The 133659-nt window shown below is 39.4% G+C and overlaps 2 protein-coding genes across 3 annotated transcripts in view; one reads left to right on the top strand and one right to left on the bottom strand.

Moving 5' to 3' along the window:
- Positions 1-47339: 47339 nt before the first annotated feature.
- Positions 47340-126598, bottom strand: bean1 (brain expressed, associated with NEDD4, 1). Of its 2 annotated transcripts, none has more exons than XM_057847527.1 (5): positions 126303-126598; positions 105461-105598; positions 56897-57100; positions 55981-56116; positions 47340-49327 (listed from the first exon to the last, which is right to left on the bottom strand). In XM_057847527.1, the coding sequence occupies exons 1-5, from the start codon at positions 126334-126336 to the stop codon at positions 49003-49005; spliced, it is 837 nt and encodes a 278-aa protein (XP_057703510.1). In that variant the 5' UTR covers positions 126337-126598; the 3' UTR covers positions 47340-49002. The 2 variants fall into 2 exon arrangements, with proteins under 2 accessions (XP_057703510.1, XP_057703511.1); XM_057847528.1 differs by lacking the exon at positions 126303-126598 and adding an exon at positions 108748-109233.
- Positions 126599-131049: 4451 nt separating this feature from the next.
- si:dkey-174i8.1 (arylsulfatase I) overlaps positions 131050-133659 on the top strand; it is a 9102-nt gene continuing 6492 nt past the window's right edge. Inside the window, exons 1-2 of the mRNA XM_057847526.1 lie at positions 131050-131181; positions 131315-131527. Coding sequence (XP_057703509.1) covers positions 131168-131181; positions 131315-131527 — 227 coding nt within the window. The 5' untranslated portion in view covers positions 131050-131167. The remainder of the gene's footprint in view (positions 131182-131314; positions 131528-133659) is intronic.

Below are 133659 nucleotides of genomic sequence, written 5' to 3'. Positions count from 1 at the left end.
ATGCGATAAATTTATGACAAGCTTTACTTTGAGCCAATTAACTTTAATTAATTAACAATTAATGCTTGATTAACATCAACTGGCACAACAAAATTGCCATTACTTTGAAGTGAAATGTAAAGAAATAAAAAGCACCAATTCAAAATAAAGGGCATTATGCGGCTCCCACATTAACTCCAAGCCTTTTTAAAAGTGGGATGTCCTCCTCATAAGACCTCATTGAACGTGCATGTTTAGCTTTGTAAAATGCGAGCAAAAACACGTTTGTCAGTGCATGTCGCTGTTCATTACCTTTATTCCGCCCTATTCCGCCACTTGTCCACAAGGCGAGTGGGGTCCTGTTTGACATCGATAGTTTGCTTAATTGCCACATGCTCTCTGTTTTTTTCGTGCTTTTCAAAGTTTGGATGGCTGAAATTCTTTGACCCTACATAAAATGCGCTGCTCTTAGCGGTGACATTGGGATTCTCACGGCACATTTTGTACCGCATTTCCGTGCGAGCATCATTTGCTTCTAGCCACGGTACCTCCTGTAGCCACTTTTCAGCAAAAGTCCTTTTTTTCGGTAGCTCCGGTGACGTCTCTGTCGTCTGTCTTTTGACGGGGCTGGGGGAACACGGAAGTAATTACTCAGTGTGGCCTGCCTCTTCGACATTTTGAGAAGTTATTTTCTCGTGTCCGCCGCAAATACAGTGGTCAGCCATCGGTACGCAAAAGCGTATGGAAACCGTTGAGGGCCAGCGCGTTTGTCTACGTCCAGTACGTATGCGATGACAGTATTATGCCGTCGTTGTCAAGTAAAGTGTTACCTATTAACCCAAATCAACAAAGAAGCCACACTGGACTAAGAAGACTTAAGAAGCAGGATTCAAAATAAGGGAAAAAATAGCTGTTTATAGTCCAAAAATTACGGTATATATAATAGGAAAGATATATTAAAATATAGAGCTGTCCCGACTAGTCGAAGTTGTCGACGTCATCGATGACGTAAATGCATCGACGGGCGAAACATACCGTCGACGGGTAATGACGGGTTAAAAAAAAAAAGACATGCGGATAAAGTTTAGAATGGCGGGTGCTCACAATACAAGCGGTTGTTAATGGCACCCCCAAGGGGGCCGCTGTTATTTCAATGTGACCGGCGTTGTCAGATTGAGCAAAGAGGAAGAAAGTTGGCGAGCGAGAAAGAGAGGAAGCGAGATTGGTGAGTTGGAAAAGTGCGCGGGTAGCGCCGAGTTGAGTGGCTGTATTCCCCACGTTTTTGTTTTGGTCAATAAAAGTATCCATAAAGAGCCATCCGACGCCTCTCAGTGTTTTTATGCACGCCACCGCCTTCCTGAGGAGGAAATCGGAGGAACCGACGACAACAATCCAAGTGAATCGCCGGTTCACTCCTTACTACGGCGAGGAGTTGAAAACACTGCCAATTACCAAAAAGGGCAGAATTGGTAACACGTGAAAGCGGCATAAAGCCAAAAAAGCGGACCAGAATAGCCAGATTCTGGAATTATTTCAAGGAATATATGGAGGGGGCCTCTTTGCTAAGCTGAGTTCGCATACTACGGTAGCGCGTCGGCTATGAATGAACACTTGAAGCGCCGTCACCCAAGTGTAATTTTCGAAGACAACAAGAAACAACAAGCTAGCGGATTGTAAGTCCATACAACTTTCTAACGATTTTTTTAATGGAAGTTGCCTTTATGTGCGTCGTATCGACGTGCATTTTTATTTAATAAAATGATTAATATATATATATAATACAGTTATATAATATTTTTAAAAAAGTATTATTGAATTTATTAGGATCATGGAAGCTTCCACTTGGGGAAAATATATATATACATATATCCTGTATATATATAATATAATAAAAATATATATGGAAACAGCACTGGCCTGCTTACTGTAATCCATGACTGCACTAATGTTAGTTACTTAATATTATAAAGTATTGCATATAGTAGTATACTATAAAATTAATACTATATATTTAATTTTTGTTACTGTGGGTATGTGTTAGGTTTTGTGTTGGTTTCTCCTAGTGTGACTTGTCCCTGTGATTACCCATTGCTCTCACCTGTGTGTGTTTTCCCAGTGTATCCTGCAATCTGCATCCACCTGTGTTACCCAGCTGTTCCTCGTCTCGTTACCCCTTGTCTGCGTATATAATGACCCAGTTTCTTGTCACTCCTTGTTGCGTCATTGTCTATGTCAATGTCCGTGTCTACATCATCGTTCAAGTCAAGCCCCGTCCAAGTCCTCGTGTACCCGTCCCTTCGCTTAAGTAAGTTTTGTTTGAACATTGCCTTTTGAGCCCTAGCCCTTTTGTTTGTACTTTGTGATTTTGTTAGTTATCATTAAAAGGTTTTTTTGAGTTCACTGCCACCTGCCTTGCTGCATTTTTTGTTTCCCTGCATTTGGGTCCAGAAAACCTGCCTGCCCGCGTTCCTTGACAGGTATGTGTGCCTTTTGTTCAAAATAATTGTGGTAATATTTCAGTGTGCCCTCTACTTTATCTAATTTCAGGTTAAAACAAACGTGGAACACTTTTTCCCATCCCCCCAAAATGCGGAATGCACACCAGAAACAGCATCTGAACTCACACAAAGTATTCTGAAAATGTTTGTCCTGGACATTGCAATTCATTTTAACATTTAGAACAATATAGACAATGACATACCACAAAAAGAGTAAGAATTGTTTTGACTCCTGTTAAAGAGGTGAAGTCAGTGTTTCCGTTTACATTTTTTGCACTAGTTAATGCCAGCAGCATTTGACCTCATTGTTTGTGATTTATTATTGGTATTTATGTTATTTATTTATACGTTAATAAAGAATTAAGGTGTTCCAAAATGTTTTTTTGTGAATTGATAAGCTTGAACAAAAATTTCATTATTAAAGTAGTAAAAAACAACAACATTAGATTAGTTGACTAATCGTAAAAATAGTCGGCTGACTAATCGGGAGGAAATTAGTCGTTTGGGACAGCCCTATTAAAATATATATAAGACTGAGATTACCGTTGTTTAGCATTTTTAAACCTTTTATAGCAGTGTTTCCCAACCCCTGTGCCACGGCACAACACTATGAGAGATGGTCAGGTGTGCCGCCAGAATTTATCTGCCAGTATTGTGCCGTAGTCCCTGTGACCCCTCAAAAGGAATAAGTGGGCCAGATAATGGATCCATCGGATTGCCAACCGAGTTCTAGATCATGGGGGCATTTTGTTGAAAACATTTTCCAACAAAAACGTTATGAAAAACACCTGGGAACTTTTTGAATGCCAAAGAAAGGTTTATTAGGAGATTTGATTACTTTTTCATTTTAAAGCACAGCCAACCACCCAATTAACATCATGTTAAAATCATAGTAGCCCAGAGCTTTCATTTCCCTGTTATTCATTCCATTGTGTTAATAGATGTTTCTTGAGACAACAGCATTAAACACATAAATGCTTTTCTTTAACCCCATCTTCCAAGTGGGAGTTTAGTTTCTTCAGATGGGTCTTCCTCAGAGTAATCAGATGAGTTCTCCTCTTGAGAATCCTCCTCAGAATGTGAGTCACTCTCCTCACTGCTTTCTGCAAAGAAATTGTACACGTTCTTGTTTCTGTGGTTAAAGTAGCCAGTTCTGACTATTCATATTCATTGTGGACATGTGAACCATTTTAAGGAGTCTCTAAACTGTTTCCCATGGGCGCCTGAAAATGAAGATGACAGTTAAAACAATGTCAATTAATGAGGGATGTAATTGATGTTTGTCTTTTAATCTGGGTGGCGTGGCTCAGTGGTAGAAAGGCCGTTTCCCCAACCCAATGATTGGAGTTAAATTTCCCGCCCTGGTGACCTTGTGTGACTGTCCTTGAGCATAATACTAAACGCCACGTTGCTCCTAATGCTCCCCAATCAGTAGGTAAATGAAAATATAGTGTCAAGCATACGCGGATTTTGCGGGGGGGCAGAAAAGTGTCATTGCATGTCACTGACTTTCCTATATATGATTTTAAAATTAAGAATTTTTTGGTAAAATATTGTTTATAAAAGTTGTAAAGCAATAAAACAAACAGAAAAAATGAATGAAATGAACTAAATAAAAATTATAACTGGTCAAGATTATTTTTCAAACAGATCATGTGACGATTGTAATGATATGAGCAAATCGTATCTGCAGGTTCGATTCGTAATATCTGCTCGACACAGCACACGGAGGTCAGAGATACGCAGCGAGCTCGAGACAGCTGATAAACAGCCCGCCAGTGGACAGTTATGTTGATGATGCCTATCTTCTGTTCTCTAACTAAATATCTGTCAGTCAAACCTTTCAGTAAGTTGTCTTATTCAAGAAACCCACAAAGTAACAAAACTAGCACCTTAGACGGTCATTTGCTTTGCTAAGCTAAAACCACCTGAGGAATGAAGAGGCAAAATGGATATAGCCTACGTAATTTTTTCAAACCTAAGCTTTCAAAAACGACAACAACTACTGAGCAAGAACCAAGGATTGAAAATGTGGACCATGAAAAGCCAGAGAGCACCACTAAAATGGTGAGCGGAGTTACAATTTGCCCCACTAAAGACGCTAATAACAAATTTTGTACCCTTACAATATTTTGCTCCCACAGCTGTTGTGGCGGTGAATAAGCCCTCTTTCACATTCAATTCTCAATGTTATCCACAGGTGCTAAGTAAACAAGTAACATCGTAAACACACATGTTCCACACGAATATGGCATAAATTGATGCTTAACTACACGGCGAAGACATAAACGGATAAAGTGGCGTGCAGTTGTCGTGTACAGCTAACATGGCAGAATGTGTCTGAATACTTTTCTGCATGTCAGTCCATGATCAAACGTAAGTAAATATTCCTTTATTTAAAGAAAGCATGTAGTGTTTACTTTGTAACCGCTGTATTTGCGGCCATTTATAGCACAAAGTTGCAATTTCTGATGGGGTGAAAATTTTGACAGTACATTTGTTGACACCGGCGGGCGTAGCATATTCAATGGATGACGATCTTGCTGAAACGTATAGACCCTACCCACCTACGTCACAAAACCACGTGCTCGCTGTATGGTTCCGCCCCCTTGTCCGTCATTTTGACTCTGTATTAGCATTGTTTTCAATTGATGGCGGAATTTAAAATGCATTTCATGGAAGACCCGGTGCTTTCTGATGCTGCAAACTCACTGGATCTGTTGCATAAAAGGCGTTATGAGGAAAAGCTTCGTTCTATACAGTCGCCAGATCCATATTTGATGCCCAAATCGATGTTTTTCGACCCACTGTCTTCGCCCTGTCTGCCTGACATCTGCTACGCAGATATTTACAATTATCTTGTCCACACTAAATCAGCCTATTCTCACGAAAATATGAAAAACTTCAAGAGCTTGGAGGCTTATAAATACTTCGTTGCTGGTTGGGTGAAACAGGTCCTCGTCCACGAAAATTCGGCAGGAATCTATCTTGTGCTTGGAAAGGTGAGTTACGAAATTTTCAATTCAAAATCTTTTGTTATTGCTAACATCCACTGTCAAGTCTAATGTATTTCATGTCGTTTGTCAATGGAGTTAAGGCTTTTAATGTTTATATGGTTTAGCGATAGCACTCTCACTACATACATACGTGTATGTTGTCGGCGATTAGCCTAGCAATGATCTTAATTGTGGTTATTTGTCAGCCCCGTAGATGAAGCCAGTTTCTTTCACTTGGTACCAGCTAAATATTATTCAAAAAATAACGATGGTGGAAGAAAGGGAAGTCACAAACATCTTGAATTTGAAACTATGTCGTACTACGTTGTATGTTGTTGGCGATTAGCCTCGCAATGATGTTAATTGTGGTTATTTGTCAGCCCCGTAGACGAGGCCAGTTTCTTTCACTTGGTACCAGCTAAATATTATTCAAAAAATAACGATGGTGGAAGTAAGGGAAGTCAGAAACATCTTGAATTTGAAACTATGTCGTACTACGTCGTATGTTGTCGGCGATTAGCCTCGCAATGATCTTAATTGTGGTTATTTGTCAGCCCAAAACCCTCTAAGTATATCTTAAATGCATCTTACCGGATATAAAATGACTACTACATAGTCTGTGGTGATTTTTTGGTGCCCAGTTTTCACGTCGAATTGCAGCCGTCCATTTCGCTCTCTTTGGATCCCTCGGAATACGGTAAAACTTCAAGTCTCTCCTTCCATCTTCTCTGTTAGTGCAACCAACAGCCACACACGCCTTCACCATTTTGATTATTAATGTTAAGGAGCAGAAAAACACGCCGTAAATAGGAGAAATGTACGTAGCCGTAACAGGTTAACACTATGTTTTGACGGACAAGTGGGCGGTACCATTCAGGAGAGCGGAGTTGTGACGTCACGTGGGTAGGGTCTATAGCTGTCCTAAGCAGCCTGATTTAGAATTCCCCTCAAAAATGATGGGAAACAAAAAAAACACTTATTTTAATTTATTATTAGATTGTTCTTGGAAGTTAATTTTATTGCTGACACTGCGTTTCGGGTCGTTCATCAACATTTTGTGCCCACCCCCACACACACACCCCAAAAGTCAAACTCCGCCTATGGTGTCAAGGTGGTTTGAGTGCCTTAAAGGTGGAAAGGCGCAATACAAGAGTAACTCTTTTGACCAACTGTCAACTCGCTGTACACACTTTCATTTCCAAGCACAACCACTCAATTTTCCTGCCTTCTTCGTGACTTGTTCATCAACCAACATTCACACGCCCACATATTCAAAGAGTGGAGAGGTGTAGCCTTCAGCGCATCATGGGTTGTCCTGTGGTTGCGCTCCCGGTGAGGTTTACCGGAAACAAAATGCGGCGTCTGAATTAGGATGAATTAAGCACTTACAGGTGTACTTAAGGCAGTACTTCTCAAATAGTGGGGCGTGCCCCCCTGGGGGGGCGCAGAGCGATGCCAGGGGGGGCACATATGACCTCGGGGAACATGCTTTTTTTTGGTTTTTTTGCCGTACTGGAATAAAGTGTACTTGCACATCCGCTCAGTGGGTGGCAGTGGCGCTCTCATTTTCAGAGTGCGCGCAGTATTTTTGAACTAAGGAAGAGCACTCAGCACACACAGAAAACAGATATGAAGAGCAGTGTGCCGCCGCCGCTATCGAAAGCCGTTTTCCAACCGGACTCACTCACGCAGCGACCCACTGTCTTGTCCGGCTCTCACGTCGCCGCCCGAGAAGTGCAATTTTCGGGTTGGGATCGTCACCTACAGTTCTACCTCGGCCGCCGAGAATGCGCTTTTTTCGTGCTGTTTGCCTTTTAGCTTTGAGTTTTAATACAGTGGGTGATGACCAGTGATGTTAATAACGGCGTTACAATATAACGGCGTTACTAACGGCGTTATTTTTTTCAGTAGTGGGTAATCTAATTAATTACTTTTCTCATCTTGGCAACGCCGTTACCGTTACTGAGGACGGAAAGGCATGCGTTACTATGCGTTACTTTATCGGTCGAAAAGTCTGAGGGAGACGGACTCACCGAGACGACAGAGCAGAGCAGGAGTAGGGGGGAGGCAAGAAAGTTGTGACGGCGAGCAAACGCGATGCTAGGTAGCTCCAATAATACATGTTGTAGCCGATAGCCTACCAACTACGCCCGCATGTTATGGTAGATATGGTAGACATAGTAGATATCACATGTACTGTACATAGATATAACTACATGCAAAATGACAGACATGGCACTAAATGAGTTAGTAGACAGCCGCCATCTTAAAGCAGTAGACTTTTTAGGACGGCTCTGTTGTAGAGAACCTTCCTAGCAAACCTAAGTAACTTTTAATCTAAAATACTTCTAAATCGGCAAAATCTTGACTTCAATCTATCTTTAAATGATGAAACAGTTTTAAAACTTTCATATGTCGAAAGTAGAGAGAAGGGAACTAATGCAATAATGGGAGCAATTTTAACAACTTTTAACAGTTGATTCAGGGTAAAGGGTAAATTAAGGTAAAGAATTGGGCTCGGGCCAATTGTACCAAAAACCTTCACAAAAAAACTTCCCATCGTGTGGCCAATGTTTTTTTTTTTTTTTTTTTTTTTTAAGGGGAAAAAAAAAAGTAATTATCACCAATTACTTTGCCAGGTAACTAATTACTCTTACATTCAGGTAATTGAGTTTCTAACGCAATTACTTTTTGGGAGAAGTAATTTGTAACTATAATTAATTACTTTTTTTCAGTAAGATTAACAACACTGGTGATGACGAAAGACCACTGTTTACTGTGTCTAAAAATCATTATAGCAGACAGCTAGAAGCCAAATCAATTAAGACGCCACTTAAAGACATTAGACCACAATCTCATTGATAAGCCGCTTGATTGTTTTTCAGTGAAAACGTGCCGAATATTGCCAACAATCGTCCTGCTTTGTCAGTGTTATATCAGTAAACCAGTGAGCATTGACATTGCTAGCATGCTCATTGCAAAATAACTCCACACTATTGCAAAGGAGGTAAATACTGTGAGCAGCAAAAATAAAAACTGTCCTTCTGTCCAAGGACACTCTTTTTTTCTTTTATTCAGTTTTGTTTTTTTGAGTCCATTTTTTTTGCATATTCTCCTCATGAGTGAATGTTTCTAATCAATTTTAATTTGTTATTATTTACTGATTTTATTACATTTTATTTTTCTGTATCAAATGGTCAAAAATGTACCTTGAGTGTATTTTTTACAGTTTGGATGTGACTTTTTTTGGAAATTCAGGCAAATTGATGCGTGTCAAGTCTTCTCTGTTACAAACAATGTTAATAAAGTTATACTTTATTATAAGTTGATCTATGTTACTTTTTTTCTTTATTAGAAACAAAGGACTCAATGTTAGGCAGATGCGTATTTATAATAGTAATTTTATAGACAAATGATACTATTTACAGTGGCGGCAGAGAGTTTGGGGGGGGCGCGAAACATTTACTTCTTCCTTGGGGGGGCGTAACAGAAAATAATTGAGAAGCACTGACTTAAGGTGTAAAGACACTTAAAAAACGTGTTCATATATACAGGGTATGTGGGGAAATCATCACTCATTTATTCATTTTAAAATCATTGAAATAGACTGAATTAGCGGTCATTTGATACAGGAATTATCCTTGTTTAACTGGGTGTCAATTTCAATTTGTCTTTGTCGGAAAATCACTCGTTTATTTACGCTCAAAATTGTGACTCCTCAGTACAAGGCATTTTGTGTGTGCTTGAATTTGCGAAAACAAATGCCATTGTCACAGTGCAATGTGCTTTCAGTTTTTAAAAATCTAAACTCTTTTTCGGCTTTTTGTAAAGCATGAAATAAAAACTTGAAGATCTATATAATACTTGTATCGAGCTAGTTATTATTGTTGGAGCAATATTAGTCATTGGCAAAGTTGTGTTGTTTCGGTGTTGGTCGCTCATTGTATTGGTTTGTTTTGTTTTTTGGAAAGATGGCGCCCCCTTTTTGTAGTTGATGGTACGGTAGCTGCAAATGGTGCACTAATCAACTGACACCTATCAGGTGTGTTTAAATGGAAGTTAGAAGCCAGTTTTGTTTTTGCACACAGATTGGGTAGCCACACAGTTTTTGACCACCTAAACCATCTGAACATTTTTAATAAACTTACAAGACATATGACCACTGACCATTTACAAAACTTGCAATAAGAAATCCCTCACCATTATTTGGATTGAGAACAAGCTTCGAAACGCCTGGATCGCAATAAACAACAACTGAATCATCATCAGAAGGTGCGTCTGAAATTTTATACCCCGATACACCCGGCTACCTGGTAATCAAAAGCTGGCACAATTATTATATTATTTTAAAATATACCGCAATGGTTTTGGCACATTAACAATACATAATAATGGTAATGATAAAAAGCTGCTAAACTGATTGATGGCATCAGTACCTGTACGCAGCCATGAACCTCACTGCACGTCACTGCTGAGGCATGTCTAGTATGAATAGATACACTCCCAAAAGCCCATGCCCAAAATTATATAGAAAATCTGATATTTTGGTTTAAAACTGTCAATCTTATACAAATTATTTTTTAGTTAAAGAATAACATTTATATCAAAATTAATTGCCAATGCGTGCTTCACTTACATACATGAAATTTGGTCGGTCAGCCTTAGCCCTGGTCCCTAACCCAAATGTGTTTAAGAATACAAAATTCCATAAGCTTGACTATCTTGTGTAGACTGACAAAATTCTGAAAAAACAAAGTTACCCAGAAAGACAGAGGAAGATATACAGTATATTGTTCAGTTATCAAACAAAACACATGATTAATGCAAACTTGTGTTGCATGCCTGGAAAAAAAATAAACAATAGAATTCTTTGGAAAATGAAGCGCGTACCGTTCTGGGAATAGACGGGCATGGCTACAAGTGCCAGCAGCAGGAAGACCAGGTGGGTTCTCATGATTTCTTATTCACGCAGCACAACCTGAACGCGTTAGAGTATGTCACCGATGAGAATCGGATGGGTTCTTATATCAAACTGTGTTGGAAACAATTCAAACATCTGACCTGTCAGCTTACTTATTATTTACCTCCTGCTTGCATGCCAGTTTAAGGTGAACATTAATGCAACGCCTACACATGGAGGCATTTCAAATCAAGTTTTGCATGTTTCTATGACTGCTGGGGGTGCAGCAGAGATGCATTTGTTTGTGTTTTTAAAAGCTGTTATTAAGCCTTAATCGAATATACCGTGTGATTCTTGTTTTCTAAGCAGGTTTAATTCTCTTTACTTTACCAAACTTTCGAAGAAGGAGTTGAGGCTTTGTTGAAGGAGAAAGAATTGACCATTTTACGACGAATTTAATACTAGTTGATAATAGTGTAATTGTTAATAATGTAATTTAATAACAATGAATCCATCAGGCTGTACTGTGGCTAAAAAGGCTGCACTGTCTAAAGAAAAACTGGAAGAAATCCAAAGGGCACTAACCAAATTTGTGGTGATAGGCCTTCACCCTTCAGAGTTTTGATTACATAATCATCTAAACCACTAAAGACAAGTTTCTGAGGTACTTACGCATTTTTGCTCGCGACTTCCGTTTTACACGTTCTCTAACCAAAACAACAATGGAGCTGGAGTGGCATTACTCATCAAAATCCTTCAAAAAAGACAATTTGGAAATACCGCATCTATCTGCTATCATCACAACATACTGTAGGAGGACAACATGTAGAAATGGCTAAGAGTCACCACAACCAAAATATTTTGGTATTTTATTGATTTAATGGCAGTGGAAGGAAACGCAATCAGGAAGCTGAAAAGCTCCGAGGCATCCAGTATATGCACAGCAACAAAGTTGAATATGTCCTGATATATGAAGACTGGAATTTTTTGCAATAACATGGGTGATGTTAACAGAGGTGGGAGACGTCGAGACTGCAGGCTACACTCGTGTCGCAGGTCCTGTAGCCATGCAACTGCTCTGTTATGGAGGGTATGTTCTTCCTATCCCTGCATTTTCATGTGTTCCGTGCTCCAAAAATACTAAAGCAAAAATCTTGCGCATGAAACATTCTTTTTGTCTTTGATATTGTTATTACGATGATGATTGTAATTATGATGATGTTTAATAGCATTAACTGCGACTACTGCTGTGGCTACGACACATGCTAACTACCAGACTAGTACAACTGCTGCTAATCAGTACGTGTAATGTCGGTGTAGAATGGTACAATTATGTTCAATTTGACTACAGGTCTGTGTTTTGCGTCATAGCTGAGACATGATTAGCTTTGCTAAATGTAGTTATACAATGATAAAGAAATGGAAAACACTCATCTAGTACAAGTCATACACGATTTTCTTAACCTAAATGCGAGGGTTTTATATTTTTGGTTTACAGATGGAAAACGCTGTTAGGCAAAGGAAGACACCTTGATGTGCCTCCCAACAACTTATTGTCCGTAGATGGACATATATCGAGACTACATGCTTTCTACTTTTTACTAGGGCTGTCAAAATTATCGCTTTAACGGGCGGTAATTAATTTTTTAAATTAATAATAAGATAAGTTTCCCCTCCTTAGGGGACAATAAACTTGAACTCGAACTTGAATCACGTTAAAATATTTGACGCAATTAACGCACATGCCCCAGTCAAACAGATTAAAATGACAGCACAGCGTCATGGCCACTTATTACTTGTGTTTTTTGTCTCCCTCTGCTGGCGCTTTGGTGCGACTGATTTTATGGGTTTAAGCACCATGACAATTGTGTAATTATTGACATCAACAATGGCGAGCTACTAGTTTATTTTTTGATTGAAAATTTTACAAATTTTATTAAAACGAAAACATTAAGAGGGGTTTTAATACAAAATTTCTATAACTTGTACTAACATTTATCTTTTAAGAACTAAAAGTCTTTCTATGCATGGATCGCTTTAACAGAATGTAAATGTTAATGCTATCTTGTGGATTTATTGTTATAATAAACAAATGCAGTACTTATGCACAGTATGTTGAATGTATATATCCATATTGTGTCTTATCTTTCCATTCCAACAATATTTTTCAGAGAAATATGGCATATTTTATAGGTTTGAATTGCGATTAATTATGATTAATTAATTTTTAAGCTGTGATTAACTCGATTAAAAAATTTTAATCGTTTGACAACCCTACTTTTTACACAAGCTGCCTAAAGTTGCGGATGACTTTGATGATGGAAGGCTCGAGTTATGCTCCACCTTCGTTAATATTTTTCTAATAATTTTATAATTTGTGATTTATTGACTTATTTTGTGCATGCACCAATTGTTATAAATAAAACAATAAATGGAATCATGTTGTCCAAAAGTTTTATTCCATCCATCCATCCATTATCTTCCGCTTATTCCGGGGTCGGGTCGCGGGGGCAGCAGCTTCAGCAGGGAAGCCCAGACTTCCCTCTCCCCAGCCACTTCAGCCAGCTCCTCCGGCGGGATTCCAAGGCGTTCCCAGGCCAGCCGAGCGACATAGTCTCTCCAGCGTGTCCTGGGTCGACCCCGGGGCCTCCAGCCGGTGGGACATGCCCGGAACACCTCTCCAGGGAGGCGTCCAGGCGAGCCACCTCAACTGGCTCCTCTCAACGCGGAGGAGTAGCGGCTCGACACCAAGCCCCTCCCGGATGACCGAGCTTCTCACCCTATCTCTAAGGGAGAGCCCGGACACCCTGCGGAGGAAACTCATTTCGGCCGCTTGTATCCGGGATCTTGTTCTTTCGGTCACGACCCACAGCTCGTGACCATAGATGAGGGTAGGAACGTAGATCGACCGGTAAATCGAGAGCTTCGCCTTTTGGCTCAGCTCCTTCTTCACCACAACGGACCGGTGCAGAGTCCGCATCACTGCAGACGCTGCACCGATCCGCCTGTCAATCTCCCGCTCCCTCCTACCCTCACTCGTGAACAAGACCCCAAGATACTTGAACTCCTCCACTTGGGGCAGGATCTCCTCCCCGACCCGGAGAGGGCATGCCACCCTTTTCCGGCTGAGGACCATGGTCTCGGATTTGGAGGTGCTGATCTTCATCCCAACCGCTTCACACTCGGCTGCGAACCGCCCCAATGAGAGTTGGAGGTCACGGCTTGATGAAGCCAACAGCACCACATCATCTGCAAAAAGCAGAGATGAAATGCCTAGGCCACCAAACCGGACACCCTCAACGCTTCGGCTGCGCCTAGAAATTCTGTCCATAAAAATTATGAACAGAATCGGTGACAAAGGGCAGCCTTGGCGGAGTCCAATCCTCACTGGGAACGAATTCGACTTACTGCCGGCAATGCGGACCAGACTCTGACACCGGTCGTACAGGGACCGAACAGCCCTTACCAAGGGGCTCGGTACCCCGTACTCCCGGAGCACCCTCCACAGGACTCCCCTAGGCACACGGTCGAACGCCTTCTCCAAATCCACAAAACACATGTAGACTGGTTGGGCTAACTCCCATGCACCCTCAAGGACCCTGCCGAGGGTGTAGAGCTGGTCCACTGTTCCACGGCCGGGACGAAAACCACACTGCTCCTCCTGAGTCCGAGATTCGACTTCCCGACGGACCCTCCTCTCCAGCACCCCTGAATAGACTTTACCGGGGAGGCTGAGGAGTGTGATCCCTCTATAATTGGAACACACCCTCCGGTCCCCCTTTTTGAAAAGCGGGACCACCACCCCGGTCTGCCAATCCAGAGGCACTGTCCCCGATGTCCACGCGATGTTGTAGAGGCGTGTCAGCCATGACAACCCTACAACATCCAGAGCCTTTAGGAACTCCGGGCGGATCTCATCTACCCCCGGGGCCTTGCCACCGAGGAGCTTACCAACTGCCTCAGTGACTTCAACCCCAGAGATCGAAGAGCCCACCTCAGAGTCCCCAGACCCTGCTTCCTCAAAGGAAGGCGTGTCGGTGGAATTGAGGAGGGCTTCGAAGTATTCTTCCCACCGACTCACGATGTCCCGAGTCGAGGTCAGCAGTACACCATCTTCACTATACACAGTGTTAATGGTGCACTGCTTCCCTCTCCTCAGACGCCGGATGGTGGACCAGAATTTCCTCGAAGCCGTCCGGAAGTCGTTTTCCACGGCCTCGCCGAACTCCTCCCATGTCCGAGTTTTTGCCTCAGCGACCGCCGAAGCCGCAGTCCGCTTGGCCAGCCGGTACCTGTCAGCTGCCTCCGGAGTCCCACAGGCCAAAAAGGCCCGATAGGCCTCCTTCTTCATCTTGACGGCATCCCTTACCACTGGTGTCCACCAGCGGGTTCGGGGATTGCCGCACCGACAGGCACCAACCACCTTACGGCCACAGCTCTGATCGGCCGCCTCAACAATGGAGGTGCGGAACATGGCCCACTCGGACTCAATGTCCCCCACCTCCCCCGGGACAAGGGAGAAGTTCTGCCGGAGGTGGGTGTTGAAACTCTTTCTGACAGGGGATTCTGCCAGACATTCCCAGCAGACCCTCACAATGCGTTTGGGCCTGCCGGGTCTGGCCAGCAACTTCCCCCGCCATCGGAGCCAACACACCACCAGGTGGTGATCAGTTGACAGACCAAAAGTTTTATTGTGATCAATATCTGCAGGAAAAAAGAATGATATTTGACTTGTGCTTATATTGAATGCAAATGGGTGATGAGCTCATAATACCATAACTATAATCTAAAGAGGTGAAAAATACCTTGTACTTTGGTATTCGGCAACTGTCATAGTATTGGTAATTTCGCTTTATTTGGTTACTTCGGTGGCCGGCATATCAATCTATACCTCATGTCAACAGAGGCTGCACAGATTGCTAGAATTTTGTCCATGAACGATCAACAAAGTGATAAGAACAAATATACAATATTTTAGTTTGATCCTTCAGGTTTAAAGCAGTGAGCCACATCCTTAATGTCTGCTGCTGGTTATGATTTAAGGCGTATGACGTGGTACATCCAGACTGGCGCTTTGTAGCTGGTCGGTGATCAAAACATTCCACTTCCAACCATATATAAAGGCGCTTCCGGGAGTTCACACGACCACGCACAGCACAGAAACTCTCGGAGCCTCAACTACGTCGTGCTGGATCAATTTTTGGAGATTCCGGGGGTTCCTCTGGTTTGATTTTGCAGTTTGTCTAGACACTGCTTACTTCATGTTGTTCTGTCTTAACCGTAAGTCCGTAGCAGAAAATGCCAAAGATGGCGCCACCCATGTTTCGCTTAGGGAACTTTTTTATATGATTATTGTTTACAATATTATTTTATTTGATGATATGCAAATGAAATCATATATTGTTTTGTTGTATTGTCTTGTATTGGCTCTACTGTTGTATAATATATAAAGATTTGCTGTAAGTTCATATTTTATTCAACTTGGCCTTGGAAATTAAAGGTTGTTTTTAACATAGTTTGTGTAGGGTAATTTTGTTTGTTTGTTTGTTTTTACCCAAGAACTGTTTGAGCAAACAACCTTTTAAAATGGACTGAGTGGTAATCAAAATTGGATAAAACACAACCCTAGCCTAAATCCAAATTTGTTCAAGATCACACAATTCCATAGGTCCGTCTCTATCCAAACAGTCTGTAATCTGGAAAAAAACAAACAAACAAGCCAACAAAGAAAATTAAAAAAGAAGAAAGAGAAAGAAAATGAATCCCACCAGTTTGCTTGCCCCCACCATACTAGTATGGGAAGAGGCATGGCCATCAATGCCAGTAGCAGGAACACCAGGTTATCTCTCATGTTTCCTTTTCATTGCAGCACAACTTGATCTCGCAATGTGTCACCAATTCAAATCAGACGTGTTTTTACATCCAACGGGTTGTATTTGAAAAATCTCAAACATCCACGCTGTGAACTTGCTGAGTGAATTCCTGGTTGTTATTTACCTCCTGCTTGCATGCCACTCCCTCTGAACACGTACATTAATAATGATGGCATTTAAAATCAAGGTTTGTGTGTTTTCTTGAATGCTGAGACAAAGTGAAGTATTTGTCTTATATTTTTAAATCACATCATTCATGCATTCATTCATTCCATTCACCTTCTTTGCCGCTTATCTCTTATATGGGTCATGGGGGAAATTGATCACGGTGTGACCTCACACTGTGCCATATCATTCCAGTACCTCCCCTTTTCATTCTTCCTTTATGCCCATCATGCTGAGAGGCACTTTTCTTGGCTTGCTCACCAAAAGGAGCCATACTCCTCTGAGCACTGAGGAAAGCCGTCAGGATGTTGCCACTTCCTGGTTCTAAAATGTGCTGCATTACGCTTAAGTAAATAAATACAGCATTATTTTAAATCTCTTCTCGTTCGTATGCTGTGGTTTACTACAAATCTTTGGTCACACGACCAGTTTCTTTGTCACTTTTTTGTCTCCGCCCCTCTGTTCATTGTCTAGCCCGCTGAGATGGACTTTTCTCGGCTTGCACGCTGGCAAAAGTCAGCCTCCTCGCTGGTCCCTAGCCTGCTCCCTGGGATCCGCACCATCACTAATCTATGTCTTTTAAAATCTATGTTAAAGACTAGGGGTGCACGATATCCATTTTTTGAAACCGATACCAATATCGATAACTTCCTGCGCCTCAAAGCCGATATCGATAACCGATAATAAATATATAATTTTTTGAATGTATATTCACCCACGTTCTTGAACACCTGGAGGTTAAAAAAAAATAGTGGTGGATTCAACATAGATTTTTGCCTTTGACCTCACCAGATTTTTCATAATGACATGAACATTATTATGAACAAAACAAAGACAAGAATAGTCTTGACTTCAAGTAAAGTGCCAATATTTATTTTTTCAAATAAATATGATTTGAGTCAATCACAATCAATTAGTCAATATAATTGAAGATGTGTTTCCTGAATAATGAGCACTGAACTAAAACATAAACCCAACAGGTATTGTGATTTGTCATCAAATAAAAATATTTGGTGCTACAGGAGAGGAGACTGTTGTGGTCTTGGTCCATTAAACAACTTTCTTAACCTGGGAGACAGGACAGCAAGCCTATCAATAACCAAAAGGCCTCTCAATAACCTACTTATAACTAACACTGTAAAATGCAAACATTATATGGTAAGGTTCATCACTCATTCCTCATAACAAAAATATGGTAGAGCAAAAAGGATTAATGGCTTTCCTTATAATAACCAAATAAATCTTTAAAACACCATCGAAGCGATTGCCATCTTTTCAGTGGCTTATTAAGATGTGTTTCTCGCTAGCCGTGTGGCACACTTGAGCGTGACGTCACAGAAAGGGAGCGCTTGATTTACAAATGCACACATCCCAATCCACCGACACCGTGCCAAAAATATTACAGTGCATTACAGTACTGCCCAAAACAGTGCGTTTCACTTCTGCACTGCCCGACAGCCATGTAAAAATGAATGCACTTCCATAAACCACAAGGCTTGGTCTTTTCTTGCTTTTTTGGGAAGACACTTGTCTTAATGTTGTGAAAGTACAACAGAAAAGTAGACATATTCAATACTCAATATACAACAAACTGCACAATACATTTATATACACAACTATTATATGTAAAGCATAGCACACTACCTTGAGCTACTAGCCTTAAGAATTGGCTGGCTTCTATAACACAACTTATGAAGTTCTGTACATATGACCCTTCACCACAGAAGCAAACATATATTACACATCCATATGTTACAGTAAAAATAAAATACTTACAGACATATATTTCCGAGGCGGAAAGCATTCACAATTGTCAGTGCTACCGCTAGACACCGCACTGTGTAAGTGAATGAGCTTGTGAGCAAAACAAAAAATAGATGCAGCGAATTATTATGACCGGCAGGTGGCAGCAATGCCTAGCAAATGGTCAACTGATTTCCCATACTGGTGTGTAGCGCACAGTACATACAGTATTATCGGTCCTATTAATAATGTTATTGGATTTATTGGGATGACGTCATAATTCCTATTATCGGACCGATAATTATCAGACCAATAATTATCGTGCACCAGTATTAAAGACCCACTTTTTTAGACCACCTTTTTCTCCTGACTAGGGTAGCCTGGAATTTAGCATTTTAATGTGTTCGGATTTTATCTTTTTTTATTTTTATTTTTTTTATTTGTTGTAATGACTTCTAGTACGATGCAGTTTTTTTGTTCTCTATTGTATTGTATGTCCTTCCTCCGGTCTTAAATCTTCTTCCGATTCTTCGGCACTCCTATTCCTCCACTTTTTCAGACGACTCTTCCTCTTCTTCCACCTCTCCTTATCTTAGAGTTCCTCCTCCTGATCTTCCTCTAGTCCGATGTCTTCCTCCAAGTCGTCCTCTTCTTCTATCTGAATTTCTTTCTCCAATTCCTCCTCTTCTTTCTCGAGTTCCACATTCTTCTCCAGATCTTCCTTTCCTTTATCCAATGGTCTTTTTCCAATTCTTCCTCTTCATCCTCTGCTGTCTCCTGTTCCCTCTCCACCTTTTCCCCAGGACTTTCTCCTTCCATCTCTCCTTCCTTCAGCCCCTCATCTTCTATTTCTTCCTCTAATTCCTCCTCTTCTTTCTCAAGTTCACACAGTGACACTGCAACACCAAACCACAAGGATTGTATTGTGGATTGGCCTTGCGTTCTCATGGTGACTGTGAAAACAGAAAGCAAAAACGCAAGCGAAATGTAACAAGTTGGTTGCTGGGATTACTCTGCTGCCGTGTAAATAAAAACGCAGCGGACTCTCTAGCACCGACACATCACCAAACGCCGTATGCCATTTTGGGCTTGCGCAGTCACAGCTAATGGGGGCTCGCGGGCTCCATCCTTCCTTTCCTGCATCCTCTGCTCATCTTGATTTGTATTTTAGAACAAAAACTACTGACCAGCAAATTATCTCACTTTTGAATGGGTTAGGTTGTAAAAAATTTATGTCCATCTTGAACAGAGTTAGTGACAAAATTTGTCAGATGGCACTTAATGACATCTGTCATAAGCATTCCTTAATGCCCATGACAGTGTCATGCCATAATTATGACGGTCTTATGTAGAGTTGAAACGAATAATCGAGTAACTCGAGTTTAAAAACTGATCAGAGTAATTTTATTCACCTCGAGGAATCGTTTAATTTTGCCAGCATCATGTTTTGCCCGGACTACTTTTAATGCGGGACAACGCGCTGATGTCACATGCGTAGAGGAAGAAGCAATAAAATAATATAAAAAACCTTTCTGCAGCCGACAGCCACTACAAACTACGCCGATGTTGCTAAAAACTAGCCCGCATGATGCTACGGTGATAGCAGGTAGCATCTGATGCGTCTCATAGATATCACATGTATGTTGAACTACATGCGAAATGACAGAGTCAGCGATGTTAGTAAACAGCCGCCATCTTAAAGCAGTACACTTCTCAGCGCTAATAAATAAGATTAACGTTACTGTCACTCGCTCACGTAACGTTAACCCTGCGGAGGGCTAGGTTTCTATTAAGACCACTGTTGATGCGTGGCTAACGTGTCTTACATACAGGCTTTATTTAATCTGTGAAAACATAGCGCTGTAGTGTGATGGTGTAAAATGAAAATATGATAAATCTAACTGTCAATTTTAGCTCAGTAGTCATTGCTGGACAAAACACTTAGCACTGGTCCCTAATGTGCTCTTATACAGCAGGTATCATACTGTAACGTTGACAAAGAGTCTCCCGCTTCATTAGGTTACAATTATTTCTTTTTTGGGAATTTGTGGAACGACAACAACAACAGGAAGGCACGTCTCTCGCTCTCCCGCACCTCCCTAACCCCCGCACGTCACGCGGTGCATTCAGGAACGCATGCAAATATCCCCGCCATATTATAAGCTATGTTACAATAAATTTGTTTTGAACACTGCAAAAACTCAAAATCCTATCAGGACTTAGTTTAGACTAACTTAAAACTTAACTATAACTTAAAAATGGCTTGACACTAATGGAAATTTGAAACACGTGGGAAAAATACTTAACTTTTAAGTGATGTGTGTTATCAAGCATAATGGCATTTTTAGGTAAGAAATATATTTTTTTTTTATAAGATCTAAAAGTTTTTAGAGTGAAAGCAGTGAATTGGTCTTTTTTTTATTCTAGTCACATCTGAGAGGCAATTGGTGGTTGTTTTCAACAATGTACATCAAAAATAAAGACATTGATTGACTGAAAATGGTTCAATATTAGATGGAATGTCTTGTTTTCTCATGTATATTTATAATTGCTCTTTACCTAAAAAATATTTGTTTTATCCGATTACTCGATTAATCGATAGAATTTTCAGTCGATTACTCGATTACTAAAATATTCGATAGCTGCAGACCTAGTCTTATGATGACGTTGTCAAATAAAGTGTCACCTATCAACCCAAATAAATCAACAAATAAGCCGCACTGGACTATAAAATGCAGAATTCAAAATAAGGGGAAAAAGTAGTGGTTTATAGTCCGAAGATTCTGGTGGTCCTTGCCCACACTCCCCTCTACTTTGACGTTTATTGTTGTAACATTTCCTGTTTTGACCTGTGGCTTTAGTTCAAACTTGGCAGGCTGGGTGTGGCAGACCTGGGAGTACACCTGCAGCTCATCCGCAATCACCACTGCTTTTAACCCTTGAGAGTCGAAGGACGCGCCGGCGCGTCCTCAGCGCACGTCGTCTTTGAAGTGCCCTCACGTTTTAATTACGTCACCCACATGCCGTTGGTTAGTCTCGTTTTAAAGTGCGGAAGTTGCAGTTTACTCTCGTTATTATTTGTTGTCAATCGACCAACTAGAACGTGAGATATTGTCATTTAAGTTTTATAGTTTTATTGTCCTCTCAAAAAAACATTAAAACGCTGCATGGATCATTTGTTTATGTCTATATTTCCATCATTTCGTGTCCTTTTTCAAAACGGAAGCTCCATGAAAAAAACACAAATCAAACGAACCCTTTCGAAGTCACAGTGGAAGCACAAAATGCATTTTTTAAAATAAATATAACTGCCGTGCGAGGTTCTACCGAACGAGAGGGAGGAGTGTTCTGAAGCAGCGAGGTGGCGAGCGACGGCCGTTTGGATCGAGCAGCGACTTTGTGTGACTTTGAGAATGAACGGAAAACTAAATCTAGCGCAAGCAATTGTGCTTTTTGATCAACTTGAGGAAGAGGATGGTCCAAATTCGTCATCATCGTCTTCTTCGGAAGAGTCCTCGAGTGAAGATAGTGACGGATTTGAACACGTGGGTGACGCCATCGACGAGCAGAGGTATGCCAACTCACACTTTTTTTATATGCTGAAAAAGTTTCTTTTGAAAGTTTCTTTTGATATTGCAAGACAAAGTTAATTTTGATGCAATATAAGTGTGTGTTTGTGTATATAATAATAAAATGTGCATATCAGATCAAAGTCGTACATGCACTGTGGGTATCCCAGGCAGGAATTTATCATTTGTGGTGTTGTTCTTTCTATATGAAGATTAGGGATGTAGCACATATTCAGCTATGGTATTCTTTCTATTGTCATACATATAGATTTCCATTATTATTTATTGCTGTATATATTTTTATTTTATACTTTATTATTTTCATAAATACTGACTTTTTTCATGTACATTTATAGTGACAATGAAAGTAAAGTGAAATGAAAATGGAAGGGTGGAAGGGTGGAAAGAGGACCGACACCCCATGGAAGTGTGAGCTGTGTGATGTAGCCCTGTTTCTAATTCCAGGACGAAACTGCTTTTCGGAGTGGCATGCCTGAAAAAAATTTAACTTGTTTACTGTAAATATTTTTGAAAATACTTTTTTTCCCAATATTATATATATTTTTTCCCCACAATCAGTCTTCTCAATTTGTGTATATAAATGTGAGTTCAAGAAGCTTGATTGTGTGTACATGGTTTTCATCAGGTGATGGGCCGCAATACCTAAACTCATAAAGAGATGCCCTCTAAACACTTTTTGTGTTAGATGGTATATATTTTTTCACTGTTCCTCACTGTTTGGTCTGCTGTATATAACTTGTTTTGACTAGAGCATGTATAAAGGCAAAAAACGCCTAAGGCTATACCTGTTGTTTATGTTGAATTGTCAAATATAAGACTATTTATTCTAAATTTTTTTGGTTGAATGTTCATCCTAACATGTTGAATAAATATTACAAAGTTTCAAAACGGTTCGTTACGCATATTTGGTTGTCAATTGGACATCAATATTAAAAATTTTGGCAAAACGATTTTGGAATTTTTGGTCTTTTTGGGCTCAAAATGATGATTTATAATTGGTCAGTGAAGGAAACAACAGTTTGGACATGAAGTTCAAGGTGTCACAAAAAAAGGGACCAAACCAGGCCATCGTAAACAATTCTTTCTTTGAAATATAAAGGCAACTTCAAAGGCATGCAAAATCAGACAAAATAGGCCCAGACCTTAAAGGGTTAAGGAGCGGCCTGGGCATTAAGCAGGTGCCAGATGATTACCTGGCAACATTGGACACCCAGCCAGCCAGCCAGGTGTCCTGTCCGAACAAAGCCACCTGCCACAGCCATTCACTGACTCATTACCCCCGCCAGCCACCCAGCACTTTGCCTGCGTTCAAGAAATATAATTTCACACTTCACCTACTTCCGGGTCGCATTTTGTTCCGCACTGGTTTCGCCCTACCTGCCTTAACAAAAATTAGAGTGTCTATAATAGGGGATGGATATTTAAATATATTTAAGACGGAGATTACTTTTGTGTAGTATGTTTAAATCTTCATAGCAGTGTTTCCCAACCATTGTGCCACGGCACAACATTACAAAGATGGTCAGGTGTGCCGCCGGAAATTATCTGCCAATATTGTGCCTGTTGTCCCCGTGACCCTCAAAAAGGAATAAGGGGGCTAAATAAGGGATGACTGGAACATCCAGTCAACAAAAAAGACAGAAAAAAATAGGACTACGACAAAAGTCCTAATATTATGAGATTAAAGTCGCAATATTACGAGAATGAAGTCATAGATTTTAATATTGCGAGAGAAATATCGTAATAGTAAAATCTGTAATATTACGAGAATTAAGTCATACATTGTGATATTAAAATCATAATTTACGAAAGAAAAATCGTAATATTATGAGATTTAAGTCATTTGGTTGCCTGTTTTTTACGTTATGTGAACCGGAACTCTATGCCAGCTATTGACAGTGATACAGTATACTGCAACACCATTTGAACTGGGATTGAATGCTCATAAGTGCCATTAACGGTGCTAGACTTCGAAACAATCTTGACTGGAAGGAATAACAGCAATCAAGAGTGAACTCTGGGTACAGATTTCTAAAGTGTGGGTACAGATTACCGATGAAAAGTATTTTTTGCTACCCTGGCACCATGGGGGCTATGTACTTTGGAAAGCCATTTCAGTATTTGTTTTAATGCTTCTTATCCTTCTTAAAGGGAACCATGGATAGAAAGACATAGTTCTTAACAGATAAATGTTAATATGCTTCATTATAATTTGATATTAAAATCCCTCAATGTTTTCGTTTGATTAAAATTTGAAAAATTAATTTAACCAATAGGTTGCCATTGTTGTTGACGATGCAATGCACTCTGGGCGGTGATGTCACTGGGCGGCGCTGCCGGGCTATCACAGTGTCACTGTTTAGCTACATAAACGTGTCGTCGGTTCGTTCTGCCCTTCCAATTTAAAATCGAGCGGAAAAGTGATGAGCAGGACAGCATTGTTGATATTTCAAAAACGAGGAGGGAAAGCATTAAATGAAGGTCTCCTACGGGATTCGAACCCGCATTTCCCGAGCGACAGAAGAGTGCATGGACCACAGGACTCTATTTCTTTGTGCTGTTAAGATCATGATTTTCCTTATAAAGCAATCGCAACACAGATGTGCTGTGTGCTTCTTTATATAGTCACATGGATAATGAGGTGGCCTGTGAAAACCAACATAATATATTGTAGCAGTCTTTTCATAAAGTTCTTGGTGAATTACTCTTTGCACATACATGCAGTGTTTAAACTGATAGGACTTGCTTAAACATATACGCTGATAGAGACTGATAACAGAATTGTTCGATAATCTGCCAAAAGATTCCATAGTATTGAATCACTCCCAAAACTTGTAGCTACGACAGTGCGGTGAAGCTGAGTGTGCTAAATCTTTGTGTGCCAAATCTGTTGGCCCTCTGGAGGCCCCTGCTTGCTGGGGGCCCTAGGCAATTGCCTGTGTATGCCTAATGGGACGCTACGCCTCTGGCCAAGGCTACCGCTCATCTTTTATTTAATTTAGTGATTATTTAATTAAATAATTGCATCATGACTAAAATGATAAAAATATATGTGAATGTTTTTATTCATTGAGATTATTCAATGTAATGATGCAAGCGGCCGAAATGAGTTTCCTCCGCAGGGTGTCCGGGCCCTCCCTTAGAGATAGGGTGAGAAGCTCTGTCATCGGGGAGGGACTCTGTGTCGAGCCGCTACTCCTCTGCGTTGAGAGGAGCCAGTTTAGGTGGCTTGGGCATCAGGTCTGGATGCCCCCGGACCTCTCCCTGGAGAGGTGTTTCGGGCATGTCCCACTGGTGGGAGGCCCAGGGACGACCCAGGACTGGAGAGACTGTCTCTCGGCTGGCCTGGAACACCTTGGTATCCCGTCGGAAGAGCTGGTTGAATTGACTGGGGAGAGGGAAGTCTGAGCTTCCCTGCTAAAGCTGCTGCCTCCGCAACTCGACCCCGGACTAAGCGGCAGATGATGGATGGATGGGTGAGTGGATGGATGGATTGGTGGCAATTTTACACATCTGCCATTTTCCTGGCTCATGTGTTAATCTTAAAAATGTCTCTAGCTACCCGAGGATTAGATTATGGGGGTATTTTGTTGAAAGCATTTCACAACATCAACAATGCTATGAAAAACACCTGGGAACTTTTTGAATGCCAAACAAAGGTTTATTAGGAAATTTGAGTACTGTTTCATTTTAAAGCACAGCCAACCACCCAATTAACATCATGTAAAAATCATTGTAGGCCAGAGCTTTCTTTTGTTATTCATTCTTAAGAGACATTTCTTTAGACAGCAGCATTAAACACCTTAAATGCTTTTTCTTTAGCCAAATCTTCCAAGTGGGAGTTGAGATTCTTCGGATGAGTCTTCGTCAGGGTAATCTGTTTCCTGCTCTGGCAAGTCCTCCTCAGAATCTGAGTCACCCCCCTCATCGTTATCTGTAAAGAAATTGTACACATTCTTGTTTCTGTTATTAAATTAGCCAGTGATGGCTATTCATTTTCATTGTGGACATGTGAACAATTTCAAGGAGTCTCTAATCTGTTTCCCATGGGCACCTGAAAACGAAGATGACAGTCAAAACAATGTCCGTTAATGATGTAGCTGATGGTTGTCTTTTAATCTGGGTGGTGTGGCTTAGTGGTAGAGAGGTCGTTTCCCAAACACAGTGGTTGTGGGTTCAATTTCCCGCTTTGGTGACCTTGTCTGACTATCCTTGAGCAAAATACTGAACCCCACGTTGCTCCTGATGCTGTGCCATCAGTAGTTAAATGAGCATATAGACAAGTTTCCGAGGTACTTCCGCATTTCTGCTCTCAACTCCCGTTTTACACTTTCTGTAACCAAAAAAACAGTAGAGCTGGAGTGGCATCACTCATCAAATTCCCTCAAAAAAGACAATTTGGAATTACCGCATCCATCTGCCATCATCACGACATGGGAGGACAAAATGATCATGAAGGCAGATGTGGAATCAAGCCCGTGCCATCACAAAGACCAGGTGTTTCTGTAGCCATGTTGCCGCTGGTGTTATGTAAGGTATGATCTTCCAATCCCTGCATTTTCATGTGTCCTGTGCTCAAAAAATCTTGCACATGAAACGACTTGATGTCTTCGAGATTGTTATTACGATGATGATTGTAATTATGATGATGGCTGCAACACATGCTATCTGCTCCTAGCCTGTTGCTAATCAGTCCCTGTGGGATGGCACAGTTATGTAAATGCATAAAAAAAAGCAAGTGTTTTTTTTTTTCTCTCGTTTGTTTACATGTGGAAAAAGCTGTTAGGCAAGGGAAGACAACTTGTTGTGCCTCACAACAACACTTACTGTACGCTGATGGGCATACAGTGGGGCAAATAAGTATTTAGTCAACCACCAATTGTGCAAGTTCTCCTACTTGAAAAGATTAGAGGCCTGTAATTGTCAACATGGGTAAACCTCAACCATGAGAGACAGAATGTGGGGGGAAAAAAACAGAAAATCATATTCTTTGATTTTTATAGAATTTATTTCCAAATTAGAGTGGAAGATAAGTATTTGGTCACCTACAAACAAGCAAGATTTCTGGCTGTCAAAGAGGTCTAACTTCTTCTAACGAGGTCTGTAACGAGGTCACCACTGTGAAGCGTGGTGGAAACATCATGCTTTGGGGCTATTTTTCTGCAAATGGACCAGGACAACTGATCTGTCTAAAGCACAGGTGTCAAATCGGTTCCAGAAAGGGCCAAGTGGGTGCTGGATTTTGTTCCAACCGTTAATGCGCAGAGAGTTTAACCAATGAACTTCCTGCTGAAACAAGCAGCACCTGACAAAGTTTAACTGATTACACATGGAAAAGAGCTGATTGGTGAAAAATTGTCCTCTTCATTGGTTGGAAAGCAAACCTGCACTCACTTGGCCCTTTCTGGAATCGGTTTGACACCTGTGGTCTAAAGCATGGGTGTTCAAACCTGTCCGCAAGGGCCGCTGTAGGTCCTGGTTTTTGTTCCTACCAATCGAGCACAGACAGTTTAACCAATGAAGTTTGTGGTAAATCAAGCAGCACCTGACTGCAATCAACTGATTACACTTGTGAGTAGGGATGGGAATTGATAGGATTTTTACGATTCCGATTCCATTATCGATATTGCTTAACGATTCGATTCTTTATCGATTCTCTTATCGATTCTAATTTGGGGGAAAAGAACAAACGTTTTGATTGGCATCGAGTTTGTTTAATCAGAAGTCACAACCTTACAAACTCACAACGAGATCAAAAGAGGCCCAAAGCCTCAATGTTAACTGTGGCAATAAGTGGCAAATACATAAGAATGTGTAACATTTTACTGAAACATTTATCTAATAGAAATAAAAAATATTGGTATATATAGGCAGATAGGTTTTTGTTCTGCCTTTGGCAATATGTGTTAAAGCAGGGGTCCCCAAACTTTTTCCTGTGAGGGCCACATAACTTTTCCCTTCTCTGATGAGGGGCCGGGGTCAGTTTGTTACAGAAAAAGTGTGACGATTGCAGAAGTGCATAAATGTAAAAAAATTTTTGTTTTCCAGAAAGCCACAATCAAATAACCCTTTCTGGATTCTTTATAATAATAATAATAATTAATAATAAAAACACTATTAATTAAATAGATAATAACCAACTAACCCTCTCTGAATTCTTCAAGGAAAAGGCCAGAAAATAAATAACACGATTGAGAAAAAAAATAATAAATTTCAAAATGGCCGGACCAAATGTGGAGGCGGGCCGTATTTGGGCCGCGGGCCGCAGTTTGAGTACTGCTGGAGCGCGCATACACCCAAAGAAGAAATGCCGCATCCAAGTGAGTGAGAGAGGGAAACACTTCTACGAGCCTACGTTCTTTGTTAATGTTAATATCTACAGAGGCAACGCCTGTATGTATCATCTTTTGTGTTGTTGTTGTTGTGTTTCCACTCGCGATCGGACACTTAAATCCAGTTGTGTAGTGGTTTGAACGATGTGCTAATGCTAGCGAACGAATGCTAACCATACTGTTATTAGCAGCTAATCATCGCTGATTTACTTCGATGCAAACCTGTTTGTTATTGGGGACGAAATTGATTTGTTTCATTTCTATTCTTAGTTTCACTCTTCAAGTGATGGTTGAATAAAGTCAGCAAATTATACCAACGTCTTCTGCATCGTCATTTGGGAGTTTAGCTAGCTGTATAGCCGGGACTTTTTTTTTTTTATATAGCCAAGAATGAGCCTTAGCCTCTCTGTGAGGACAGCGCAATCGTATTCCCTCCCGATGCAGTTATCTCCACCTTGCAATGACTGCAAGTCGCTTTGTTGTAATTTTTCCTCGTGAAGTGAAGACACACTTTCGAGCGTTTGAACCTACGTGCTGTCATTGTTATGTTTATGGCTGCAATGCTCGTGCTTACCCGTCATAACCTTTCATTTTCACACTCTTTCCTGGTGAAGTGTAGTCAAACTTTGGAGCGAGTGGTTCTTGGCGCCATGCTAGTTTGATGCGTCTGGACAACAACACACGTCACGACGCAATACTCGTCTTTAGGAATCGTTAAAGGGATCGTTAAGGCTTTATCATTGTGATGTCGAGGCCTCGAAACACTCGGAACCGGTTCCGAATTGGAATCGGATTTCGATTCCCATCCCTACTTGTGAGACACCAGATTGGTGAAAAGATGTCATCTTGTTTTGTAGGAATTAAATCCTGCACCCACTGCGGCCCTATATGGAATAGTTTGGACTCCACTGGTCTAAAGGAAAGAATGAATGGTGCCATGTATTGAGAGATTTTGACTGAAAAGCTCCTTCCATCAGCAAGGGCATTGAAGATGAGACGTGGCTGGGTCTTTCAGCATGACAATGATCCCAAACACACAGCCAGGGCAACAAAGGAGTGGCTTCGTAAGAAGCATTTCAAGGTCCTGGAGTGGCCTAGCCAGTCTCCAGATCTCAAACCCATAGAAAATCTGTGGAGGGAGTTGAAAGTCCGTGTTGCCCAACGACAGCCCCAAAACATGCCTCTAGAGGAGATCTGCATGGAGGAATGGGCCAAAATACCAGCAACAGTGTGTGAAAAGCTTGTAAAGAGTTACAGAAAACGTTTGGCCTCCGTTATTGCCAACAAAGGGTACATAACAAAGTATTGAGATTATCTTTTGGTATTGACCAAATACTTATTTTCCACCATGATTTGCAAATAAATTCTTTAAAAATCAAACAATGTGATTTTCAGTTGTTTTTTTTTTTTTCCATATTCTTTCTCTCATGGTTGAGGTTTACCAATGATGACAATTACAGGCCTCTCTAATATTTTGAAGTGGGAGAACTTGCACAATTAGTGGTTGACTAAATACTTATTTGCCCCACTGTATATTGAGACTACGTGCGTTCTACTTTTATGATGGAAGGCTCGACTTATGCTCCACCTTCGTTAATATTTTTCTGTTAATTTTATAAATTGTTTGCCCCACTGTATATTGAGACTACATGCGTTCTACTTTTATGATGGAAGGCTCGACTTATGCTCCACCTTCGTTAATATTTTTCTATTAATTTTATAAATTGTTATTTATTGACATGTTTTGCACATGCACCAATCGTTTTAAATAAAACAAGAAATAGAATCATGTTGTCCAAAGGTTTTAATGCGATCAGTATCTGCAATAAAAAAGAATGACATACTATTTGTATTTATATGTACATACCTTGTAGTATTTCCTTGTAACAACAAACTCCGTGTCAGCCCTTCTGCATTTGGCAACTGTAATATTATTTGTAATTTCACTTCATTTTGGTCACTCAAGTGGCTGGCGTAACAATCTACACCCCATGTTAACACAGGCTGCACAGGTTGTTATAATTTTGTCCACGAATAATCAACGAAGTGATAAGAACAAACATACAATCTTTTAGGTGGATCCTTAGGTTTAAAACACGTCCTTAAATTATTGTCTTCTGCTGGTTTCGATTTAAGGCATATGGCAAGGTAGATCCACACTGGTGCAGTGTAGCTACCAGCTGGTCGCTGATCAAAACATTCCATTTTCAATCATATATATAGGCGCTTCCAGGAGTACACGGTAAGCACACAAAGTCTCGGAGTCTCATCTATGTCGTGTTGAATCTGTTTTTGGAAATTCCGTGGGTTCCTCTGGTTTGATTTTGCAGTTTTTACTTTGTCAGCACACAGCTTACTTCAGCCGCACTTCATGTTGTTCCGTCTAAACCGCAGGTTGGGAGCAGAAATTGTCAAAGATGGCACTGCCCATGTTTTGCTCAGGAAACTTGTCTATAGTGTCAAGGTGCTTTGAGTGCCTCGAAAGGTTAAAAAAAGGCACAATACAAGTGTAACTCTTTTTACCAATCGTCAACTCGCTGTACACTCTTTCATTTCCAAGCACAACCACTCACTTTTCCTGCCTTCCTCAAGACTTGTTTATCAACTCACTTTCACACACCAATTATTCAAAAAGTGGAGCGCTGTAGCATTCAGCGCGTCTTGGGTTGTCTTCTGGTTGCCCTCCCGGTGAGGTTTACAAGAACCAAAAGGCGGCGGTGGATTGGGATGAATAAGGACTTACAGGTGTACTTTAAAGACGGACTTAGGAAAAAGAAAAGAAAAAAAAAATATATATATATATATATATATATATCACAATACGTAATAATGGTAATTATACACTGATGGCATCAGTACCTCTGCAGCCATGAACCTCACTGCACGACACTGCTGAGGCATGTCTAGAATGAATAGATCCACTCCCAAAAGCCCATGCCCAAAATTAGATAGAAAATCTGATATTTTGGTTTATAACTGTCAATCTTATACAACTTATTTTTTATTCAAAGAAAATCAATATATCAAAATTAATTGCCAACGCGTGCTTCACTTACATGCGTGAAATTTGGTTGGTCAACCTTAACTCTAACCCAAATGTGTTTAAGAATACAAAATTCCATAAGCTTGACTATCTTGCGTAGACTGACAAAAATTTTGAAAAAACACAAACTTATTCAGAAACACAGAAGAAGTTATACAGTACTGTATAGTGTACAGTTATTAAACGGAACACACGGTTAATGCAAAATTGTGTAGCATGCCTGGAAAAAATCAACAATAGAATTCTTCCGGTTTACATGCCTCGCACCCATTTTATGCCTTTAGAAAATAAGAAGCATACCGTCATCTGAATAGACGGGCATGGCCACAAGCGCCAGCAGCAAGAAGACCAGGTGAGTTCTCATGATTTCTTCTTCACGCAGAACAAACTGACCGCGTCAGAGTATGTTACTGATTAGAATCAGATGGGTTTTTAACTTTTTATTCCAACTGTTTGTGTTGGAAACAAGTCAAACATCCAACCTGTCAGCCTACTTATTATTTACTTCCCGCTTGCATGCCATTTTGAGGTGAACATCAATCCAATGCCTGCACATGGAGGCATTTCAAATCAAGTTTTGCATGTTTCTATGAATGCTGGGGAGTGCTTAGCACTTGTTTGTGTTTTTAATTAAGGCTGTTATTAAGTCTTAATTGAACACACCGTGTGATTCATTTTTGCTAAGCAGGGTTAATTCTTTGTTTACATGACCAAACATCCATGAACGGGTTAAGGCTTTGTTGAAGGAGAAAGAATTGACCATTTTACGATGAATTTAATAGTGTATAGTTAATAATAGTATAATTGTTAAAGGGATCCAGGGAAGACTAATAGTTCATAAAAGTTAAACGTTAGTATAAGTTAAAATAATTTCATATTAAAATCCCTCTTAATGTTTTTGTTTTAATACAATTTGTAAAATTCGTTCAATTGGTAGGTCGCCATTGTTGTTGATGTCACTGGGCGGTGAAGTCACTGGGCTACCCTGAGTATGACTCTCGCGACATAAACGTCATCTGTTCAGCCCTTTCAATTTGAACCCGAAAGGAACATTAATGAGCAAGACAGCACTGTCGATATTTTACAAAACGAGCAGCAAAAGAAAAATGAACAGCAAAGACTGGATGAGACAAGAGTAGGACAAAATCTGCCAAAATGTGCTCCACCGGCAAAACATTCTACAAGAGGCAATTTTGACACCCAAAGTATTAACGTGCACTTCCAGCTTGTTTTGTTAAATGCATGAAGGCAGAACGTACTAAAGATGCCTTAAAGCGGACGTTCAGAAGTTTTGACATTAGGCTTAATCTTCGAGTTAGCGCACAGGTGTCAAACCGGTCCTCAAAGGGCCGCAATGGGTACTGGATTTCATTCCAACCAAATGAGAAGAATACCTTTTCACCAATCTGGTGTCTTGCAAGTGTAATCAGTCGATTGCAGACAGGTGCTGCTTATTTTTGCAGAAATCTCATTGCTTGAACTGTCTGTGCTGGATCTGTTGGAACAAAGACCAGGACCCACTGCGGCCCTTTGTGGAATCGGTTTGACACCCCTGTTAGCGGGATCAAAAACTATAGTAGGTCGGTATATACATATATTTTCCTGGATTTTTTTTTTTTTTAACTATTTGAGGGCTCTTTCATCAGGGAAATCAGCAGTAGGTGGTCCATTTATAGTCAATGTGAGGCATGCTGCCAGATGGTCCCCTTGTTTTTTCTTAGTTCTCCTTCCCTGGACTTAGTGTGTCTTCCTGATCTAAGTCGTGAAGGCTAAATACTTTTGGAACCGAAGGGCACCTCTGAATGTGAGCCTCACGTTCCGAAATATTTAATTATCCTGAGCCTCAGAGGCTATTTAAATATTTGGGAACTTGACGGTCTATGTCATCACAACAATAATAGTCCTTTTGTTAGCGGACCCTCAGGAACTTTTCTCTTTCCAAAATACTTTAAAATACTCATCTGAAATTACAACCAGTGATGTCAGCAAGGTCGTTTTCGCAGGCTTACACCCAGAATTGCATTCATTAAGTTGAAATACCTTTATGTGGATTTTTCTCCCAATTTCCAACTTGACCTTACAACAGGAGAACCGATGTGATTTTCAAAATAAAACATGTAAAGAAACAATTGTAAAACAATTTGTATTTGAAGTGCTATTTCAGATGACTTATGGCAAACTGCATAAATAATGAGCTATATTTATTCATTTAGACGTCATGTTAAATTACGCAAAATAGATGGTAATCTTTTTTTTTTTTTTTAAACTCATTTGCAAAGCGTCAGCAACTTTTATTTTTGTGTTGTGGTGCGCCATAATCTTTTATATGTAGGGGAAACCCTGAATAGCCACGAATAGAAGTTTAATATGTTCAATAATTTTCTGTGTTGCTTATTCGTTGCGGGGTCTTCACCTTGAAACTCCGCACAGAAAGGCACCAAGCAGTCTTGCTGTGAGGTGACAGCGCTATCCACTTTACCACCGTGCCGCCAGTTTTAATCTCATTTTTATTTGAGCATGTTTTACAGCATTTGTAGGTATTTTACATATACTATTGTGAACAGAGATGCTCAAAATACATAACACTCTTTTTTCAAACGGCCACTAATGCAGCGTGTCCAAAGTAAACACAAACTTTCCATAAAGAAAGAAATATGTACAGTACTTACGTTTGGTCTTAGACGCACATGAAGGAAAGTTCTACTCACATACATCCTATGATGTGGCTGCGCTCAACTTGACTTCAAGCCGCTCTCTCACCATTAACGTCTTAAAGGGCAACTGAAGACCTTTCCGGATTTTGGTGTAATTTTACGAATATAAACTTTGGACGAGTTCGTCAAAACAACCATGACATTATCAACACGTAATTGCAAGGATAATTTGCGGGGGTTTTTTTCTAGTTTTTTTGCACTCCGTTAATGGTCCATCGCAAACCCGGAAGTGTGACGTAGATTCCCTGACGCAACAGAGAAGACTATCCACAGCCAGCATAGCAGCGATGTCAGTGATATTTCCACCAAAGGTAACCATTCAGGATCACTCTTTCGTGACCCGACCGATGGCAAAGGCTCCCAGGAAAGATGAACTACAATTAATCCCTACATGGTTGAACCTGAAGCGGAAAGATGAACTACAATTAATCCCTACATGGTTGAACCTGAAGCGTCAGATGACGGCGATTTACTTGACACAGCAGATGTCGTCATGACGTCAATTGACAGCTTGACACTTCATGAACGGGAGAGTAAGTGGTAAGCCTAAGTCCAGCATCGTGATTTTTTTATTTGAGAGAATGTGATTACATGGTTGTATATTTTTCCATGCTCTCCACATAGCTAAAACTGGATATTAGGTAATGGGACAGCTCCTACCGATCTAAATATGGTAAAGCTAGCCCAAATGTGGCTAAATGAATGATATGTTATTGATTTTTCAAAATAAATTACAAAACGATTTTATTTTCCAGGTTTTTGCTTTAAAGCGTCAAGTAATTACCCTTCCAAGAGTATGCCTGTGTCGTCAGGAGATCCCAGACGTGACAGCCAAACTTGAGGAGGCTGAAGCACTGACAGGGGCATGAATTACATTAAAAAAATAAAACCATAAGTTGTAAACAACATTGACACATTTTGTTGACTGTTTAATGTATTCTATTGGCATATAATATATTGTAATTATATTACATTCTGAAAAAAATATTCAATAGGCCACAATAATAAATGATACCAGATTTATGTTGAATCGGCATCAGCTTCGCTGTCAGATTGTGACGCAACATAGAAAGCTAAGTTATACCAAGCACACAATAGCACACATCAAAGAACATAAATTTAGTAAGCAATACTAAGTTAGTAAGCAACACAAAGTTAGGATAGCAACGGACTAGCGCAACATTGAAAAATGATCATGGCAGTGGGAAATATGTATTTACTCTTTTCTGTAGCATTAAGTGTTCTCTATACAAAGATAAATCATTATCATTGAAATATGAAGGTAACTAGATTTTTCTTTTAAAAAATGTGTACTGTATATATGACTAGTTTAAGATTTCATGTCATCAGAATTTGCTACATTTATTTCTCCCAAGTCATCGTCGTCTGATGTTGCAGATGGAAGAAATTTAGCATCTGGCTGGCCTCATAGGATCTCTTCAGTCGTCATCGCTGGACACCGCATCACTTGGGTCATCATATGACTCGACCCACTCTCTCTTGAGTTTGGGAAACTGGGTGGCGACTGACTTGCAACGCTTTTTTCATCGTGTTGGGGGTTTCCGCCGCTTAATTTTTTAAGTTTGGCTTCCTGGTGGACAAAATAAAAAATCACAGCAGCATGAAAATATTGGATGAATCCTAATTTTAATTTAATAATAATTTCTTGGTGATCAAATAATAATGCCCCAGTCAAAGCAGCATCTATTTGATGCTATTGTTCCCTCTTCAAATAGGCAGACCTTGATGTTGATGTTGTAGTACAATAGTTATTGTTTTATTGAGATGCATTTGATACATTAGGGCCTGGCAGGTGGATTGTTTTATATATAGGCTTTATACTTACCCTGTGACAGGCCAAAAAACAACGAGTCAAGGACCTATTTGATGCTGGGAACATTTGAATTTACATAATACCTATTGATATAGTAATAAAATCACATGAGTAGACCTGTCAGCAAACCTATCTACTTATGACAGGGCAACAGCAAAAACAACAAAAAATGTCGCGCTTCAACAAACAGGCAGTAGGAGTCCCCCTCGTTTATCAACAGAAGTGCATCAAATTTTAGAATCAGAAAGCTAAGGGTCTACTCACGTATTTGTAAAACCAAGGTTGCATTGTTGTAGGTTTTCAAAGCTGTCGTGGCTGAAATGATGAAAATAATGAGCCGATTGGGGACCTGTATGCATGCTCACAAAAACGGTCCAAACCTTTGCAGGAGAAGTTTTTTTGGACCACTCCTAGATTCTCGAGTCTTCCTGTGAGCAACACATCGAGATGGCATGACGAATCCTCCGAGTAAAACCCAGAAAATGTTTGCAATATATGGCGAGGATAGCGTGGTGCTATATTTCCGTGTTCAGAGTGGTGGCGAGGCTCCCTGGAAGTTGCGTCATCAGATAGTGGTCGGCAGGTTGGCGGGTCCATCGTTGCTATGGTGTTGCTATGGCCATAACTCAAAAACTACGCGGTCAATTATTGTTTTGTTTTGTTTTTTTTCTTTTTTTTTTTTATGTGACTTTTTGAGACAGCGAATGATGCATTTAATACAATTCAACTGAGTAAAACACTCAAGAGCGAAATCCGGAAAACTCTTCAGTTGCCCTTTAATGTCAACATACAAAAAAACTACACAAGCACACGTGGAGTATTTTTAACGGTGGAGTACAATAAAAGTGTACATTTGAATTAGGGCTGAAATGAATTCTCGAGTAACTCGAGTTTAAAAATGGATCCGAGTAATTTTATTCAACTCGAGGAACGGTTTAATTTTGCCAGCTCTAAGCATCACATTTTGCCCGGACTACTTTTAATGCGGGACAGCGCACTGATGTCACGTGCGTAGAGGAAGAAGCAATAAATTTAAAAAAAAAAAAAACTTACTGCAGCCGACAGCCGCTACAAACTACGCCGCGATGCTAAAAACTATGCCCGCATGATGCGTGTGTGGTAGCAGGTAGTGTCCGATGCGTCTCATATATATCGCATGCATTCAGGACTAGATGCGAAATGACAGACTCGACCGCGTCTGGGCAGTGCTGGTAAACAGCCGCCATCTTTAAGCAGTAGACTTCTCATCGCTAATAAATATAACGTTACCGTCACTCGCTCACGTAATGTTAGCCCTTCGGAGGGCTAGGTTTCTATTGATTATGACCGCTGTCAATGCGTGGCTAACGTGTCTTACATACACGCTTTATTTAATCTGTAAAAACACAGCGCTGTAGAGTGATGACGGTATAAAATTAAAACATAATAAAGCTAACTGTCAATTTTTAGCTCAGAAGTTATTGCTGAATAAAACACCAAGTCGCACTGGTCCCTAATGTGCTCCAATTCAGCAGGTATCATACATTTATTTTGAACACTGCAAAAACTCAAAATCCTATCAGTATCAGTTTAGACCAGCGGTCCCCAAACTACGGCCCGCGGGCCGAATACGGCCCGCCTCCACATTTGGTCCGGCCCCCTGACCAATTTTTTTTTTTTTTTTTACTTGTGTTATTTATGTCCTGGCTTCTTCTGTGAAGATCCCAGAGAGGGTTATTTGGTTATTATCTATTTAATTAATAGTGTTATTATATTATATTATATTATATTATATTTTTATTTTATTTAGTTTTGTTCCGTGAAGAATCCACAAAGGGTTATTTGATTGTGGCTTTCTGAAAAACAATACATTTTTACATTTAGGCACTCCTGCAATCGTCACACTTTTTCTGTTAAGAACTGACCCCGGCCCCTCATCAGAGAAGGGAAAAGTTATGTGGCCCTCCCAGGAAAAAGTTTGGGGACCCCTGGTTTAGACTAACTTAAAACTGAACTAGAACTGAAAAATAACTTGACACAAATTGAAATCAAATTGAAACACATGGGAAAAACACGTAGCTTTCAAGTGATGTGTGATCAAGCGTAATTACATGTTTAGGTAAGAAATATGTTTTTTGAAGTTTGAAGTTTTTTTGAGTGAAAGCAGTGAATTTTTTTTCTAGTCACATCTGAGATGCAATTGTTGGCTGTTTTGAACAATGTACATCGAAAATGAAAACATTGATTGACTGAAAATGGTTCAATATTGGATTAAATGTCTTTTTTTCTCATGTATATTTATAATTGCTCTTCACCTACAAAAAAAAAAAAAAAAAGTTTTATCCGATTACTCGATTATTCGATAGAATTTTCAGTCGATTACTCGATTACTAAATATTCGAAAGCTGCAGCCCTAATTTGAATAATGCTGTGTGGTTAGACTTCTGATATGCGGAACTAATTTGTTTTTCTAGACACTTTTAGCTTTCCATAGTGATACAGTGCATCTGAACCTTTTAAAATTTCTCACATTCCTGCATAAAATCATCATCAAATGTGGTCTGATCTTTGTCAAAATCACACAGATGAAAATACAGTGTCTGTTTTAACTAAAACCACCCAAACATTATAGGTTTTCATGTTTTAATGAGGATAGTATGGAAACAATGACAGATAGGGAAAAATAAATACGTAAACCCTCTGCTAAAGGAGACTTCAAGAGCAATTGAAACCCAATTTTTACCAAACATTCTAAGTCAGGTGTGTGCCCAATCACTGATGAGTGGTTTAAAGCTACCCTGCCCACTATAAAACACACACCTGGTAAGAAATGTCTTGATGATAAGCATTGTCTGATGTGCATCATGGCTCGGTAAAAAGAGCTCTCTGAAGACCTGCGACCAAGGATTGTTTACTTGTATAAAGCTGAGAAAGGATACAAAACCATCTCTAAAAGTCTGGATGTTCATCAATCAACAGCCAGAGAAGTTGTCTACAAATGGAGAGAGTTTGGCACATTTGCTTCTCTCCCAAGGAGTGGCCGTCCACCAAAGATGACGCCAAGAGTTCAGTGCAGAATACTCAGAGAGGTAAAAAAAAAAAAAAGAACCCTAGAGTGTCTGCTAAAGACTTACAGAAATAATTGGCACAGTCCACTATCTCTGTTCACACATCAACTATATGTAAAACTATGGCCAAGAATGGTTTTCATGGGAGGACTCCACAGAGGAAGCAACTGCTGTCTCAAAAAAAAAACATTGTTGCTCGTTAAATGTTTGCAAAAAGGCTCCTGGAAACTCCATGGAGGTTTTGGCAAAATATTTTGTGGACTGATGAAACCAACGTTGAATTGTTTGGTAGTAACACAACGTCATGTGTGGAGGAAAAATGGAACAGCTCACCAACATCAACATCTCATCTCCACCGTGAAGCATGGTGGAGGGAGCATCATGATTTGGGGCTGTTTTGCTGCCTTGGGGCCTGGACAACTTGCAATCATTAATAGAAGAATGAATTCAAAAGTTTATCAGGATGTTAAAGGCCATCTGTCAGACAGTTGAAGCTAAAAAGTGGATGGATGCTGCAACAAATCAATGATCCAAAACACAGAATTAAATCAACTTCAGAATGGTTTCAGATTAACAAAATACACGTTCTGGAGTGGCCAAGTCAAAGTCCAGACTTCAACCCCATTGAGATGCTGTGGCATGACATAAAGACAGCGATTCATGCCCAGCATCCTAGGAATCTGGCTGAACTACAGCAGTTTTGGAGTGAAGAATGAGCCAAGATTGGTCCTGATCGATGTGCCAGACTGATCTGCAGCTTCAGGAAGCCTCTGGTTGAAGTTATTGCTGCCAAAGGGGAGGGGGCACAAAACATTTAATTTGATGGTTCACTTACTTATATTTCCCCCATCTCTCGTTGTTTGCATACTATCGTCATTATTAAAATACGAAAACCTATAAATGTTTGGGTGGTTTTAATTAAAACCTTTTTTTTTCATCTGTGTGATTTTGACAAAGATCAGATCACATTTGATGATTTTATGCAGAAATGTGAGAAACTCCTAAAGGTTAGGATACTTTTTCATACCACTGTAGCTAGAATGGTCATAACTCCAGTCAAAACGGATTTGAAGTCTATAGGCGTTAATGGCAGCCAATGAGTTAACGGGACTTTCCCTCAAAAAATTCCTGTTTGTAACGAAATAAAACTACAGCGACTACACATCATTAGAGCGGCCACAATTAATTGACAACTAATCAATGTCTTATCATTGACTGCCACTGAGAAGTAACAATACACACAGTCTGGAATTGAGAGGAATTCATTTATGTCTTAAAAGTGAAACAGGAGTAAATTTGATCGTGAGGTACAATGTAATTCAAATAAAAACAGACATGAAACAATAAAAGCACTGCGCTGTTGCATTGAGATTAGCATAATATGGCTACAGTATTTGAGATAACAGTCTGAGGGCTAGTAGGCACATTTATTTTTTTCTACACACAAATACACTTTGACATCAAACTGAACAAATATGATACAGCCAATAAAGATGGAAGAAAGGCTGCTAAAGTCAGCAGTGATACATGCTGATGTTCTTTGTCTACAGTAGTTAGTGTCTCCAGATGAACAGTACAGAATAATTATTCTCCTGCTTTTTTGTTTCAAATGAGCAAATATGTACTCAGTAATTATATATCACAAATCCTGGACGATAACTACGAGCTCGAATCCGTCATGAGTCCCACTGTGGTCGACAATTGGATGCATTAGCATCAGGGCTATAGAAACTCCTGGGATCACTGCACGTGTCTCCTTCTTGGGCTGGTTCTGACAAATATTTGATGATTGAAACGGCAGTATTGATAGTTACCGGACTTAGTATTTTTTCTTTGTTAGAGCAAACGGACGCTACATGTTGCCACTGGGGTCCAGTCAAAACTGGTAAAACTAGAGCCCTTGATAACGTGAACATTGTCAATTTGTCGACACACGTGCAAATAATTACAGATATAATGCAGGTATAATCACAGGCCCCCAAACAGTGGGCAATTTGGTTCTGTTAAAGAGGCTTGAAAAACATTTCGATGAATCAATATTTAAAAGCAGGTGCCTCTGTCCATAAAGTACCGTATTGGCCCGAATATAAGACAGTGTTTTTTGCATTGAAATAAGACTGAAAAAGTGGGGGTCGTCTTATATTCGCGGTCTAGACATTATACCCTTTCACGACGCTAGATGGCGCCAGATATCATTGAAGCGATGTTCTGTCATGACAGATCTCAGCTCTCAAGTTTAACCAGTTTGCATTATTTTATTGCAATGTTTTTCCTTATTCAGATTTGTTTCAAGACTACAGTTATAGTTAGACTTCTCTTTGATGGTTAATTCGGTTATTGCAATTTTGTCGTTTTATCACAATAGATTGGCTTCTGGTTTTTGAAATGTAAATAAACCATTCATTTACGAATGTGATTGCACTTTAGTTTACATATTTAAATGTTCAGATATTAAAATTTGAATGAGGCAAAATAACATGCTTTTTCTCTCAAATATGTTGTTACAATCATTTGTTTTAGATGTACTGTAAGTATTTTCTGTATGAAAATTAATTTGGTGTTCAAAAAGTATTCTTTCAAACTTGAGTCTTGAAAAAAGGGGGTCGTCTTATAATCAGGGCCGTCTTATATTCGGGCCAATACGGTATAACAACGCACTCTCAAGTGATAAACTTGAAATAGAAGCCCCAAAGCTACTTAAAAATCATCTTTAGGGTGCTTATTAGAAAAGGGAACAAGGCCAATAATGAGACAGAAGAAGAAATGATGTCTTCCAAGAAAAACAAAGTGACATTTAAGAGACAATTTAATCTTCCCAACTTTAAATAAAGCACGCTTTGCCAGATTTCTGGCGACAGCCTTGCAAATGAAACAATGAGGTCCTCAAAACTTTCCCTAAAGCATTGAATACCTTGCTTCCATTTCATTATCTGCTATGTCAATTAAAACACATTATTTTTATATAAAGTAGACTAGACATCGTGTAAGCCTGACTTTATTTTGGTTTTCTTAAGACGGCATTTAGGGCTACACATGCTTAATTGATTGAGGAAAAAAGAGAGCTCTTTGAAAAATGTCTCCTCTGGACCATGTACATTTTGAGTGCCCGCGGAGTGATCTCACAATTTGACAATCATTATTTCGCACGGACTGTACGCCCTTCACTTCAGATGGCCTGGCCTATGCGACATTATCACCACCCTCGCGTGGACATGATTCACGGCGAGACAGAAAACAAAACGACTAACACCCAGGTGACGACTGTATCTCGAAGAAGCGCTAGTTCTCAACAACTATATTATTGTGCTGTAAAACGAGAATGAGGACAGTGGAAGTGACACAAGTCGTTTGTATGTTAAGTAAACAAATGTTAATGGAGTAATTCTTAACAATGTAATGTATTTGTGCTCTTCTGCAGCGCTACTGGAGTCCAAGGCAGAAAATAACTCTCAGGTATAGCGATTGTGACTAATATGGATGTCATTTAGTGCTGTGTGTTTTCTGGTTGAGAGCTAGATTTAGTCACTACTCACTACCAGTGTTGCCAACAAATTCGCATAATGTTGCTGTTTGTTGTTAAAAAGATGGTAGCTAAATGACGAGGTGCATTATAAAAAGTTATGATCCTTAAATGTCAATCCCAGAATAGTGGAAAAGCAATAATTAAATTGAATCAGGGGTGTCCAAACTACCGTGGGCCAGTATTTTTTTGGCCCCGCAGCCAATTATGACAATATTGAATATGGGCCACACCAGTAGCTTGTGTTCAGCCTACATTCTATTGCACTTATCTGCTTCAACACTAAATGGAGCTAGTCACTTAAACAGTGCCTTTCCATTCGTCAGCGGTCAAAACCTGACATGTTGAAAACAGTGTAGGAAACTGTAGAATTCCAGTTGATGAATGAGACCAGTAATGTCAGAGAAGTTATCATGAGTCTCATTTTCATGTGATGTACTGGTCCTTCTCAAAAAATTAGCATATTGTGATAAAGTTCATTATTTCCTGTAATGTACTGATAAACATTAGACTTTCATATATTTTAGATTCATTACACACAAATGAAGTAGTTCAAGCCTTTTGTTGTTTTAATTTTGATAATTTTGGCAAAAAAAAGTCAAGAAAAAACAAAAATCCCTATCTCAAAAAATTAGCATATCATGAAAAGGTACTCTAAAGAAACTACTAACCTAATCATCTGAATCAACGAATTAACTCAAAACCCCAGCGAAAGATTCCTGAGGCCAGAAGGCCATCAATGACACCCTCAAGCAAGAGGCTAAGACACAGACAGAAAATTCTGAGCGAATAGGCTGTTCCCACAGTGCTGTATCAAGGCACCTCAGTGGGAAGGAAAAAGTGTGGCAGGAAACGCTGCACAACCAGATGAGGTGACCGCAACCTGAGAAAGATTGTGGAGAAGGGCCGATTCCAGACCTTGGGGGACCTGCAGAAACAGTGGACTGAGTCTGGAGTAGAAACATCCTGAGCCACCGTGCACAGGCGTGTGCTGGAAATGGGCTACAGGTGCCGCATTCCCCAGGTCAAGCCACTTTTGAAACTGAAACAGCGGCAAAAGCACCTGACCTGGGCTACAGAAAAAAAACACTGGACTGTTGCTCAGTGGTCCAAAGTACTTTTTTCAGATGAAAGCAGATTTTGCATGTCATTTGGAAATCATGGTGCCAGAGTTTGGAGGAAGTATGGGGAGAAGGAAATGCCAAAATTTCATTTCATTTTTCAGCACGACCTGGCACCTGCTCAAAGAGCCAAAACCACTTGTAAATGGTTTACTGACCATGGCATTACTGTGCTCAATAGGCCTGCCAACTCTCCTGACCTGCACCCCATAGAGAATCTGTGGGATATTGTGAAGAGGAAGTTGAGAGACACCAGACCCAACACTGTGGATGAGCTTAAGGTCGCTATCAAAGCATCCCGGGCCTCCATAACACCTCAGCACATGCCACGCCGCATTGAAGCAGTAATTTCTGCAAAAGGATTCCCGACCAAGATTGAGTGCATGGCTGATATAATTAATTGAAGGTTGACTTTTTTTGTATTAAAAAAAACAAACACTTTTTTTGTATTGGTCGGATGAAATATGCTAAACTTTTGATGTAGGGATTTTTGGTTCTTCTTGACTTTTTTTGCCAAAATCATCAATATTAAAACAATAAAAGGCTTGAACTACTTCAGTTGTGTTTAATGAACCTAAAATATATGAAAGTCTGTTTATAAGTACATTACAGAAAATAATTAACTTTATCACGATGTGCTAATTTTTTGAGAAGGACTAGTATGTTAAAATGGTTATTATCTTAAAGGGATCCACGGATAGAAAGACTTGTAGTTCTTAAAAGATAAACATTATAATGAGTTAAAATAATTTGATATTGAAACCCCTCTTGATGTTTTATTTTTTATACAATTTGTAAAATTAGTTTAACTAACAGGTCGCCATTGTTGTTGACGTCACAGGGGGGTGACGTCAAATGGTTACGCTGCCGAGCTTCCACAGTATGACTCTCGCGACATAAACATGTCATCTGTTCAACACTTTCAACTTAAACCCGAGAAGAACATTCATGAGCATCACAGCACTGTCGATATTTCACAAAACGAGCAGCAAAAGTAAAATGAACAGGAAAGACGGGATGAGACGAGAGTATGACAAAACCGGAATGTGCCACACGAACTAAACGTCCTACAAGAGGAATTTGACGGCCAAAGCACTACTGTGCGCTTTCAGCTTGTTTTGTTTGGATGCATACAGACCGAAAATACTAAAAGATGCCTTAAGAAAATACTTAAACGTAGTAATATCGTATAAGGATGGTTTAAATATGCTACGTGACTAATGTGGTCAACAAATCAACAATCTTCTTCAAAGCTACCAAAAGAAAACACAATGCTTAAAAGTACCGTATTTTTCAGACTATAAGTTGCAGTTTTTTTTGTGTGTGTTTTTTTTTTTTGGTTTTTTTTTTTGATAGTTTGTCAGAGGGTGCGTCTTCTACTCTGGAGCGACTTATGTGTGAAATTATTAACACATTATTATATCATTGTTGCTTGTTAGCATGTTCCGTATGCTATAGTTTTCTCATGAACTCTGTTACATTAACATACCAGGCAGGTTCTCAGTTCGTTGTTTATGCGTCATGTAATGTTAGCATACCGTACACTTATTCAGCCTGTTGTTCGTTATTGTATTTTTATTTCAAATTGACTGTCAAGATGTCTTTTTTTGGTGCTGGATTCTATCAAATAAATTTCCCCCCAAAATGCGACTTACACTCCGGTGCGACTTATATATGTTTTTTTTCCTTTTCATTGCACATTTTTTGGCTGGTGCGACCTATACTCAGGTGCGACTTATAGTCCAAAAAATACGGTATGAGAGGGAAACACTTGCAAAAAGTATTTTCAGGCAATTAAAGGCTATTAAAGACTCAATAAACCCACAAATAGTAAGTACTGGCCACTTTTAACCGACGTGTGCATGTGTTGGACGTCTCGCAGAGTAGAAGGAATTGCCATAACCCGGTTGTGTTCGTCTAGTGACTATGACAAAGTACGTCAACACCCAGAGCGTCCATTGCACGCATAAAACATGGCACCCTCCGTAGCTCAAAAGATGTCCTAAATATTATACGTTTTTAAATCAATGGCAATATTTTATGTGTTTGTAATAACATATTTCAGTAAAAGAGAACAATTGTGGCTTATTAGAGCCAAGTCTTTAAGTCCGAGGTTCCCTTTAAAAATGAATGAAAATGCACTAATTTCTGCTGACCTTTAATTCAAAGACAATATGGCTTGATATTTCAGGTGAGCTATCCTAACTTAATCTTTTCAAAAGGGTGGCATCATTGTAAAGATTTACAAAATGTGTTGTTAAATTTGTCAATCAAACATGAAAAGAAAAAAAATAATAATAAAGTTGAGACCTCCAGGTTTAATGTACACACAAAATGGAACAAATAAAGTATAAGTGAGAGGCATTTATAGTTGAAGAAAAAAAAATATATATATATCCTTGGTGAAAGCGACAAAAATTATGGGCCATTATGGCTAGGTTCAGACCGAAGGTCTTAATGCACGAATCTGATTTTTTCGTGTTTTTCCGACTCGAGTGAGGCATTAACTTGACGATCTGAATGGGACCAGTCGCATAGAAGTGGATCATTTCAAATCCAATCTGGGTCACTTTCGTATGTGGTTTAAATCCGATCTGGGCCACATTTTTCCAGAATGTGGCGGTGGTCTGAACTGTCAAGTCTCCCAAATCGGAATTTGTGCAGCAATTACGTCAGCAAAGAGCGAAAGCAGCAGGCAGGACGTCAGCGATGTTCCTTCATTTTCTCACTCTCATAATGAGACTCTGGCCTATATAAATCTGTAGAAAACAAAATCAGAGAATCTGAAAGCGGAAAAAATACTCAATATTTGTAAAAAAAAAAAAAAAAAAAAAAAACTAACTAAAGCTTTATTTATGAATAATTGAATGACAGTATTATTCATTGTGTGTTTGTTTTTGTTTTTTTTGATACATAATGTTTTGAATATGTGTGCCCCCTGGCATATTTATGTTTGTTTTATTTTTGGTATGTGCCATTAATTGTTCATCATCTGATTATCATGTTAATAAAATAAAAAAAATGTTTTAAAAAGACGTCAGCGATGTAGCTGTGCATTAGCGTTGCCGTGAGAGATCGTCAGGTGTGCCCCGAGAAATTATCCAATGTCGCATTTAAATATATATATACATATATATATATATATATATATATATATATGTCTGTAACTGTGCTGGCCCTTGAAGGGGCCATCAGACTGCAGAGTGGTGACGTAGCGGGAAGCAAGCAAGGAGGGGGGGAGAACGGTTAGCGGTCGCATGTTACGGATGCCGCTGTTATTTTGTTCATTATTTTTCCATTGTTGCCACAATAAAGTGGGAAAGTCATCACCGACTCATCTCCTTCGTTGCTATTACAATATTTTTTTACGTCGTCGGGCTGAGATGCAGTAGGAAGGAAGGAAGGAAGGAAGGAGTAGGTAGAAAGTTCTCGGAGCGAAGTATTGCTCGTGTCTGCTCTGATTCCTAGCCATCAACGACCTTGCTGTCCGCGACAATGTGGACCCCAGCACGTCTACTGCACATGATTTGGTTAGACTCGTCATGTGTCGATATACTCGAAAGTGTCCCTTCTATTTTATCCATATGTGACATCCCCCTGTGTTAAATTCCAACACATTGTTGAGAACAGCATGGTGGCTAATGGCTAAAAATCCGAGCAGTTCTTGAACGCACCACGAGCAGCAAAGCGCAATGGTGCCAAGCAAGATTAAAAGTCATCTCCAAACGAAACACCGTCGCTTCAAAACAAGTCGATGTACTTTTTTGTTCGCCTTCGTGAAAATACAGAGGAATGGGCAACTTGTTTTTTTTTTTACGAAGGTTTAACGAAGGTAACTGAGAAAGCCCTCAAAGCCAGTTACCTTGTTGCTAAATCCAAATAGTCCCACACTGTGACAGACATTAATTAATACTACCTGCCTGCAAAGCCATTGTCTGCAAGATGCTCGGCCCTGATGTGTTTAAAGACATTGCTCAAGTCCCCCAGTCTGATAATTCTGAGCTTTTTCAAGCCTAACTGCTATTAAAAAATAGATAAAAACAAAGACTGAGAGCTTTTGAAGAATAAGGATATTGACTTTGTGTTCATCTAAACAGGCTGAAGTTTCACCCTGAGTAAGTATACATATTAAGAAATTATTTTATAATTAGATATACTGTACAGGAAATAATTTTGGAACATTTTTGGTTTGTGGTGTGCCGCGAGATTTTTTTCCAATGTAAAAACGAGCCGTGAGTCAAAAAAGGTTAAAAAAAAAAAAAAAAAAACACTAGCTTAGTGCTTACATGGCCGAGTCGGGCAGTCAGGACAAACTGACACACACATATGATCACCCTGGAATTACATACAACCAGCATGTGTAGTTATTTGTTTTGATGCTTCTGCGCATGTGAGTCAGTTTGCTCAGCGAGTGTCAGACTGCGAATTAGCGCATTCATAATACTTGAACGGCCTCAATGGACAAAGGCAGTCTGAACGGGCACGCCAAAGAAACAGATATGACAAAATATCGAAACTGTGCATTAAGACCTGCGTTATGAACCTAGCTTATTTGGCCAGCTGTGTGTGTGTGTGTGTGTGTGTGTGTGTGTGTGTGTGTGTGTGTGTGTGTGTGTGTGTGTGTGTGTGTGTGTGTGTGTGTGTGTGTGTGTGTGTGTGTGTGTGTGTGTGTGTGTGTGTACATATACTGTGTATATATAAAGTAGAAGGATTTCAAGTGGGCATCCTTTGATTTTTCTGAATGCCGCCCTCGGCGAAAAAACTTTTGGACATCCCTGGTCTAAATCAAGTTGCTCAGTTCTCTTCAATGTGTCTTCTTTGGAACCAAAAATAACGCTTAAGCAATACTGGTTTGACACGAGCAAAAAATGAAAAATGAGTGAAAATAGGTAAAATTTTTACTGGTCGAATGTGTGAATGTCATGAATCACAAGTATGTGAAGGACCAGTGTATTCACATTTGTATTGTTCATATCTATATTCCTCTAGTTTAATTACAAGGTATTTTGAAATCCAACTCACTTTTTAGCTGTGTTTTTGTGATAGCAGAATGAAAACTAACACTCAGTTTATGAATATTGCAAAAAGTAATTGCAAGTATTACAAAAATGAAATTTTAAAACCGCAGAATTGCTATTCTGAAAAGTTGCTAAAGGTAGCAAGTTAGCATCGTTGGTGTCAAGCCTTTGCTTCTGTTTTTCAGTCCTTTTTTAAAACAATAATCATCGTTTCATTGGATGATTGTGCCTTTTATGTCTGAGATGGTTGAAATCATGGCCTCACAAAGTTTGCAAAACGCCACTAGATGTTGGTCTTGAGTGAGGCTTACCTATGGTATTAGTGACTTAAAAGAATGTGGTACTCTATGTGCTTGTGTGTAATAGCTTCAACTTGAAAAGATATTTTTTTTAAATATTCGTTCATTCTTGTCAAAACTAGAACCACACGATGGTGTTACCGCAAGACAGCGGAGAGTCTTTGGGTCACATCCAAGTTCCATCCGGAAGGGATCGTTTGATGATTCCATAAACCTCTTGAAGGAAACTGTTCTCACTCTGTTGAGTTTTAGTCCACAAAAAGTGTAAGTTTGTGTCAAACTCAAGTGTTAGCAGAGGACAGCGCTGGTGATAGGGCAGAAAGACCGGTCCTATGAGTTCTGGCTGATGGCCGACTGTCGCCTGTTGCTGTCGACATCTCTGTCAGATTGGTGCTTTGAAAGGTCACATGGCGCAAGAGGGAGGGGCTGCCCCTGCTCCGCCACCACCGCCTCGTACGGCGGCGCTGCCTCCGAAGGGAAAGAGATGGATGTGACGTGTTGATGCTCCGTGAGCAGCGAGGCGGCTCTGGCTGTGCTGGGACCTTCCTCCGCTCCCTCTGTGTCGTCTCGACAGGGGTCCCACAGCGAGTAAGGTGGGGGGTCGTCTGTAGGTATGTAGATGTGAGTGCAACCTGGGCCCACGCATTCATCGTAACTGTGGAGATAAGAAGACATTTCGCGCAAGATTAGGGCGGGTTTTGATTATTCTCGACAGAAAAGTGCCCGACTTTCAGAATGTGGTCTCGAAACCAACATTGGTCTTGAGTGGTAGAACCGTAAAGAAAAGTTCTGATGTTCTAAAGTCAACAACCTTGACACGATGCTGCTATCTTTACTTTTACTTCACTTTGGCAGTTGGTGATGTTTATGGTGTGAGGTGCAAATTTACAAGAGAGTTTGTTTTCCATGGTGGCGTAACACCTCAAATCCAGGCAGCGTCGACTCGGGTTTCCCAAGTGTCCACACCTCCCACTCTGGAAGGAAGGTGCTACGTTACACGTTCCGCAGAGTGCGAATGGAAATTTCGTGATGGAACGACACATCTGCGTATGTTATCTTTCGGCTTCTCGAGCGTTCTCAAACCTCCCCAAAAGCTGTTTAATAAATTACATGGATCTCGTACTGTAGATGTCAACATGTTTTGGGGCCAAAAGAATCAAGTTCATAGTCGTTGAAGGCAGATGTCGCTTAATGAGAATCTTTTGGGACAACCACAACCCCTCTCAGAAACAAGACAATAGCTGCAATATATCCCCTCAAAGACACGAAAACCTGCTTGTGACATGGTCACCACCCTCTTCTTTGAATCAATTCAGCAAAATAAAATCAAAGGAGGCTGTGGAGGCAGAAAAAGTCTCCCCCTCTTCATCTGAGAAGGCTTCTTCAGTTCATGCAACAAGGGTTCACAGCCTTGTCCTAAACATAGAAGGGTATACAGTCAAACAAAAATGGTTTGCTACTATTTGGCCTATCATAAACAAAGAGGGTTGGGCACGTTACTTTAAAAAAGTAATTATAGTTACTCACTACTTCTTTCAAAAAGTAACTGAGTTAGTAACTGAATTACTCTATAGTAAAAGTGACTAGTTACCAAGAAAGTAACTATTTCCGTTACTTTAAAAAGAAATTGTTGTATGTCAAAGAATTTAAAATTTTCTAAGCAGTATTCGAGTCAGTTGAATAGAGAAGAACAGACAGGTAGTTGTGTTATAGAACCTTGTAATATTTATTGCACCTCACCAGCAACAGATTTATCCTACACTTGAAGTGCAACAAAAATAAACAAATTTGAATTGCTTACCACAGATGTCGACAAAAGCTTTGCCCCGGGACATAAATTACACTTTACATGCACGTTCTTTCTTTTAATTTCAACCAACTTGAAATAGTGTTTATATTTCCACCTTGTAAAGGACAAATTTTCCTTTGAATGCTCTGCCATCATATCCCTCTGCATCTGTTTTGCGTGTGTGTGTTTGCCGCACACGCTGTTCCGGTTTGTGTGTGAAAACACCAGCTCTGAGGTAAGTGCGCTGTTAGGCTCGCGAGTTTACGTCACAGAATGGGGGATAACGTGAGATTTGACAACAACGCAGCCATATTGGAAGCAGGTCTGGCTCGCGGGACATTAAACTTTAACTTGCCAGTTCGATTAAGAGACAAACTCGTTACTAAGGCGAAAAACAGATATGTGATCAAACTTAAGGATGTGAACAATGTTGACCCTTACGAGCAAGCCGAAGACAAATGGAGTAAAGATGTCGACGGGCTTCCACAATTACGCGAAATGGACATTCTGCTTAGAGCAGGGCGGTAAACCGAAAATTTACCGTCACCGAAATTCTTCACGATGACCGACGTAATTTTGACCATGTCAGTAAATTCGGTAATTTAATAAAACAAGAAAATATAGTCTTTTCATCCCGCTTTGACGGTGTGTTGTTCGGCTATGTTCATTCCCCTTTAAGAAAGCAGACAGTGTGCTTACGTATGGAGTCACGTGGTTTTCAGGAAGCTAAACAAACAGAAGCCCGGTAGGCTAACGCTAGCAGCTAACGCCACAAGTAAACGGGATGGAGTCGGGCTTAAGTTAGCTTCGCCAAACTTTCACCCGACATTAAGTAAACTCTTGGCAGGTTCCAGACGGACTTTCACCTGCTGTCCTCCCTGGTTCTCACGATATCAGGAGAGGATGCTTTCAGTGCTTTGTTCTGGTAGCCAAGCCACAGGTGAAACCTTGACGTAAACACTTGTTTTGAATAATTATTTCACAGCAGCCATTACCAATAAGTTTTCTGAAGTGTACTGTTAAAGCTGCAAGTCATTTGGGTTAGAATAACATGTTTGCACAATCGTCATGTTGATTTTTATAATGTTGTACATTTTTCAAGTCATACAAGCTTCTTCTTATTGTTTACAAGATTTTTAAAAAATACTTAATGTTTAGACTGCATTTGCAATTTTTAAATTGGAAGCTGGTTAAATAAATTTAATGAGAAACGGTTCATTTGTATTCCATGCATTGATTTAAATTTTCAAATTATATAACAGTCCGCCTGGGCGAATTTATCGTCATTTATCGTTATCGAGGTAAATCTGCTCAATTTATCGTGATACGTACTTAAGGCCATATCGCCCAGCCCTAATTCTGCTGTATTTATTGTTTGGTGTATGTTACTAAACTCATCAGCGATTCCGAAATTACAAATCGCTACAAAGCTACGAACAGTTTTGCTGTGGATGGGTGCAGGACCTTCACATTATGACCGTATTAAACGGCAACTCCATCGTTCTTGCAAAGATAGGCTATGTGTCTTTACTATTTTCATTGCCATGAACCTGAACGCACCCCAAGTCTTGGATGACAAATAAACAGAGCAGAGTAGATTCGCTACGGCTGGTAGTTTCTTCAATTTATTCAAAGTAAGTAACGTACCGCTTTTGACCGTCAGTAACGGTAACGACGTTGTAACGGCGGAAAAAATGAGTTAGATTACCCCGTTACTGAAAAAATAACGGCGTTATTTATAACGACGTTATTCCCAACACTGTCCACAAATAAATGGATTCATGGCATTAAAAAATGATTCTTTTGAAAAACTCCAAACAAACTAAAGATTTATAAATACACTGTTTTATTTTTCTGCCGGTGCACATCAATAACTGTGGTTTCGCCATTGATAACGGTACTGTCTGCGACAAATTGTTCTGATAACATACTATATGCAGAGGTGGGTAGGGTAGCCAAAAAATGTACGAAAGTAAGAGTAGTGTTACTTCAAAATAGTATTACTCAACTAAAAGTAAAAGTAGTCATCAAAAAATGTACTCAAGTACAAGTAAAAAAGTATTTGGTGAAAAGAATACTCAAGTAATGAGTAATGTGAGTAACTGCTTACATTTTTTTGTTTGATTTTTTAAAAAATTTTTTTAAACAATGGTATTTTTTTCTTCAACAAACAGTTATCTATATGAACTGTTGTTATAATGATACTGTACAATAACCCATTACATGGACACATTAAGCCAAAGAAATACAAAATAAAGAAAAACAAAAATAATTGAATTCCGCCGAGAGAGAGAAAAAAAAAACAGAAATTAAGCATTATTCGTCCAAAGAGCATGAGTGCCCTCTAGTGGAGAGAATAGTTCCTAGTTTGAATAGTGAATAGTTCCTTCATAGTTACTATTTGTCATGTTGTGTGCATTCTCAGTTCCTTTTTAATCATTCAGCACCTGATTGAGCCGGATGGGCAGGCCATGTGACACCTGTGGCGTATTAGGAACGCTTAATATTTAAGGACGCCTGTCACCATCTGCAAGTGTCGGACTATTGCTTGCTTACTTGCCTTGCTTACCGCTGTGTGTGCCACATCATCTTCGTGCTTCTCAATGTTTCTAAGGTTGTGTCCTAGTCTGATCGTTTTTTATTTTTGTGCTATTTTGGACTTTGTAATCAGATTTTTGTACCTTGTTATTTTTGCGTTGTCTGGCGTGCTCCCTGAGTTGTATTTTGTTATACTCGCATTTTTGACGTGCTCCCTTTGTTATACTTATTAAATACAACCGCTCACTATTCCTGCTCTCCAGGTCTGTTATTGGGATCCATACAGTGCCCTCCATAATTATTGGCACCCCTGTAAAAGATGTGTTTTTTAGCTTCTATTTTTTTTTTTTTTAATTCAAATAATATGGGACCTTAATGGAAAAAAAGAGAAATATGCAACCTTCAATTCAAGTGCATTCATTCAGTGGGGGAAAAAAATCCCACATAAAGAAAAAAATATTTGACATCAAATAATGTGTGTCACAATTATTAGCACCCCTGGTGTTAATACTTTGTACAACCCCCTTTTGCCAACAAAACAAGGTCTGGGGACTGAGATGGCCATGAGAGGAGCTTGATTTTGTGTCTGGTGAACCATTTCTGTGTAGATTTGGCCATATGTTAGGGTCATTGTCTTGCTGAAAGACCCAGTGACGACCCATCTTCAGCTTTCGGGCAGTGGGCAACAGATTTTGATTTAAAATGTCCTGGTATTTCAAAGCATTCATGATGCTATGCACCCTAACAAGGTTCCCAGGGCCTTTGGAAGCGAAACAGCCCTACAGCATCACTGACCCACCCCAATACTTCACAGTGGGTATGAGGTGCTTTTCAGCATGCGCATCTTTCGTGGCACGCCAGACCCACTTAGAGTGTTTGTTGCCAAAAAGCTCAATCTTGGTCTCACACAAAAATACACACGGTCCCAGGCTTCAACTGGGACCGTGTGCTTTGGTCAGAGTAGCAGAGTAAGAGTAGCATTTGATATAATATATTAATAATGGCATTTTGTTTTAAAGTTTTTAAATTAAAAAATGAATATATATTTTAAGTTTTAAATATACCTACTAGCACAGAAGTTGACCAATGTGCTTACCTCACATCACTCAAATTTAAGCCTCATTAGAAACACCAGTTGGACAACTTTACTTGAATTAAACATCACTTTTTCCAAAATAATTGAAAATAAAAGGGCGGTACGGAAGAAGAGTGTTTAGCACGTACGCTCAGTTGTGAGATAAGGGTTCAAGCCCGGGTACTGTGTGGAGTTTCCACTTCTTTTTTTTGTACAATCTGTAACACTTGTATTTTATTTGATATGCAGTGATCCCTCGCTACTTCGCGCTTCAAACTTGGCGCTCTCAGTCCGTCGCAGATTTTTTTCATTCAAAAAAAAAAAAAAAAAAACAATACAGTATTTTATTTAAAAATGTTGTATATTTATGTATACATATACAGATCATAGTTTATTTTTATATACATTTAATTTGTATGATATTACATTTTCTGCGCTTAAACATTCATAAAAATATACATACGCATATAAGGTTTTTTTAATTTATTCATTTATTTTTAATTGTACTTTTTGGGGGGGGTGATAAAAATGTCTTATATCTACTGTGATCCCTTGTTTTTGCGGTTAATGGGGACCATAACCCACCGCGATAAGTGAAAAACCGCGACGTAGCGCAACCTCCCTAAAAAAATTTTTGTATGTGGGTGTGTGTTCAATGTATTTATTCAGACTTAGCATTGAAAAGAGATACATATAAGACATGTTTTTCACTTTTTTCCCAAAGTGTATTTATTATTTTAATAATAATTATTAATTTTTAAAAAAGTTTATACAAATACATATTTTAATAAATGTTTTATAAGCACTTCAGATCTCATAATCATTATAAGTTTTAAACATGTTACCGTCCCACCAAATTATTTTTAAACAAGAATTAAGTAGAAAAACGCTTGACTTTGACTTAAATGCTTCATTGAGTGATTCTACTCCAATCCGCTCAAACTGCTCTTACACACAATGAGTTGCCAAAGCAACTATTTAATAAGTTAAACAATGATTGACGCATGCAGCGCTTTTGAAGTTTGTGACTCTGGCAAGATCAAATACAAACATCTGTCAATCATCGTTAACTTTAATAAGCAACTCTGGTGCATGTGCACAGCCTGACGAACAAAGAGCAGGGAGACGGAGGGAAGCGTGAGTGAGACTACGCGATTGGCTCAGGATAGCTCATCTGTATTATTTTTTTGATTGAAAAAAAAAAAATCATTGATGGACTGAGGGCGCGAAGTAGTGAGGGATCACAGTACCTCTTTCCAATGCTGTCAAATCTGAATACATACATCGAACATAAACATGGATTTAATTGGCTAGCTATGAAATACGATAGACAGTATAACACGATATACATACTGTATAAATAGGAGGAGGACCTCTGGCATGTCTTTGTTGCCATGTTGGATGCGCCTTTACCATTCAACATATGGTGTGTGTGTCGGAAGTGTAACATTGACTTTCTCAGTAGGTGAGCCGTTTCTGTCAACCATCTGTGGCACAAACACACACACACCATATACTGTAGTTCCTCTTCAGAGACTCCTCCATTGCCTTTCTATTCCATCTGCTCCCCTGTTTCCTTTCCCCTTGCTTTCTTCTTACATTCATCTTCCCCTTTCGTTCGTTGCGCACAAATCCCCGCATGGCAGGGTGAAGGGTATATTTGAATTATTAAAGTTGCCAATTAAACTAGCTGACATTTAGCTCAAACACACCGTGACGTGGCCTTTTTAGAGCCGCGCAGGCATGTCCAAAGGGCAGCAAAAGCGGAAGCGTCACTTTCTCATAAATGAACCAGCACAAAGGAGGTCAGTCAGTGAAGGAGGATATGTTGGTATTTGATGGAAATAGCAGAAGGAGCGGTTTACAAAAGTATTTTTCAAAATATATCTGGGACAAGGGCACTCACCGTGGTGGCGAGTCAGGATATAGGTGACTGACTTGTGACAGACTGTAAGAGTCAAAGTCCAAACCGGGTGGAAAGTCTTCTAAGCAGCTTGACCTCAGTTCTCCCACAGAACCGCCAAAGGAGTAACCATCTGGACCTGCAATTACAATTAATGTTTCAAAGTAAGGTTAGGCTTAAAAGGTGAGATTTTAAGACAGGGTTGGGTTTTAAGGGAGGGTTTAGGTCAGGGTTAGAGTATTTTGTCATGCATGAAAGTCTGGTTTAGGCTTGCAAACCTGGTTTGAAACTAGTGTCACAAAAACCAAGGTTGCGCTTTCACGTTATCATGAGACCTTTGATAGCCTGGGTTAGGGTATCTAATCACGAATGTAAAGCCCCTTTCACACAAACCTGAACAAGATTAAAATCCCCGTATTTAAACGGATAGCCCTTGTGTGTGAAAGCAATTTCCCGGGTCGACTGACACGGAGATTACACAGGCATTTAACGGGTCACGTCATAATATCATGTCCGGGACTTTCCCGGGACGAGGCATCTGTGAAAGCACGCGTTTGATTCCCAGGTCACAGCACGAAGGCTGATGACGTAAATACTGGATCACGGCAGGCTAATTGTCATTTCCTCTTTCTTCACAGTAAAACAAAAAGCGGTAAACAAACATCATAATTATCAACATGGCAAACTGGATCTACTGGATTATAGAGCCGAGAAAGAGAGTCCATCGTCCATCTTTGGAAATGTGTGGTTTATCTCATTGTTGATGTTAGGGAACGCAAACAACAACGTAGGATGCGTTCAAGGGTTTAATAAATACAAAAATCGTGAGTAATTCCTCAAAACTGAAGTTTTAAATCAAGTCAACAGAATATTTTAAGCCTCGAAATGCGTTCCCCCAAAATGTTTAGTGAGTACAGACCATAGCTGGCTCTCAGGTGCGGGTTCCTCAAGCGGCTGTCTTTGCGCAGACTGCCCACGATGATGGTGACGCAGGATAGAAAGAGCACCAGGCCTATGACGATGCCCGCCACCACCAGTGGAGACACCAAGAGAGACGCCTCGCCCCCAGACTCGTGCTCGCTCCTGCAGTCCGGGTACTCCCCATGGCTCTGGTTCGAGCTCACTGGAGAAATGGAGAAAGAAAAGTGTGTGAGTACTGTACTTTTAAGAATCAAACACGCAAGGGCCGTCATCTGTGTAGTGGTTCATACAACTGGGGATCCTTGATGTTTTTTTCTCCTGTGTGTGTATATTCGAAAAGTAAACGGCCCTTTTGTCAAGTCGTTATTAATGTCAATGACATTCTGCTCCAGTCCTGCCTGTGCTACTAGCTCTTCCAGTTTGTAGAGCTGCATTGTAAAGCACAGTGTATTCCCATGCATTTCTGTATTCCCTATTCACTGCTCAAAACGGCACAAAAATCCCTCCGTTTGGAAAACCCTGCAACGTCATCAGCATGTTCTTTACTTCCTCTGGTCTTTGCAGAAAAGAAAACATTACATTGTGATACAAAGTATAGTTGTTCACAGAATACCTATGACATTACGCAGAGTTTAAGGGGGCCTTTGGCCGAAAAGTGTCATTGCATGTAATTGACTTTCCTATATATGATTTTAAAATTAAGAATTTTCCGGTAAAATGTTTTCTATAAAAGTTGTAAAGCAATAAAACAAACAACAAAAATGAATGAAATGAACAAAAAAATATAAGATATTTTTAAAACTGGTCGAAATTATTTTTCGAAAAGATTAGGTGACTAGCACCTTAGACGGTCATTTGCTTTGCTTAGCCAAAACCACCCGAGGACCGAAGAGGATAGATGGATATACGTAATTTTTTTCAACCCTAAACTTTCAAAAGTAACAACAACTACTGAGCAAGAACAAAGGATTGAAAATGTGGAACATGAAACACCAGCGAGCCCGGCCAAAATGGTGAGCGGAGTTTCAATTTGCCCCACTAAAGACTCTAATTGTACAACAGAGCCACCACCAGTGTCTTGCCAAAGTAGTTAACCCCGTCAAAAATCGTATCATCTGGCCGCAGGAGCGCACACACACACACACAAGCAATTAATTGAAGCCAGAAAAGAACCACAGAGTTATATTTTGGACATCGACGTTTATTAAACTGGAGAAACTCCATACAGGACTTGAATTACAATAATAACTAGGGTTGTTCCAATCATGTTTTTTGCTCCCGATCCAATCCCGATCGTTTTAGTTTGAGTATCTGCCGATCCCGATATTTCCCAATCCGATTGCTTTTTTTTGCTCCCGATTCAATTCCAATCATTCGCGATAATTTTTCCCGATCATATACATTTTGGCAATGCATTAAGAAAAAAATAAAACTCGGACGAATATATACATTCAACATACAGTACATAAGTACTGTATTTGTTTATTATGACAATAAATCCTCAAGATGGCATTTACATTATTAACATTCTTTCGGTGAGAGGGATCCACGGATAGAAAGACTTGTGACTTTGTATATTGTGGCTAAATATTGCCATCTAGTGTATTTGTTTCAGTAAATAATACTGCAGCCATGCCCCAATGCATGATGGGAAGTGGAACCATGATGGGAAGTGGACCCATGACTGTGCGTAGTGCTACCCATTGATATATCTTCTCTGCGTTGGGAATTAAAATAAGGTGTTAAGAAAAAGAGCAAATGCTACCTTGCTACCCCACATTGCTTCCCATGATATTTCTAATTGTAGGGAGAAGGATTGTATGACTTTAGCCAATTAAAATAAGCCTCCAAAGGCTGCCAAAATTCACTCTACTGGCTTTTGTCTCTCTATATAAGTAAAATGGCGCCATTACAGATTGAGTACGACAATGCACGAGTGGGTCGTGCAACGCATGTATTAATTGCAACGTGATACATTTAAAAAAAACGTATTACCGTCGTTATTGGGATAAATTTGATAACAATATTTTAGGCCGAAACTAAAGACTCTGGATGAGTGTAACATATTATGTCTGTAACTTTAAATACAATTAGAAAACAATTTAATTAAAAAAAAAAAAAAAATTAAAAAAGGCATGGCCGATATTTTTTTGCCAATTCCGATACTTTGAAAATGACGTGATAGGACCCGATCGATCGGGACATCTCTAGTAATAACAGTTCATCCTACGAGTAAAACAGTAAAATTTTGCCATTTTTTTTAACATTCAGTACATATAATACGTTATACGAAAGAATTTTTATTTTTATTTTTTTATTTTTTTGATGGAAGGGCCATGTTTTAAAACTTCGTAGATAACTACATCACCAAAACATGGAACTCAAGCAAATCAGTGCTGCGCAGTGGCTCCATCCAGGGGGTACACTTTTTGACGTATATGGCACGACACCGGCGGGCGTACCATATTCAATGGATGACGATCTTGGCGAAAAGTATCGTTGTCCTAAGTAGCCTGATTTAGAATTCCCCTCAAGAATTATGTAGAAAGTAGAGAGTAGTTATACTTTTCAATCACATAGCCTACAGTATGATGTAAATATAAAAATAAAATTAGCAGCATTGAATACTCTACCTTTCGCAAAGAGTTCTCGTTTTCAATATTGGCAACAACAGACCCTCAATTAGAAACATACAGATCCAAAAAATACATAAAATAACTGGAAAACTATGGGAAATTCTCTAAACAGAGCATGGAATTGATACAAAAAAGTGATTGTGTGGACACCTTGGCCACTGGGAGGCAGTGTCGCCCTTCGAAGAGGAACACTATCCGTATTAAACAGTAGAAGAAGGTCACATTGACGGTTTGTTGCTATAACTTAGGCATACAATGCAATGTACAATAGGCATATGCCTATGGGTGCTGTTCTACCTCTTGAGTGTTCACAAGGATTTTTATTCATTGTATTGTAGAGTCAAATACTGCAGCGCTCCGATCATTTTTGTCAGCGTAACAACGGCGTCTTCCATCGGATATTAGCAAAGGGTTTCGAAACAAGAAAATGAGAAGTGTGTTTTGTATTTTGATGCAAAGAATGTGTCATTTTCTTTATGTATGGTTAGTTTTACACAGACCAAGAAGAGGCATACAGTATGTATCTCAGGTTGGAAACTTCAAAAGCAGAACACTATCTCTACGGGTTGGCCAGACAGAGGGATTAAGATAAGAATGATGAGCAGCAGGTTAAGGTGATTAAGGAGAGAGATGGAAATGTGTTCACTGGTGCCAGCAGTGCACTGCAGGTAGATGGAAGGAATACTTTGAGGTGTTGATGAATCATAGACTTCAGTAACAGTTGACGGGAAACGGAGCGCGGGGCCGGTCCTTAGGGGGCCTATTTTCAAAAACTTAAAATTCAAATATTTTCAAAACCAAAGCCGCTAGCGACCTAAAACCAAAACAGGCACCTCCCTTAGACATATATGAGTCTCCATGAGCAGTGGCATCAAAAAATTCAAAGTCTTTCCCTAATAAAATCCCGATTAATTATTTTAATTATTGGCTATAAAATTTCAGAATGTACGCAAGCTGCACAAAAATCACCATATGCAGAGATAACCACATATATTTTTAGGATCAATAGCAATATTTAACATATCTTATAAGTAAGCATGTCGCAATATGCAATAATTCCATTTATCGCGCGATAAGTAAAAATGAAGGCGGTAATTTTTCCGCTGCGATTTATTGCCTCGCGTGCGCGTGCGGCAGACGTGCTGTTAAAAGTTCGGATTCCTCGTTACCAAGTGCGCAAAATGTATCTTCGTTCCAGGTCCGGCAAAAACTAGCGCCGGAGCCAATCGTTCCCATTATATCCTATTGTTCAACGTATAACGGCCGCGTCAGTGCTCCGGAGTGACTGTGGACCATCTATGGCGCGCCGGTGTTGTTGACGTGTGGGCGCTCCCGTCAGGAGTGACATTTCACGCGGGGCGGCTATTTTTCGGCACAACGCCGGATATTTACAACGAAGTCCGCCAAAACATTGTTACCGACTTGGCTGCTACGAACAACCTCGCTTTGACAACGAACAGCTGAATGAAATTAAGAGCGCTGTGCTTCAAACTCATCCTGTTTATGAAAGTAGATTGTCATCTGCTGGTGTTGTGTAGTAATGAGCAGACGTGACTTCAGCGGCGCTTGCTAACTTTTTTCATGTGCGCACACACTAGATATCATGAAAGGGCAAACTAGATGTGCTACGTTCCATGCCATTGACTACGTGAGCCCAGAGTGATTATGGGACACGTAGTCCGTATACTATATTGATGAATTCTAAACTGTCATGACTGAATGGAAGTTAAGAAGGCCAACTCAATCCATACCAGTGGCTATAGATAATGTTGCAAATATTGTTAATTCAGTATGTGACACAGATGGATTCGGACCATGAATAGGATGTCTTGCTCATGTAGTAAACCTAGCTGCTAAGAGAGCTGTAGCAATCAACAGTGTGCCCTGCCTCACTTTACAAACAGTAAAGATTGTTCTCAGCACTTTTATACAAATTTTTTTCAGATCAGTAAGAAGTAAGCACATAAATATTATGCACTAAAAGGCATGTTTATATGATGGCAAATTAATTTTTGCTCGTTAGCAAAAAAACAACAACAACAACAACAAAAACGAAACAAAAAAAATATATATATATATATATTTTTTTTTTTTACAAAAAAATATATATATATATTTTTTTTTTTTTACAGAGCATTTAATGTGTTGAATCAGATCGAAAATCGTGTCCCCCGTATCAAAAATCGTACCAAACCATGACTTAACTGTATCGTTGCTTCCCTATGGAACACCATTGCAGAAGCTATGACGGGAAAAGTTTTCATGTGCCTAAATGCTTAAGTTATTAAGTGCCATTTTTTTAAAAACACATTTTATTTATTCTGTGTTTCTGTGCAGTATCAATAGTGTTGTTTTTTACTTAAGAGGCATGGTCTATTGTTGTTAGTTGTGATTTCTTAAAAAGTATTTTTGAATTTAAGAGTAAATATTTATCGCCTTTAAATGGGTGTATTTGATCTCTTAATATATACTGTATTCGCACTGTGTTATTGTAAATTGGTTAAAAAAAATTTGGGGGGGGGGGCGCAATAATATCACGTATCGAAATAATTTATGAGAATAATTATCGCACACTAAAATTTGTTATTGCAACAGGCCTACATATAAGTTTTTGCCCGAAATAGTGATTTTCTTTTTTTTTTTTTTTTTAATTTAGTGCAATTTTGATATATGTTTTTAACAGCTAATAAATCACTAAATTTTCACATCAGAAACTTTATACTTGAGGAAAGCATGCAGAATCATCTGAAGTTTACTCAACAAAAGCAAATTTTGCATTTTTCTATATACAATCACAACTTATTTTGGTTGAATTCCGATGTCTCAACACATCTTGCCGGCTATCTCGCCCTCGTCATTTTTAAATTGAAATGTTACATAAAATAAAACACGTAAAAGCTGATTTATTTTTTTTGTATGGATACAGAAATGTCTAAATTACTAGTTTTTTGCCAAAAAACAGGCAGTTGGAAGAAAATGATTATTGAATGTAAAGTTACGCTATTGTGTATCGATACAAAATCCAACATGGCGGCCATCACCAAACAAAGAGCATTTTAAGTTGAAAATTCTTGTACATAAATGCGTAAATCCCAGAATTTCTTTAGATATGAACGTAACAGTCAAGATTCTTAGTTAAAAGTAAAAAACTGGGAAGTTATCATTCATTTTACATAAATACTTCAAGCTAAAGTAGCATTAATTTTTTCCCATTCATTTCATTTTTTTCACAACGTTTCAAAGTGTATGCATGGAGCTATTTTATATAATAATTACCTTGAATCCTTGATTCCTTGACATTCCTGCTTGCCTGTATGCACTAAAACAGGGGTCGGCAACCCAAAATGTTGAAAGAGCCATATTGGATCAAAAAAACAAAACAAATATGTCTGGAGCCGCAAAAAATTAAAGCCTTAAATGAGCCTAATAATGAAGGCAACACATCCTGTATATATCTGTATTAGCTATATTAGCTTACTATCAAAATGACTAAGTCGGATACAAATACATAATGAGCCTTCATGATTTAATGTTTATTTTCCCTGCAGTGCATCACGCACCACGTGACTGCTCAGACTGCCTTTGTCCATTGAGCAGGTTCAAGTACCACGCATGCGCAATAATTTGCAGTCCGAGATGCGCTGAAAAAACTGACCCGCATGCGCAGAAGCATCAAAACAAATGACCACACATGCTGGCTCAACATCATTCAAAGGTGATCATATTTTGATTTCCAAAAAGAGGACATAAATAACAAACATAAATAATCCCCATTTAGTTTTATATTCAAAGTTTATAAGGATCGCACTGTCCGTGCATGAGCATGATACACACACATACAGACAGTTTGCCCCTACTCTCAGCCGTGTAAGCAATCTTGAAATATTGCTCATACGGAGCCTAAAGAAAACCAAGCATTCTCAGGCGTATCCTCAACCCATTTTACTTTTTAATGACTGTTGACCCTTCCTCAAAAGCTGTGTTCAAAGAAAGCTAGGTGCTAACGCACAGCTGCACCGCTACCGTACCGCCCTGTGTCTCTCGCTCTTTGCTGATGTAATTGCTGCATGTATTCCAATTCGGGAGACTTGACAGTTCACACCGCCCACCACATTCTAGAAAAATGTGGCCCAGATCGGATTTCAACCACATACAAAAGTGACCGAGATCGGATTTGAAATGGTCCACTTCTTTGCGACTTGTCCCGTTCAGACGGTCAACTTAATGCCTCACTCGAGTTAGAAAACACGAAAAAATCACTATGAAGCTAGGCTAAGTAATGGAATTACACTTTTTTGCTCATTCGCAACTGGGTACTTGGCTGCCGGTTTGTTTACAATAAACATCTGCTTGGGATCCTGCCCTGCTGATTGAATCGTGTGTCACAGGCTATGACGCAAATGTTGAAATTTAATATTTATTCTACGCATTTTTACAGCATTGGAAATCGTTAAGAATGTCAAAACATATCATATCAAAACAAAAAATATATTTCCTTCAACCATCTTTGTCCATTTTCAAACATTTTTGAGAATGCTCCAGGGAACCACAAGGGCAGCGCTAAAGAGCCGTATACGGCTCTCAAAACACGGTTTGCCGAACCCCGCACTAAAACTTTCATCGTGTTTTCACCTAAATCTGGCGTTAGAACGCAACCCGGCCCCTTCTTGGAGGCCTTGGCGCAATATCTGTAGGAGCTGTCTCGTCAACTGATAGAGAAGTCTATGGATGAATGAGGAAAATGAAAAGTAAGTAGAGTGAAAGATGTGGTGGACCGGGAAGTAGCAGTGATTTGGCAAGGGTGAAGTGAGAATGACACTCAAGAAGATGAAGAACGGGAAGGGAGTTGACACAAGGAGCTGTGGAGATTTTGACCAAGTTGTTCTAGCAGATAGGAAAATGCATGAGGAATTGAAAAGCTGTGCAATTGCCCATTTTTAGGAACAAAGGTGATGTGCAGAGTTGTTGACGATTGATGATTATTTGACAGAGAGCGCTGCTCTCAACATGACTCGAAAGCAGGGATTTTAACCTCTCTCCCAGTTTTTATTTGGCACCGATTGACCATGTAAAACCGGAGATATGATCCTTTTAATTCCATAACAGTAACTATGAAGGGAACGAATCACTATTCAAACTAGGAACTATTCTCTCCACTAGAGGGCACTCATGCTCTTTAGACAAATAATGCTTCATTTCTGTCATTTTTTTCTCTCGCCAGAATTCAATGATTTAAAAAAAAAAAAAAAGTATTTCTTTGGCTTAATATTCTTATGTAATGTTTATTGTACAGTATCATTATCACAACAGTTCATATAGATAATTTTGTGCTTAGAAAGAAAAACATTATTTGAAAAAAACAAACAAAACTGTAAGCAATTACTCATTACTTGAGTACTCTTTTCAATAAATAAATACTTTTTTCCTTGTACTTGAGTACATTTTTTGGGTGACTACCTTTACTTGAATAATATTATTTTGAAATAACGATACTCTTATTTGAGTAAAATTTTTGGCTGCTCTAACCACCTGTGGTTGGAAGAGGTGGAGGAAGTGTGAGAGAACTGTATTCATGCTTAAAACACAACCATTATACATCATATTTTGTATGCTTTTGTTATGCTTGCATGAGAACATTGAAGCATAGAGCATCATTGTTATACTAACCTGTTTGAGTGTGCCTTCCCATAGCCTTGACTATTGTAGACTGTATCACAATATGCCCAAATAGGGACTGTTATGTTCCTGTGCTATCCAATATGCCCTGAATGAATACAATGGGCGACTGTGGCTTATCAGGCTGAGCTTATCATTGTTCTAGCCAGAGTCGGTGTTCAAGTCATAACTTGAGGTATTTTTTCCCCTAGTAGAGGTTTTTTTCTGTAACTTGAGATGTTTTTACCAGGATATGCTATAGTAAGTTTCGGTTTTTGTTTCTATGATGTCAACCCATAAATTGAGGCATGCTCTGCATTTCTCTTTTGTCCACATGCGGAGAGGATGCTTTGTGCGTGGCTCCGCGTCTGTACCCGAGAGCTCTTGTTCATAAAGCCTTCGAAGCAAGCAATCCATGGTTGGGGTCTGATTCATTTCTCATCGAGCTACCGAGATGACACTTGTCTTGGAGTTCAAAATTGAATTTCCCTGACATGAAGTAGTTAGGTGTTTTATGTAACAGAAAAGTCTCTGATAGAATGAAGGGTAGAATTATAAAGACAACGGTGAGGGCAGCCAGGATGTACGGATGACTGACAGTGTTGCTGAAAAGAAAAAGAAATGATGCTGTGCTTGGATAGGACCAAGAATGATTTCATTAAAGGAATAGCAAAGGTCAGATGTTTTGGAGACAAAGTTAGAGAGGGCGGACTTCAATGGCTTGGACACTTTGAAAGAAGAAATTGTGAGTACTGTATTGGCCTGAATATAAGACTGTGTTTTTTGCATTGAAATAAGACTGAAAAAGAGGGGGTCCTCTTATATTCACAGTCTAGTCATTATACCCATTCACGTCGCTAAATGGCGCCAGATATCATTGAAGCGATGTTCTGTCATGACAGATCTCAGCTACTCTCCCCATCCACGACGCTAAATCGCGCCAGATATCATTGAAGCGATGTTCTGTCATGAAAGATCTCAGCTACTCTCCCCATTCACGACGCTAGATGGCGCCAGATATCATTGAAGCGATGTTCTGTCATGATCTCAGATACTCTCAGGTTTAACCAGTTTGCATAATTTTATTGCAATATTTTTCCTTATTCAGATTTTTTTCAAGACTACAGTTACAGTTAGACTTCACTTTGATGGTTAATGCAGTTATTGCAATTTTGTTGTTTTATCACAATAGATTGGTTTATTTACATTTCCAAAATCAAGCCATTCATTTACAAATGTGATTGCACTTTAATATACATATTCAAATGTTCAGATATTATGATTTGAATGAGGCAAAATAACATCCTTTTTCTCTCAAATATATTTTTACAATCATTTGTTTCAGATGTACTGCAATTATTTTCTGTATAAAAATTAATTTGGTGTTTAAAAAGTCTTTTTTTTTTCAAGCTTGAAAAAGAGGGGGCCGTCTTATAATCAGGGTCGTCTTATATTCGGACCAATACGGTGTATTGGTAAAACGGTCTTGAGGATGGAGCTACCAGGGAAGAGACAGGGAGGAAAGACAAAGAGAAGGTTTATATCAGTAGTGATGGAAGACAGGTAGGCCGACATGGAAAGGGATGACATGCGGAGGCGACCCCAACAGAACAAGCACAAAGAAGAATAAGAAGAGTGTTTAGTTTTACAAACTAGACACTCGTTGAAAAGGATCAACATTGGACTCCTTTTGTGGGACTCTTCGCTATCTGCCAGAATGTAGTGTAGCTGCATTTCTGCCATGTTCGATCAATTAACTGTGTCACAGCTGATCACCGAAATCTGTCTAAATCCGCCAAGGCCTAGTAAGCACGTCAGGGCCATCGGTGTAGTGTAACGTCCGAATACTTTAGTCCGCATAGAGAGTTAAAATGCTGCAGTGCGAACAGCGTGGAATCCAAAGCTGCGTGCCAAGCGGCGTGGCGCGAGGAGAGCGAGAAAAAGCGAGTGCAGCGGCGGGATGTCACGTTACGTAACAGCTTTATTCTCCCGCACACACTATTGCACTCACTACAGACTCCTTTTTCTCCCTCCTCCCCCTTCGGCATCTTTCCCAGCCTCATCCTTCCCCCGGGGACTTACTCCACTTCAGCGTGTGACAGATCATTAGAGCTACACTTTACACACTACGCACACACGACACACACGCTGTATCCCCCTATGCCGTTTAACTTTGCTGTTTTTTCACAGGGGCTCGTCTTCATCTTCCTTGGTGTCCTGTCACTCTCTCATGTGGAGGGTTGGTGCTAAATGTTAATATTTGTAGCACTTAGTTCAACATGTGCTCATATTAATGGAGCATGTGATGTGTTATGCTTCTAACTGCCTTAGGGGTTATCATCTACCACAGTAGTAGTGCAGTACCAAGATATAAAAACAACCAAATTACTTGTCATCATTTTACTATTAAAAGGAAGCTCCAATCATTTTGATGATTTGTTTCAAATATATGAAATGTGTTTCAAGATAAGTTGTAAACAGGCAAAGGATGAGAAAATTGAGTGCTGAATCTCTGTTATACCACCAAGCTCTTTGTCATGGCTGCCAGGATTTTTTGGGCAGGTTAAGAAAAGGTTTAGTGTGATGTCACTGAGAACTCTTGTTTATTGGCCCGCCCCTACCAACTACAGTGGTACCTCTACATACAAATTTAATTCGTTCCAGGACCTGGTTATTAAGTCGAAATGGTCGTATGTTGAGCGGAATGTTCCCATAAGAATGCATTATAATTAAATTACTTTGTTCCACAGCCCAAAAACTTATACTGAATCCTTAATAAATACTGCTGGGAAAATTCAAATAGCAATTACACATAGCACAACAAATAAATTATAAATACAATAATGTAACGAATTGGGTTCTAATGTGGCGGTTGTGTTTTGCATGCTGTTCCTGAACGCAGCGTGTGACTGGTGACAGAGGTGCGGAAGAGTTTTTACTTGCTATTTTCATGTTGTTGTTGGTGACGGCCACGGAGGACAGTAGACATGTTGTGTTGCACAAGTTCTGAAATAAATAATTAAAACTAGGGCTGCAGCTATCGAATATTTTAGTAATCGAGTAATCGACTGAAAATTCTATCGATTAATCGAGTAATCGGATAAAACAAATATATTTTTAGGTGAAGAGCAATTATAAATATACATGAGAAAACAAGACATTTCATCTAATTTTGAACCATTTTCAGTCAATCAATGTCTTTATTTTCGATGTATATTGTTGAAAACAGCCAACAATTGCATCTCAGATGTAACTAGAATTAAAAAAAAAAAAAAAAAGACATTCACTGCTTTCACTCAAAAAACTTTAGATCTTATTACAAAAAAATATATATATATCTTACCTAAAAATGCCGTTACGCTTGATAACACACATCACTTAAAAGTTTGGATTTTTTCCCACGTCTTTCAATTGAATTTCTCTTTGTGTCAAGCCATTTTTAAGTTCTAGTTAAGTTTTAAGTTAGTCTAAACTGTAAGTCCTGATAGGATTTAGAGTTTTTGCAGTGTTCAAAATAAATGTATGATACAGGCTGTATTGGAGCACATTAGCACCAGTGCTACTTGGTGTTTTATCCAGCAATGACTACTGAGCTAAAATTGATAGTTAGCATGATTAAGTTTTTATTTTACACCCTCATCACTCCACAATGCTATGTTATGTTAAAGCCTGTATGTAAGACACGTTAGCCAAGCATCGACAGTGGTCATAATTAATAGAAACCTAGCCCTCCGCAGGGCTAACGTGACTTCAGAACAGGAACGTTAATCTTATTTATTAGCGCTTAGCGCTCTTTATTAGCGCTTAGCGCTCTTTATTAGCGCTTAGCGCTCTACTGCTTTAAGATGGCGGCTGTTTACTAAAGCTGCCCAGACGCGGCCAAGTCTGTCATTTAGCATCTAGTTCAACATACATGTGATCTCTATGAGACACATGAGACGCTACCTGTACCAACGTAGCATTGTATGGGCTAGTATTTAGCAACGTCGGCGTTGTTTGTGGCGGCTGTCGGCTGCAGTAAGTTTTTTTTTTTTCCCCTTCTTCCTCTCCGCACGTGACAGCGCGTTGTCCCGCATTAAAAGTAGTCCGAGCAAAACGTGATGCTGAGAGCTGTCAAAATAAACGATTACTCGAGGTGAATAAAATTACTCGGATCAGTTTTTAAACTCGAGTTACTCGAGTTGCTCGAGTACTCGTTTCAGCTCTAATTAAAACCTGACGAAGCTGGCGACTTCCTTTCCGATGTTACAAGAATAACAATTGTCACCTTACTTAGACTGGGGAACGCAGGTCGGAGGAGGACTGTCGAGATTTTAGACATATTCCGTCCGTATTGCCGAGCCAATTCACGGACGCGCCCACAATGCTCATATTTCCTATCATTTCCATCTTAACTTCAAAGAAAGAGGATTTGGACCATTTTACGTCAACAGTCTTGAAACGATTGACCGACGAATACAATCAAAATAGTTGTGGATTAGTTTTTGAATAGTCAATTTTTTTGACCTGTCCTGTTCAGTTGCTTAGACAGGGAGAATAGGAAGCTGAGTATCCTTATGGTCTGAACAGTTTTAATGTATCACATGGGAGTTTGATATACTCCCATTTGGGTTGTTCATTATGTTACGTTGCGAATGGGAACGGGTTATGGGGGGACAGAAAGGGGGGAAGCAGACAAAAGAGGGGGAAGAACAAACATCAACAAGAAATACATTTTTACATGCCTATGCTACCTATGAACACAGTGGTGCTATCGTTAGCTATTTATATTTACACCATGTGGGGGCCTGATAACCGAGGAGAAAGAAGACGGAAGGTACTGTAAGTCAAAGGGAACGTGCTTAGGCGGGGTGGAATGTACACTAATCAGCAAACTGAGATGTGGAACCCAGTATTAAGTGAATCACATTTAAGTGTGGATCCCACTCAGATGTGTGACTGTCCTACAAAAAAGTAGAAGTATTTCACGGGGGCCACCCCAGGGCCCTGGCACCACCCTAGCCAACCCTCCTCCTGCAGCTCCGGCAAGGGGGCCACCGCCATCCCCCTGGGACCCAGGGCAGTCCCCCAGACCATCCACGCCCTTATTAACCGGCAGTCGGGGAAAGGATGAGGGGATGCGACATCTCGCCCCTACGCCCGCCCCACCACTGCATGCCCACCAAGGCCCCCAGGTATCGCCACAACCCCCCGAACGAGGCAGCAAACCACGGGACCCCTACGGCCCATTAGGCCTGTGGCAGGACAGTATCCCCACCCGGAAGGGGCGACACCCAACTAACCCACCGGCACCCAGCCGGTGATCCGTGTCGCAGCCCAAGGATGATGCAGGGGTAAAAAAGAGAGGAAGGTGGAAGCAGGAGAGCGCCGAGAGACGTTTGGGACTGAAGCACGCCCCACCCCTGCAACTGAAAGCCCAGACAAAGAGGGGGCCCCACCCCATGAGTCCTGCCATTTGGAAAAGTGTGGGACCCTTCTACCGCTCTATTACTGTGACTGCCAGGTCCCCGACTGGCAGCCACTACCCATCACTGTGATAGAATTGTTTGGTGAGGGTAGTGCAGTGTATGCGTTAGAATACGAGAGCCCAGCTGAGAAGGCAGTGGGACCGCCGCTTCCCTGTCGCACATCCCACTGACCCTCATCGTAGCTCCCCTCTGGAGTATAATGTAAGTGGTATTTTAAAAGAGGTGAAGGAAATTGTAGGGCTGGCAGCGGGGAGGCAATTGTCACGTCACCTCCCAACCCAACTTGCCCCACATCCTCGGTGTAAGATGCATTAAAATCAAGGGGGAGCCGGCATGGGACTGTACTGCCCCGTTCCGACTCTCCCTGTTTTTGAATAGTCAATTAAATGTGATAACCTCATTGCATATATACATTGGTACCTCTACTTACGAAATTAATTGGTTCTGGAAGTAGTTTCGTAACGTAAAAATTCTGTAAGACACGTTTTCCATGTAAATGCCCTAATCTGTTCCAAGCCCCCCAAAATTCAGACATAAATCTTATAAAATGCATTAAAAATGTAAAAAAAAAAAAATACATGTTACAATTATATTATTGCACTATAAACATAAAATTGGAGTTGTGTATGATGTAAAAAACCTATAGTAAAGAATAAAGTTAATGCACTCATATAAAGCTGTCGGAACACAAGGGGCGAATGAAGAGGACGCTGGGATACACACACACAGTAGAGTTCCCTCTTATCCAATTGGATGCCAGGAATGCTAGGCAATAGCCAATGGCAGAGCAGCTATAAGTACGTTATATACAGTAAACGCTGAAAACTGCGAGTACCAACCATAGTGTATTTTTGCCTTTTGTATCCTGAAATTTCGTAACAAGAGGCAATATTTTCCCGTTGAGGCGTGTCTTAACCTGAAAATTCTGTATGTAGAGACGTTTGTAAATAGAGGTACCACTGTCTTGTAATGCCTCTTTTTTCATCATTACATACAGTATCTGTTTCCAGCCACAACTTGTCTGAATATAAGCGAAGAATCAAACCCGAGCTCATGATGACGATGATGAGAGCGAACTGCGATAGCAGAGAGAGTAGAGACAAAGATGCCTCTCGGCGTTAGTCTTCTGTCTGGAGAACAACGTCTCGGGAACACTTTGCGGCGCGAGAACATTTCTCTCATCTGCTGTGAAAGCAACACCACGACAGACAACACAATTAGCCGCGCCGAGATGAGACGCCAGGGAGAAAATGACACATCGTGCTAGAAAATTAGATCAGAGTCACACAACTCTTAACTCATTGACGATTGATTGCTGTCAGACCTCCCAGTTCGAATGGATTGGACGTCTGTTGCTGTCAATGGCAGCCAATAAATTAATTACATGGTGCTGTGATGCGTCTAATCCAAAGTAATCTCACCGCATTCATCACACTGTCTGCATGCACAGCAGGGAGTCATTTTCTGGTGTCAGCTGTTCTAAAGGCAAAGAGGTGGTAGTGGTATACATGACTGCATACTCTGTGAGGCTTCCCGCATTCGCCACATGTATTATGGACGAGCGTCAAGCGGGACGCTGGCATTCGCTGCGACACTTTGTCATTCTGAGTTATCAGCAGCTTCTCCTCCATGTGAGGGAGTAAGGCCAATTCTCAAAAAACAACACAGCCAAGCACTTTTGACGATAGTGGTTGTAATGCCATAAGGTAAAAATTAGATCTAGAAAATTCTTAAACTTTTTAATTACCCTTCTATGCAACATAGGCAGCACGAGAAAAGGACCTTTTAAAGTAATTATGTAAATTATGTTACAAATATGCAAAAGGGTCATTCTTGCTGAGTGAGGCTGCGTGGTTGAACCAGATCTGCCCCAAACAATTATTTTGATATTCAACTAATCCTCAGGATAAAAAGCTCCTTGGTAGCAGGGCCCCGGGGGTGGAATAGAGCCACCCAGAGTTTCTAAAGGCTCTGGATGTTGTGGGGTTGTGTTGGTTGACATGTCTCTGCAACATTGCATGGACAACCTGGGGCAGTGCCTCTGGATTGGCATACCAGTGTGGTGGTTCACCTTTTTAGGAAGAGGGACCGGAGAATGTGTTCCAACTATCGGGGGAATAACACTCTTCAGCCACCTTGGTGAGGTTTATTCATGGGCACTGGAGAGGAGGGTCCACTGGAAGGTTGAATCTCGGATTTAAGAGGAGCAGTGTCGTTTTCATCCTGGCTGTGGAATGGTGGACCAAAAGGGCATGGTAGTTCATCCAACCAGTCTACATGTGTTTTGTGGACTTGGAGAAGGCGTTCGACCGTGTCCCTTAGAGCAGGGGTCCCCAACCTTTTTTGCACCACGGACCGGTGTGATTTGGGTCTTTTTTTCATGGACCGGTGTTTTGACAAATTTTGCAACCCATCAAAAACTGCAACTATGTGGTTCTGCGCATGCGCCTAACATTAAAAATGGCCGCGAATGCAGTGATTCCAAAGTAAACACTAAAAACTTTCTTTAATGAAAGGAATGTTAACTTACGTTTGATCGTGGATGGACAAAAGTTCTCCTCAGACCCATCCTGCCATGTTAGCTGCACACCGCTAGCTCACCGTTAACGCCGTGTCGTTTAGCATTAATTAAGAAGCCTGCTTCACAAAGATGCGATGTTGTAAATTGTAGCAAGGTTTTCAGTGTTTTCGTAGCGCTGTCAGGATATTCCGGAATAACTTTAATTGTCTCAAATGTACGTTTAAGGTCGCCGTCATTTGCGAGCTCTACAAGCTGATCCTCGTGTTGTACAGACATGCTCGAATCACTCGGTTTATTCACAAACAGGTCACGAATCCACTCCTTCGCAGTTCGTGGGTCTTCGAGGTTATAGGCTCATCTTCTGGCTCGTCAGATGCCCTTTTTTGCCGTAAAAAATCTCTCCAAATACGTCTGTTTCCAGTCATTTTCGCTAGTGTGGGGGAACAAATGCGCTCGGGGGCTTAGTCATACGTTATTATGAAGGACATGCGCACATAGATATATTATATATACAAAACAAGATGTACTGCTTGCAGTTCAATCAATGGAGTTCTATGACGACATTCTAATCTATACTGTAGTTTTATATCTAGAGTAGACAGGGATATTGATGTGTTAAGCAGGGGCACAGACCAAAGTTAATTCGGCCAGAATGCGGTCATTAATAAAATATTATTTCTCTGCGGCCCAGTAGAGCCACGGGCCGGTGTTCGGCCATTCCTTACTACGCGGCGAAATGTCCTACACAATGCTCAGGGCGCTTGCGCATGCATCCACACGCATGCGCACATCGGTTAGAAGCGGCGAGTACTCACTATTTTTGTTTGTATTTACTTATTTAGAACCTTTTCACTGCCTCAAAGATAGTTTTTGCATGTATTACCCTCTCATACTTTTAATCATTGTGTTTTTTTGTGTTAGCTTTGAAGCAGTTGACCACATTAGTCACGTAGCGTATTTAAACCGTCCTTATTTGATATAACTACATTTAAGTATTTTCTGCAGGCATTTTTTTACTACGTTATTCCTGTATGCATCTAAACAAAACAAGTTTAGAGCGCACGGTAGTACTTTAGATGTCAAATTCGACTAATGTAGGACGTTTCGCCGATGTGGGATATTTTGGCAGAACACCGGTACCGGTCTGCGGCCCGGCGGATGGGGACCCCTGCTTTAGAGGGTCCCCTGGGGGTGCTCCAGGAGCATGTGGTACTGGACCCCATGATTCGGGCAGTTCAGTCCTTGTACGACAGATCCTTGGTGGCGGATGAGATCCACCCAGTCTCTAAAGGCTCTGGATGTTGTGGGGTTATGTTGGTTGACATGCCTCTGCAACATTGCCTGGACACCAGGGACAGTGCCTATGGATTGGCATACCAGAGTGGTGGTTCCCCTTTTTAATAAGAAGGACCGAAGGATGTGTTTCAGCTATCGGGGGATAACACTCTTCAGCCACCCTGGTCAGATTTATTCCTGGGTACTAGAGGGGAGGGTCCACTGGCTGTGGAATGGTGGTCCAAACAAGCATGGTAGTTCATCCAACCAGTCTACATGTGTTGTGTTATGGACTTGGACTGTGGAGAAGGCATTCGACCATGTCCCTTTGTGGGTCCCCTGGGGGTGCTCCAGGAGCATGTGGCACTGGACCCCCTTAATCGGGCAGTTCGGTGCTTGTACGACGGGTGACAGAGTTTGGGCCGCATCACCCGCAGTAAATCGGATTCGTTTCCAGTGAGGGTTGGACTTCGCCAAGGCTGTCCTTTTTCACTGGTTCTGTTCATAACTTTTATAAACAGAACATCCTGGCTCAGTCAAGGTGTTGAGGGGATCCGGTGTGGTGGCCTCAATATTGCATCTCTGCTTTATTGCAGATGACGTGGTTGTGTGGCTTCATCAAGCCGCAATCTCCAGCGCTCACTCGAGCAGTTCACAGCCAAGTGGGAAGCGGTCGGAATGAGAATCAGCACCTCAAAATCTGAGACCATGGTCCTCAGTCGGAAAAAGGTAGAAAGTCCTCTCCGGCTCGTGGATGAGGTCCTTCCGCAAGTGGAATATCTTGGGGTCTTGTTCATGAGTGGGGGAAGAATGGAGGAGCTCAAAAGGCGGATCGGTGCGACGTTTGCAGTGATGCTTACTCTGTATCGGTCTGTTGTCATTAAGAAGGAGCTGAGCTGAAAGCTCTCTATTTAACGGTCGATCTACGTTGTAACCCTCATCTATGGTCATGAGTTGTGGGTCATGACCAAAAGAACAAGATCATACTTTACTAATCGGCTTAAATGTTCTGTTCTATTAACATATTAGCTTTTTAGGTGCATTGGAACAAAAACACTCCACAGACAAAAGTTGGACGATCAATATCATTTTTAGGTAAACAATGTCGCTTAATAAGAGTAATTGATTGATTAACAAAATAGTTGCCGATTAATTTGATAATTTTGCTCTTTTTCTACCTCCAAGGCCCGGACCTCGAAGTGTGTAATGGACCTTCTGATTGTATTCCTTTTGTACTTCACCCCACATTTTATTATACTAATTATTACCTGCCATAGAGGATATTGGCTCTGACTGTTGTTGCAGTAAATTATTTCATTTTTTTCCCTGCTATATCTCTTGTGGACAGCATGCATGAAACCAAAATGCCAAAATCCCACAATTCTTCGCTGTCCCTTCCCCTTAGAAAGAGTCTAAACACCGTTGTGTATCTCTTTGATTGTTGTGGAAATCCCACTTTGATCGATCCATAAACATGGGATTGTTCGGATGAGGTCGAATGGTCGCAGGAATGGAAGCCGGATACACCAATTTCTCGCTAAAGAACTTCATTATTGGAGAAGATGACGTTTTTATCTGTACTGCCAAGTGACGCCAACAACTGCTGGCTAACTGAGACCGCCCGATGGGACTTGGGATTTGTTTTTTCATTAGCGGTCCGGTCACACGGTGGAGGAAATCTCACCTCTCTCGCAAGTGACGACACCCGCCTGCTTTTTCTTTCTCATGGAAAACAGCTGCGCAACATATTTATAGTCCTTCATTAATGAAACGAACAAGTGATGGCTTCTAACACAAATAACTCAAAAAGCTGACATTAGCAGATTGGTTGCCATTGACAGTGATAGACGTCCAATCCATTTTGACCTGGGGAGGCTGGTATTAAATGATAACTGCAAACCCTCCCAGTAGGAGTGAGAACCTCTTGGTACCTCACGATACGATAGGGTTTGCGATACAAAGCTCACGATAACGATGATCTGACGATACGGCGATACAACAATTAGATAAGATATTCTAAAAAAAACTAATAAACAGAAAAACAAGCTTCTGCTGTGAATTGGAATGAGTTTATCACTAGTAGACGTCCAATCCATTTGTACTGGGAGGGTGCCATACGTCCCACTTCAAACAGATTGAACATCTATGGCCGTCATTAGCAGCCAATGCCAGGCAATGTGGTAATTTTGGGCCATTTAAGGTCATTTACCTGTTGATTTTCAGTTACTTCCTGTTGATTTTGGGGTATTTTATGGGTCACTTCCTGTTTACTTTGTGTTACAGAACAGGAAGAGACCTGGGAATCACCCAAATAAATAGGTAGTGACTCAAACCCAACAGGAAATGACCTGGAAATGCCCTAAAATGAACAACAAGTGACCTATAAATGCCCTGAAAATCTGACAGAATGACTGTGAATGCTCTGGTTTCGAATGAACGAACGTTCCCAGTCTAAATGGATTGGGCGTCGAGCACCGTCAATGCAGCCTTAGAGTTAACTGAGACACTATTATGGTGGAAGATTTTGGTAGCAAATTGTTGTTGTTGTTTATTTTATTTTATTTTTTTTTTAGATATTGACACCTTTTTAAAATGATATCTCGATTCTTGCAGGAGCATATCGATAACCTTTTGGGATACAAAGTATCACGATATATCACCATTTATATATTTTGTCACACCCCTACCTCCCAGTCAAAATAATTATTTTTATTGTCCATTAATCACTAATTATTTTTGTCAAAGTCGACTTGTCGGCTCAATATATAATACAGGTAGTCCCCGGGTTATGACATATCCAATTTACGTGATTTGGACTTCATGACGCCGGAGTCTTTTTTTTTTTTTTTTTTTTTTTTTTTTTTTTAATAAACAAATATACAAGAATAAAACCAACAACAACAACAACTTAAGTGGTGACTTGAAAGGCCTTTAGCCTGTAAAAATAACAAATAAGAGACTATTTACATTTCAAAGGCTCAAAAATAGGGTTTGTACAACTTATAGGTAAAAAAATTCCTCCAAATCTAATTATGTATCTGTAGTAGATTAGTTCGATCATCGATTTTTTTTGCTTATTAGGTGAGAAATCACAGCAGCCCTACAGGCAATGAGTTAATATGAATGCATTCCTGAACAGTGTTGTCACAGATTACTTGAAAAAAATAATATAATTACTGATTACTCCTCAAAAAAGTAATCTAGTTACTTTACTGATTACTTTATTATCAAAGTCATTTATCAGTTACTTTTTACCATTTTTTCTCCCTTTGCTGCCTCAACATAAGAATGACAACAGAAAAATGTCATCGCATGTACTTGAATTTTTCACATTAGGCTTACTCTTCGAGTATTTGAATTTTTCACATAAAGCTTAATCTTCGAGTTAGCGAGGTTTAATCAGTCAATGGAGTTGATTTCAACCACGATTGACTTGCGCTAGCTTAGCCACTTCAGAGCCCTGAAACTAACAAATAACTGACAAACTTTACGGAATTTGTTCAAATCAACTCCAACGACTAATTAAACGTCTAACTAAATGTAAAAAATTCTGACCTTCCCCTTTAAAATAAAAACCTAGCTGTTAAAATGTTGTCAATAAAAGTTGCAATCCAATAAAACAAACTACAAGAATGAATGAAATTAACCAGAATCCCCCAAAGTATTTCATAATGGGTCCAAATTATTTTTCGGACAGATCACGTGACTAGCACCTTAGAGACTGTCCTTTGCTTTGCTTAGCCAAAACTACACCTGAGGAGGCAAGATGGATATTTAGAATTTCTTTAAATGTAAGCTTTCAAAAGCTACCAACAACAACTGAGCTTGAACTGAGGATTGAACACGGACAGTGTCAAGATGTATATATACAGTACAGGGCAAAAGTTTGGACACACCTAAAGGGTGGATACTTTGAAGAATGTAGAATATAAAACCTGTTTTCAGTTATTTCACTTTTCTTCTTTTTTTTTTGCCAAGTACATAATTCCACATGTTCGTTCATAGTTTTGATATCTTCAGTGAGAATTTACAATAGTAGTCAAAATGTATAAAATGCACAAATGATGAGGTGTGTAGAAACGTTTGACTTTTGTTTCAGGGTCATCAACATGCCCCCCGCCAAAGTCAAACTCCACCTATGGTTACAAACTGTAACTATAAAATGTATGACATTCTGGCTGTCTCGTTACCTTTAGACTTTGTTTTGAGTTAATTTTGTCACGTTGTGCTGTAATTCCAAGTGGTTCCTTGAATTGGATGTCGAGTTTTTAGCGGCCGACAGTATTTTTGATATTTTTGAGAGATATTTTTGTCATCTTTACTGGACAGAAATTTGAAGTAATGGCTGTATTTCCAGTGAGCAAATGCAGCCGTTTGTGGTATCTCTCTTGCCTCTTTCACTGTTAGTTAGCGTCCTGATGAGGTCGCCAGGCTATGTTGTTGCCTGCCGCTGCAGACGGTGCTTACACATCATGGTAATACACATGACCGTTTTTTTTTTTTTTTTTTCTGATGAGAAAACGTGAAGAGGAACATTTTCTATTCGAAATGCTCTTCGTACATGACTACAGTTTTCTTCATTCTACATACATTATGAGGAAACAACAAAATAGTAACGCAAAGGCACTAAGGAAACTAACTTTAATAGATTACTGAATGGAAAAATTTACGTGTTAGATTGCTCGTTACTTAGTAACGCGTTACTGACAACACTGTTAATGAATGACAACAGAAACAAAAGCTGCTCCTCCTGTTCAAATGAGATATTTATTTCCTTTGTATTAGGCCATGTGTACACGTAGCAGGGTATTTGTCAAAAAGAAGAACTTTTTCTACGGTTTGGTCTATCATCCACACGCACATTTAAACGAGGGTTCTTAAAAACTGCGTCTAAAATGAAGATGTCGGAATTCTGCGTTTGTGGCGTCATCATGTGGACACCGGAGATTTAACTGTGGAAACGTCACTGACTGCGACAAACTTTCTCCCTATGTCACACATGAGACCAATGTTTACATTTGGAGCATAGACTTCATAACTTATTGACACAGGAAACTGGGGCGATTCGTAGAAGGCCTATTTTCAAAAACTTCAAATTCGAATATTTACAAAACCAAAGCTGCTACCGACCTAAAACCAAAACAGGCACCTAACTTAGCCATATATGAGTCTCCATGAGCAGCAGTATAAAAAAATTCAAAGTCGTTCCCTTATAAAATCCCGATTATTTTCTATACAACTATAACGCAATTTAAAATGGCTATAAAAGTCTCAGATTTTACACTAGATGCTCAAAAATCACCAAATGCAGAGATAATCACCTATATTTTTAGGCTCAATAGCAATATTTAACATATAAGTTTTTGACCAAAATAGCAACTTCATGTTTTTTTTTATTTACTGCAAGTTTTCAACAGCAAATAAATCACTCAATTTATCAGAAACTTAATACTTGAGGAAAACAAGCAGAATCAATCATAAATAATATGTAAATAGATAGTAAATTCTATATACAATCACAACTTTTTATAGAATAGAATATCCCTTTATCATCATTATACACTATATACTGTTAGCGAATGAGGCTAGCGGCAGCCTGGCGTAAACAGAGCTTTTCTGGCAAAAATTCTTGTGAATAAATGCTTAAATCCGTAAATTCTTCATAGATATTGACGTAAAACAGTCTCGATTCTTGGTTAAAAGCAAAGAAACCATGCAGGTAGCATTTATTTCACGTAAATATTGCCAACTATGAGGCTAGTCAGTTCTGAAAATTAGCCGCCTCCATGTCTAGACAAAGAAGAAAATTCCTGCGAATAAATGCTTCAATCAAGCATGCATGGTACGAAAAATATAATAATTACCTTAAATCCTCGAACAAATCACTCCTGATGCAATCCTTCCTGTTTGTATGCAGTACAGCTTTCGTAGTTAAATCCAATTGTAAGTAAATCCAAGCTTAAATCCGACATGAGCGTGTGCCGTCTTCGGCTATTACTAAATGAAGCTCGGCCCCCTCTGATAAGGCGTGACGCAAACGATGACTAAGTGTCAGGTCAATAGATTTTTTAAGTCTATGTTTGGAGTAAATGAGGTGCTTTTTTTGCTTCCATTAATTTGCCAACTCTCGCAGTGCTTCATATTGAAGAACACATGCGAAGGATGGGGGTATTATGAACAAATATTTTTCACGGATTGTTAGGAATGTACTTAAAAATAAATGAATGAGGTTGGCTGTGGAAGCTTTTTTTTCTACAAACGTGCTGGTGTGGATGTAATTATTTTTTCCGGACGTATTATGGCAAAATCCTCGGTTTAAAAAAAAAAAAAAAAAAAATCCTGCTAGTTGTAGACATGGCCTTAGTCTTGGTATATATCTTTTTATTCCCTGCTTTTCTCCGAAGATTTGTGTGGGCAATAATGAGCGTCCAGAAAGCAGTGGAGATGATCTAATAGAAGAGGAAAGAGGAGGAGAGGCTGCGTTTGATCGTGTTAGCGCAGCTTTGTAACATCTGTCTACGTTAAACACACAAACACACAATAGCGTGACGTACAACTGCAATGCTGTCAACAGCTGATCAGTCTGTTTTAAACTGACATTTACCCTTTACTTGTCCTTCCTTCCCCGTTCATTCATTTTTCAACCGTTCCAAGTCACCTCGCTCCATTTGTGTCCCCTTGAGAGTGCTACCATTCTCCCCTGATGCCCTTTAAAATCGCCAACTGGAGACGAAACATGTTGTCAGGGGCATGCAGGAACATGATGTGAACAACAGTAAATTTGGGGGCTAGGGAGTGACGCCAGAAGCCAAGACCTCAACAAAATGTCACGGATCAGCTAGAGTGAAAATGATTGTTTTGGATTATTTCAATACAATTTACATGAAGTAAAATAATTTTCACACAGAGAAATTTAACAAAACATGACTAAATAACTACACTAACTAACAGAAACCAACAGATTTTCCAAGCCAAATAACTAGGGCTGTCAAACGATTAAAATTTTTAATGGAGTTAATCACAGCTTAAAAATTAATTAATCGTAATTAATCGCAATTCAAACCATCTCTAAAATATGAGATTTTTCTGTAAATTATTGTTGGAATGGAAAGATAAGAAATAAGACGGATGTATACATTCAACATACTGTACATCAATACTGTATTTGTTTATTATAACAATAAATCCACAAGATGGCATTAACATTATTAACTTTCTTTCTGTTAAAGGGATCCACAAGAAAGACTTGTGGTTCTTAAAAGATAAATCTTAGTACAAGTTATACTAATTTTGTATTAAAACCCCTCTTAATGTTTTCGTTTTAATAAAATTTGTAAAATTTTCTATCAAAAAATAAACTCGATACACTAAATACACCACAAGGTGTCAATGGCGAGTTTTAAATTAAATTAGAAATCAGGCCAAATCGTGTGTTTTGTCCCTCGACTGACGCCGTAGTTTCCTGTTTAGTGGTCCATCCATTGTAATTCACGTCATCTGAGTGCTGGCGTCACAACGTACTTGACCTCTGATAGTTTGTATATTGTGAATAAATGTTGCCATCCAATGTATTTGTTGAACTAAAAGAAATGTTTGAATAGAGTTTGACCTAAGTCTTGAGTAAGTTTTATGTGTATGTTGCATAGCTTTTTTGATTGGGAATGCCAGTTCTCTTTGCACTGTTGTTTAACTGTGTGAGAATAGGGCCTCATTACAGTTTTTCTCGATTGCTAAAGCACAATTTCTTGATCTCTAAGCACAATGACCAGTTGCCTAAACACATTTGTTAAATCAGGCCGCTAGTTGGCTTAACTATAAACACATTTCACCTCAATCTCCAATTTCATAAAACTCTAAACACAAATGCAATTCTCTAAACACATTTACACTTAGGCTAAACACTTTTGCACTTGCTAAAACACACTTTGCGCAATCATATGAACACATTCTCATTCACTGAACACATTTTGCTCACACAATTCAAAATGGTAGACTCAGACATCAAAAGTTGAACACAATGAAAGCACGGGCGCCATTGCTTAAACACGGTAACTCAAAATTGAAGACACATGAGACTATCCACGTTGGCCTGTTGAGAATGCACAACGACTCAAAATTGATGCTCTCCTTGGGTCCTTCAGCAACCAGTGTCTCCTCACATTCTTGGGAGAGCTACAGGATATCCTGATTGACCGTGAGCAGCAGAATCTGGTTCCAGCACAGCCTCCTCCTATCTACAGTATGTCATCATCTGGGATAACATCGGCTTTCACCACACCAGATTAGAGAGTGGTTCAATATACACCAACAATTCCTCAACGTATGTCTGCCACCCTACACACCTTTCCTCAACCCCATAGAGGAGTTCTTCTCATCATGGCGGTGGAAGGTGTATCACCGGGAACCATCTAGTGGAGAGACCCTCCTCAGGGCCATAGACCTGGCCTTCGATGATGCGGGGGATTACTCAGGCTGGGTCCGGCATGCCAAAGCTTTCTTCCCCAGCTGCCTGGCGAGGGAAAATATAGCCTGCGATGTGGACGAGATCCTGTGGCCTGACCCCACCCGACGACGTGATGCGCAGGCCCCTGCACAGGCCCCCCCGCAGACCCCATAGTACCTCTTTACTGTACATACATACTTTTGTTCTCTTTTGAAATATTTGTTTTGGGAAAAGTACGTTTGTACAGGTTGTCATCAATAAATGGGGTTCAATTCCCCTAAAAATCTGTGACTTACTATTGATGACTATATAGATGATGGGGTACTTATAACATCACACCTTGAACATTGTGTTTTCAATTTTTATTGAAGTGTGCGATAGATATCCAATAGTGTTTACATTTTTGCAAGCTGTGAGGACCATTTTGTTGTCAAAGTTTACTCTTGGCCATAGGAGCAACAGTTTTGTGGTGAAAGTTTGGGTTTTGCGGTTGAAAGTTTGGGTTTTGGAGTGAGAGTTTCATTTTGCAAAGAGAATGCGAGTTTTTGTGGAGCTAGCTTGAGAAAAGTGTTTTGTGTTTAGAGTTCAGAGAAAACAGAGGGCAGTTTCCTGAAATGTGTTCTGACATTCGAGAAAAACTGTAATACAGATTGACGCGCTTTTCTTTTTGCGAGCATTATTTTTTTTTGGGAGAGATATTATTTATGTTGTGCTTTCACTAAATGATACCAAAGCTTATGCCAATAAATGGCGCGGTCCAATGAACGCCTGTGTCCACTCGCCTTTTGTAATATTCTGATATAGAATTTTCCGAGGCACATTGAAGTGCACGCGGTGCCAACATGTTGTTTACTCACATGATGCAGGAGTGAGTTAGAGTTACGGCCTGCCGAGAGCCATAAGCTGTGTTAATGTTGAACTGAATGTGCTAATAAAGAAACAAAGTGCCAGCACGTCGTGTGTGGTATACCTTTGTTGAGAAAAAGCACAAAACAAGACACCTTTCTCCGCCTCATAGCTCTCAAGTGCGTCATTGTAATCTGTTTGCGGCAATGCATGAGCGGGTCATTCCGCGCATGCGTTAAATATTTTAACGTGATTAATTGAAAAAAATTAATTACCGTCCGTTAGCGCGTTAAATTTGACAGCCCTACAAATAACACAAACTAAATTACCTCATTGGCCGCTTTTACTCCAGAAAAAATTAGGTGAGCTTCAATTCTTCCATGCAAGATGCACTTCAGCTGTTAACCCTTTTTTTCTTGTTGGAATATAATCAGAGGTATCGACGAGTTGTCTGCACGTTAGTAGTGTTCATCATCCAATAAACCCGAGGCAACTCTTAATAGCAACCACTGTCAACTCACGCGGCGAACTTTAGTTGCCACCTCATATCAAACAAATTAAATGCTTACGATATATTACAAGTTACTTTAAACTAATAACCATTAAGAGAAATGTTATTATTGAACTCAATATTTTTAAAGGGATCCTCGATCTTAAAAACATGTAATTCTTTAAAGATAAATGTTAGTATGAGTTATAATAATTTGATATTAAAACCCCTCTTAATGTTTTTGTTTTGATAAAATTTGTAAAATTATTTTAACTGATAGGTCGCCATTCTTGTTGACGTCACATGGCCCGCTACCGAACTTCCAGCGCTTCACTCGTTAGCTACCCCAACATGTCGTCAGGTCTACCCTTCTTATTTGAACCAGATCTGAAAAGTGAAGAGCAGGACAGCACTGTCGATCGTTCACAAGACAAGCTTCAGGGAAAAATGCGTGCAGCAAATACCTGATAAGACAAAAGTTGGGCAAAACTGGTGATGCGACAGAGTCCTGTTGGGAAGTCCGGTTGGGAGCGAGAGTGTATGCTGCCCGGTTTTATTAGCAGATATTCAAGTTAAGCATATTGCGTTTTCAAACTTATCCCAATATAATTATGTAGATTGTTAGCATCCAGAGCTGTCGTATGCTTTACATACAGTACAGGCCAAAGAGCACACCAGAAATTAGACCGATCCCATGGTAATGCCGCAGCCGCATCAGGCCGTCGATTCCACAAAATAGACTGATCTGAAAAGCTGCTGTTTGGGACCGACGAATAAAAAAAATGGACAGATCCGAAACCATTATTGCAGACGCGGTGGGACCGTCGGATCCAGAAAATAGACGGATCCCTTACTTGACTGAGGATCCAGGAGAAATGTTCGGGCGCTAGTTGTAACGCGTGGTGGGTAGGATACGTGCATACAGGGACCAAAAAGGGGGAGAAGCTTCCACATATGCACATTTATTCACTAAAAATAATAATTCCACCTTGACCACTCACTTCACTCCCCTTGTTTCCATTTGACTGAAAATTGCATCCAAAAGCAGCACATCGTGGCATTTTACTTCGCGAGTTTAGGCAGCAATAAGCAATTGTTGAACACGAAAGATACCAATGACGTCATCACTGCGAGCCCGCAAACCATGGCGCCAACTAACGGTCAAAATATGTAGTAAATATTATAAAATATTGCCATTGATTTAACATTTTATGTGTTTCTAACAACATATTTTAGTACAAGAGAACAATTGTGGTTTATTAGAGCCTACATGTATTTAAGTTAGAGGATCACTTTAAAGCTTAAACTAGCTTCCAAAATGGCTGCCCCTCTTGAAGCTCGTCAGAAACAAAGAGCTATAATCGAATTCCTTGTTGCAGAGGGAGAAACCCCTCTGAGGATTCACAACCGGCTGGAAAATGTAGTGATACCATAGACTACAGTACTGTCAAAAGATGGGTACAGCGATTTAAAAATAGTACTAAAGAGCATGAAGAGGTGGGTAAAGCCAGCATAGCCAATAAGCCCCGTAGTGGTCGCCCATCCACCTCTGTCAATCTTGACAACAAAACTTATGCTGATGAGGTAGTTTAAGCTTTAAAAATTTGAAAATAAGAAAAACACATATAACAATCGCAAAAAGGTGTGTCAAATACAAACAAGATTGGTAAAATCCTGTACGAGCAATGCATTTGAGTGCATTACTTTTTGAATGCCCCTCGTATTTATACGTTTTTGGGAGCAAATGAGTTAAGTGCTCGGCAAGCATCAGCTGGCCACTGTACCGCTGCATCGGACGTGTCTAGATCAGTTTAAGTGGCAGCATCACTTGTATTTGGTGAATACTGAAAAAACACACTTACTCCCTGATGAACTGACAGTAGAGGTGAATTATTAGCTTCCTCTGTGACTAGCGGTACGCCCGAAGGTTCGCCTACCGCTGTAGTGACAGGAGCGGCTTGCTTGCTTAAGATAGCGGCCAGAGTTTCTTGTCTTTGGCACTTTATTGCGCTCATTTCACTCGCTATCCGTGCCCATTGAGGCTTCTTGTGAGAGAAAATAGTTGGAACAGCATTTGAATTTAGTCTCCGCTTATATCCAGCCGCTCCGGTGAGCACTTTCATAAGTTGTCGACTAAAAGCTTTTAACAAGGTAGGAGATAAATGGCCAGAACAAAGCCTTGGGTCTTTGGGAGGTTTTGTCAGTGTACAGGCATTTTCCCAAACCTTTCTCCTCTTCTTGTCAATAGGAAATCTGTGGAGACTCACATCACTCCCTTTGTTTCCATTTGACTGGAAATTGTATCCAAAAGCAGCACATCGAGGCATTTTACTTAGCGAGTTTAGGCAGCAATACACAATTGTTGTACACGTTTGGAAACTGTCAAAATATGTACTAAATATTGCAAAATATTGCCATTGATTTAACATTTTATGTGTTTCTAATAACATATTTTAGTACAAGAGAACAATTGTGGTTTACTAGCGCCTACATGTCTTTTAAGATCGAGGATCCCTTTAAAAAAGTCAATTATATTTTCAAACTCTATGCAAACTCTGCAGTTTTTAAACATCTATGAATCGATTCACTAAACTGATTAATTGTTCTGACCTACTTTTAATAATATAACATAATTTAATCTTTACCCGTCTACCATAAAACATTTCTTGTTTTTCTTGTACCATGTCAAACAGTCAGCACCCATTTTGACCACCTGCAGCTCTCTTTAACCGTCAGGGGCGGTGGGATTAGCGAGTGAGGCGCAACTGCCTTGCTATTCTGAAACCTCCCCGCATACTCGGCTCATATCCATTTAGATAGATGTAAGCCAAGCCACCCTATAGACGCTCGGATGGCCACATCTAGTCGAAAAACGCTGTTAAAAGCACTTTTTTTCCCCTGCGTCCATTTCCATAAAGCGCAGCGATGCGGTGATTGATAGCTGGCTGGAGGCGAGGCGAGGCATGGCGGCTCGGCGCTGATGGATAAATGATGTGTGCAGCCAGGGGGAACACACGCAGATTCCATTTCAGATCTGCCCGCATCACAGCAGTGCACCCCCCCAACCACCGTATGTAGATTGGCTTAGGTGTTTATCTTCTTGCTACCGATAGCGCAAACGCACACTGGAATATTCACTGCAATGTATACAAACCTAACAGCGATAGATGTCGAATTCATTTGAACTGGCGAATGATCGCTGCCAACCATCCCAGTCCAAATGGATTGAACGTCCATTGCTCTCAATGGCAGCCAATGAGTTAAAGACAAGGAATAATATTGGAATCACTTTTAGGAAGGTTCAGTACATAATAAAATATGTATAATAATGGATAAGCTGAAATAATGAAATGACCCAAAGCATACATAACAATAAAGCACCATTATTATCAGGGGTGAAAGTGGTTAGAATTCCCTGGCGTGAAGGTCACCACGGAGCCACAATTTGGTTTTTGTTTTTTTGTTTTTTTTCCGGGGGGGGGGGGGGGGGGGGGGGGGGTCTCAAAATCTACTGAAATGCAAAGAAAACTGTTTTGGTCAGTTATTTCTATAACACATACAAAAACTGATTTTCATTCAAAATTGTATTTTTTCTACGATTTGCAAAATAAAAGTTAACAAAAACAGCTATAACCCCAACCTCCATCTCCTAATTTTTATTTTCCCTCATTTCCTCACATACTAAATGCAAAATCTCAATGTTAACTACTTAAGGACATATGATGTATATCAAAATTGAAGATAATGTCAACATTTTTTGTTGTTTTTTAATAATAAAGATACAAGTAACATACATTCAAAAAAAATAACTACAAATGACATATTATGCAGAGTGAAATTGAATATATTTTGAAGATCGCACAAACATTGACTTTTTTAAATCATAAGGAAATGGATAAGTAGCCTGACATAAATGAACAAATATAAGTCCAAAGTGCACATTGACAGCTATGATGTTCTGAACCTCCCCATCAGAGCAAGAAAAAAAAAAATATGATAAATAAGCCACCTTAACTCTTTCTTGCTCTTAAAGATTTGATCCATTTTCTGTTGCATTGCCCTTTTTTTTTTTTTTTTTTGGCTGTTTCAGAAAAGATGCACATTTGAACCAATTAGAGCTAACTATCTCTGGTGATCACATGTCAATATGTCAGCCAACTTAACGGATAAATGAGCCCAGGCGTTTTGCTTGCTGCATGCATTCGCACATTGACATGACTCGTCATTGTCAGACTCGGATAACTGCAGCAGCTGGGTAAACCTCCATGCCGTCCGTGGAATAAAATAAATATCGGTGGAAACGGATTACGCTACACAAGCACTTTATTATGCTTGTTGTTAACATTTGTGTATGTAAATCTGATGTTGGTAGATTGTTTTCTTCTTGGAGATGAAATGCATGTGTGGCAGCTTTGTATTATTTTTTATTTTTTTTTACATCGTGTTTTGACAGTTGCCGTCATATTTTCGGAATCATAGCACCGTATACCGGCCCTGAATCTTATACCGGAACTGCGTTATGGCCCTGAATCTTATATCGGAACTGCGTTCCTGACCGTTCCCGCGCACTTTCACCCCCGATTATTATGCCAATTATGTTTCAACAAGTAAAGTAACAATAATCGATCATATTGATTTGTTAAGCACAAGTGAATCTACAGTGGTCCTTCGTTTTTCCCGGTTACTGGGGAACAGAACCCGATAAGAACCCGCGATAAGTGAAAAACCGTGAAATAGTTTTTTTTTTTTGGTGTGTGTTCAATGTATTTATTCAGATTAATCATTGGAAAGGGATACATATAAGACATGTTTTTTTCTCCACTTTTCCCCCAAAGTATATGTAATGTAATAATTATGATAAGTTTTAAACATGTTGCTGTCCCACTGAATTATTTTTAAACAAGAATAAAGTAGAAAAATGCATATCTTTATTAAATACTTCATTGAGTGAGTCTACTCAAATCTGGTCAAGATGCTCACCTACACACAATAAGTTGCCACAGCAACTGTTTAACAAGTTAAACGATGATTGACGTATGCGGTGCTTTGAAGTTGCAGCTTACAAGTGTTTCTGGCAAGATCAAACCTTAACGTCTGTTAATCAAGCAAGAAAAGCAGCAGGAGCGAGAGTGAGAGAACACGTCATCAGATCGGGACAGCTCTATAAAATAATGCATTTATTTATACATTTTTTTAATTGAAAAAAAATCTGTGATGGTCTAAGGGCGCGAAGTTTGATGCGCAAAGTAGGGATCATTGTATATCGATCCGAATGCAAAAATATCGCTTAATATTGTCATCTTTTAATAATGCCGTTTGGCTAATTTGGATAATTGAAATATTTGAAATTTTCCAGCAAGAAAATTGGTGGTTGATCCAGCAATTTGATTCTTAATTTCTTTTTAAATGGATGATAATTAGTATTTTTTGTATTGTATTTATTATTATTGTATTGTTTTATATTATATAGTATTATTAGTGCTGTATTTTTATTGTACTGCTAGCCCAGCACCTGAAATAACCCAGTCTTCTTCCAAATCTTCTTCCTCTACCCATTCCAACCCTAAACTAACTAAGCCGTCACTTTAAATTTAACCTAGGTGGGATGTCCAAACTTTTTTCTCCGAGGCCACTTTTTAGAAAAATCAGGACGCAATGGCCATTTGAAATCTTTCCCCTTTCATTTGTTACACAGAGGATCAGAACGAGGTAAAAAAATAATAATAATAACATTGGTTGCGATAGACGTCCAATCCATTTTGCCTGGGAGGGCCTCCAAGTCAAATTGGATTGGACGTCTATTGCCATTAATGGCAGTAAAACATGATCATTCAATTGCTATCCCAGTTGAAATAAATTTTACGACTATCACTGTCAATATATGAAATGAGTGAAGGCAGTCTCAATTATTTTGTTACGCCAGCCCCCCCACCCCCTTCCAGGAAGATGTAAAAATTTTGCGCCCACCCCCCAACTCTCTGCCGCCACTGTAAATAGTACCAGTAAATTTATTATTAGAAGTACACCTCTGCATAAAATTGTGTCCTTTTCATATTAAAGGAAAAAAAGTAATATCGACCAACTTAGAATAAAGTATAACTTCATTAACATTGTTTTGTTTGTAACAGAAAAGACTTAAAGCGCATCAATTTGCCTGAATTAAAAAGTCATATCCAAACTGTAAAAATACACTTGAGGTATATTTTTGACCATTTCATACTAAAAAATAAAACTTTATAAAATCAAGCAATAATAATAAATTGAAATTGATTAGCAAAATTAACCTACGATGACAATATGCCAAACAAATTTACCGAAAAAAACAAAAATAGGACATAAACGGTGTCATTGGACAAAGGGACAGTTTTTATTTTTGCTGCAGGCAGTATCAGCTCCTTTGCTATGGTGTGGGGTTTGCACTGAGCATGCTAATAGTGCTCGCTGGTTTACTGATGTGACACTGACAAAGAGGAAGGATTGTTGGCAATATTCAACAGGTTTTCGCTGAAAAACAATCAAGCGGCTTATCAATGTGATAGGGGTCTAATGTCTTTAAGTGACGTTTTAATTGATTTGGCTTCCCGTTGTCTGCTGCAAACATTTTTAGACACAGCAAACAGACTGGTCTTTCCTCATCTCCTAATATATCAAAATTCAAAGCCAAACGCTACAAACGGTTTGTCATATATTATGGTCTAACTCTTCATATCTTCAGTGCTCTTTGCTGTGTGCACTTGTTCGGTTCAAAAATACTGTGCACACTCTGAAAATGAGAGCGCCACTGCCACCCACTGAGTGGGTGTGCAAGTACACTTTATTCTGGTACAGCAAAAAAAAGTATGTTTCCCCGAGATCACATGCGCCCCCGGGGGGGTGCTCGCCCCACTATTTGAGAAGTACTGAGTTAAGGGCTACAAGCAAAATAATACTCCAGAGATATAAAGATTTTGAAAAATATTAGTGCTGTCAAATTTATTGCGTTAACAGGCGATAATTATTTTTAATTAATGACGTTAAAATATTTGATGCATTTAACATATGCGTTGAATAACCCGCTCATGCATTGCCTCAAACAGATTACAATGACGCTGTTTTTTGCATATTGAGAGCTAAGAGGCAGAGAAAGGCAATGGACACAGGCACTCATTGGACCGCGCCGTTTATTGGCTTAAGCTTCGGCAAGTCCTTCACAACAAACGTAAGTATCATTTAGTGAATGCACAACAAAAATAATATTACTATCTCTCAACAAAAAAAAAATCACAAAAAGAAAAGCTGGCATTCCCAATCAAAATAGCTGTGCAAAATACACATAAAACTTATTAAACTTTGGTCATACTCTATTCAAACATTTCGTTTAGCTCAACAAATACACTGGATGGCAATATTTAGTCACAGTATACAAACTATCAGTGGTCTCGTATGTTGTGAAGACAGCACTCAAATGAACGTGAATCACAATAGACCCAGTCTTAAAAAAAAAAAAAAAAACAGGGAACTACGGCGTCAGTCGAGGGACAAAACACACTCATTGGCTTGATTTCTAAGTAATTTAAAACTCACCATTGACACCTTGTGGTGTATTTCAATCACTAGCTTACGTAGTTAAAGACACTGTGAAAGAACTGCTGTGACGTCACCGCTCGGCAACGTCAACAATAGCAAGCTACTAGTTTATTTTTTGATTGAAAATTTTACAAATTTTATTAAAACGAAAACATTAAGAGGGGCTTTAATATAAAATTACTATAACTTGTACTAACATTTATCTTTTAAGAACTACAAATCTATCTGTGGATCCCTTTAACAGAAAGGATGTTAATAATGTTAATGCCATTTTATGGATTTATTGTTATAGTAAAAAAATACAGTACTTAAGTACAGTATGTTGAATGTATATACCCGTCATGTGTCTTATCTTTCCATTCCAACAATAATTTACAGAAAAATATAGCATATTTTAGAGATGGTTTGAATTGAAATTAATTATGATTAATTAATTTTTAAGATGGGATTAACTCGATTAAAATTTTAATCATTTGACAGCCCTAAAAATGTATTTATATTTATACTACTGAATTAAACTTTTGCAGAACAAAGTGAAAATGTCCAGTGGCAGCAAAGGAGTTGAGCAAATGTACATCAATTTATCACATTGGATTAGGGCTGGAGCTATCGAATATTTTAGTAATCGAGTAATCGACTGAAAATTCGATCGATTAATCGAGTAATCGGATAAAACAAATAGATTTTTAGGTGAAGAGCAATTCTAATTATACATGAGAAAACAAGACATTTCATCTAATCTTGAACCATTTTCAGTCAATCAATGTCTTTATTTCCGATGTATATTGTTGAAAACAGCCAACAGTTGCATCTCAGATGTAACTAGAATAAAAAAAAGACAAATTCACTGCTTTCACTCAAAAAAACCTTTAGATCTTATTAAAAAATATATATACTGTATATACCTAAAAATGCTGTTACGCTTGATAACACACATCATTAAAGTTAGGATTTTTTTCCCAATTGTTTCAATTGAATTTCTATCTGTGTCAAGTCATTTTTAAGTTCTAGTTAAGTTTTAAGTTGGTCAAAAATTGTAAGTCCTGATAGGATTTTGAGTTTTTGCGGTGTTCAAAATAAATGTATTATACAGGCTGTATTGGAGCACATTAGGGACCAGAGCTACTTGGTGTTTTATCCAGCAATGACTACTGAGCTAAAATTGATAGTTAGCATTATTGAGTTTTTATTTTACACCCTCATCACTCCACAACGCTATGTTATGTTAAAGCCTGTATGTAAAACACGTTAGCCACGCATCGACAGTGGTCATACTCATAATTAATAGAAACCTAGCCCTCCGCTGGGCTAACGTTACGTGAGCTAGTGACAGTAACGTTAATCTTTATTTATTAACACTTAGCGCTCTTTATTAGCTATGCGCTCTACTGCTTTAAGATGGCAGCTGTTTACTAACGCTGCCCAGACGCGACCGAGTCTGTCATTTCGCATCTAGTTCAACATACATGTGATCTCTATGAGACTCATCAGACGCTACCTGCTACCAACGTAGCATCATGCGGGCTAGTATTTAGCAACGTCGGCGTCGTTTGTAGCGGCTGTCGGTTGCAGTAAGTTTTTTTTTTCTTCTTCTTCCTCTAGGCACGTGACATCAGCGTGTTCTCCCGCATTCAAAGTAGTCCGAGCAAAACGTGATGCTTCGAGCTGTCAAAATAAACGATTACTCGAGGTGAATAAAATTACTCGGATAAGTTTTTAAACTCGAGTTACTCGAGTTGCTCGAGTATTCGTTTCAGCTCTACATTGGATTGTTGTTTTATGAAAGTTCATGTAAAACGTACTGAAATTCTACAGTCACTTTCTACATTCATTTCAACATGTTGTCAGGATTTGACCCATGAGCTCATGGAGAGCTACTGTTTAAATGACTAACTCCATCTAGTGTTAAAGCTGCGAAGTGCAACATAATATGGGCTGAATTGAAGCTTTTTGTGTGGGACATTTTGAATGATATTTCCATAATTTACTTGGGGCCAATAAAAACTGGACAACAGGTCGTAGTTTGGACACCACTGTTCTAATGCCTTGGTTCAGTTAAGGTTGGGAAACCCTTAACCAAACAGTAACTGAGTCAGCTAGGTCTCCCCCTGTACAAATAATGTAAACGTAATCTTTGGCATGCAGTGATGTTGCTGCATTGACATTGTCATTAAATGCTGTGAAGTGGTGTAAACACATTGCTCTCCCACCACAAAGCAGCAGCCAGCAAAATGTCAACCTTGGCCATTGGTAGCGTCTTATCTCCGCCCAGCAAGCCATCCCTGAGCTTTTTATCCGTCTCTTGGCTCGGCTCCCTTTGGGGAAGCATGCCCCAGGTGCCGGGGACGGGGGGGACAGGAGGGATGGGGGAGTCCGCATAAAGAGTCAGTCAGGGATGTGAATAATACATCAGTGAAGGAAGGCAAGGACGATGATGTAGCAAGCGAAAGCGATTTAAAGGGCACGAAAGGAAGGCGGGACATGTCCGTCTGTCCATCTCCCGGACACCTCCGCCGTGGTCAGGATGAGTTGCGTAAGCGAAGGATTCATCTTTTATTGAGGCGTCTATAAATACCAGCTTCTGTTCTCTTGGGTTTAAAAGCTCAACCTCTGATCCGGATAAAAATATACACAAGATAGCCACCTAACTTGCTCTCGATAGTTTTCTCAAGGAAAGCAAGCTTCATATTGTGCTGGTGTCCCCTCTCAACCTCTCAAAAATAATTTTCCTTAATCACTGCGTCACTCCTAGTTGACGTTTACTGTCAAAATGAACATTAAACAAAGTGAATTCGGCGTGTATTTAAAACAACCAATAGCTTTAAATTCTCTTACAGTCTCAATACTTCTAAGACTATATTCTTTATCCTCTGCATCAAATGGCCAATATAAGTCAGCTGTAAAACACATTCCTCTAGCACCAGTCACCAATTTCATGACGGTATGATACAACATCAATACTTTGGACTATGATATTATTATTTGCTGATATTAGGATTCGATTCAATTCAAGAGCCGTCGCTCGATTTAATTTGATATTATGTACATATTTAAACAATCAGTTACATTTCACTTAAGGAAATAATACAAGTAAATTGGACATTTTTGACAACAAATAGCTTCAAGTTCACTTTCAAAACAATACTCTGGTTTATACAATCTTTATCTTCTGCATAAAATGACCCATATATGTCAGTTGTGGAGAAATTAGTAGTGTGAATCACCAATTTCATGACGACACGATTCAATATCAGTTCAGTGGAAAACGATACGATGTATGCTGTTATGAACAAGTCTGCCAGGATTCAATTCATTTATCTGAAGCAGGGGTCGGGAACCGGGAAAGAGCCAAAACCCAACATATTTTAAACTGTGATTCCAAAATAGCCATATAGTGTGTGTCTATGTGTATGTATGTATAAAAACACACAATGTATGTATCTATGTTCTTTTGCCAGCTTGTCTGAGTCCGTAGCACTGTTTCTTTCGTGAACGCATGTGAATGCAGGAGGCAGAGGGTGGTCACACTCTGCTTTTATGAGCAGTCGGCGGGTTGCGATTAAAATAAATCTTGAGAAAACGACAAAAAAGTCTAACATCGTTACTTCAGTTGTTACAATCGTTGTGCAGGAAAATAACAAATAGAAACATGGTGTGGCGCCGCGTATATTTCCTGGAAGCGGAAACCACAACCGGGACCATCAAGGGGGCGTGTGCGTAACAGTGGCCGAGACAGGCGGCGCCTCTATGGGTTTTCGTTTTGTGAGGCTCGCTCAATTTGACAGTCCAAAAAGTTACGAAAGCAAAAGCGCCCCTGTGTGGCTTGGGTTACCATGCGGTTCCCTTTCGTGGTTTAATTTTTCCCAACAGTATGTATTTTTTATATACTCCAGTTTGCTCTGCATCCAGTTGGGAGGGGCCTACCGCTGATCTAAAGGATGACGATATTGATGGATGTTTTGCGTTGCTCACTAATCAATATCGATCCAAAATGATGTATGGTTACATCCATACTTCCCCGTGTTGGTAATTATGTCTGTAGGCACACACCACAATGTTGATTGAAGCGAAAAATAGATAAATACAAAAATAAATAATTACTGCTGTCGAATATGTAATGACACACTGTAAGTGTTTTGGTCTGTAATTGATTTATGGAAGTGTTGTTTTTGGCAGCCCTTTTAATGGACAAAAACACTTATTAGTCTTTGTCATATTTTAGTCATTATCTGGGTCTTTGCCTTTTTTGGCAAAGGCCAGATAGTGTTGTTCTGCAGCTTTAGCCTACTTATTATTTATTCTTACTTCATCTTATTCTCCGCGTTTTTTGGCGCGCTATGCAGCCCGAACCATTTTACCGATCGGCACCGTTCAAGTATCGACACGACCATAATTTTCTTGCGATGCAGGGAATTTTTCAAACAGCCCTGAAAAATTTTCTGTTCGCCCATAAACGGCAATTTTACGGAAAAAAAAAAAAAAGCATCAACAATTCCGGGACGGTGAGGTGCATAAAAATTGAATACAGAATTTGGAAAAAATGTACGGTTCCCCGGAAATTTGCCAAAAAAATTCCCATTCATTTCTAATGGGAAAATTTCCCCTTCACTTCCAATGGGATTTCCAATGGAATTTAGATTGCATTGATGCCATTGACGGCCATGTGTGTCGAATCTAATGATGCTAATGGACTTGGATTCAATTGACGCCTATGTAACTCGATGCCATTGACGGCCATGGACGTCCAAAATGTTTCCCATTCATTTTCAATGGCAAAAAAAAAAATCCCCAAATCAACAGGAAATGACCAGATATCAATAGGACGTGCCCCCCAAACTTACCCTATTCCATTGACGGCCATGGACGTCCAATTTTCCCATTCTTTTCTAATGGCATTTGTTTAATGCCATTGACGGGCATGTTTGTCCATTCTATTTGTCCCAATGTACTTGGATTCCATTGGCGCCTATGTAAGTCGATGCCATTGACTGCCATGGACGTCCAAAAATGTTCCCATTCATTTTCAATTCACCCTGGGCGGGGCAAAGATCTGTATCCCCACACAGCAAAGACCCAGAGTAATTTCTCCAGAAATTGCAGTTTCGAGTTTCAAAATGTGTTTGTCTTGGTCTAGTTTTAGTCAGCGAAAACAAATTTCATCTGGTTTTGGTCGACAATTACGCAAAATGTTTTCGTCTGTAAACTTCAAATTTTAGTCCATGAATGAATAAATGAATACATAAAAGGTTTCCAACAATTTCAAATGAACATTGACAGACGAGCACATAATTGTTGTTTACAAAGACATCGCCTTTGTGATGATTATACACACTCAACAGGAAAACAGTACATTATTTTCAATTAATTAAAATCACCTGGAGGCCACGAAGTGTATATAAAATGTTTTCCAAGAGTTTAAGACAACACTCACCACATTAAATGCTAATGCTAGCGCGAACGATATGCTAAGGCTACAATTTACTGTACATTTATTATGTGATGATTACTCAGCACAGATATTTGAAGGCCAAGGCAACATGGCGTATCGAGTAGTGATGTAACGAGGTGTGCCGAGCCTTCAAAGCGCGTCTCGAGTAATGAAGGGACATTTTCATGAAGTGCGTACCAAGGCTCGCTACATTTTGGGGGGATCCAAACACGATAACATCCGATGCCTCGCTGCCCAGCTCCACCACGTCATTGCTTCAGGGAGTGCTTTAGATTTTGCCGCAAGGTTTGACGGCTCACTGCAGTTTAAAAACACCTCTGGCTGCATTAATAATGTGGGTCTTTGAAGGAGAGTTGCGATCAGGTGAGTGTTTGGATAGTTTGGCGGTAGTTTGGAGAGTGAAAGGTTTAGGAGTGAGGAGAGACGGAGTAGTACATCGGATGGAACTAGCAAGAAAGAGAAAACCTTTGTTTTTGAATGAAAATGTATGAACCCCCACACACACACACCCTCCCTCATTCTGTACATCAATTTTCAAGTGAAACAAGCACTTTTACTGTCCCCTGCCTGATTACACTCATGCCAATTTCAGTAAAAAAAACAACACAACCCGCCATATTATGATTGAGGAATAATTCTCACATGCACACAGTAATCCCTCACTACTTCGCAGCTGAACTTTTGCACAGTCAGTTCATCGCAAATTTTTAAATCTTGTTATAAGTATCTTGTGATAGGAATAAAAGAGTTCTAAACACATATTTACGTACACTTGATTTTCATCCACCTATTTATGTACACTTTCACCCCCCCGCCCCCCCACACACGTATCATATGAGAGAGAATAAATCTACGGTATGTATTATCTATACTTTATGTTATTTATATTATGAATATTTATTTATGTCTAAAACTATTCTTTAACCCTTAAAAGTTGCAGGACGCGCCAACGCGTCCTCAGCGCAAGTCGTCGTTGAAGCTTCATTTACATTGTAATTACGTCACCCATGTGGTGTTGTTTGAAAGTGCTGAAGTTGAGCTTTACTCTAATTATTACTAAAAGTTAATCGACCAAGAAAAACGTGAGATAATGTAATTCAAGTTTTATAGTTGTATTGTCCTCTCAAATAAACTTTAAAACGCTGCATGGATCATTTGTTTATGTTATTATTTCCATCATTTCTTGTCCTTTTTCAAAACCGAAAGCGCCACATATCCAAGGAGCAGTTCTGACGTCACAACGGAAGCACAATGCAAAAATTATGAATATACAGTGGTACCTCTACATATGAAGTTAATTCGTTCCAGGACCTTGTTTGTAAGTCAAAATGGTCGTATGTCGAGCAGGATTTTCCCATAGCAATACATTATAATTCCATTAATTCGTTCTATAGCCCAAAAACTTACACTAAATCCTTAATAAATACTGCTGGTACTATTACAAATAGCAATTACACATAGCAAAACAAATAAATTATAAATAAAAATCTGAAAAATATAATAATCATTATTCCTGTAATAATGTAACGAATCGGGTTCTAATGTGGCGGACGTTTTTTTGCTGTACGTGAACGCACCGCACGCGAGAGCGGTGAGCTTGAGAGTTTCATTTTCAATGTTCTCTTGAGAACACAGTTAACATTGGCGGCCAGGAGGCGTTTTGTGTTGAATAAGTTGTGAAATAAATGATAAAAACGGGACGAAGCTGGCGATTTCTTTGGAAGTGTTACCACAATAATAATTGCCAGCTTAACTGATGAAGACTGGCGAATAGTGGTCGGAGGACAACCATGGAGATGTATTGTCAAGCCAGTTCACAGAAGCGCACCCCACGCTCATATTTTTCTATAATTTGCATCTTCATTTAGAAGTTAAGCGTCACCTTTTTCCTTGTTTCACCACCTGTATGAACCTTTTTGAAACCCATGTTGATTTCTCACCGAAGAAAATACGGCGTGCGTTCGTCTGCGGTGCTGTCATGTCGTCGGATGTAGTAACAAATGGCGAGTCAAATTTTACGTCGGATGTCGAAAAGATCGTATGTCGAAGCGATCCTATGTCGAGGTACACCTGTACTGCCGAGCCCGAGCGAGGATCAACCGAACGAGAGAGAGGGAGGCGAGTAGTAAGGTAGCAAGCCACGGCTGGTTTGATTGAGCGAGCGACTTTGTGAATGAATCGAAAACTATATTTAGCGCAAGCATTTGCGCTTTTTCATCAACTCGAGGAAGAGGCTGGACCAAATTTGTCATCGTTTTCTTCGGATGAGTGAAGAGAGTGACGGATTTGAACACGTGGGCGACGCCACCGATGAGCAGAGGTAAGACGACTTACTTTACTTTTGGTGCTGTGAGACAAGTTACATTTGATGCTGAAGTGTATGTGTGTTTGTATATGGCGGAAAACACTCAAGTGACTTGAAGTTCCACTCTCAGAGCTCCAAATTGGCCAAATTTCAGAATTGTCCAATATGCATGTGTGATACATCATTGGAAAGCTTAAAATCTCAATTTTCTGGGGGAGGAAAAATTTTGAACAGGAGGGCATTTATATATTTATTTATTTATTTTAAACAGCAAAACCCTATCCTACCCTACCCTAGCACGCGAGAGCAGAATTACAGACACCATGACTTTATCGAGATATTATCGCATACTTACCTTGTTTCGATCCAACAACTCCATGTAGCAAGTATCACTGAGTGTCAAGACACAGCTGTGAAGGGCCACAGCTGGATTTTTGGGGGGATTTTATGGTGAAACATGTTGATATAACAAGGGTCGCGATGCAGAAATCGAGATTTTCTTTTTCATATATTTACCCTTTTAATTAAAAAAAAAAAAAAATCTTTGTTTGGATTGATTATTTATCATTTAACATATCAGAGAAAATGCGACAGTAACAACAACAACAAAAAAAACAATTAAGCAATAGTTATGAGGGAAATATCTGTGACTTTTTTACAGATACCATTTTTTTCATTGTGACTTGATTTGTTTAAAAGTTTAAAATATGCGAGTGAATACATTTTTAAAGTCGTTTTTTTTTTTTTTTTTTTAAACGAAATATTAGACATCAATTAATAATTCTAAGCTAAAAATGACAGACATTTCGAAAAACCAATATAATTAATTACCTTCGTTTTATGGCTGGGTTGAAACAAAAGCGGTTGCGCGACGTCTGTAAACAGGGGTTTCCAGGGTAAAACGGACAGATTAGAAATAGGTTGGGGGCTTAATGCGCCATGAATCTGCTATGGCAGCATATAGACATATTGTTCTATCAAACACAACAGTTGTTTTGGCTTAAAATATAGCAGTTTCTTTTAAAGAGGAGTGCAAGAGCAGAAACTGCTTTTTCAGTCTTGTCTGTGTTTTCCGCCATATGTAATAATAAAATGTGTATATTAGATGAAAGTTGTTTGTGCAGTGTATCTCAGGCCGGCATTTACAGTTTGTATTGTTCTTCTTTCTATATGAAGATTAGGGATGTAGGAGATATTCAGTGATGATATTTTGTTGTTGATAGATTTCCATTATTATTATTTATATCTGCATATTTTCTGTTATTTTTATCAACACTTAGTTTTTTTTCATGTACTGTACATGCGTAGTGATAATGAGAGATCTACACCCACTGCCCCACTGGAAAGAGGAGAAGGGGTCAGCATGTAAAGACGGATGAAATGTCAGTGCAGAAGATGCTGGAGAAATCAGCAGCAGCAGGTGTATTTCGAGCATGTCGTCAGTTATAAAACAAATGGCTAGTCAAATTTTACGTCAGATGTCGAAAAGATCGTGTGTCGAAGCGATCGTATGTACAGGTACAACTGTATCTTTAATTTCTTCATTTGGACAGACAATGTTGAGTGGTCTTAAGACAAATGTTTATTTTTTGCATTCATAGATAGTTAAGAGATTATTAACAAGTTTGTATTTACTGTGTAAATTAGTATGATTTAAGTTGTGTTCAAATTTTGCAATTTCAATTTGCTAATAAAATCCAGACATTTATCAAGTTTTTAAAATGTTTTAGTGTTTTTTGAAAACGAAGGTTTGACTTGAAAGGTATTATCACAGGCGTCAGTAACCTGTGCCTCGCGAGCCAGATCGGGCTCTTTTGACGGCTGCATCTGGTTAGCAGACAAATCTTTAATTATTTTTAAAAAATGTTTCGTCATACTCCTTTGCGCATTGCGGGAAACGGCGACGGTCACCGGTCATATGCTGGTGTTGTGCAGTAAGGAACAAATGTGCCTTTTTTAATGCTAGATACTAGATAAACTAGATATCATCAAATAGCTACGTTAGATCTCCCCAAGTCCAATGCCGTTGGCTGTGTGAGCATGGAGTAGTCATGGGACATGTAGTCCATATACTATAACCGGCAACTAGAAAGCCAATTCGCAGTAATTTTACTGGGAAAGTAGCAAACATACATGTCGTTGTGTCTATTTATCTATCGCATGTGCAATGCAGATGAGGCAGAGACACTGTTCAAGTGGGGTTGCCGTATTTTGCTGTCGAAAATAGCGGCCGATTTGCACGTGTGTGTGAGATCAGGAAGTAAAGTTTCCTCGTTTTCAGCTACGTTTTTCCGCGTTGTCATCTAATTTTAGAAACTATGGCCGTACAACTTTCGGATACTTAGCAAGGGACGTCATGCCATTGCTGTTTTTTGTGCGGCATGACAACATCGTAAACAATGGAATCAAACTACGTCTCAATAATATGCTTCAATTCAGTGCCCATTTGGGGTCCTCCCATCGGGGATGAGGTGGAGATGAGCGTTTTTTACAGAGCTCCTCTCCCGAGTTGTCTCCAATCAGCTAGCTGCAGGGCTGGCTCCTCCCAACTCAATGCCGACCGAACATGAGTACTGTATATAAAAATGCGTAGAGGAAAACTAAACCCCGAAAAGTGACCTGCGTGGTACCCCCAATGAAAGAGGCGCGCGATCATTTTTTCCCCCCAGACATTTCTGCCTGTCAAGACTGTTGCCATATCCAGGATTCTCCACTTTTATGCACAAACAGTCCAGTCCTGGTTGCTGCTTCCAGGAAATATATTCAGCGCCACACCATATGCTTCTATTTGTTATTTTCCAAGTGGTGAGAGCGCAAATGAGCATCCATTGTAATATCCCAAGTAATGATGTCAGGCTTCCGTTGTTTATTTCAATCACAACACGGCGCCTGCACGTAAAAGTAGAGCGTGCTCTCCCTTCCACTCTCGCTCCTGTGTGATACGTTTAATTGCAATCACGAAAAAAACGATCACTAAATAATGACAGTCTAGAACAGAGGTCATGGAACCGCCGACCTCGGTCCGGTTCCGGACCCCCAAGCCGTCTGGACCGGATCTCAAGCTGTCCGGACTAATACACGTTGCAACATCAACAATCATTTTTCTCTGTGGGTTTGCAGAGTGGAGGCGGGAAAATAAACAAAAACCTTAGCGGTGACGCGCGTGAGCCAGCCAATGGGAGTGAAGCATTTGAAAGTTATTTTTAGAACAGCGTGTCTCACACTCGCTTTCCAGACTCCGCGGAGTGACAGCCAAAAACTGAGCTGAATTAAGTTGGAGGAAGAGGCGAAAAGGTACGGCAAATGGCGTGCTCAAAACTACGCAAGATTGATGCAGAAAACAGAGTGTTTAAGGAGGAGTGGACCAACACATTTTTGTTCATTTTACCTGGCGGCAGCACAAGACCGCTATCCCTCATCTGAGACTCATTCAGAGACGGTAGCGCTTGTAAAAAGCAGCAATTTGAAAACGCACTATGAGACGAAGCACGCAGCTTTTTTTGCAAAGTTTCCCTATGAAATCTGCCATTCTTTCTCCAAAAATAGCGGAATTAAGGGCTCGATATGATCGCACCTCAAGGCTCATGGTTCATTTATTCACTGCACAGCAACGCGCAAATGAATTCTCCCTCAGAATAGCGTGGATATTGGGTCAAAACAAAAAGTTTTCATTGACGCACCGATTGTCAAAGATTGTATGAGTGTAGTTGCTGAAACTTTGTTGATGGAAAGCAAAAATAAGAGGTCTGACAAAAAATAAAGCAACTCCCCCTGTCAGCATCCACAATTTAAAAAAAAAAAGTCTTGAACATGCTCTTATGTTGCTATTTAATGATTCAATTAAAGCACTTTTTTAGTTTTATGCACCTTTTATATTTTATTTACATTTTTGAATGTTGTAATTATCAGCATGGCCACGTAAAAATACGTTTGTATTTTTTGGAAAAAAAGAAGCATTAAAAATTAAAGATGTCCCGATCGATCGTCATCGAGTCCGATCACGTCATTTTCAAAGTATCGGAATCGGCCAAAAAATATCGGACATGCCTTTTTTTAATATATATATATATTTTTTTTAATTAAATCGTTTTCTAATTGTATTTAACGTTACAGACAAAATGTCTTACACTCATCCAGAGTCTTTAGTTTTGGCTTAAAGTAGGGCTATCAAATTTATCGCGTTAACGGCGGTAATTAATGTTTTTTAATTTAATCACGTCAAAATATTTAACACAATTAACGCATGCGCTGCACGACCCACTCTCGTAGTGTCGCGTTCAATCTATAATGGCGCCGTTTCACCTATATATAAAGCTGAAAGGCAGCGTAAGATGAGTAGAGTGAGTTTTGGCAGTCTTTGGAACCTTTTTTTAGTTGGCTAAAGCCTTACAATCCCCCTTCAATAATTAGGACTATCGCGGGAAACAATGTGGGGAAGAACGATAGTAGTTGATCTTTTTCTTAACACCATGTGTTATTTTCCAACTCAGAGAAGATATAGCAATTGGTGCCACTATGCACAGTCATGGGTGCACTTCCCATCATGCATTTGGGCAGAACCGTTAAATGGCTACAGTATCATTTACTGAAAGCTCAACAAATACACTAGATGGCAATATTTAGTCACAATATACAAAGTCACATTTATCCTTTGAGAATTACAAGTCTTTCTATCCGTGGATCCCTCTCACAGAAAGGATGTTAATAATGTAAATGCCATCTTGAGGATTTATCGTCATAATAAACAAATACAGTACTTATGTACTGTATGTTGAATGTATATATTCGTCCGAGTTTTATTCATTTTTTTCTTAATGCATTGCCAAAATGTATATGATCGAGAAAAATTATCTGGAATGATTGGAATTGAATCGAGAGCAAAAAAAAGCAATCGGATCGGGAAATATCGGGATCGGCAGATACTCACACTAAAATTATCAGGATCGGATCGGAAGCAAAAAAACATGATCGGAACAACCCTATTAAAAATATTTCCGTACCCGAGATTGTTGTAATTTTTTAATTTCGGACCCAGAGGATTTTTAATTCATGACCCCTGGTCTAGAAGGAGTAGTAACTTCGAAATTTTCCGTGGGCTAGGAATGAGTTTCCGTTTCAGAGATAAACCGCGCGGGCGATGACGTAACACATGAGGCTTCTCCTTTTTACGCATGCGTAGTTTGCGCAAATGCAGGCGTACCTCACAAAAGCGGGGAGGCCCTTAAACTAAGTGTGGACAGGTATAAAAATAGTCGGCAAAATACCCTGGACATTATTATCAAGTAGTATGCCATATATCAGCCTACGGTGAATCTACTTAATTAGCTACGCACTCCCATCAGTACACGTTTTTGTTGACGAATATTTTCCTGGGCTGAATTTTGTTCCATGTAATCATATTTTTTTACTTTGGATGATTCAAAGGAGCTATTGAGAAGTATCTTGGAATTGGAGGTGGAGTGCCGTCTTCTTCACAAGATGATGATTTCCCCAAATGTACAATTCAAGGTAATGCTTGGCAATGTCGTGTACATAGTTATGAGATCAAGAATCAAGAAAGATGCACATAAAGTTACAATTTTAATACATTTTTACAAAAATGTGGGCCCTTTGGCATTATTTTGCTCAGGGCCCCTAAATTGCCTGGTCGTACGCACTTTAACCTATCAATTAGTTAGGTTCATATTCGTGAGAAATGTAGCCCAGACCCCCGTTCACCCAAACTCTGGTCGTATAAATGTCCCCTCTCCAGCAAAAAGTGTACATGCAGGTTATGCTGTTATATCATCCCTTCTAATGTTGAGACCAAACCTACATCCTTGAAGGCACTCAATGAGTTGAAAATCACTCAAATGAAACTATTGCAATTCCAGCCGCTCAGTGGAATGAAGAAACGTTGTTTTCTTACCTGAACAGATCAATTTCATCAGCATGAACTCGTGTTCACAGTGTTTCCTCCCAGCGCATCTCAACAGGCAGGAAGCCGACTTCAACTGCTCACCGACGCACGCTGATGCCGCTAGTGCTCCGATCGCCGCGAACGCCGCTACCGGGGGAGGATGCAGGGAAGACGTCCAATCAGGGAGAGGGAGAGAGAGAGAGGGAGAGAGAGAATTTAGACAAGACAAGCGAGAGAGGTGAAGCAAAACAAAATGCACAATCAATCAGTACGGAGCGTTTCAAGGGGCAGGAATGGAAGTAGGCGTGCAGCGTCCCATCTTGCTCTTTATCAGGCCTCAGGCACTTTGTATATACAGGTATGTTTGAATGCAATATGGCTGCCACAAACCAATATTTTGTTGTTGAATAATCACAGATTAAACCAGGCAACAATTTGGGCGACGTTTTAGGTCTGAGGCTGGTTTTTAACCATTTGAGAGACACTGTTCGCTCCAGTGACAGCTATATAAAAGTTGAAATTTAAAACATTTAATCATTTCACGAGCCAGTGACTATATTTGTTCATGTAAAAAAAAAAACTTCAAGATTTTATATTACTATTTTATATACAGTGGGGCAAATAAGTATTCAGTCAACCACTAATTGTGCAAGTTCTCCCACTTGAAAATATTAGAGAGGCCTGTAATTGTCAACATGGGTAAACCTCAACCATGAGAAACACAATGTGGAAAAAAAAAACAGAAAATCACATTGTTTGATTTCTAAAGAATTTATTTGCAAATATGTTGGAAAATAAGTATTTGGTCAATAACAAAAGTTCATCTCAATACTTTGTTATGTACCCTTTGTTGGCAATAACAGAGGCCAAACATTTTCTGTAACTCTTCACAAGCTTTTCACACACTGTTGCTGTTATTTTGGCCCATTCTCTCTGCAGATCTCCTCTAGAGCAGTGATGTTTTGGGGCTGTCGTTGGGCAACACGGACTTTCAACTCCCTTCCACAGATTTTCGATGGGGTTGAGATCTGGATACTGGCTGGGCCACTCCAGGACCTTGAAATGCTTCTTACGAAGCCACTCCTTTGTTGCCCTGGCTGTGTGTCTGGATCATTGTCATGCTGAAAGACCCAGCCACGTCTCATCTTCAATGCCATTGCTGATGGAAGGAGATTTTCACTCAAAATCTCTCGATACATGGCCCCATTCATTCTTTCCTTTACACAGATCAGTCGTCCTGGTCCCTTTGCAGAAAAACTGCCCCAAAGCATGATGTTTCCACCCCCATGCTTCGCAGTGGGTATGGTGTTCTTCGGATGCAATTCAGTATTCTTTCTCCTCCAAACACGAGAACCTGTGTTTCTACCAAAAAGTTCTATTTTGGTTTCATCTGACCATAACACATTCTCCCAGTCCTCTTCTCGATCATCCAAATGCTCTCTAGCAAACCGCGGACAGGCCTGGAAGTGTACTGGCTTCAGCAGGGGTACACGTCTGGCAGTGCAGGATTTGAGTTCCTGGCGGCGCATTGTGTTACTGATAGTAGCCTTTGTTACTGTGGTCCCAGCTCTCTGTAGGTCATTCACTAGGTCCCCCCGTGTGGTTCTGGGATTTTTGCTCATCATTTCATTTCTTGTGGACAGGTGTCTTTTATACCGATAATGAGTTAAAACAGGTGCCATTAATACAGGTAACGAGTGGAGCCTCGTTAGACCTCATTAGAAGAAGTTAGACCTCTTTGACAGCCCGAAATCTTGCTTGTTTGTAGCTGACCAAATACTTATTTTCACTCTAATTTGGAAATAAATTCTTTAAAAATCAGACAATGTGATTTTCTGTTTTTTTTCTCCACATTTTGTCTCTCATGGTTAAGGTTTACCCATGTTGACAATTACAGGCCTCTAATCTTCTCAAGTAGGAGAACTTGTACAATTGGTGGTTGACTAATTACGTATTTGCCCCACTGTTTTTTTTTTTAATAAAATAAATACATTTATAAATGAACACAATGTTAATACAAAACAACATTAATGAAATTGAGATGAAAAAAAAAAACAGAAATACACACTGGTTACAGACCGGAGTAACACTCAAAGTTGATCATTTTCTTTCTCATTGCATGCCGTTGATGGCGATATAAGTCATTTAGATAGAAGTCATTTTGACTGGGAGGTTGTTTTTTTCATTCGCCCTTCCCAGTCAAAATGGATTGGGCGTCTGGTATCATTAGTAACCGCGAAGTAGCGCAACTAACCCCCCCCCAAAAAAAAAAAAAAACATTTTGCTGTGTGTTTGTGTTCCATGTATTTATTCATATTTATCATTGGAGAGCAGGGCAGTGCACGTGCAGAGACTGATGGATGGGCAGGTGCTCATAGATCAAAAGGTGCACATGAACAAAAAATGAATACACCTTACAACAACATAACTTGCAGTTTAACCAGCTTTACAGTATAATTGGTTGTGAATGTGACAGACTGTAGTTGGAGGGGGGAACAGTGAATAGAAATAAACACTGTCAATAACACTTTCTGGCTGTGACTCAGTCTTCGCATCTTTTCTTCCTTCAAACTCTATATCAAAACTAGGGTTGGGAATCTCTGGCATGAAGCCGATTTGATATGTATCTAGATACACAGGTTACGATTCGATTAAAAAACGATACATTTTTAAGGCCCAGCGATTCGATACGATTCGATACAGTTTATGAACGATACGGTTCGATACAGAGTGAAAACGATACGATAGTAAACATTTGTTGTGTGTGTTCGTACAGTATTTTAAAAATATAAAAAAGACCATATTTTGATAATACAATAAAACTCCAGTCACAGACAACCATAAAGTGCAGTAATTCAATTACTGTATTTCCTGGTGTTTTTAACACAAGAGGTAAGTAATTTAAGTGCAAACTTTCAATGTAAACATTTTACAAACAAAAAATATTAATTATATGCAGCAGCTCTTGAAAAAAAAAATTAAACCTTCTAGTGTTATCATAAATAAATAATAATTTATGCTTTACGACTGGTATAATTGGGGGAATAAAAACATAGCATTTTAGACAGGTCAATAATCATTACTTTAACCTAATACACAGCAAAGTCATTCACTTATGCCCGTGCTTCCTCATTTTTTATTGCTCATCACGGTCCATATCTTTTTTGAAGGGCAATTTTTTCTTGAGGAAGATCAACTAATCCACATGTTCTTGTTTAAGCAGACTGCGTTTCGTGGAAACAATATGCCGCCCATTCCAGCATTGTAGTGGGTTATTATTCAGGGTTAAAACTCACGATTTCTGTACTGCTCCACACTTCACACAAGCTCTGTCCCATGCGAACAGATCTGGCTGCTTTCATCACTTAAAAGTCCGACTTTTGTTTTCCTGGGTGCGTTGAAAATCAATCACAGCACGTCGCTGCCGTCGGTGATCACACTGTCCATTGTTTTAGCATGTTGCTTCGTTGCCACTACTAGTTTCGTTTTCGTTTTGGGCTGTGAAGAAAACGCGATGCTGCGTGCGTTACAGTAGTTTCGTTAGCTCTCGCGTTGTTATGACACGCCCGTGACGATCAGGTAATGACGGCGACTAGTAGAGGTTCTGCCGAAATGCATGGGAAGTAACTTGTGGCAACCACGACTGTGAGTAGTGCTTGTCCATATTATATCATGCGTGCGGTCTCGATCTAAGTGTGCGGTGTGTGGCGAATGACGCGCACTTGTGTCAGTCACTGAAAGACACAAGCGTAGCATGTGATGTAAAAGCTAAATTATCATATTAAGCAATGCATTGAACTAGGCATTAGAAGCCGATTCTTGTGCTCACGATAGCCGAATTCTATCTCTATTATCGGTTCACTGAATATTTAATGGCTAATTACTGTCGAATAGTAACTTTACAATCGATACATCTGTCTCTCTCACCTGGAAAACCGGATATCCGGTCGTATCGGTTTATCGTTCTCAAGCTTAATCAAAACATCCTTACTCAACTTGTTGTACATCTGTTGTACATCTGAGTCTTTTGAACATTGAGCTGCGTTTTGAATTTATTTGACTATGTTAGATCTGTGAATATTGCTTTTTATTAGCATGCTAAATGTCCATATTGGCTTGTATTAGCATAATCGCTCAGGAGCCCTGAAAATAATAAAAGACTGACAAACAATACGGAATCTTTTTCAATCAACTCTACTGACTAATTAACCACCCCCAACTCGAAGATTAAGGGGCAGTTTACATGGCGACTCTGCGACACAAAGACGCAATGACTGAGAAGTGGAATGGCCTCGCGTGCATATGGTGTCGGCGAAGACGGAAGGCGAAGACGAAAAATTCTGAATCCTGCCTCCAAAGTGGAAGAATTCGATTGCGGGGGATTGAGGAGGGCTTGCTCCGCATGCATATCAAAGGCTAACGCGGCGCGAGACCACGCCGATAACGTCAGCACTCGTACACGTCACATTGGGCATGCGCAGCGGTGCTACTAAACATTAAAAACAGCAAATATGGCGGAATGTCAGCTTTAATTTACTGTTTTAATAATATTTTTAAATTAAATATGTTGAATGTTTCCATTTTTGTGAGTTTTTGAAAATGCCATTGCTTTGAGGGGGCGGGCATAATTTTTTTCCGGGTTGAGGAGCTTGGTGGGGTCAAAGTGCATCATTCGCTGTCACCTTGTAAATCTGCACTGTCCCCCAGGGCTTGGCATGAATACTACATCGTTTTCATGCGGAATTGCGACATTGTTCGACTGGAGACGGGCCCATATAAATGCAAACTTGAAATTTTTCGTATTCTCGGAGAGGCACCATGTAAACGGCCCCCTAATCCTGATTTCAAAAATCTCAAACTTCCTGCTTTAATGTTACTTCATTTTTTGATTTGTTGTTGTGTTTTTTTTAAAGTTTTTTTTGTTATGTGATTTTTCATTGTGTTTTTATCATTTGTTGTCTTGTTATATGATTTGGCATTTTGTTTTTTATTTATTTATTTTTGTTATGTTATGTTATGTTATTTGCCATTGTGTTTTTTGATTTGCTGTTGTGTTTAGCACTTCAGGGCCACCGTACAAACATGATCCTATAGGTGAAAAACTGTTGAATAATTTCATAATCGATTAGTTTTGGGTTAATCAATTAACCTCGACAGCCCTATTTCAAATCATCTTTATGGATTCAAACAAAGGGAGATACTCTTAGTCTGTTCCAGCTTCCCCTCAAATATTTTTCTAACATTTTACAAACCACAAAATAGCACTATTTACATTACATTACCATGTTTTAAAATAAAAAATAAAAAAAAGTGTAATTTATGTGAGACCCTCGTGGATGTGAAAGTGTGGCTTCATTGAATTCTGTTGGAAAATGCCACAGGCTTCAAGTGTTCCAATCAATAAATGAAATAAACAAGTCATACATTTTATGAACAGGCAGGAGTTTGTGAAACAACATGGCAATGTTCTTACTAGCAAGCCATCAAAGAAGGAAAGTAGCGCTGTTTCCCAATTACCCAAATGGGGAAAACCTCCAGCTCCACAAACAACCTCATTGTCAACTGTAGGTCATGCAAGTCCCAATACTAAGAGGTTAAATGCTACTCATTTGATTCGCATTTAAAAAGAAAAAAAACTCAACTACTTGGAATTCGTGTTCATATCGTGGAATTTGGCTGCTAGGCTGTAAAAGTTTGTAAAAAGCTGTGATTGGGTTCCGTGGAAAGAAGTAATGTGTTTTAGCACAGAGGATGTGCGTTGATGATTTGGATGAATGTTGGACAAAAGTACTGGGACTCCTCAAAGGACTTTTTCCGCTATTCTAGGAAAATTTTGGATTTTTGTCAATGCAAACAGGATTAGATTATGAATTCTATCAAAAAGTCGTAAGACTGCATGCCTGAAAAACAAAACAAAAGACAAAGTAAGCCACCCCCCCCTTTGAAATGGTCCTTTTTGTGGTTTTGGGTAATTTCCAAATATGAATACTGAGGGTGTAATGGGTCACATGGATGCAGGAGCGCTGGAAGCCATTTCGGTCCAAATTCCTCATGCTCACGCCTTTTCTGCATACAAGTCGTGGACAATGGCAGTACACACGCATGCTGGATAGTTTACATACTACTACCATGAGCTGATTTTCAGGGGTGGGCCAGGAGGGCCAGGCCACCCCTGGTGGCCGAAAACTGTGATTCCATGTAATTGACTTTCCTATACAGTATATGATTTTAAAATGAAAACTTCTGGTAAAATATAGTCTATAAAAGTTGTACAGCAATTAAACAAAAAACAAAAATGAATGAAATGAACAAAAAAAGATATTTTATATTGGGTCAAAATTATTTTTCAAACAGATTATGTGACTAGCACCTTAGGCGGTCAGTTGCTTTGCTCAGCAAAAACCACCCGAGGACCGAAAAGGCAAGATGTGTATACGTAATTTTTTTCAAACCCAAGCTTTCAAAAGCGACAACAACTACTGAGCAAGAACCAAGGATTGAAAATGTGGACCATGAAACGCTAAAGACCAATGGTGAGCAGAGTTTCAATTTGTCCCACTAAAAATGCTAATTGTACAACAGAGCCACCACCGGTGTCTTGCCAATGTAGTTACCCTCGTCAAAAATTGTGTCCCCTGGCCGCAGGACGCCGCACAAACACATTAGTTATGAGGGTTGTGGACTTAAACAATTAATTGAAGCCAGAAAAGAACCACTGTTATATATTCTGGACATTGACATTTACCAAACAGGAGAAACATTGCCTTTTTTAACGTTCAGTACGTATGTTATGGTATACGACAGAAAAATTCGTTTGTTTGTTTTTTGATGGATGTGCCATGTTTTAAAACCTCGTAGATAACTACATCACCAAAACAGGGAAATCAAGCAAATCAATGAACTGCAGTGGCTCCACCCAGACCGGGGTAACTATAGTGGCACGACACCGGTGGGCGTATCCTAGTCAATGGATGACGATGTTGGCCAAAAGTATGTAAGAAAAAGTAAGCAGCCAAGAATGATGGGAAACCAAAAAAATGCTCATTTTCAACTTATTATTACAAATATTCTTGTAAGTTAATTTTATTGCTGACACTGCATTTCGGGGTCATCAACATATTGTGCCCCCCATGCTCCAAAAGTCAAACTCTGCCTATGACTACTACTACTAGGCTACTACCAAGACGGCATTCTATTTCACCTTCAGTGTGTGTTGGAGAATTTTTTTAATAGAAATAAAAGCGCCCATGTATTATAATGCAAATCTCCGCAGCTAAACGGCGCAAAGACACATGAACACATTTGAAAACTAAAACCGGGACTTATTTTTAACCCCCCTTTTTCAAAACACTAAATTAAATTGCACAAAAATGTCTAACGGCGCTCTGCACGCGGCAGCTCAACAGCAACAACAAACAATAATATCGCTAAAATGCAAACATGTCTGAAAGTTGTATGAAAAAGTATCTGAACCTTTTGGAATTTCTCACATTTCTGCGTAAAATTACCATCAAATGTGATCTGATCTTTGTCAAAATCACACAGATGTAAAAACAGTGTCTGCTTTAACTAAAACCACCCAAACATTTATAGATTTTCATATTTTAATGAGGATAGCATGCAAACAATGACAGAAGGGGAAAATAAGTAAGTGAACCCTCTGCCTAAGAAGACTTAAAGAGAAATTAAAACCAATTTTTACCAAACAATTTAAGTTAGGTGTGTGCCCAATCACTGATGTGTGGTTTATAGCTGCCCTGCACACTATAAAACACACACCTGGTAAGAATTGTCTTAATGAGAAGCATTGTCTGATGTGCATCATGGCTCGGTAAAAAGAGCTGTCTGAAGACCTGCGATCAAGGATTGTTGATTTGTATACAGCTGGGAAAGGATACAAAACCATCTGTAAAAGTCTGGATGTTCATTAATCGGCAGTCAGAGAAGTTGTCTACAAATGGAGAGAGTTTGGCACTGTTACGTCTTTCCCAAGGAGAGGCCGTCCACCAAAGATGATGCCAAGAGTTCAGCGCAGAGAAGTAAAGACTAACAGAAATCACTGGCAAAGTCCAATATCTCTGTGCACACATCAACTATATGTAAAACTATGGCCAAGAATGGTGTTCATGGGAGGACTCCAGGGAGGAAGCCACTCCTGCCTAAAATAAATTGTTGCTCTTTTAATGTGGACACTCCACAGAAGTTTTGGCAAAATATTTTGTGGACTGATGAAACCAAAGTTTAATTATTTGGGAGTAACACACGACGTCATGTGTGGAGAAAAAATGGAACATCTCATCGACATCAACACCTCATCCCCACCGTGAAGCATGGTGGAGGTGGCACCATGATTTGGGGCTATTTTGCTGCCTCAGGGCCTGGACAACTTGCAATCATTAATGGAAGAATGAATTCAAACGTTTATCAGGCTGTTGTGCAGGAAAACCTGAGGCCCCAAAACACAGATGTAGATCAACTTCAGAATGGTTTCAGATAAACAAAATACACTAAAGTGGCCAAGTCGAAGTCCAGACTTGAACCCCATTGAGCTGCTGTGGCCTTGAGATGACCTAAAGAAAGTGATTCATGCCAGACATCCCAGGAATCCGACTGAACTACAGCAGTTTTGTAGAGAAGAATGATTAGTCCTGATCGATGTGCCAGACTGATATGCAGCTACAGGAAGCGTCTGGTTGAAGTTATTGCTGCCAAAGGAGGGGCAACAAAATATTAAATGTGATGGTTCGCTTACTTATTTTCCCCCCTCTGTGATTGTTTTCATACTATCCTCATTAAAATATGAAAACCTATGAAAGTTTGGGTGGTTTTAGTTAAAGCAGACACTGTTTTTTCATCTGTGTGATTCTGACAAAGATCAGATCACATTTGATGGTGATTTTATGCATAAATGTGATAAATTCCAAAAGGTTAAGATATTGTTTCATACCACTGTACCTATTTGAAGACCCAAAGGACAATCATCTTCATTTTCAACCTCAAATTCAATTTTAGAAAATGTTGCTGTTTCTTGTCAAGAAAAAAAAAACAGCAAATCGTTTTTGTACCATGTTAACAATGACTCTGTCAACAGTTTACTTTTTCATTCCAATGACGCCTTATTCAACTTGGCCCAGTAGAAAGCAAGGTGTCAGGTGGTGTTGTTAAAAAAAAATTAAAAAAAACATTTTTGAACGTATAATATTTAATCCCCAAAGTTAAATACACTATTATTTCCATTTTTTATTTCTTTTTTTGTTTTTGTTTTTTTTGTCAAAAACAATCTACCAAAACGTTTTTTTTTCTGCCCAACACAGATGCTTTTAAACCAAAGCTTCAAAGCGCTGCATGCGTCAATCATTGTTTAACTTGTTAAACATTTGCTGTGGCAACTCATTGTGTGTAAGTGAGCTGTGGAGTGAGTGGACTCACTCAATATTGCATTTGATAAAGCCAAGCATTTTTCTACTACTTTATTCCTGTTTGAAAATAATTCGGTGGGAAAGTAAAATGTTTTCAACTTATCATAATTATTACATTTAAAGTGCTTAAAAACATTAATTTTTTTTTTTTTTTTTTTGAAAAACAATTTTACTATACATTGGGGAAAAAAGTGAAAAAACATGTCTTGTATGCAGCATTGTTAATCTTACTTTAAAAAAGTAATTAATTACAGTTACAAATGACTTCTCCCAAAAAGTAATTGAGTTAGTAATTCAATTACCTGAATTTAAGAGTAATTAGTTACTTGGCAAAGTAACTGTTTTAGTTTTCATGTTTTTTTCCCATTTAAAAAAACATACGTCACACTATGTGAAGTTCAAAGAGTTTTTGGGGTTTCAATATAATATTATTCTAACTCATAGAAACGTTCATCATTTAAGAACTACAAGTCTTTCTATCCGTGGATCCCTTTTATGTTTTTTGTCCCGGAAATGAACTGAATTGAACTGAAATAACATTTTAGTGTACTGTTATACCTCTAATGAATACTGGAATATTTTTCTTATTTGCCATCCAAAGACAGCTTCACATAGCATCATCACATTTGGTAGGCATGTCCACCCCACACTAAATGACATGAAGTCAACCACTTTAGTTTAAAAGCAACCATTTTTCACTAAAGATTAACTTTTGACTGAAATATATTTGTTTTAAGGGGGGGGGGGGGGTCAGCCCCTCAAACCAGTTTTTAATCTTCAAAATAAAATTTGGTAGGCTTGTCCTCAACTCATTATCTTCCAGGCCATGTAATGTATTATGTATAGTATTCCGCTGATTATGTGCAGTGGTAATTAAGGTAGATGCACAAAGCAGATGCAGGAAGCAGTAAAACACAGGAAGTTGCCATTTTACGTTGTTTGAAGTTTTTGGGGGGCAGGTCTTAGCAGGCATTTCCAGGGATAACTCATCGTTTTTAATCATTCAGCCCTTGGTGCAAGTTTACTGCAATAACAAATTGGTAAGCCTCTCCAGCATGTGTAGAATCTGTCATTTTGCAAGATGTGGGTCCTTTAGGGTGTTTTCAGGATCCTTCAAAGACAAAGACTCAGTAGTAGGAGTAGTCTGACTATTCATTCCCTCAAGCCGTTTCACTTAGAAACATGAAATTTGGTTCTCATTTCTATAAAGAGTAGACTCACAGAAAAGTCTGAAAACACAATGCCTGAGGAAATGTTTTGCCTTGAATGGGTCTCTTTTTTTTTATATACACACCCCTGTCTATCTTCTCATATAGGAAATGTTTCACGTCCACCCAGTGGTGGGTAGTTATATTTACTTGAGTAACTTTTTGAGAAAAATGTACTTCTAAGAGTAGTTTTACGAAGCCATAGTTTTTACTTTTACTTGAGTAGATTTGTGAAGAAAAAAATGCTACTCTTACGCCGCTTCATTGGGCAACACAAGAATCGTTATATAATCCCTCTTTATTCTACGTATTAGATTTATTGATTTTTGCCAGTGATGCCAAGAGTAGCTCGACCAATTTCACCAATGAGACATTGCAACAATAATCACATGACTCCATTACACCAATCTGACGCAAGCTTGTCGTTCTATCACGTGGCATCTTTAAAGCGCCGTGAAAAATGAAGTATTTGACATAGAGCGCTGCTCTCAACATGATTTGAAAGCATGGATTTTAACCTCTCTCCCAGTTTATATTTGGCATGAAAAACCACGAAAAAACGCAGATTAAGATGATTCTGCATGCTTTCGTCAAGCATTAAGTTTCTGATGTGAAAACAGTGATTTTTTAGCTGTTGAAAACACGTCAAAATTGTACTAAATTTAAAAAAAAATATTTAATCGATTTTATTCATAGATGATATGTTAAATATTACTATTGATCCTGAGAATATAGGTGATTATCTCTGCATTTGAGGATTTTTGTGCATCTCACGTGAAATCTGATAATTTTATAGCCATTTTAGTTTTTTTTTATACTTAGATAAAAAATAATTAATCGGAATTGTAGATAGATTATTGTTTGCATTATGTGCATTACGGTGATGTAACGTGGTGAAGAATGGGTCCACTTCAGGGGTACACTGACATGAATATGAACTGACATGAAAAAAATATGTGAAATAAAATCACACATCAGAATTTTTATGAGAGTACTTTGGTTCGAGTCTTGGTGTAGTCTCCTCAGATGTAGACCGGTCCTTGGTATCTCAGATTTGTTTTTGTTAACTTTTTTTCCCCAAATCACTATTATATTACAATGCTTTAGTTTGAGTCTAGAGGTGCTCCAGTGTCCTCCAGGAGTGCTCCCATTCTTGGATAGCTCCCTGTTTTTTTGATAAAGGGACTTGCACTACACAACAATCGTTACATAATCCCTCTTTATTGTACGTATTAGATTTATTTTTTTGTCAGCGATACCAAGAGTAGCTCGACCAATTTCACCAATCTGACGCAAGCTTGCCGTTCTATGATCACGCCAGCCCGTTCAATCACGTGGCATCTTTAAAGCGCCGTGAAAAATGAAGTATTTGACATAGAGCGCTGCTCTCAACATGACTTGAAAGCGCGGATTTTACCCTTTCTTTCAGTTTATATTAGGCATGAAAAACCATGAAAAAAAACGCAGATTAAGATGATTCTGCTTGCTTTCCTCAAATATTAAGTTTCTGATGTGAAAACTGAGTGATTTTTTAGCTGTTGAAAACGTCAAAATTGTACTAAATTTAAAAAATTGAAGTCGCTATTTTGGGCAAAAACTTCGTTGATATGTTAAATATTTGTATTGATCCTAAAAATATAGGTAAATATCTCTGCATTTGGGGATTTTTGTGCATCTCGCGTTAAATCTGATAATTTTATAGCCATTTTAGGTTTTGTTACACTTAGATAAAAAATAATTAATCGGGAATTTTATTAGGAAACGACTTTGATTTTTTTTTTATGCCGCTCATGGAGACTCATATTTGCCTAAGGGAGGTGCCTGTTTTGGTTTTAGGTCACTAGCGCCTTTGGTTTTGAAAACATTGAATTTTAAGTTTTTGAAAATAGGCCCCCTCATTTGGATTATTGTTTGCATTATGTGCATTAAGGTGATGTAACGTGGTGAAGAATGGGTCCACTTCAGGGGTACACTGACATGAACATGAACTGACAAAAAAAAAAAATATGTGAAATAAAATCACACATCAGAATTTTTATGAGAGTACTTTGGTTCGAGTCTTGGTGTAGTCTCCTCAGATGTAGACCGGTCCTTGGTATCTCAGATTTGTTTTTATTAATTTTTTTTCCCAAATCACTATTATAATACAATGCTTTAGTTTGAGTCTAGAGGTGCTCCAGTGTCCTCCAGGAGTGCACCCGTTCTTGGATAGCTTGTTTTTTTTTGATAAAGGGACTTGCACTTCAAAATGTTTCTTTAGTATTTTTTGAAAACAAAGGTTTGAATCGAACGTATATCACCTGAACCAATACACATGAAAGTTAGTGTAAGTCAAGACAGATTTGACAGATTGATCGTATAGCCTATTAATTAATTAGTTCCATATTTATAAGAAATGTAGCCCTGATGCCCGTTCAATAATCTGGTCTTATTAATGTCCCATCCCCAGCAAAAAGTGTACATCCAGGTTATGCTGTTATATTGTCCCAACCAATGCTAATACCAAACCTACACCCGTGTTTTAACTAATTCACAACCATTGACAGAAAATGACCGCTGCCAGCATTCTGAGTTTAAATGACCTATGTGTTCTTTTGGACATTTTCATCAAAAAGTATTGACCATGCAAAAACAAAGTTATGTTTCAATGTTTTCTCAAGCCTTTGATGACAATTACGGTGTCCATGACATCACTGGTAAATAGCTTCGTCCACATACACAAAATGAAAGAAGACATGAAAATGGTGAGAAGACAACAGCATTAATCAATATTAAAGCCAAATATTAATTTTCCAGCTCATTTATTGCTGAAAGTGGCACCTTCTTGGTTTAAATCCATTGCATGCATTCTGCTTCCTTATTACATAACCGTCCTAGCTAACTCTGACTGATATTACAGTCTGGCGGAAACATCCAACTGTGGTTATTTGTTAGGGGAAGAGACTGTATCTGGTAATGAAGAAAATAAAATTAATTCAAACATGGCATCCACATTTGTGTTGTTAATCTTACTTTAAAAAAGTAATTAGTTACAGTTACAAATTACTTTTCCCAAAACGTAATTGAGTTTGTAACTCAGTTACCTCATTGTAAGAGTAATTAGTTGCTCAGCAAAGTAACTGATGTTACTTTTCATGTTCTACACGTTATTACATTATACATGCTATAACATTTTTCACATCAAAGATGTTTATATTAAATGATTGAACTGATTTTTTTCATTAAAAAAACGTTGGTCACACTGTAATGGTGTACAAACTTTAACTTTCAAATGATGTGAGGGAAAAAAGCCTTTTGTTTTTCCTGTTGTATTGAACCTCCACCAAACTGTGACCCCCATACCAAGTTATGTACTGAACCGTGACTTGTGTGTATCCTCACACCCCTAAAATATATTAAGATATATTTTTAAATATGCAGGTGAGGCTCTGAATCTCCTGCCTCTCCTATCTTTGCTGTAGTTGTTTTGATTAAAAAACATAACACAAGGTTTATGGATATGTCATTCGTGAAAACCTTAATTAGATTACTCGCTACTGAAAAAAACAACACCATGTGCCGTTAGGAACGTTATTAAAAACACTTGTCCACATACAGCTTGTGAACATCACATTTTGGGTCATGTAGGTTGGACGCCACAATATTACAATGTGGTCCACATACTGTATGTAGAAGCCAGGCCTTAATTATGATTCATTAACAAAATATATGAAGAAAATATTAATAAAAAGTTAATAATGGTTAAATACTATTTTAACTCATTGCATAACTAATAACAATAGAAACCAATTCATTCGTTCTGTTGACGGCACTATATAGATGTCCAATCCATTTTGACAGGGAGGACTTGCAGCGAATGATTGCTCACTCCAAGTCAAAATAAATTAGACTTCTAGAGCTATCACTAGCCAATAGGTTAAATAAGTGCCCTTTAAAAGGTTAATAATATGACCTAACATTTACAGTGGGGCAAATAAGTATTTAGTCAACCACCAATTGTGCAAGTTCTCCTACTTGAAAAGATTAGAGAGGCCTGTAATTGTCAACATGGGTAAACCTAAACCATGAGAGACAGAATGTGGAAAAAAAACAAAATCGCATTGTTTGATTTTTAAAGAATTTAATTGCAAATCATGGTGGGAAAAAAATATTTGGTCAATACCGAAAGTTCATCTCAATACTTTGTTATGTACCCTTTGTTGGCAAAAACGGAGGCCAAACGTTTTCTGTAACTCTTCACAAGCTTTTCACACACTGTTGCTGGTATTTTGGCCCATTCCTCCATGCAGATCTCCTCTAGAGCAGTGATGTTTTGGGGCTGTCGTTGGGCAACACGGACTTTCAACTCCCTCCTCACCCCGTGGCGTCAAAATGATAACAAGAACGGTGAGCAAAAATCCCAGAACCACACGGGGGGATCTAGTGAATGACCTACAGAGAGCTGGGACCACAGTAACAAAGGCTACTATCAGTAACACAATGCACCGCCAGGGACTCAAATCCTGCACTGCCATATGTGTCGCCCTGCTGAAGTAAGTACACGTCCAGGCCCGTCTGCGGTTCGACAGAGATCATTTTGATGATCCAGAAGAGGACCGGGAGAATGTGTTATGGTCAGATGAAACCAAAATAGAAGTTTTTGGTAGAAACACAGGTTCTCGTGTTTGGAGGAGAAAGAATACTGAATTGCATCCGAAGAACACCATACCCACTGTGAAGCATGGGGGTGGAAGCTTCATGCTTTGCGGCTGTTTTTCTGCAAAGGGACCAGGACGACTGATCCGTGTAAAGGACAGAATGAATGGGGCCATGGATCGAGAGATTTTGAGTGAAAATCTCCTTCCATCAGCAAGAGCAGTGAAGATTAGACGTGGCTGGGTCTTTCAGCATGACAATGATCCCAAACACACAGCCAGGGCAACAAAGGAGTGGCTTCGTAAGAAGCATTTCAAGGTCCTGGAGTGGCCTAGCCAGTGTCCAGATCTCAACCCCAGTGAAAATCTGTGAAGGGAGTTGAAAGTCCGTGTTGCCCAACGACAGCCCCAAAACATCACTGTTATAGAGGATATCTGCATGGAGGAATGGGCCAAAATACCAGCAACAGTGTGTGAAAAGCTTGTGAAGAGTTACAGAAAACGTTTGGCCTCCATTATTGCCAACAAAGGGTACATAACAAAGTATTGAGATGAACTTTTGGTATTGACCAAATACTTATTACTTAAATTATTTAAAAATCAAATAATGTGATTTTCTGGGTTTTTTTCCCCACATTCTGTCTCTCATGGTTGAGGTTTACCAATGTTGACAATTACAGGCCTCGCTAATATTTTCAAGTGGGAGAACTTGCACAATTAGTGGTTGACTAAATACTTATTTGCCCCACTGTACATACCGTGCATTTATTTAGTCGGAGGTTGGAGGTACGGTTTTTATCATTGGAACTTCTTGAAAACAAGACCAAATTATGACCTTACAGTAGTTTACAGAAAAAAAATCTCAAATGTTACATGAGTTTGTTGGAGGTCATGTTCACACTCTGTGTCGAAACAAGAACCTTAATTGACCCCCCCACACACACACACGCACATAATTATGGCGAACCATGACTGTTTTGTGGTGCTTTAAAATGCTCGGAAGCCACAAGGAATTTTCCTCCAGTTGTCAGATCCCCACTAGTACTTACTGTATCTTTCTATCCACCGAAGCAGCCAACAGAAAAGGTCACCAAAGGGAATCGAGTCTATCTTGAAGCCTTGGCATCACTCCAACATGTACCAGATAATTCTCACATGTGTGCTCTCTCATCCATGCCTTTCCAGCTCACCCTAACACTCTGTTTGCAACCCCTCGTTCATTCACATCAAATGCATCTTTATTTTATTTTATTTTATTTTATTTATCAAACCTGGTCAAAATATCCGTGTTTCTAACGTCAGCCGACCTTGCTGCTCAAACAAAAGAGTTTACAAAGTGTGTGGGAGGAAGAGGAGAGCAGCTGCTGGAGCCAAAAATCACTACAACACGCCTACGGTTCACTAGTGTGCGTGCGCGTGTGTGTTAACTTTCACCTCATTTCACCACTGCATATTTTCTCACCACTCAGAGAATGAATGGATTGCATTTGAGTTGTAGTTTTCCAATATTTTCTTATTATTTTGATATACTTGATATTGATAAGTCATTTTATATACTGGAAATTGGATTAGTTCATTGACTGTCATTGACAGTAATTGATGTCCAATCCCTTTTAACTAAATACGTAGCATTTTAAGATTTTCAAAACATTATTATGTGTGTTTTTCCTCATATTTTTACTAATATAGGGGGGCTCACATTTTTTTTTACCCTTTAAACCTGTCCTGTTCAGTTGCTTGACACGGAGAATGGAAATCTGACTGTCCGATTGGTCTGAACAGTTTTAATGTATCACTTGGAAGTATGACATACTCCAGTTGTGATCATTCAACATTTTCCTTTACTAGTAGAAAGCAGCGAACAGAAAGGGGTTATGGGGGGACAAAAGAAAAGGAGAATGAGAGAGACAGAAGAAGCACAAACAGCAACAAGAAATACATTGAACGCCTAGACCAGGGGTCGGGAACGTTTTTGGCCGAGAGAGCCATGAACACCACATATTATTAAAAGTAATTCTGTGAGAGCCATACAATATGTTTAAAACTAAAAATACAAGTAATATGTGCATTTTATGTAATTTAAACACTTTGAAAGTACAATAAGTCTCTGAATTCTTTTTAAATAATAATTAGATAATATTACAATAGTTATTTTAATATGTTGTGTCCACAGAAAGATTCAGCCTATGTTTAAAATGTTTAATCTTATGTCGTTGTGTTTGTGCAAAATACATAAGTTTCAGTCTTAAAAGACTGTGGTACTCACGGTTTTAAACCAGTTGGGGGCAGTGTTGGCTTCTTGGCGTGCATGGGCAATAACTGTCTGCATTTGAGAGCGAATAAGAAAAGAGCCGTCTGTGCAGCAATGCGAGATGGACGTTGTTAAAAGTATTTTTTTTTTTCTTGTTTCAGGTGAGAAAAAGAGTGTAATTTGACTGTGTATATTAGCGGATTGCTTTATTTTTGTGATATGTATTGTGTGTTAATATAGTTCGGAAATATGTTGATCTTTAAGTATGTTTATGTATGACTGCAGATGTGTTCGAAATGGCGGGTGGACGACGAGTGAATGCTAGTCGTGTCTAAAATGCAGAAGTTAAATGACACACAAAAATTGTGTTTATTAATATTATTATATAAGAATTAGCATGTTAGAGCGAATAAGAAATGAGCCGTCTGTGTGCAGCAATGCGAGACGGACGTTGTTGTTTTTATCTTGTTTCAGCTGTACAAGAAAATGGAAATAAAACAAAATTAAATGTGTAGCAACAGACTGAAGCATTTCATCTCTGTCTGCACCACGCTACGGATGCATAGCTATTATTTAAACCAACTGCCAGACGCATCATCAGACTTTTGCGTTCTCCACTGCAGCACCTGTCCCGAATGTCGCCTGATCACTGGCTTGCCAAAGGAAAAAATGTGAGCGCCCTTTACTGGTTTCTAATTTTAACGCTTCCCCTGTAGCCCTTACGCCCGCCTGTTTTCCCCAAACTTCTAGCGCCCTCTCATTACAAAACGAAACTTTTTTTTTTAATTGAAGATTTGTCTGCGAGGCAGATGCAGCCGTCAAAAGAGCCATATCTGGCTCGTGAGCCATAGGTTTCTGACCCCTGGCCTAGACTATGAATATGTTGGTGCTATCATTAGTCAGTTGTATTTCCAGTTGACACCATGGAGGGCCTATTGACCAAGGAAAAAACAAGGGGCTGAGAGGCAGAAAGATAAGTGATTGGGAGGGGTGGAGTGTACACAAATCGGCCCTGTGAGGTGTAGAACACAGTATTTGTGTGAATCCCTTGTAAGTGTGAGTATGCTAGCATCCTATTCTATGTTATCTGATCTCTAATCCTGAAACCTGAGTTCCTGATTTTTTCTACTTGAGTGTGTCTCATTGCACCAACTTATGTGTGAATCCCATCAGACATGTGATAGTCCTGTAGACGAGTGGAAATGACGGCGATAACCACCCCAGGGACGCGGCCCTTCCCCAGCCAATCGCATGATGGGATTGCGTGGGTAGGGTAGTGCTGTGTATGCATTAAAATAGGAGACCCCGGCGTAAAGCAGTGTTGACTGGTGCATGGAGGTTCTACCCAGCCACCAGTCCCACCGCCCCTTGCCAAAGCTCACCCGTGGATATGATTTACGTCTGGTGCGTTAAAAGAGGTGCGAGAATGGCGGGGCCCACCGTGAGGAGGCAACTGTGATGTCACTCCCCCTAGCAGGCTCACATTCATATAAAGTATATAGTTGCAATACCGTAAAACTAAAAAAAATAAATTCATGTGAAAAATGATAAACGACATTAACATTATAGTTAGGGTTGAGCATCATTGAAATTGAACGATTCAGGTTCCAATTCCACATTTCGATTCCGGTTCCGAACGATTCTCAATTTCAATTCTTTTAAGAGGCAGGGTAAAAAAAAAATAGCTAGTATATTATTAATGTCTTAACTTCTCAATGATTTTTTAAAATTATATGAACTTCTCACAGGGCTATTTTTAACTTGTATTTAAATATCGATCTTTGAACGTGAATGTGATGAAGTTTCTTTGCACAGAAGTTCACTCTCACAAAGATGTTTAGTTTTCAAAAGCTCACGGAAAAAACATTGACACATATTCTTTTGCCACACATGTACCTTATTAGGGAGCTACGACGAAGCATTAGTATAAATTCTTGTATCGATTAGAATTTGATGATTTTTTAACACTGTTGATTTTAACGGAGGCGGCAACGCTCTACGTAAAGTACGTAGTTGCTTATGTAGGCTATACTGACTGAGAAGTCTACTGCTTTAAGATGGCGGCTGTTTACTAACGCCGGCGAGTCTGTCATTTCACATCTGGTTGTCTATACATGTGCTAACGCCATGTGATAACTACCGTAGCCTGATGTAATTGTACGATTTATTCTCATACTATTCGGTCCATCCATCCATTGTCTACTGCTTAATCCAGGGTCGAGTCGAGGGGGCAGCAGAAGACAGACGTAAGTTATTGTTTTACTTACCTGGTTCTGACTGGTTAGAGGACCGGCGCTGTGTGTCAAAACCGCAGCACTCAGCTATGCACTCAACACTTTTATTCCATGAAGCTGGCGGTGTTTAATCATATTAGTCGTGCAGCCACCTTTGCATGATATAGTTGTGTTGCAAATGTTGCACTGAGCTTACTGGTCTTTTTTTTTTTTTTTTGTAAAGTTGAGCAAAACTTTTGAGCGCCCCCGCACGGTGTCCATGGTTGTAATCAAGTTGCAATGCACAAACACACGCTTCAAGTGGCTTCTTCTTCGTGATTTTCTCTCAGCTCGACGGTCAGGTCATCGAAACATGGGATCGAAATCTAAAAATTCGAACGGTCCCGGGAGCATTGGAGTGTTAGAATCCCATCGATGCCCGATGTCCAACCCTAATTATAATTAGAGTGTGTATGCTGGGTTATGAATCAATGTACAAGCCCACAGCCTGTGTGCATGGGCTGGTCACAGTTTAGCACAGCAGCTAAATATTTGCTGCTGTTTTAAATTAACAAAGAAAAAACAAAACATATCTTTATCTCAAAATAGTTATGTATGTGTATTTTATTTAAAAATATGACTTAATAGAAACGTTTTCTTTTTACTTATTGTTAATGTGTCTTCTGCCGTCACTAGTAGCCACTGAGTTAATCACAGTAAAGACTTTATAAACTAGCTTTTTTTTTAAACTACCGATTGTCAAACAGTTTGCTGCTGCCCAATAACCAGCAGATGGCAGGGATGCACAGATATGAGCGCTACCTGGTTTATGAGCCCATGTGAGAGATTTTGGGGGAAAATGATGGAAAATATCACAAAACAACCCATCTTCTACTGCTGATTACTGAAGAACAGAATAAGATAGAATAAAAGGTTTTTATTTCCCCCTGGTGAACAAAGAATCAATTGAAGGACCTGACTTTTCTGTTCATCCTAAAAATTAGGCTGGCAATATTTCGCACGACATTATCAATGGGGTCCACGTCAGTCACGTGAGGACATTCTAGTGACATCACGAGACCAATGTGACATTGACACAAGTGCACACCCACAGAGATGGTCTCACCTGCAGTAACGTGGACGTCCGAGTACACATTCATCTGCTTTGCTCTTGTGTCTCCTCACATCAGCGCGGACGCCACGTGATCGGCGTTCCCGCCTCCCGGGACGTGGCCCACCTCCTCAGAATAGCCACACGCTCAAACTGGCTTGCCTCTTTCCATCCTTGCTTGCTTTATTCCTCGTCCCTGGCTGTCTTTTTCACGTCCACGCTCAAGTCCGTCCTTGCGCTGATCCGCCGCCTTCTTTTTCTTGGCGTGCCCTTCCCTGCAGGATAGTCCACTGGAGCATCATCAGCATCCCGGCTGCATCCTCCTCTTCGTCCTCATCCTCCTCTTCCTCCTCCACTACCTCGTGTAGTCCACTGCCGCCGCCCAGTGGTCACAGTTTTAATCTCTCCAGGACAAAATATGCGAGATAATCTGAAACCAGTCAAGTGCTATTGGAGTCCCTTTAAGGCTTTACCTGTCATATTTACCTGTTACATTTTACTTCTGGAAAACCAGACAAAACACAATTTTTAGCAAGTGCATTGGTATTTATTGATTTGGTTAAAAAAACTGCCTGAGGCAGGAAGTCATTTGACCAAGACATGATTGTAGAAAATAACGCGAGGCAACCAGTTAAATTTACAAACTGATGATTTGGGGTTGCTTCGCTTCCTCTGGCACTGGACTGCTTGACCGTGTGCATTGCATTATGAAGTCTGAAGACGACCAAAAAAATTTGTAGCATAATGTAGGGCCCAGTGTGAGAAAGCTGGGTCTCCCTCACAGGTCATGGGTCTTCCAGCAGGACAATGACCCAAAACACCCTTAAAAAAGCACTAGAAAACGGTTTGAGAGAAAGCACTGGAGACTTCTAAAGTGGCCAGGAATGAGTCCAGACCTGAATCCAGACCTGAATCCCATAGAACACCTGTGGAGAGATCTGAAAATGGCAGTTTGGAGAAGGCACCCTTCATATCTCAGAGACCTGGAGCAGTTGGTCAAAGAAGAATGGCCAAAAAGTCCAGCAGAGCATTGTAAGAAACTCATTGATGGATACCGGAAGCTGTTGTTCGCAGTTATTTTGTCTAAGGGTTGTGCTACCAAGTATTAGGCTGAGGGTGCCAATACTTTTGTCAGGCCCAGTTTTGGAGTTTTGTGTAAAATGATCATGATTTGTTTTTTTTTTCATTGTCTTTTGTGTTTTTTCATTGCAAGCAAAATAAATGAAGGTATTACAACCAAAGCATTTGTAATTGCAATCATTTTCTGGGAGAAATTGGGCATTATCTGACAGAATTGCAGGGGTGCCAATACTTTTGGCCAGCAGTGTATGTTAAGGAAAGTGTTTTTCATGTTTGTTTGTTTTTTTTTTTTTTTTTTTTTTTTTTTTTGTAAGAAAACTGCTATCCTAAAGTTAAAAAAAAAAAAAAAAAGAAAGAAAGAAAGAAAAGATAGGACAGTTTTACATTCAGCACCCAAAATTAGCTAACAGACCAGAAAAAATGAAAAAAGTGTTTTGTGTTATTTACAGTTAATGAGAAGTTATAACACCTAATCCTGTGAGTGAGATCACCAAGATGTTATCCAGTTCGTCTTTTACACTCAATGGAAATAATTAACTAAAGTCAAACAACAAAATCAAGAAATATACTAATAGTATATCATATAAATTTTAAAAAGTAATTTAAAATAAATAAATAAATAAAAGGAACGTACTACCAATACATTTAGGAACTATTGCTGTTCAAAAATATTGTGTCGACATAGTGTACTTACTCCCACTGATATTGTGAGTGTGAATGGTTGTCTGCTTTAATACGACTGAATGGCGACCTGTTTAGGCTGTTGTCCGCCTTTCACCAAAGTCTGCCTGGATAGGCTCCGGCACCCCATGACCCTGACAAGGATAAACGGTGTTGAATTGATGTAAGGATCATGAATGCATGGATGGATGGGTGGATTATAATGCTGTGCAGTGAACAAATTGAGTAAAAATGACCACAGGATGGTGACAAAGTCCCATTTCTCCATTTGCCAGCTGGTTTCCACGCAGCTCGCTTCTATGATTCCTTTTACTTGTAGCCTCTAAAAATCACTTACACGTTCTCGGCCCAAGAAGTCCACTTTAATTTCAGGGCGCAGTCGCGTGCGCTTGGCTCCCACAGGGGACATGAAGGGGTTAAATTTGCTCCAATTTTTAATGCGGAAAACAAACATTTTCCTCCAAGTTTTATGATGTTACACATACAAATTTTATGGATTTCTGTTGCATATAAAAAAAAAAAAATTTAAAAAAAAAACAAGGATTTAAATTATGTATTCATTTTTGGAATAAAAAGAGGAATAAAATTAGCATGAATATCACCAAAATGTTGAAATAATAACATATTTTGAATGTGTAATGTATATTGTTTATATAGAATAGCACTTTGTTGTCATTATACAGTTGTACAATGAAATTGTGGAGCATCTCCCTTTCCAGTGCAGGACATTAAAAATCTTGAAAGTGGCTTGCAAAAATAAATGTATAAAATCTAAATAGATATAAAATAATGTATGAGGTAGTCGTTTTTCCCCCCCCCCCCAACATAATTCTTTGCAAAATTGAAATCATCATCCTTAATCAACTCATTTCCCCCCCCTTTTTAAATGTTTCTTTATTTCTATTCATTTTCAACACACCTTAACTTCATGAGGGTCGTGGGGCTGCTAGAGCCTAACGCCTATCCTTGTTGAAATAGGGCAAAAGATGGACAACCATTTACACGTGTGTGCAAATTCTAAATTTTAAAAAGTAAAAAATAAACGTGTGGAGAAATGGCTCCAGCAGATACCTGGAACAACATCAGACATCAGACAACAGCAAAGATGCTGCGCAGGACCCTCAAGAGGTTCTTATATATATATATATATATATATATATATATATATATATATATATATATATATATATATATATATATATATATATATATATATATATATATATATATATATATATATATACACATATATATGTCTCATCCAACTATTGGCAGATAACCTGTCTCGGCACAACATGTAAGTTCTCGTCAGCCATCATAGCAGCTAAGATAAATGGGCACATGGATCAATATATGACAGAGACGGCATTGGAGGAGCCAAACGCCAACTACTAGTTGACAACTGTTGCCCGAGACTGCAAAAGTAGACAGACAAACGTGCACAGCTTTGATTGATTACCAGAAACCCTATGACTTAATGCCGCACACATGGATCCTGGAATGCCTGAAGATGAACAATGATCTCACTTTTGAATGGATGTAAAAGATCGAAGCTGGACAAAAATGGAGTTAGGGAGAAAATTTGCCGGACACTTAATGACATCTGCCATAAACAATCATTAATGCCCATGACAGTGTCATTTCTTGTCATTTTATGACAGTCTTATGAAACCTCTGCCAAATAAAGTGTTACCTATTAACCCAAATAAAACAAATAAGCCTCACTGGACAAGCCGCAGGATTCAAACAGAGGGGAAAAAAGTAGCAGCCTATAGTCTAAAAACTACTGTATACAGTGGGGCAAATAAGTATTTAGTCAACAACCAATTGTGCAAGTTCTCCTACTTAAAAAGATTAGAGAGGCATGTAATTGTCAACATGGTTAACCTCAACCATGAGAGACAGAATGTGGGAAAAAAAACTGAAAATCACATTGTTTGATTTTTAAAGAATTTATTTCCAAATTAGAGTGGAAAATAAGTATTTGGTCACCTACAAACACGCAAGATTTCTGGCTGTCAAAGAGGTCTAACTTCTTCTAACAAGGTCTAACGAGGCTCCACTCGTTACCTGTATTAATGGCACTTGTTTTAACTCATTATCGGTATAAAAGACATCTGTCCACAACCTCATTCAGTCACACTCCAAACTCCACTATGGCCAAGACCAAAGAGCTGCCGAAGGACACCAGAGACAAAATTGTAGACCTGCACCAGGCTGGGAAGACTGAATCTGCAATAGGTAAAACGCTCGGTGTAAAGAAATCAACTGTGGGAGCAATTATTAGAAAATGGAAGACATACAAGACCACTGATAATCTCCCTCGATCTGGGGCTCCATGCAAGTTCTCACCCAGTGGCGTCAAAATGATAACAAGAACGGTGAGCAAAAATCCCAGAACCACATGGGGGGACCTAGTGAATGACCTACAGAGAGCTGGGACCACAGTAACAAAGGCTACTATCAATAATACAATGCGCCGCCAGGGACTCAAATCCTGCACTGCCAGACATGTCCCCCTGCTGAAGAAAGTACACGTCTAGGGCCGTCTGCGGTTCGCTAGAGAGCATTTTGATGATCCAGAAGAGGACTGGGAGAATGTGTTATGGTTAGATGAAACCAAAATAGTTTTTCATGCATCATGTAACATTATTATACTGTACACTTATTCAACGTGTTGTTCTCTATTGTATTTTTATTTTAAATTGCCTTTCAAGATGACATATCTGTTCCATGTGTTGGATTTTATCAAGTAAGTTTCCCCCAAAAGTGCGACTTATACTCAGGTGCGACTTATAATCCGAAAAATACAGTATTTATTTGCCCCTCTGTATATACGCACACAAATACCCCCAAAAAGATGTGTTTCAACATTTTAAATACCTCAGCAAAAAAATAAAAACTGCTGTAAGACAACGACTGTTTTTGTAACACAGAGGGATGAAGTTAGAAGACCGTCAGTTCATATAGTACGTTGTTATGTGTCTGTGTATGTTGACCAAGGTTTGCAGCCAAGGTGCGAGGTGCCCAAAAGCCCAAATGGAATGTAATAATGTACTGCAAAGGTGTGTCTTCTCCTCCCCATCAATGCAGTAGTCCTTATCCCGTCTGGCCATTTGATGGTCTGCACAAAGTAGGACACCAACATCTTGCAATACTTTAACTTTGGCATTTCCCTCAACTCAATTTTGCGTTGCATAGCTGGCCATGAAGAGAAGCGTCAGCTGCGCGTTTCTGCTGCTCATCCCAACGATTTGGTTCCACAGCTGCCGGTCCGAACTGCAAAGGCCCGGCCTGGGGAAACCACCACACCTGATCTTTATCATGACGGACGACCAGGGTTACGGTGACGTGGGCTACCACGGCTCGGACATCCGCACGCCTGAGTTGGATCGGCTGGCGGCTGAAGGAGTGAAACTGGAAAATTATTACGTTCAACCTATCTGCTCACCCTCTCGGAGTCAACTCATGACAGGACGGTCAGTAACTTTATCTTCATAAACAAACAATGGGACAAAAGTTAGCTTTTATTTATTTGTGTTTTTTTTTTTTTTTTTTATGTGAATGAAGAAACATTTGAGTAACATTCTTGCTTCAAAGAGCTCATTGCCACTCACTCTAGAAGTTGATTGAAAAATCAAACAAATAACAAAAAGAAATGTTGTGCATCAAATAAAGCATGTTTTTTTTTTTTTTTTTAAATTAAAGTCCACTAGCTTAAAGCTAACACATTAGGATAAAGGCCATAGATGAACTAACGGTACTAGCATGTTGTGATAGTTCTGACACTTTAAGCACTCATTGTTGAACTCAAACATTGTATATTTTGAGAGTTCAACTAATACCTAATGCATATTTTGAATATTTTAATACATTTATTTTTTTGTTTTTTTGTTTTTGCTGTGTTTGATTTTAACCACATCGGTAATGGTGTAGTGGTTCATTTGCCTGGCTTTGGCGCAGGCAGTGTGGAATTGATTTCTAATCAGTAGTGGTGTGTTTGTAAGTGTGAATGGTTGTCTGTCCCTCATAAGCGGATTTTAAGGGGGAGCCGGACGCCCCCTGGTGGCCGAAAAGTGTCATTGGATGAAATTGACTTTCCTTTATATGGCGGAAAACACTCAGGTGACTTTTCCGAAAAATTCCGCTCTGAGACCCCCAGTTTGGCCAAATTTCAAAATTGTCCGATATACATGTGTGATACATCATTGGAAAGCTTAAAATCTCCATTTTCTGGGAGAAGAAACATTTTAAACAGGAGGGCATTTAAAAAAAAAAAAGAAAAAAAATGTAACCCCAAACCCTAACTGGAGGCGATAAATAGAGCACGCGAGAGCAGAATTAAAGACGCCACTATTTTAACGAGATATTATCGCGTACCTAACTTGTTTCGATCCAAAAATTCCATGTAGCATGTATTACCGGGTGTCAAGACACAGCTGTGAATGGCCACAGACAGATTTTTATTTTTTTATTTTTTTTATGGGTGAAACATGGTGATATAACAAGGGTCGCGATGCAGAAATTGCAGACAACAAGGAGTGGTTGAGATTTTCTTTTTCATATAGTTATCCTTTTAAACGTTATTTTTCAATTTTTCTTCGTTTGAATCGATTATTTATCATCTAACATATCGGGGAAAATGTGACACTAACAAAAAAAATACAATTAAGTAAGAGTTATGAGGTAGATATCCGTGACTTTTTTACAGACGCCAAATTTCTCATGTGACGTAATTTGTTTAAAATTTTAAAATATGTGAGTGAGTAATTTTTTAAAGTCATTTTCTTTTTTTAAACTAAATATTAGACATCAACATTAATGATTCTAAGCTGAAAATGACAGACATTTTGAATATTAAATATCATTACTTACCTTCTTTTTATGGCTAGGTTGTAACAAAAGCGGTTGCGCAACGTCTGTAAACGGGGGTTTACAGGGTAAAACGGACAAATTAAAAGTAGTTCGGGGGCTTAATGCGCCATGAATCTGCTATGGCAGCATGTAGAAATATTGTTCTATCAAACACAACAGTTGTTTTGGCTTAAAATACTGCAGTTTCTTTTAAAGAGGAGTGCAAGAGCAGAAACTGCCTTTTCAGTCTTGTCTGTGTTTTCCGCCAGATATAAAAGTTGTAAAGCAATAAAACTGCAACAAAAATGAATGAAATGAACAAAAAAAAAAAAAATTATACTGCGTCAAAATTATTTTTCAAACATATCATGTGACTAGCACCTTAGACGGTCATTTGCTTTGCATATGACCCCCCCCCCCCCCCCCCCCCCAAAAAAAAAAATTGGGGCAGGGTAATTTTATTTTTCAAATGATTTTTTTCTTACTGAAAATATTTTTTTTGATTGAAGCAACTTTCTGGGGAGATTGAATGATTTAGACACAAATGTGCCACCCATAATATGGCCCAAACACAAAAAGGATTGCTTTAATCAAAAAGGATTGCTTCAATGAAAAATTAAGTCTTCAAATGCAAATTTTTCAGTCTCAACTATTTTTCGCATTCAAAAACGTTTTCTATTGAAATGGTTTTTCTTTTTGAAAATATATATTTTTTTGAAGCAACTTATTTTTTGATTGAATAAAAAAGACAAAAATG

This window comes from Corythoichthys intestinalis, chromosome 10, assembly GCF_030265065.1.
Source record: "Corythoichthys intestinalis isolate RoL2023-P3 chromosome 10, ASM3026506v1, whole genome shotgun sequence".
NCBI classification, from domain to species: Eukaryota; Metazoa; Chordata; class Actinopteri; order Syngnathiformes; family Syngnathidae; genus Corythoichthys; species Corythoichthys intestinalis.
The sequence above is the reverse complement of the archived record's forward strand: the minus strand, read 5'-3'. Positions and strand labels throughout refer to the sequence as shown.

Coding starts and splice junctions, on each gene's coding strand:
- bean1 (XM_057847527.1), bottom strand. CDS start 126,336: ATGAATGTGTACTCGGACGTCCACGTTACTGCAG. Junction 56,117..56,896: donor GCACCTGAGAGCCAGCTATG/GTCTGTACTCAC, acceptor TTGTAATTGCAG/GTCCAGATGGTTACTCCTTT. Junction 49,328..55,980: donor TATCCTGACTCGCCACCACG/GTGAGTGCCCTT, acceptor TTATCTCCACAG/TTACGATGAATGCGTGGGCC.